This window comes from Podarcis raffonei, chromosome 2, assembly GCF_027172205.1.
Source record: "Podarcis raffonei isolate rPodRaf1 chromosome 2, rPodRaf1.pri, whole genome shotgun sequence".
Lineage (NCBI taxonomy): Eukaryota > Metazoa > Chordata > Lepidosauria > Squamata > Lacertidae > Podarcis > Podarcis raffonei.
Window position 1 is genome coordinate 67386862 of NC_070603.1, and position 144179 is coordinate 67531040.

The 144179-nt window shown below is 41.7% G+C and overlaps 1 long non-coding RNA gene across 1 annotated transcript; it reads left to right on the forward strand.

The window, feature by feature from the left end:
* The first annotated feature begins 35254 nt into the window (after positions 1-35254).
* LOC128408019 (uncharacterized) lies at positions 35255-107600 on the forward strand. The gene is made up of 3 exons (XR_008328954.1): positions 35255-35320; positions 39548-39755; positions 107476-107600. It is a non-coding gene; the product is annotated as an uncharacterized LOC128408019 (long non-coding RNA).
* Positions 107601-144179: the final 36579 nt, after the last annotated feature.

The following is a 144179-nucleotide window of genomic DNA, read 5'->3' on the forward strand; positions in this document are numbered from 1 at the left end:
CTGCTTAAAAACCTCCAATGAAGGAGAGTCCATTACCTCTCGTGGGAGTCTGTTCCACTGACAAACAGCTCTTACGGTCATAAAGTTTTTTCCTGATGTTTACTCAGAATCTCCTTTCTTGTAACTTGAAGCCATTGGTTTGAGTCCTACCCTCCAGAGCAGGAGAAAACAAGTTTCCTCCATCTTCCACATGACAGCATTTGATATATTTGAAGATGCTATCTTTTCTCCTCTCAGTATATTCTTTTCCAGGCTAAACATACCCAGCTCCTTCAAGCGCTCCTTGTAAGGCTTAGTTTCCAGACCCCTGATCTTCTTGGTTGTCCTTCTCTACACACGTTCCAGCTTGTCAATATTCTTCTTAAACTGTGGTGCCCAGAATTGGACACAGTAGTCCAGGTGTGGTCTGACCAAGGCAGAATAGAGTGGTACTATTATTTCACTTGATCTGGACCCTATACTTCTGCTGAGGCAGCCTAGAATAGCATTAGCTTTTTTTTTTGCTGCTGCATCACACTGTTGACTCGTGTCCATTAAGACACCTAGATCCTTTTCACATGTACTAGTAAACCAGGTGTTCCCCATCTTATATTTGTGCAGTGAGTTATTCCTGCCTAAGCACAGAACCTTACATTTGTCCCTATTAAAATTCAAGAATATAATGTACGTATACACAAGGTTCTTTCATAGTCAATATTCCTGTCAGCATTTCAACAGAGAATGGTTTCTCTGTTTTCAGTCAGGATGAATGCAGGTTCCCACCTAGCTCACAGTAGCTATCAGTTATCTCTACGGTTGCAGCCTTAGGTTTGCTCCTTCTGCAACTTTTAAAAAAGTATTTTGTAAAGACAAAATAAAGTTACCGATTGCTAGGTTTTTGACATACACTTGTTTGTATCTTTTCCCTGAATATATTTAGGATTTTAAGTGCATAACTGGTGGCTTAACTCATACTTACTCTGTTGTTTTTCTGTTCAAAATTTCTGCTTTTCTCCATAAGGGGAAAAGATTCTGGGTAGGGGGGCAGTCATTTGAAAGGAATAAACAGACCTTTCCTCTGCTATTTCTCTGCTTTAACTCATAGCTCATGTCTGCTGAGGGACACGGGTGGCGCTGTGGGTTAAACCACAGAGCCTAGGGCTTGCCGATCAGAAGGTCGGCGGTTCGAATCCCCGCGACGGGGTGAGCTCCCGTTGTTCGGTCCCAGCTCCTGCCAACCTAACAGTTCGAAAGCACGTCAAAGTGCAAGTAGATAAATAGGTACCACTCTGGTGGGAAGGTAAACGCCGTTTCCATGTGCTGCTCTGGTTCGCCAGAAGCGGCTTAGTCATGCTGGACACATGACCCGGAAGCTGTATGCCGGCTCCCTCGGCCAATAAAGCGAGATGAGCACCGCAACCCCAGAGTCAGCCACGACTGGACCTAATGGTCAGGGGTCCCCTTTACCCTTTACCATGTCTGCTGCTGCTGCTACTGTGAAGAGCCATAGCTCAGTGACAAAGCATCTGTTTTGCATGTGGAAGGTCTTTGGTTCAATCTCTGGCATCTTCAGGTCATGCTGTGAGATGCCCACCTGAAACTCTCAAGAGCCACTGTTGGTCCCTGCAGACAATATTGAGTTACATGAACTTATGGTCTGGCTCAATATAAGGCAGTTGCCTATATTCTTATATAGGCAGAGGGGTGTGTGTGTGTTGGGGAGGGAGATACAGATGACTGGGTGTCATGTCTACTTTAGGCTTTTGCGTACCAGTCACATCAGGTTTATGCTTCCGATTTGGTTGGTGCCAGTGCATTTTCATTTAGGCTTGATAATGAACGGAACAGTCAGGTGCAAGATTTTCGGTTTCAGTGCAGATGAATTGTTCACAACACATGCCGAGCAGCCAGAACGCCAGCAACTCTCAGTGACAGAATGCATTACTCACTGCTGCACAAGCTCTTGGAGGTTGCCACAGAAAGATGTTTGCAGTTACCTGAAAGTCATGTTATTAGAGTCTGCTGTTGCATTAACTCACTGATGTGCAATCAAGTCAGATACCAGCAGTGAGTGCCTATTAGGGCCAAACGGGATGTGAAGGCAGCAGTTCCCTGTGTTTAAAAAAGTGGAACTTCCCCAACCACATGTAAAAAAAAAAAGAAAGTCAAGGGTCTGGTTTTAAGAGCACAAAGGGCAAGGAATGCAGAATGCTTCACCCAGCCTCTCCTCAAGTGTTTTTCTTGTCACCCAGATGCCACACATGACCCCTGGCTGAAAGACAGGGATGTGAATGCTGCTGAGTTATGAGGCCCTCACCTGAATGAGCCCCTTTTGCCCTTTAATCAGTTTTAAGTAGATTTAAGCCCAAATGCGTTCATCTCAAATCTCTTATGAAGGGGGCTTCCAGGGATGTTTAATCTGCACCAGCACTGATTGGTTTCTAGGCTCGATTCTTTAAAGTCCTAAATGGTTTGACACCTGGGTTTCTCAACAACAGCCTTCTCCTGGATGTTCCTCCCCATGTGTGCTGCTCAACATTCGAGATCCTGCTCTGTGTCCCTGCACTATTGGAAATACAGCAGGTTTCTGCAAGGTGCAGGGCCTTTTCAGTTGTGGCAACTCTGTAGAATGCTGTCTCTTGGGAACCCCACCTGACTCCATTTTTAAGTGTTGTTCAATGCCTGGTCAAAGATAGGCTTTTCTGAGAGGTCTTTCAGGGTGTCTGACTACTTGTTGCTGCTGCTTCAACTAGTGCTGTATAAGGTTTGTACCTCATTTTGCTGTCTACTTGTTATTGCCACCTTCTTTTGCAAGTATTTTTAATTGCTATTTCATTGTTGGCTGCCTTAGTTTTTCATAAGAAATGAAAACAGAATGTCATTTTTAAAATGATAAAATAATTAACAAAATCACCTTTTTAATGTAAACATGTGGACATTAGCTTGACAATTTGTCAATGTCCACGTGTACGACATTTGGTCAGTCTCTGCCAGTATTATGGCATAGTTACATGGAGGCTCAGATGCTTCTGCATCAGAAGAGAAGGCCACTTGGGACAGCAAGACTGTGAATATTTTCCTGGACTACCTGAAAAGGCAGCCATGATGGAAACCCAGATCTTGACATTGCCACCATGCCAGTCGTAGAGGCATTGGGAGCAGTACCAACATCACCAAGGCTCATGAGCCCTGTGCCCTTAACCAAGAAAATTCCACTTCCATAGGGAGAGGACATGCTGGAATACTGTAGATGATTTTCATGCCTGAGAATGCTTCAGACCAGCACTGGAGCAGTGCTTCCTGCTATCTCCATTCTATCCAGCTCCCACAGGAGCTATCCAAGGTTCTGACCCTAGACTGATTCCATTATCTTCTCCATCACTATCTGCCAGCTAGTCCATAAAGTCCTGTAACCCATTCACTACTCAAACATCAGGTACTTCACAGTCTTCATTGTCCCCACCAGTAAACATTGGGTTTTGTCAGGGGCAACAAAATTAACACCTGAAGCAGTATTCATAAGAGTTTCACATCACAATCAGTGTTGCTATTTAGGAGATTGAAAAATACATGCTCTCCTATCATTGAGCTCCCCCATTATGTTTTACAGAAGAAGATTCCTTGTCATTTCAAAAGATTAATTATCAAATTTTGTTGCTACTTGGGCTAGTTGTGTGGTTCAAATAGGAAACTCCTGAATGGTGTAAAGACAGTTCTGTTCACTGTGAGCCAACCAAAAACTTTTATATTGAGGATATTAAAGGCAAAAGGAAAATGTGGGTTGTTGTGACCAGGAAATTAGGTGTGGCTGGAACAGTTCCATATGAACACCAGACATCACTGGTGGGCTACACTTTCTTAGTATGTTTTAAAAATAACCCAAGTGGACATAAACTTATTAAAATTGGTGCACATATCAGCATTACTGTTTTAATTAGAAAGAAGCAAACAGAAACAAGGAGCCATAAGTGATTCAAGGATGCCTGCTACTCTCTTGCTTTAATTATTTATTGGAGTCAATAAAATTAAATATTTTCATAGCAATCCTGAACAGGATCTGAAGTAATTACTCTGTCAAATTCATCAAAAATTCCCTCATCAAAATAAAAACCTTGATGTCACTGAATAATTTATAATACAAATACAGGGAAATTGTAAAGTATTATAAATAGAAATCTTCAGGGTAAGTGAACATGAATTAGTTAGGGGTTGTGTTTCTGAAAGAGGCTGTCATAAGCTGTATACATTTTTAATAAGTTGTTTTTTGAGGCCTATTCCACTCCCCCCCTCCCCACCAAACACTGTATACCAACAACTTAAGAAAAGAAATAATGGTGATTTAGGAGCACAGCTGTTTATGATACCAGATGAACTGAATGAAAATTGATGCTCAGAGATACAAGCAACACCTTGAATTAATGATATTTGCTACTGAATGAAAGCTTGTGGCTCAATACAAATCATTTACTGGCACAGCAAAATACATTCAATAACCTCCCATCTACTATGAATGAGTAATATGTCCCCACAGGTTGGTCTTCTACTGTGGAAGCACCATGAAAAGAAAAAGGCAGCAGTATTTATTGCCCAATATAAGGATAAAAATGCTATTGCAGTTCCAATGGGGTATGTGTGAGGTGCTTTGAGCCAAGCAGTCTGACAAGCAAGAGAAAAACAAAGTCAACCTCTGAAAGTAGTATATCCCTGTATAAGACAAACAGACCACCTTGGTAGAAGAGTTCTCCACTCTTGACAGGCAGCTTGGTTGTTGGACTGGATACTAAACCATGGGTTTCAGGCAACAAGAAAGTGAACAATTTCCACAAAGTGCAGCTGAGCTGTCATAGCTCACTGTAAATCATCAAGCACAACCACCACCTCACGTGGACTGCAAGAATAGCATTGTAAGCATGACCAGATTGATGGATCTCAGTAGATCTGCATTGCTTGCTGGCTTAACAGAATGGAAACAACGTACTTTTCCTCCAGTTTTAGGCCCGGGGGGACAAAAACAAAATCTGGATAGAGTTCCCCTCTTTTATAATTTGTACCATTTTTCTTAAAGGATCTTTCAAGTCGATGCTTTCTCCAGTCTTTTCTAGCATGTCTATTCTGATAGACATGTCAGTTTTGTTTACATCTGGAGGAGCCTGGGCAAAGGTTGATCTTTTAGGAACTGAAAGCTTGCACTTAAAAATAAAATAAAATCAGTATACATGTAACATATCAGTACAATGACTTTCAAGCTGCTAACAAGACATGATGGCTGCTATATACTGCCACCAGGATCAGAGGCAGAATGAATACTTCTGAATGCCAGTCGCTAGGGAACAGCAACACAAGAGGACTATTGCCCTCTCATGTCTTCCTTGGGGGCTTCCCATGTGCATCTGGTTGGCCTCTTCAGAAACAGGATGCTGCACTAGAAAAAGACCAGCCTTTGGTCTGATCCAGCAAGACTCTTCTTATGTTCTCATTTCAAAACAGTAGAATAAGATGTAGTGTTTGTTAATCTTAGTTTATGCCATCTCTATTACTAATATACTATGGCTGGAATCCTAGACACATTAAACTCAGTGGCACTTACTTCTGAGAAGACATATAGAGGATCGTACTGTTAAGGTTATTTTTGAGTCATGGGGACATGTCTCAGTTCCATTTACAGCAGTGTTATCCTTGTGATGTACCTAGCATGTAGACAAGTAAATAAGCCAGACATTCCCGCAAATACTTTCCGTGCTGCTGGAAGTGTTCTTGTTGAACCTAATCTCTTTAAAACAGATATTGAGTTGCATTACCCCTGTGTTTGTGCAGTAGTTTGGAGACAAGTGTATTATTAGCTCTGGCATTTTGCAAAAGCTGTAACGGAATATAATGTTCAAACTCAATTACAATAGAATACAGCCAAGCAATGTGTTCACCAATAAGGGCACATCAAAAACAGATCATGAGAGTCATATATTCCTGCAGCACAATCACATATCTCCGTGTAGATGCTCTCCAGATTTCAAAACACACACACATGTGAGACAGTGCAGTGCTGTGTATGTGGCAACTCATTATTTAAATGTACTGTTTGACAATGAAATTACTTACTTTGTGTATTAAAACATTGATATCCTTCCCTTTTAAGATGATACAGAAGGACTTATTACTCCATTGGTGGAACTGACCCAGAGTGTGAGCCAGGAGCTCCCCAGTTCACATATATACGGAATATACGGAAAATAACTCTGATCTTGTAAGGATTATACTGGGATAATGCAGGAAAAGTGCTTTTAACTCTGAAATGCTCCAAATGAATGCTAAGTATAAGTGGTTTTTCCCATACTACTACTGGGTTGTTTTTTTAACACAAAACCCACAAAGTTATAATATTTAATATGGTCTTTCTTTCTTTCATAATTTTAATATGTATTTCTTTCCATTAAGAGTACCATAGGTAGAATTACTGTGGCTGTTGTGACTTTTCAGTTCCTTTCAATTCCTTCTTTTCTGTCGGCTGAGTGCTTGACAACCTTCTTTTCCAACTCTCTCACTGGCATTCAATAGCAGATCACTCTTGGCCATCCTCTAGAGATACATCACTGGGACGTACAGATTTGGAATTCAATTCATATTTTGCTATTGATAACTCAACCCTTTTGATGATGGAGAGCTTCTCATTTACATCTTAAATGCTGATCGTCATCAATCTGGTGTGAAAATGTAACAAAGTCTATATGATATTTCCAGATTATTCTTGGGGCATTCATGATCCACTTGCTCGAAAGCATTTTTACTTTATCCCATTGATTTCCCCTCCCTTTGGGTTTGGAGTCTTTAAAGGTTTCCTCTTCTGTTGCTTGTGGTTTCATTGAAATGTGATTCTTATCATTTTGTCCCCTTCCATCTGTTTCATTTTCTACTTGACAAGGACCTCATAGATTTCTTTTGGAAGTCAGATGGGACAACAAAGAAAAAAAAGAAGAACCCCACCATTCTTTTTTAAAACTATGAATAGCCCCCTTCCCCCAACTTTTTTATTTTTTAAAATAAAGTTCTGGTTCATCTGCAGCTGAATTTATTGGAATGTGTGGCTCAAAAGTTCAGCAAGTGAGTGAAATTCTCAAAGATCAGAGGCCCTCTGCTGTTTCTACTGTCTCCCCTATTTCAATCCCACAATAGAGAGACATCTTTGGGAAGTATCAAGGTCAGCCATGGGTCTATTATTATATTGAATGGAAAGAAATTATTTTGTAGTTGTATCCAACTTCTCATCTTTATCCTGAGCCCAATGGTTTCTTTGTAGTCCCTGGAAGCCTAGGTGCCACCTCTGGCCCTTTGTAAATGTTGTGACTTGGTTATTTTAACATTTTCCTAACTTGTGTAAAAAGAAAAAAAAAACTGGTCAGGAAATTCACCCTAATTTTTAACTCTATTAATAATTTCCCCCCGATTTCCTGTCAAAGTTTAAGAGGGGAAATGTATTTCACTGAGACATTATATATATATAATTATTATTCTCATGTTAGAAGCGATAGGAGGACAGAGACAGGAAATAGAAGGCGAAAAGAAAAATACCTTTTCTTTTGGCTTGATTTGCTGCTCTGTGCATAATTATTGCACCAGGATACTGCCCTGGGCACCAGAGTAAATGCCATGCAAAGCACTCTTACTAGGAAGCAAATCACATCAAATTTAGTGGGTCTTAGAGCCCAGAGGACTTCATAGGAGACAGTCCTAATCCACCCTCAACCGTCTAACATTCAGCTTCGTTGGATATCCACTGGGAGAAAAACCCAGTTTCTCAATACCATGTATAATTTTATAAACTTCAATCATGTTACATCTTACTCGCCTTTTCTCTAAACTAAAAAGTCCCAAAGACTTGCTCCACCCCCTTCATCATTTTGGTTGCCTTTTTCTGAACTTTCCCCAACTCTATAATATCCTTTTTTGAGGTGAGGTGACCAGAATTGTACACAGTATTCCACATGTGTTTGCACCACAGATTTGTATAATGGGATTACGATATTGGCAATTTTATTTTCAATTCCTTTCCTAACGATTCCTAGTATGGAATTTGCCTTTTTCACAGCTGCTGCGCACTGGGTCGACATCTTCACTGAGCTATGCATTATAACCCCAAGGTCCTTTCCTGGTCTCTCACCACCAGTTCAGACAACGTGTGTATATATGTGAAATTAGAATTGCTTTGCAAAAAAAGATTATGTAAGTTGTGGGGAGGAGGCAAGGATACTAATTCAGATCCTCCCTGCCCTCAGAATGACAGATTTGGGGGCTTCCCACTGGCTGCTGCTATTGGGGAACACTTTCCAGCCTTCGCCCTCCAAATTTCCTCTTTATTTGGAAATGCCATGGATCGAACCTACAAAACATACACTCTACCACTGACTCATGGCCGCTCCCATGTAAAGTCAACTCAGATCTGACGTCTTCTAACTCCATAGTAAGGTTTTCCTAATATTCTCCACCCAAAATGTAGAGTAGATCTGTAACAGACGGCCAGAGGTTTGGAATAACAAGTGATTTTATGCATGCTTGGTTAACCTTTGGTTACATGGTGCAACAACTGAGGTTCCGATAAACAGGAGCCCCCAACAGTACTGTTTGCCACAATGCCGTCTCTCATTCCTGGTCCAAGGTATGCTTCCTCCTTTTGGGGTTGCCATCAGTGACAGTGTGATAGATTATTCCAGTCCTCTTCCGCACTCCATCATCATGCTTAAGAATCACTCTTGTAAGCCATCTTCCTCTCTAGTTAAAATAGCATCTGCTAACTAACACACTGGTCATTAATCAAGAGTAGCAATAGATTTCACCAAGATTACAGTTCTACATGCCGTTTTTAAAGGGCGCTGGTGCTGGGGAACCTTCGCCATTTTATTTGTACTCTAAGAGTGATGTTCTTTTATTATTACATTTCTTAAAAGGATTATATGGAACATCCATGGTGATACGATATAAAAACACTGCAGAGAAACACTTAAAGAGAACTGCTACTTTACTTTTTTCTGTTTTACAAGACGAAGAATCTATTCTCTGTCATCTTTCAATGGGTTTCTCTTGAACAATACGCCAAAATTAGCAATAAACACTAAGCTGTCATGGAATAGACACCATATTTTACACTGCCTATGGGGAATCGCTTTTAAAAGTCTATAACCTACTGTAGCCTTTTTATATGAGCGACTGAGTCATATAAAAATAAGAATTGATAAAAAAAGTAATAAGCCTGGATTCATATCATGAAATGAGTGAACACTAAATTAAAGGGTTGTATTAAAACCTTCTGTGATGCAGACAATTAAAAAGAGCAGGCTCAAGTGATTTGGATATCAGTTCCTTACATGAAACAAAGAGGACATCCCTGTGCTACTTTGTGACTGGACCTATCCTATCAGCTATTCTACTGACACCACTGTTTGCAACCTATGCCCCGCATAAAAGGAGATAGGTGTGCCCTCTTTGTGCCAGTGCTAGGATCTCGTCACATAATCTTTGCATCAGCTGCCATCAGTTTGGTCACATTCCTGCTGTGCCCCAACTCATTCTTGGTGCAAGGGTTTATGTTTTCCATGGGATCACAGGGGTCAACAGAGCAACCCTGAAACTCCATTACTAGTGCAATACTGAACCTTTGATGTTGAGCAGTTAATGACTTTGAGAGGCTTTTCAATGACCAGCTCTACTGCTCTTTCCCACCTGCTATGCTTAGGAGACAACTTTTGCTATAAGCAGGATAAGCAGATGCTTGTGCCATGACAGCTAAGATGCCCTTGTGGGCTGTGACTGCCTGAAAGCAAGGAGATGCTCCATAGGGGTATTTTAAAGCAACTTTAACACAGAAGTGACTATCTACAGGTTGCATCCCACAGCCATCAACACACCTGTATAATAAATGAATGACAGGATATTCCTTTCACCGAGTCAATATTATGTGCCATTAGCAAATCACTGTGGTGTGCTTTGCTGTTGAGCAATGAACTTTCCTCCTTCCTTATCAGTGGTTTATTAAGATTTTTTCATTACCGATAAATCACACCAGAAACGAAAATGATGAACTGTAACTAAAAGTAGAACAAAAACTAAACTTTCCTTTTTTAAAAGAAAACAACTGCAATGTACCTTTGGGTGGTACAAAGTTCTTGGGAAGGAAAGCGTCTTCTAATAATCAAATTATGTTCCCGCTGTTGCTGCAGTCTTGGGCTTCTGAATAATGGAAAACTCAATCTTTTGTTTCCAGTCAGATAAGTAAGGTGATAAGGAACAAGACAGGAAAAGATAAACAAAAGTGCAAAACGGGGCAGGCAGTGGAGTAAGTTGTTATATTTATTTATATAACAACTGTGGTGCTGTGGTCTAACCCACTGAGCCTCTTGGGCTTGCTGATCGGAAGGTCGGCGGTTCGAATCCCCATGACAGGGTGACCTCCCATTACTCTGTCTTAGCTTCTGTCAACCTAGGAGTTCAAAAGCATACCAGTACAAGTAGATAAATAGGTATCACTGTGACGGGAAGGTAAATGGCATTTCTGTGTGCTCTGGCTTCCATCACGGTGTTTCGTTGTGCCAGAAGATGTTTAGTTATGCCAGCCACATGACCCAGAAAGCTGTCTGGACAAACGCTGTCTCCCTCAGCCTGATGTGAGATGAGCGCTACACACCATAGTCACCTTTGACTGGACTTAACAATCCAGGGGTCCTTTACCTTTACTTTTTTACCTATGTTTATTTATATCCTACATATTCCCCAGAATCAAGAAGGCTTACAGATAAAATGGGAAAAAAACTATTGGCTTCATTATTATTTTTCTGCTGTTTGGATTCTTGTAATATTCTTGTTTGTTTCATTTGTATCATGCTCTGAAACTCTAATAAACATGGAAATAAAAAATGGTGATGGCTGCCAATCTGAATGGCTTTAAAAGAAGATTACAGTAATACCTCCACAAATGTCCACCTTGTCTAGCGTCCATTCCGGCGAACATCCATGGCAAACCCAGAAGTACCAGAACGGGTTACTTCCAGGTTTGCCGCTTGCACATGCGCAGAAGCGCTAAATTGCGCTTTACACATGTATAGAAGCACAAACCAGTCCGCATGCAGATGCAGTGCTTTGCCCTGTGTCCTTTTCAGCTAGTGGCCAGGGCTCTGGAACGGATCCCAGCTGCACAACGAGGTACGACTGTAGACAAATTCAGGGAGGACAAGGGTTACATTGGTCATGAACGCAATGCAATTTTCCCTAACCACAATGCTTCAGTAGCAATACTTTCCTGAATTTCATTTGTATTTTCATTTATATTTTGATACAGCTATCATTATTATTGCCATTCCTATACCACTTAATGTGTGAAATATTTCTAAGTGGTATACAATAATTTAAAACATTCAAATATTTAAAAAAAACAACACCCTGCAGATCTCTTGATACAAACCAGTTTTATGCATTTACTGAGTACATATTGTACTTCATATACTTTATTATGAAAGCATAAAGTGCTGCTTGACATTCCTTCTGAGTTTGCAGCCCTCTTTGTACGATGGAGAGGTGGGTATACACTACCCCTTCTGCCATGTACCACAAACGAAATGCTTCATGGAGAGGAAGTATGGTGATAAGTGTGATTTACACAAGCTTCTCATCTTCTTCTTTGGTTGAGGGGGAGGAATTCAGCCTCCATGCTTATGAAATCCCATGTGAAGTGCCTGCCTCTGATGCTTAGTGTGCATTGTTGAATGTATGGCTGTACACAAGTTAAGCAAAGAGGATCATCAGCTAGATAAGAGTTGTGTTGCCACATGGACATCATTCCAAGTCTGGTTCACAAAGTTCTCCGCTGAGTAATCGCTATATAAGGGCTGTTTGATTCTCAGATTTGCATGCTTCTAAGCAGAATGTCGTTTGTAACCTATGGCTTACAATACTTACATGCGTTCGTGTTTGTCCACCCACTTCTTGCACAAATACCGTATTTTTTGCTCTATAAGACTCACTTTTTCCCTCCTAAAAAGTAAGGGGAAATGTGTGTACGTCTTATGGAGCAAATGCAGGCTGCGTAGCTATCCCAGAAGCCAGAACAGCAAGAGGGACCACTGCTTTCACTGTGCAGCGATCCCTCTTGTTGTTCTGGCTTCTGAGATTCAGAATATTTTTTTTCTTGTTTTCCTCCTCCAAAAACTAGGTGCGTCTTATGGTCTAGTGAGTCTTATAGAACGAAAAATACGGCACATGTACTCATACACTACATTCATGATGATGTTCTACGCATAATGGCAATGGAGCTTCTGTGTGCAGTGGGAAGGACTGAGTGAACTGTTCCTCAAACTAGGAGTATTGTAAGGAATGCAAACGTCTTATTCTCTCACAGATTCCAAGAGTAACCTGTGATCTCAAATAGTATTGCAAGGTGAATTAAAGGTTTCTGGAAATGAATGTTTCCCTTCCTCACTGAAGAAATGCCTCTTCAGTATGGGAAAGTGAAGCTCAACCCTGCTGGAATCTATTTAGGTTTGGAAAAACCAAAGTGCACCAGCTGGAGGGCTTGAACCCACTCGCACAGCAACCTCTTATCATGCAAGCCTTTGTTTTCACTGCTTAGCCTTCTCGGGGGCTTGGGGTCAGTGGCGCAAGCAAGTTGTAAATGACACAACATACAAATCAGTTGAGCCTGACATTGTGCTGGGGCATTCATTACAAGCTGTAAAGGAACACAAGCAAGAGAGCTCTCAGTTCTCCGGCCCAATTTTCCATCACAATAACCCAATTAACTGGTGTGTGTTTGTTTTACAAAACTCTAAGCTACAATAAACCACGCAGATACACAGGCTGCAGAAAGCCTCGTAATTAGGACAAGGTGTACAAATTAAACCACTCTTTTAAAACTTCAAACCAGCTAACTTCTGACATACTGTACGGCTGGGGCTTCTGGGACCAAACCCAATTAACATCTTAGTATTTTATAAGCATCGTTTTAATTGCATTTGTATGCAATCTTCTCTCCAAATGCCTTTCAAGGTGCTAGCTCTTGTTCCAATTTTATTACTTCAGTGATTTAAATCCACTTTCTCTGCGCTTCCTGTTAATAATGACTGGTGCTCCTTCAAATGATAGGCCAACATAAACCACTCTCTCTAAAGAATTATACATGAAAACTATTACATTTAACTTTATTATTACCCTTAAAAAAAGAAATCTCTCCCCATCTCTGTTGGAACATAACACCTTGAAGCATTTTTTATCTAACTGTCAGATCTGAAAAGTGCCGCAAAGAAATGTTGTACTTTCATCACTTTGCTATGGTTCTTTTTTGTGGCCTACATATGGCACTTTCTGCCTTACGTATTGCTAGAGACAGACTTTTGCCCGTGAACGTTTAGTGACTAGTCTAGAATAATGGGGGTTTAAAAGGGTGTGTGTGATAGAACTATCCCAGAAGCTCTTTGCCCTTTTAGATGGACAATATAGGGATATACCCTTTCATTGGCAAGAATTCTATCTGAGATGAGTGTCTAGGGGAGGGCATTTCTTAGCATAGGTGGGATTCAGCTAACTAGTTCTGCTACAGAAACCTGCACAAGGATTGATGCTGGCACAGTGGGACTCCTTCTCCCTTCACCCCTAAAACTGGCTCTAGGGAGAAACCCAAGAAGTCCGCTCTCCTTTTCGGGTGGGCAGCGTTGTGGCCAGGCATCAAGGCCCCTGCAGTGATCTGGCGGGGGCAGAGATTGATGCTCCCCCTTGTTTCCATCTGGGCTGTGGTACTGGCACCAGGCGGTCCCCCACCCAGGGGTGGCCCCACTCTCCAATTGGCACTGGCTGCAGGAAGCTTAAACCACAGCGTGGCTGGGGAGAACTCCTCTTGCACCCTTTCGCCAGAGGGGAAGAGAGGGGAGGTTGTTCCCTCTGGCAAGCTGAAAAGCTTGCGCTGCTGGGCGGTTCCCATAGCGCTACACTGAATTCCTCCCTATATGTCGCAGTCCTCTTATTTAGCAGAAATAAGATGGAAAGAGGGTGGCACTGTGGGTTAAACCACAGAGCCTAGGACTTGCTGATCAGAAGGTCGGCGGTTCGAATCCCCGCCACGGGGTGAGCTCCCGTTGCTCGGTCCCTGCTCCTGCCAACCTAGCAGTTCGAAAGCACATCAAAGTGCAAGTAGATAAATAGGTTCTGCTCCGGCGGGAAGGTAAACGGCATTTCCGTGCACTGCTCTGGTTCACCAGAAGCGGCTTAGTCATCCTGGCCACATGACCTGGAAGCTGTACACCGGCTCCCTAGGCCAATACAGCGAGATGAGTGCCGCAACCCCAGAGTCGGCCACGACTGGACCTAATAGTCAGGGGTCCCTTTACCTTTACCTTAAGATGGAAAGATCTGGTTATTCCCTTGACTGTGCTAACTCCTGTAACCAGCAGAAAACCAAGTACCTGCTTGCTAAAACAGTTGGGGAATGCTGAAAAAGTAGTTTTCTTTGCTGTTGCAATGGCAATTTCAGCTTGCGGTAGTTTGTTATAAGGGCAATTAGATGTTTTCAACTGTATTATCTGCTGGTCTGTAACTATTTTCTCACTCATTGCACATAAGAGTCTGAGCACATTCACTGTTTGGTTTTATAAGGCTGTTATTTACTAGTTATTTTGGCCTGTGGTCTAGACTAGTGGGGTTTTAAAAGAAAATATATTCAGGAGATGCTTTCCACAAAGCTTGGGAATGTAAGAAGAGCCTGCTGGCTCAGGCCAATGGCCCATCTAGTCCAGCATCCTGTTCTCACAGTTGTTAGCTAGATACCTGTAAGAAGCCTGAAAGCAGGACCTACGACAGTGGAGGTAGAACATAGCCATCATGGCTTGTGGCCATTGATATCCTTATCATGAAAATGAAGCTTGCCTGCCCAGTGATGGATCTGGGTTTTGTGAGGCCTGTGGACAAGATGCCAACAGGGTGCCAGAGTGCTGCCACTTCCTCCCTTATTGGCTGTTTTAGTTGCCTGTTTGCTTGCCTGTTCCTCTGGGCCCAATCAGAAAGGAGAGCTGCAACTCTGAACTCTTGTTATTGGTCTTAACTTCAATGGGAGGTGGGTCTGCTGATCAGTTCAGAAATGTATTTTCCTCAAGGGAAAAACTGCTTATAAGATGCTGGTAATTCAAACCAAATGTTCACATCCACACATATTGATGTTTCTGTGTGCACAAAAGTAGGGATTCATATTTTAACAAGAACCAAACTAATTTACGCTTTTTGAACATACCAAAATGAAGCTAGTCTTCAGAATTCATACTTCTCTCAATTTTGCAGTGCAGTTCTCTAACAAGAATGATTACAACATTGCATAATCTAGGGGAAAGTGTGCACAAAAGGCACGTATTAATGGTATACAATTGTATTCTGGTAAGGGAAGCTGCTTTCAAACAGTGCATATTAGGCAAAATTGAAAACAAAATGTGGATACTGGAAATCTGTCCTAAAATGCTGAAAATTTTCATGATGATTTTTTAAAAAATAGACTGATGTAGAATGTGGCAAATTGAATTTAAAGTGGGGAAAATTAGAAAACGTAAGAAATTGATTTGCCCATCCCTATAGAGGCTGTGGAAGAACTTCTCTTTCCAGACTTCTCTTTCATTAATCTAAAAACACAAGACAGTGTTAGTTGGGAGCCCTTGGAAAAAGGCTGAATATCAGAAGAGAGAGAAGACAAACATCCTCAAAGTATTTACTGCTGCTGATACATCACCAGTCAGTCTGGGATTTCCATTTCTAAAAAACATATCACATAAATAATTTTTAAAGATTCTTTGTTTTGAAAATGTTTGGCAACCTCAAATGCAAAATTCCTCAAAAGCTTCTTGCTCTGTGTGAGCAAAAACATTTATTCTCAGATTCTTGTATAAATACAAGCCTTAATGAACATTAAGGGTTATTCTCTTATATATTGTGCCCTTGAAGAAAGAGGGCCTAATCCTGAAAGCTGAAACCAGAGAACTATTCTAGATTCAGGGTTGTTCCCAAGAGGTCCATCTGCTTGGCATAAGCAGTGGGAGACTTGGTGGGACTTTGCCCTTTGTCCTCCTCATCTGAACCTGACAGAACTGAAATCCAGTCTCATAGATTATGTCACATATCCGGAAAGCTTCTCCCCGCCCCAGTAATATTATTTCAATATTATTATTAGCAGTAGTTGCAACAGCCTACAGCCGCAGCTACATGTCTCTCCAATGGTTTGACTTCATCCCCAAAGGTACACTCCTCCATTGTCTCCCAAGGCAGACAGATGCCAAAAACAATACCCCTGGTTATCACTATAGCAAAAACGTGGGGTTTTGTGTCTCATTTGTTAAGTTTTTATTTTTAAAGTAAATTTGGTGGTTAATTAAAGAAAAACAAGTTCCATTAAGTTTTAGTTCCTTCAGTTTGTTTGCTAAATAATTTCCTTTATGGCTGAGTATTCAATCAATGTTCACTTAAATAAATTATCTGGGTTGGGTGCAAACCCTATTGACAAGTACTGTGAACACCTTTCAGGACAAAGGCCTTCCAAGGCACCTCACATGTGTTCCACATCAGCTAAAGACTCAAACATTTAAAACACATCACTGCATGTGGTGTATGTTGCAGATGCAGAGCATAGAATTTTCATACCTCTGGAACACCCCGAAACCAGGGAGAAGACTAGGGCAGGGATAGTGAATTTTCCTCCCATAGGTTCCTATGGGAGGAAAATTGCAACAGACGAACGAAAAGAACACCCCAAAATGATGCAGAACAAACAAAAGGAAATAACTCTAATGTCTGCCCTACCAGTGTAAGCCAAGATGGCTCTGCCTTTGGTGGTTCATCTGCCTTCTCCCTCTGGCCAAGTCGGATTGGCCTGCACATTGTTAATTAAATAAAAGCACTGGACAAATTCACAGTGGAGGAATAGATCTAGTAACCACCTCTGTGCTCAGAGGCAGAAGGCAGTGAATACCAGATTCACAGGGGAGGGCTGTTGCCTTCATGCCCCGCTTGTAAGCTTCTCAGAAGCAGCTGGCTGGCGGCTGTTGGGAACAGAATGCTAGACTACATGAACCTTAGATCTGAACCAGCAGGACTCCTCTTCTGTTCTTAAAAGGAAGTAGCTCGGGAATCTTTCTCATCCAATTAACAAAACCATGCATACAGAGTGCATGATGAGCCTTTCCCGCCAATGTGGTATTCATGCACTTTCATAAAGCGAAATGAAAAAGGAAGAAAGAGAGGCTATAGGAATACTTCTGCTAGTCCTGAGATGATAAAATGACGAACGTGTTTATGTTAGCCGTAACAGAAATGTTGGCAACCGGGCTCACAATATCCCCCCCCCCCCCGCCCCTGCCTCACAGAACGCAGCTTATGGGGAATGTATACTAATGTTACTCATTTAGGATTTCTGTTATCTGGATACAAATATTGGGTCTTAAAAATGCAAAAGGCTCCTCCTGGAATATTTTGAACCTTTCCTCTTGATTGAATGTCTTGTCAAACAAAAGTGGCAGCAGCTCTCTTGGAGCTGTCTGAAGCTATGCAGATATGATTTCTATCATTTCTTTATTATGTGTAGTCCATAATAAGCACGAGCGTGTATAAATCATCGGCAGCTGGCACTTCGGATGCAATGCTCAAAGGAGAGAGAGAGAGAGAGGAAGACATTTCTCTCTTCCAGTGTCTAGCAATTTCAGATATTATACAGCCCGTCTTCCAACGGCCTTGCAACGTTCTCTTCCATGCAAACCTTCCTTGGAAAGAATAAGGCTTTTATATCTGCCTTGCGTCAGAGTCACCGGTAAGATAAGAACTGCAAAGCCGCCACCTTGGTGAGTCGGTGAAGTTGCTTTCCAATGATTTCTGTGATGAATTTGTACAAAGGAAGCGGAGTTATATACCTGATACTCTCGTATAGGTATAAGTGTATTGAGACACACAATGTGTATACAGAAGCGTTTATCTATATAGCTGTTCTGTGCCTTGCACCTCTCCTATAATATGTTTGACACTTTCCAACACATACAGAGAAATCCTCTTCTAAGTCCAGATGGCGGTCATGATCCCAGGGCACACCCATAGTGTCTTCATGCATGACTTCAGACTTGGGGAAGGAAGCGTTGCAGTTTTCCGCCTTCGGTAGCAATTCCCAGTTCAGAGCAAGCTTGTGGACTAATATGGTTCACTACCACAGCCATCAACACCTGAAACCTGGCCTTCAAGGATCTGTATGTAGGGTCTACTCCTCATAGGTGATTCCAAATTTGGACATCTGATGAGTTGACTGAGATGACTGCAGTACATAGAATCTTATACACTTTGTATAGTCTTTGTACACTTAGGAGAGATTTTCCACTCATGCAAAATACAATGTATGATCGCTCATAGGATATGGGGAAATCTTCTGTGACTCAGTCCCTGCTCTCCCTAGTAATGCACAATATACCAATGAATAGTCAGCTGCAATAGTAACCTAGAGCATCACAAGATGTTCCACGCTGGATTTATTTCCTAGCACAGCAAAGCTTAGGATAATGTTGTAAGCAAGTGTTTTCAGTTTAACACCTCTCATTTATAGGGACTCCTTTGTTCTGTTTTCTCTTGTAGTTTGCAGTGTTGTTGCTGAGAAAATGATTGAGAAATCATTGATGACATGTTTTGTAAAAACACTTTAGGTGGGTGAGAATGTACACAAGCTTTCAACTTTCTCAGCCTTATCTTATATGTAAGGGTTCTACTACTCACCCAGGAATAATGTGATCTAAGGCAGGTCATTGTGCTTTTGCAGCGGCTGGGATGTGTGAGTTCGTTAGAGGAGCCAAATTCCTCTTTGCATGCCAGCTGCATGTAGAGAAAAAGTACCCTGACAGAGACCTTGGGGCCATTCCTTTAGCTCTGCTTCTAAGACGCCTGCTTCTCCTGCCAACACTCTTGCTGCCATCATATTGAGAATAATGTCTGTGGTGTGGAGCCTTCTCTCTCTGAGTAGAGCTTCCCGCAAGATTTAGAGAATTCAGGGAGGCAAGAGAAGCCTCCACACTTCAAGAAGGCTTCCTGATGCAGGCATTATTCTCAATACAACAATGGCAAGGGTGAGGAGAGAAGATTTAGCATGATTTTGGAGGGTGAAGCTAAATGTTCACTCAAGGGTCCATTTCAACATGCCTTCCTTGCATGTGTGAGTAATGTGTAGAGAGCTTAAAACCAAGAAGGAAATAAAGGAACTGAAGTGGCTTGCTCTGCCCACCTTTGCCTCTGGCCTCACCCACCACAGGCACGTGGCCCCTAGAAGACTGTCTATATGGGCTGAGAGGGTTTCCCCTCATAAGAATCCCTATTCTAGTGGAAACTGTTGATGGAATTTGTGTGAATTCTTTGCAGGTTGAATTTTGACCAACCACAACATGTGGCTATACATACATGCTTTTAATAGCACAAGAAGTTGCATTACTGGGATCAGGAAGGTGAAAACAGGTGTTTTTAAAGTATGATAAAGCTTTGATGGGTGATAATTAAAAAAAACCCACTTCTTAATTTCGATTCCTCTGTTGAAACATAGCAAACTACTTTGAAGGGTACTATTTTCTATTGCATGAGCAGATAACAAATATGACAAATGGTGACATTTTGAGTGATCTCATTTAGCAGACTCTGTTTCTTTGTTTCTAGCCACATTGAACAGGTTAAGGCACATATGTTGGCTCTGGGTTGATGATAATGGAAACCCGAGCTCTGTTAATTCCCAACTGATGTAAACCCACACAGTTCTCATTGAGAGGAACAAAGAGTCTTGTGGAATCTGAAAGTCTAACAAACTCTGCTATGACATGAACTTTGTAGAATGGAGTCCATTGGGGTCACAGCTAAAGGATTTGCTCTGAGTATTCACTCAATCCACTGTCTTTGCTGGTGTCATGCACTGGAATCAGGCACTAAACCTGGCTCAAGAATTTGAAGGAAAACATCTGGAAATGAAGTCCTTGGTGGGGTGCCCTCAGCACTGACCAATCCCCCTGCCCACCAACACTTGGGCTGCCTGGTAATGACATTGCTGCAGTCATTCACCTCCTCATGCTCCCTTGTCTGCTTACTTGCAAGTGGTGGTGTCAAGAGTGGGCCAAGAGTGGTGGTGTCTTGGTGGGGCAAGAGTTGAGCCACCATTTTACCTCTGAAGGTCCTATGATAGGTGTCATATTTTATCTCCAACAGCACAGGAAGTGTTAATTTGTTTATTAGTGTTGCTCCTTAGGTGAACCTGCACTAGAGATAGGGGAGAAACTTGATTCAGTCCACAGTTAAAGAGGAATTTATCCAATTTGCTTTTTCCAAAACAAGATGCAAACAAAAAGACAGCTATCCTTAACACTTATCTGAATTTTGCAATGCAGTTCCCCAGCCGAGTCGTCAGATTTTAAATAACAATCTGATGTGGAAATGTGGAGAACTGAATTTAAGAAATGAGAAACTGACAGAAACTGGAAATGACACTTTCCCATCACTAGCCTGTACTCAGTCACAAGTGCATGGGAGAAGGCAGCGCTGATGTGAGGGTCCATGTGAGGGTCCCAAGTGGTAGTGAGTGATGGTGGGAGAAGACTAGGTGCCAGTTCAGGTGAGCCCTTAAGACTCATGTGGGTCCTGGCAAACACCCAGTATGCTGGGTCTGTGAGGCACCTTGCGTTAGTATAGAAATAGTTAGAAATAGTTCCTTTTCAGCCCTGGCCCTGGTCTGATGGAATGCTCTGTCGCAAGAGACCAGGGCCCTGCGGGATTTGACATCTTTCTGCAGGGCCTGCAAGACGAAGCTGTTCCGCCAGGCCTTTGGTCTGGACCCAGTCTGACCCCCTTCTTGCTATGGGATCCTGTATGTAAGTGGCCTCCTTGGCTCTCTCTATCCGCTCCTATGGGACCAGCAAGTGGACAGGCCTTATGAACTTTTAATTCCTTACCCCTGCGGTCATGATTCGTGGGTTCCCACTTAATTTTATTTTGATTTTAAATGTGATTCAATTGTATTTTAAACTAATCGTTTGATTTTGTGTTTTTAATGTATTGTATATTTTTATTAGCTGCCCTGAGCCCAGTCTCAGCCGGGGAGGGTGGAGTGTAAACAAAAGTTATTTATTTATTTATTTATTTTATTATTATTATTATTAGTAGTAGTAGTAGTAGTAGTCAGAGGATCCTTTCTGATTCTGTTTCTAAAGGGAGGGAAAAGCAACTGAGCAAGAGAATAAAAGGGAAGTAAAACAGCCCAGCAGTATCAATTTTCTCCACCTATCTGCCTGTTCAAGGAAAAAATGTTGGTTCATGAGGGGAGGATGCATGAGCCGCAGCTGGTAACAAAGAGAGGGCTTCTTTGGCCATGAGTAGTTGCCAGAGCTGATAGCTGTTGCACGGCATGGAGGTTTTTGTATGTGTGGGGCCTTGTTTAGATGATTGTATGTGGGCCAGATCTCTGCACTGTGTCACAGCTGAAGAGAGAACAAAGGATGGACATTTTCTTTCTCAGCAGATGGCACACAATAGGGAAGAACACACCTGGTCTATGCAACACAGCCTAGCCATTCAACAGAGGGTCTTTAGAGACCCTGAAAGACTAATACAATGTTTAATGCATGGTCTTAAAGTCTTCGTTGTCATAGGTAGTTTCTCCCTGAGACTTCCTGACTGAGGCTTCCCGTTCCGCATAGTTGCCTTACAATAATTGGCACATTTTCTGCGTATCTCTTATGACTTGTTGTGTAATCTGGTGTTTAAAAGGGGTAATCCGACTACTATTTATTTACTCCCAGCTACATGATTTGTTTATACAAGGGAAGGGGAACCTTTCCAGACGTTGTTAAGACTATCCAAGACCATTGACCAATGCAGACTGGGGATGAAGGGAGTTGGAGTCCTACAACATTGGAGACCACAGATTCTCTATCCCTGGTTTATCCAATGGAGATTAATCTCTGTGTCAGGCAGCCTTAACAGGATGGGCATTTTCAACCTGCCAAAGTATGATACCACTATAGTTACACTGTCATGCTACTGGCATGATTATATCTATTCAACCAGGGTCTGAAAATATCTAATTCAAATGCATCAGATTAGCCTTAAACATTTAAGGCTTTCACTAGAGGAAATAGTGGGCTCCTTAAATTCAGTGGGACTGAAAAAACAACATTACAGGGTGCACGTGATTGCATTCAACTATGATCACTACTAAACCCTGTGAACATGGGTCTTTAGGAGCAGTGTGACTATTAAAGGAAACAGATATATTGTGGTACAGAGAATCAGGCAGCTTAGCTTGCAAATATATGTCTGCCTTAAGATTCTCTAATAATTAGATAGGAACTGCTGTAGGCTTTACAGTTTGAGATAGGGCAAGTCTGGTTTGCAAGACTTCCCAGGAGTAAAATCCATAAACAAAATGATTTTATTTAGAGAACTGTTTCATTAAATGCAACTATTAATTGCTGTGAAAATTGGGGAAGTGTGCAAATATTTATGACATGGCAAGCTGAAAATACAAATATGAGCAAGCAAGGATGTTCATGGCTCAATGCAGAAGCTCAGCAAGGCTGTACAGTAAGGCGTTTTAGACTTTGCACAGCTACAAGGATAATTCACGATGAATTATTGATCCAATGAATGTTGCCTTTTTTTTTGGTCCTGTAAGCAAATTGCCTGCAATAAGCATGTGAAATTTTCAAGTGAATTAATTATGGACTAGAACAAGTCTCTATTATGGACCTGATTGACCAGTGCCCATAAAACAGTGTTAAGCCCTTGTTTGAGTTTGTTTTGGAGTGAATATGACTGAGCTGATTCCAGTGTAATATGGATCAAGCCAGGTTAACACAATTCACCATCTTCGTATTCACTTTCTTGTCTTCTTTTCTTTTCAATATTTGCATCATCAAAGACAGGATGATATTTTGAGGGTAATTAGTGGAGAGAAATCAATCAATAGGCTAAGTGGCACAGATAAATTATTAGCTCATGGTGGGGAAATATCCTACATTGCAGCCCTCTGCATGATTATTCAGAGGTAAGTCCCTTTCATTTCAGTGAGGCTTTCTTGTAGGCAAGTGTATACCTGAGAGTAAGCCCCATTGAACATAGTGGGTATTACTTCTGAGTTAACGTACACGGTGTTGCACTGTAAATGTAATATTGAACTCCAGGCATGCATCGGCATGGCGCCATTGTTATAAGCAATCAATTCCTTTATACAAGTGGCAGCTCTGATTAAAAATCCACAGTTATAACCTGCAGTTAAGAAACAGATTAAACATATTGACAAATCAGTTTCAGCCGACTATTAAGTCATAAAAGAAATACCTTGACTGGAGTTGCAGGGCTAGCAATACCTCATTAGTTGAAGATGCTACTATAACTAGTTATACTGTGTGAATGTGACCTACTGTGTTTGTAGTCAAAGGAGGGAAAGCAGATTCACAGGATTTTTTATTTCTCCAGATTTTTATTTATTTATTTGCTGTTCTAATGTGGTCATATTACCCACAGTGGTTCACAACAATTAAAATATCACAATCCATTATAAAGCAATGGTAAAAACAGGACTGGCAGATTAAAAAGCCTGAAACATCAAGACAAAAGCTGGCCAGAAAACGAAAGTTTCCCTCTGCGAAGCCTCCGCAATTATTTGTGCAGTTTCTAAATCCAGAATGTAACCATTAGGAGATAAAGGGAGAACAAGATGCTCATGTATATTGTCCCATAAAAAGTCTGCTTTTCAGACTGTTCCTGGAAAACATTCTCAAATTCAGGGGCTTAATTTATAGTTGCCGACTGATCAAGCATTCCTGGCTTTTCTTGCTAGATGGCGCTGCTTTCTAACAAAAGTTAGTTTCGAGATTGCCTTGTGTGGTAAAAGCTCTGTACGCCAAGGCCACGGCCAAAGAAGAAAGAATTTAAGTTAGATCAGCTTAAATACTAACACTAAGTTATTGGGGTTGTTCTTATTTAGTTGAATTTCTGTCCTGCTCCTCAAGACTTGGGGTGAGTATCAAAATACTTAAAGCTGACCCTAATAACAGAGAGCGATCTCTACCAGAATTAAACATCTTGAAAGTGCCCCTGATCTCAGTTGGAGTGATTTATGCCCATCTCTCTCTCTCTACACACACACACAATTCTAACCAATGAGGTGTAAAAGTGGCCAGCTTGTTCTCGTAATAACCAATTATATTAAAATTATCCTCTGCTTGCTTAACCAGCTCTGTTGATGCCCAGCCCAAATATTCAAGTTCATTGTTTGGTGGACCTTTCATGGCAGGGAGTCCCTCAGTGATTGGGAACTGAATACACTTTGCTTTGAATGTTTGTATGTATGTTTTGTATGTTTCCTGGCTCTTGAATGGTATAGCCAGTGCTTTTCCTCCCCTAAAAAAATGTTTAGGGGTACTCTCATTTTCCTACTCATATTGAAATACTGCCCCTCAGTAAGGCCAGACGTAGATTCACAAATGCTTAGGGTATGTGTACCCCTGCTCCCCCCCAAAAAACACTAGATACAGTGGTACCTCGGGTTACATACGCTTCAGGTTACAGACTCCGGTAACCCAGAAATAGTGCTTCAGGTTAAGAACTTTGCTTCAGGATGAGAACAGAAATCGTGCCCCAGCAGCGCAGCAGCAGCAGGAGGCCCCATTAGCTAAAGTGGTGCTTCAGGTTAAGAACAGTTTCAGGTTAAGTACGGACCTCCGGAACAAATTAAGTACTTAACCCGAGGTACCACTGTATAGCCAAGAGTGCTCTCTTGTGTGTGTGTGTTTTATGCAGGGGCGGCACTAGAGAGGGGCAGCGGCAGCCCCACCTGACTCCCCCCACCTGGTTATTTTTCTTTCAGAACTCTTAACACGTGGGACACAACTCGACCACCTATAAATATATTCTGCCTCTTCTTTGCTCTCTTCTCCTCCCCCGATTCATTTCCCCCTTGTGCCACCATTGGTTTTATGGAAGCGATGGTTTCAGGTAGGGAGATGGATGCTGAGGTGAACTCTGGCGTGTCATAGAAACTAAGAGCACAAAAGACTTATGGCAAAAACCAAAACACAAAACACCCCGCTGCAAACTTGACAAAACTGAGATAGGAGAAATGTGGCCTTCCTTGTTCCTTCTCTTGCTGGAATTCTCACACATGTTGTGGAATAAAGCAATCAACTCTGTCTTCATGTTTATTGATTTCTGCAAGTTTCCCTGCGTGAAAATACTTCTTTGATGAATTGCAAAACTGGACAGGTTTCTTATGATACACACACACACACACACACACAGAGAGAGAGAGAGAGAGAGAGAGAGAGAGAGAGAGAGAAAGAGAGAGAGAGAGAGATAATAGTAATAGTAGTAAATGTTTGGATAACACTCTCAAGAGTTCAAAGCACTTAATATGCATTCACTGTTCAGCCAGATGCATGTTATCTGCTGGTTTTCATTCACACATATAAGCGTAAGCCAAGTCTGATTTCCTTTGTCATCTTACACTGACTTCTAAGCTCTTAGTTTTTGACATGTTTTGGGTTTCTTTACCAAACATCTACCAGGAGTGTCATAAGCAAAATAGCAGATGGCATGGTGGGGCCGCTTTGCTCACCTGACTTCCCTTCAGCTAAGTTGCTGCTCCGTACCAGGATGGGAGGGGCGAGGCAGCAGCAAGGTTGGCACAGTGCTATCGTGCTGGCAGGAGCACCGGATTGGCTTGCTGCCACCTTGCCCCTCCCTCTCTCCATCCTAGTATGCAGCTGAGACAGCTGGAGGAAGGTCAGGTGAGTGATGTAGCTCCACCATGCCACTCACTAATGCAAACGTATTACCCCTGACCCTCATCAATAGGTGGGCTGCTCTTGTTTTACTTGAACAGGATGTAAAGGGTTGTAGAATCCTAGAATTGCAGAGCTGGAAGGTACCCTGAGGGTCATCTAGTTCAACCCAATGGAATGCAGGAATCTCAACTAGATCATCCACGACAGATGGCCATCCAACCTCTGCTAAAAAACTTCCAAGGAAGGAGAGTCCACCACCTCTTGTGGGAGTCAGTTCCGCTGTCATACAGCTCTTCCTGTCAGCATGTTCTTCCTGATGTTATATATATATATATTCAATATCTTTTGTAAAAGGAAATCTATTCTGAATACCAAATGCCTCTTTGGTCAATGGGACAACTCTTTATTGTTTCGCAAGCCATTTGATCCTTGGGGATCCTTTTGCCTGCCTTTTAAGGTCTGCAAATGGGTCATGTGGCTCTGTTACCATTCTTCTAATCAAATGCGCTGCCTCCCAGATTTGTGAATCTCTGCATTTGATCTCCACAAGAAGTATAATGTTTGCATTGTTTTCATGTCATTGCAATTCCCCAGAACCAAACTTTTTTTTTTTAAGCCAGGCTTTGGGGTTGTGTGTGTTTCCCCTCACAGCTTTCCTTCCACCCCCCGATCGTGTGTTTATTTGTGTAGAATGTTTGCACAACCACTGCTGGGGGCTGCAAACCCATCTTCAAATGTTCATTGAAAGGATGAAAAATGTGCTTTCTTTCCGCTATCGGTAAACAAATGGAGGGTAATGCAAGGAAATGTTTTGACCCAGTGGTTATTTCCATGGAATAGATGGCATAGGCAGTTTCATGATAATAATCTCAGTTTGGAAACGTTGACTATTCAGTGGTTCTCAACCTTGGGTCTCCAGATGTTTTTGGCCTACAACTCCCATGATCCCTAGCTCACAGGACCAGTGGTCAGGGATGATGGGAGTTGTAGGCCAAAAACATCTGGGGACCCAAGGTTGAGAAAGGCTGACTGGTCAGTGGAAACATTCCCCTCTTCCAAAGTTATCACAGAGCAAGTTTAGCATCCTCCTGTTATATTAGTCAGCCACTAGTTCCTGAATCATCAGTGTCTGGTTTCTGGACTGATCGTATCCATGGCCCTTTCTAATAGGAAAGGAGAGATTAAGTAGAGGAGGGTAGTTCATTTGATTTGTAATCGGCCACCCTATCATGGTTTTGTTTCATCTCACTTTTTTTGGAGGGTGGGGGTTCAATGGAGAGGAAAGCAATTGCAAGGGAAAGGAGCAAGCAAGCTCAAGGGCTACACAGACAGCAGCAACCAAAAGTCTCTGTTTTCCTTTCTGTCTTTTCTTCTGTGACCAAGATGCCCGAGTGTTGCTAGTGTGCTGACTTCTTCCTTGAAAGGGCAGCAGGGGAGGAAAAAAGAGAAGAGATTAAGGTCATCAAGATAATACAAAGAATATTCAAACTGGAAGCAGAGTTTTGTGGGGGATATATAGAAGGTCTGTTTTTCCAATAGTATAAGTCATCAGGCTACAGGAGGATGTAATTTGCAGATTAGGGAAATGAACAAAGAGGATAAAATTAATTTTATAACAGGGAGGAAGAAAGTTCGTTTGAAGGGGACGAAGTAAAAAATGGATGGGAAAGCTCCCATAAAAGGGTTCTGGTTGATACAATCTGACGGCAGATTTAAAGTAAGCTGGAAATATCAGCAAATAAAAAGAAGTATTTTTCTCTCCCTCTTTATCCTTGTGGTATAAGCTGGTGCGTCTCCAAAGTTTGATAGTCCCGGCAGTCAGTTCCCAGAGTGTGGGTGGAGATGGTGCAGAGGAAGGGACAGGAATGTCAGGCGCTGGTGCAGGGCCAGTCCTTTCCTCTCTGCATAGAGGAGGCAGGCCTCACTCTATCAGTCTGTAAATCCGGCAAGGGAGAAAGAGCAACCCTTCTAAAAAGCCTCAAATCCTGTCTAAAGTACTCATTAAGCTCAGTTATTTTCTCCTACCTTTCTCTGGCTTCCAAAGTCAGGCACCCTGTGCCTGATAAACATCATTGCTCACGTTGTAAGATAACATATTTTATGTGATGCTGGAAGGACCCAGATGTGCTTCGGCTGCACACATACTGTGCGTTTAAAGTACATTTCCTCCCCACAAAAACCTGGAAACTGTAGTTTTAAAGGGTGCTGGGAATCGTAGCTCTGTGAGAGGGGGTATACTACAGTTCCCAGGATTCTTGAGGGGGAAGCCATGTGCTTTTAATGTATGGTATGTATGCAGCCTTTGAACGTCTTTTGACTTTTTCTGGAATCTGTTTGCATTGCCACTCTAACATAGTCACTCTTTGCATCGATCATGATGGTATAGTCAGGGTTCATGCCTTTTCCTAGTCATATTTTCTGTAAATAGAAATATCAGTCTTGTAGCCTTTTCTTGCAGGGCTGATGCTCTAATCCAGGGAGGATAACCTTTGACCCTCCAGATGTTGCTGAGTGGTATCTCCCATCTTCTCCAGCGGTTGGCCATGATGGCTGGAGCTGACAGGAGGCAGAGTCCGACTGCACTCTGGATGACTACAGACTCCTCACCCCTGTTGTTATTTTGTAGTGCAATATCTATGCATGTCTACTCAGAAGTAGACTTATCTGGGGTCTAGGCCCACGTAAGCGAGGATAAGATTGCAGCCTTCCTTGTCCCTTTCTTTACCTTTCCCAACTTTTTGATATTCTTTGTAAGGAGAACCAAGCAGAACAGATCAGGTTCTGAGAACTGACTTTCTGACTGTTTCCAAGATATAAGTTCCTGGCTGTTGCATGCAGAAGCAGCCCTTAGAGTATTTATACAATCAAACACCCCCACTAGTAACGGCTGCAAGGCTGGAATGTTTAAAATTTATACACTGCACACAGATGTTAGCATCCGTGGAAACTGGTATTACAACTCCTGCTTTGGAGCCTGGGGTACTAATAATCAAAATATGTCAAATCTTGTGGAAGTTGTTGGGAAAGGAACAAGTATTTATTAGAAAAGGAGAAAGAAAGGAGAAAGAAACCTATATGTTAGTCATTCAGGGGAGAACTACAAAAAAACAAAGGAAGTTGCTTGGCTGGTCAACTGTTCCGGGTGCACAGTAGCCAACATGGTGCCCTCTAGATGTTGTTGGATGACAACTCCCATCAGTACCAGCAACCATGGCCAAAGGCAAAAGAAGAGTCCTGCTGGATCACGCCAATGACTAGTCCAGCATCTCTTCTTACTGTGGCCAATCAGATGCCTTTTGGGAAGCCCACAAGTAGTACCTGAGCACAACTTCACCTTGCCCATCTGTGATCCCCAGCAACTGATGCTCAGAGGCGTTCTGTCTCTGAATGTGAAGGCAGAACGTAGCCCTCATGGCTAGTCACCATTGATAGCCTTATCCTCTGTTAACTTGTCAAAACTACTTTTGAAGCTATCTAACTTGGTGGTCGCCGCTACCTCTCGTGCGAGCAGGTTCCGTAGTTTAACTACACACAGAGTGAAGAATGTGCAAAAGGAACAATTGCATGCAATAACCAGAAACCTACACAATGACTAGGCTCTACCTCTGTAGCTGGAGGCAGCCATGCTTCTGAATATCAGTTGCTGGAAACCACTAGAGGGGAGAGTGCTCTTGTGCTCGAATCCCGTTTCCAGGGTTTCCATAGGTCCCCCACTGTGAGAAGAGGATGCTGGACTAGAAGGGTCATGGACCTGATACAAAAGGGCTCTTACGTTCTTATGGAACTGTTTTGTTCCATATAGGGTAAAAAGGTAAAGGGCCCCTGGACGGTTAAGTTCAGTCAAAGGTGATTATGGGGTTGTGGCGCTCATCTCGCTTCAGGCCGAGGGAGCCAGTGTTTGTCCACAGGCAGCTTTCCGGGTCATGTGGCCAGCATGACTAAACCACTTCTGGCACAAAGGAACACCATGACGGAAACCAGAGCACATGGAAACGCCTTTTACCTTCTCGCCGCAGCGGTACCTATTTATTTACTTGCACTGGCATGCTTTAGAATTGCTATGTTGGGCAGGAGCTGGGGCAGAGCAATGGGAGCTCACTCTGTCGCAGGGATTCGAACTGCCTTCTGACCGGCAAGCCCAGTTGTTACCTTTGTTCCATACAGCTGATGTACAAAAGAAAAATTCTTATTATATATTTTAAAGAAATCTAATCCTAATCTAATAAATCTCCTTTACATAAAGTGGAATAAATAGGATAGCTTAGATAGAGCAGAATATATAGAGTAACACTTCCATTCGGACAGTGTAAGTTAAAGGTTCACATACTCAGTACACCATGAGAAAAGTAACCTAATACAAGTCGTTACTTTACCTATTTTGGATCGCCATGCTGGCATTTCTTTTTCCAACATGTAAAAAATTACATTTTTTTATTGGAAAAAAAATGCCTTGCTCATGTTTGCTTGCACATTTATGCAGTAATGCCATGGAGCGGGTGTGCTTCATTTAAATAAATACTTTACCAAACCTCTATTTTTCCACTTTATTTAACATCAGTTCATGTTGCATTAAATTCTCCTGAACTGAACTGTAGCTTGTGTATTACCCTGCTGAAGATTTTTATGCAAAGGAGGGGATAACCCCATTTCCATGCTAAAGTTGCCTTAGCATCCCAGATGAATTGATCTCGCATACCAGTGTTATACACATGACAGAGCAGAGTCTGCAGGAGCTGAGTCAGTCTTGTTGTGTGCCTCCGGTCAATCTGTGCTTTCTTTAACAGGAATAACATTTGAAATCTTCAAAGATTGTAGAGATTCCACCACTGAGAGATTATCTTTGAAGATGTCAAACACTAGGGTAGACAGCCTAGTTTCTGAGACAACCATTGACTCTGCTTTCTCTTAGAGAAGAGGGGCCATGGATGCTGGTTTACTTTTGTATTGGATTTCAGTACAACTAATGTTCCCTCCATGCTCCTACCACAGGCTTGCCATTTTATCATGTGGCTGGCCTGGCCTGGCCTGGCAACAGTACCTGGTATGCTTAGGCAAATACCAGGTTGACAGGGGCTGACACTCCTTGCAGACATCCTTCCTTTTAAAACTGTTCTCTCTTTACCTAGAACAGTGTAATACAAATGGAAACAATTGCTGTAGCTTCCAACCATCCTCATTTTCCCAGAATGCCTCTTGGCCCTCCTTTGGTTTGCAGCATACCCAGCACACTAGTACAAAAGTTAGGAAGAAAGAAAGACAAGAAGACCCCAGGGTGGCACAGTGGCCACCTTGGACCTTGCCCTGGCCCTCCTCAACCCTGGCACCCCCTCTGTGCCTGCCACATAATATCTGGAGAATATAGACACTACAAAATGAGGGTTGGAGTAAGTACACTCACTAAATTTGGTAGATGCTTTGACACCAAACTCATCTGGTTTGAGGGTTTGCCTGTGAGTATTTGAGAACTGGACTTTGTGGGTCAGAGCTTACTTTTATAATGAGTCTCTATTGTATAAAGACTCAAGAGCACTTACATTTTGTGTGAAGTCCACTGTTCCCGGAGTCCACAGTTTGTGGGGTCACAGCAGCCATTTCAGCTTCAGCCCAACCATTCCTGCTTTCCATAAAGATTGGCTTGAAACGAGGCAGGTGTAACTGCTACTGTTCTTTCTCACTTTTGGAAGGAGAAGGGAGCTAGCAGCTCAGGCGGGTCTAATAACTGCCTGCCATGGTTTGGCAAATCCTGATCATGTGCTGTTTTGCGTCGATTACATTTGTCATGGTTCATCTCAGTTGTAACGCCTGTCGGTCAATTACACAAGTTTGGCTGGCTAAAAACCCACAAACTAAAGATGGGATAAACTTCATTTCATCCCAATCTGACAGAGTTCATGAAACTATCATTCTGGTACAGATCATTTGTAACCTGGGAATGCAACAAACATTTGTATAACATATATTTTTTTATAACTTCTTTTTATTCATTTTCTATAACCAAACAACAGCAAAGCAAGAAAAAGAAAAATAGCCAACACATACCAAAAAAAGAAAAAGAAAAGAAAAGAAAACAACCAAATCAAAACACCTAAACCAACCAAAAAACCAAACATTAATTAACAATAAATAACGTTTGACTTCCCTCCATCTCCGTTTTGGGTTATGTGAATATTAAATCCATTCTGCAGTTTTTCATTTTTTAGCGTAAACACATCGCAAGGGTTATATTAAACCTACTGTGATTTTTATATCTCTAGAATTTGTTTCCATATATGTTATGAATTTAGACCAATTGTCGATAAACCTTGAACCTTTTTGCTGTCTAATGCTCTGCGTCATTTTTGCCAGATCCATATACTCAAATAATTTAATTTGCCAATCTTTAACGGTCGGGGTATTTGGGGTTTTCCAATTTTGTGCTAACAGAATCCTGGCAGCTACAGTTGCATATTGAAACATTATATAATCTTCTTTCTTAATCTCCTCTCCGATCATTCCCAGAAGGAAGGCTTCGGGCTTTTTGACAAAGGTGTATTTAAGTATTTTCTTTAGTTCGTTGTAGATGGAATCCCAAAATTTTTTAACTTCTGCACATTTCCACCACATGTGGTAGAAGCTTCCCTCTTTAGATTTACACTTCCAACACCTTTTGTCGCCAGTCTTATACATTTTTTGCAATTTCACAGGGGTGATGTACCAACAATACATCATCTTTTCCATATTTTCTCTGAGGGCAGTACAGGCTGTAAATTTCATTCCTTTAGTCCACAACTTCGTCCATTTTTCAAAATCCAAATTATATCCAATGTCTATTGCCCATTTTACCATAACCTCCTTAACCTCTTCGTCCTTGGTGTCCCACTCTAATAGCTGATTATACATTTTAGATAGCAGTTTAGTTTTACTTTCTATTATCTCTACCTGGAACTTTGATTTTTTCTCATTCATTCCAATCTTTTTATCTTCCTTCCATAAGGCATTAATTTGATGATACTGCAGCCAACCTGTTAATTTGCTTTTTAACTCTTCATAAGATCTAATTTTCCATCCTCTTTCCGATCTTTCCAGGAGGTCTTCATAGGTCAATCTCTCACCTTCCAGGTTTGTTTTTTTGGTAGTTAATATGTCGATAGGGGATAGCCACCAGGGGGTATTTTTTTCCAGTAGTTTTTTATTCTTTTCCCACACTTCTAACAATGTTCCTCTGATAATGTGGTTTGAGAAGCCTTTATGCACCTTTTCCTTATTCTGCCAGAGATAAGCATGCCAACCAAATCTTAAATCGAAGCCTTCTAAATCTAGCAGATCTGTGTTTTTTAAAGTAACCCATTCTCTAAGCCAACAAAGGCACGAGGCTTCATAATACAGTCTCAGATTTGGGACCGAGAATCCTCCTCTGTCTTTTCTGTCCATTAGCAGTTTAAATCTAATTCTCAGTCTTTTACCTTGCCATATAAATTTAGAGAGAATTTTTTGCCAATTTTTAAATATTGCACTTCCTCTAATCACTGGGACATTTTGGAATAAAAATAGAAGTTTCGGTAATATACACATCTTGGTTGCAGCCATTCTGCCTGACCAGGAGAGTTTTATCCTATTCCAAGTATCTAGTTCCTTTTGGATTTCCTTCCAGGTGTTTGTATAGTTATCAGCCATTAAGTTTATATTTTTCATCGTTAGCCACACTCCTTGATATTTTATCTTTTTTGCTTCTTTGATTCCCGATTGGAGTTCTAGCTGCCTCCTTAGATCTTCTCCCATATTCTTAACCATCATTTTAGTTTTAGTTTTATTTAACTTGAAGCCCGCTACTTTCCCAAATTCCTCTAGAAGTGCCAGAACTTTGTCAGTACTCTGTATCGGGTCCTCAACTGATATTACCAGGTCATCCGTGTATGCTTTCAGTTTGAATTCTTTCACCCCAATTCTAATTCCTCGTATCTCAGATGTGTTCCTTATCTTATTTGCAATTACTTCCAACACCATTATGAAAAGAAGCGGTGACAAGGGGCAGCCTTGTCTCGTACCCTTTGAAATTTCAAATGTGTCAGATAAGTTGTTATTAATAATCAGTTTGGCTCTTTGATTTGAATAAATTGCTTTGATTCCCTCCATGAAAGCACCTTCTATCCCTGCTGTCTCCAAACACTTTAATAGGAATCGCCATGATACATTATCGAATGCTTTTTCTGCATCGATAAAAATCAATGCTGCAGGAATTTCGTTCTTCTTTTCCAAATATTCAATGATATTTATTATATGCCTAACATTGTCTTTTAATTGTCTATTAGGAAGGAAACCAGCTTGATCCGTATGTATTGCATTTTTAAGATAATTCTTAAGTCTGTTTGCCATTATCTCAGCGAATATTTTGTAATCGTTGTTAAGAAGTGATATCGGTCTGTAATTTTTTATGTTTAATTTGTCTGAGTCCGCTTTAGGTATCAGCGTTATGTGAGCGTCTTTCCAGGAGTTCGGTATCTCACCTCCTTGTAGAATATTATTCATTACCTCACATAACACCGGGGCTAAGTATTCTTCGAGGGCTTTATAGTATTTGGCCGATAATCCATCTGGACCTGGTGCTTTCCCCAGTTTTGTTCTCTTTATTGCTTCCTGAACTTCATCTACTGTTATGCACATTTGTATAACATAGATGCACGGGTTATCTATGGGTGTATGCGCCCTGTTATGTGTCTACTCAGTGGCAAATCTGGCTTTTCATTTGTTTTGATTTATACAGGAATTTGTATCTCACCTTTCTAGTGCCTGAGAGCAGTGCTTTTTTCTGGGGGTACCCAAGTGTACGCAGTACCAGCACATTTTTTCTAGAAGAAAAGCACTGGTTAGAAGTATGGCACTTTATGTAACAACTTCATGGTGACTGGCACATATTTTTTTCTAGAGGAAAAGCACTGCTTAGGAGTCACACAGGGTTGCTAACAACCACTACAAAATACAATACTTTCCAAAAATACCCTATATTAAGAACAGAAACTGGTGCAGCAGATTCAAGCAGGCACGGGACAAAACCAGTTCTCTGTTTGCTAAATCAGAAGCCCATCTAAACTTTCAGGACAGGTGTAATATGATGCATTTACTACAGTGGTACCTTGGGTTAAGTACTTAATTCATTCCAGAGGTCTGTTTCTAACCTGAAACTGTTCTTAACCTGAAGCACCACTTTAGCTTATGGGGCCTCCCACTGCCTCCGTGCCACCGGAGCATGATTTCTGTTCTCATCCTGAAGCAAAGTTCTTAACCCGAGGTACTATTTCTGGGTTAGCGGAGTCTGTAACCTGAAGCGTATTTAACCCGAGGTACCACTGTATTTACTATTGCATTTGGACCCAGCACAGTTTCAAGGTAGCGCCAGCGTACCTTGTATTGTGATAATCCCGTCAGATGGCTAATTATGGCATGTGTCATAGTGGATGGGCCTGACCTCATCAGGAATGGATGCAGTTGGCATACCAGCCTAAGCTGGACAAAAGCACTCCCAGCTGCAGCTGCCACCTGAGCATCCACAGTAGATTTCAGCACCAGGGACAAGAAAGGTACGCATACCCTGAATTCTAAATTTTATTGCATAATTGGTCTGAATAATAGAAATGCTTGTGCATAGCATATCAATAACAAGGGTTTATTTGAGGGAGGGAGGGAGGGAGGGAGGGAGGGAGGGAGGGAGGGAGAGAAAAGGGTTCTGAATACTTTGCTTTATTGAAAACTTCCACCAATGCTTCTGTTGCTTTAGTTAATCAAATTCTTCTATTGCTGCAGTGGGAGTTTAACGCATTCTTGTAACTTCCTGTCTTAGTCCCAAAGGTTTAAACATTATTTCATAATTAGCCTTTACAGTTATGCTATATGTTCAGAAAGGAGGGGAGAAAGGAGGAAAGTAGCTTCCCTTCTCCTCCTTTTTTCTTTTTACAGGTAGAATGATTGTTTCTATCTGGGGATTAAAAAAGAAAAAAGAAATGTATGCATGTATGTCAGAGAGAAAGAGCAAGAGTTGATCTGCTCTTTTTTTTTTAATAAAAAAGGTTCTTCTTCCGTTAACACAAGAAACACCAACTCGTGAGCATTGGTGGGATCCTATTTGGGCACATGCTAGGCTGAAGATAGAAAACGCCATATGAGACTAGCTGGGGGCAAGATGCTCCTGTTCATGGCTGGCTCATTCAAAGCATAACCCAGCCCTGAGGATCCTTCTACAGCAGCAGCAGCAGCAGCAGCAGCAGCAGCAGCAGCATAAGCATAGGGGGCAGGGTCAGAAAGAGTGACAGCAGGGCCCTCTTGGTGTCTGCAGGGCTGCGCTCACAGGGATGGAGAGGGGTGAGGTGACAACGAGGTCGGGGGAGTTCTGTATTGGTTTCCTATTAAGTGTTTGTGCAGAAAGTGAGTTGTGCAGCCACCTGGTGTGGTCAGACAAACTGCATCTCTCCCACTCTCACTCATTATATATATAATAGGGTACAGGCAACAACACATTGAGCATATCACCATTTTGTACAAATAGACTAATTGAAATTAACACTGCCAAATCTGTCATTGACAGGATAAAATCTGACAAAAATGTGCATTTTTCACTTTTTAAAAATTCAGGCTTTGTGTGCGTGTGTGTTTAAAGTTGTTTTGGTTTTAATGTATTTTTTAAAGCATTAAAAAAAAACCTTTCAAAAATTGGAGCAAAGTTAGACTGGGATAATTTTCCAGCAACGTTTTGAAAAGAAAATATAATTATAGAAGAATACAGGATTCCCTGTGTGTGAGCGTGTGTTTGTGTGTTACAGTTTCGGCAAATAGTAAAATTGTAGACTCACCTTACAATAGCCCTACTAGGAGCCCATTTCCCAAATGTTTTGCTTAGAAGGAAGTTATCTGCTTTGGCTCAGCCTATAGCCGAAGTCTTTGTAGGAACATTTTCTGAGGGGCAAGAAAGAACATGGGAATCAAATGGTTAATTTCTGCCTTCGGCACCAGGAAAAAAGAAAATACATGCAAGCAAGGAAAAATATTAGTCTATGTCTTTTGAAAGCCTCTGAAAAGATTTGTCTGAAGCGTGTATTTTAATGGGAGCCATACAGGTGTTTTCTGAGCTGTGGAGCGCCTGCGAGCAGGGCCTGGGGGCAAACCCAGGAATATGGTATAATGTAACAAGAAACCTTCCTCCACCACTCTGCATGCTTCAGTAGGAAAATGCAAATCAACTCATTTCCTCTTTTGAGGAGGACTTTAGATAAGGGGTCCTGGGGCAAAGTAACCCCTTGCGCATTCCTTCTTCCATCAGCCATTCTCCTGCTTTGCCTAGAATGTGCTGTGGGGGTAACAGCAGGCACTGAGATGAGGGAGCAGATGCATACTAATGAGATGAGCTGGGGGTATAAGAAAGAAGAGCTGTGTGTGTGTGTGTGTGTGTGTGTGTGCGCACGCCTATGTGTGTAAAAGGGGAGCTGCTCTTTTTTTTGCCAATTCTAAGCATGTTCAGAATCAGGTTGTCCAAAAGATTTGTTAGGAGCCAATTGTGCAATGCTCTCACTCACTGACAGTATCCCTGCATGCGCACATTGAATTAATCTCAAGTGAAAATCGCTGCAACCTGAAAATAAGTCATATCGCTCCCCTACCTCTGTGAAAAACGCAACAGACCCCTGTACTGCTAAAGAGGCATGCTTATCACTGAGTCAGTTTCTGCTTCCTGATTCATTCCACCCCCACCCCATTTTGTTGTTTTAGGTTAGAATACTGTGTTTTGTTTTTCCATTTGTCTGGAAAGGCAAAATACAGTGGTACCTCGGGTTACATATGCTTCAGGTTACAGACTTTGCTAACCCAGAAATAGTACCTCGGGTTAAGAACTTTGTTTCAGGATGAGAACAGAAATTGTGTTCCGGCGGCATGGCGGCAGCAGGATGCCCCATTAGCTAAAGTGGTGCTTCAGGTTAAGAACAGTTTCAGGTTAAGTACAGACCTCCGGAATGAATTAAGTACTTAACCCGAGGTACCACTGTACTCCCATATTCATGTTAAGCCTTTTAGTGACGGTTTAGTGACAATAATCAATGCTAGTCATCATTATTACTGTTTATTTCCCAGTTTTTCAGGGGACTTAGAAATGATTTTCATATGCCACAGATTTTTCATCCTCTTCACTTGTTTAAAAGGTGGTTCCCCCTATGCAACTACTAACTACTGCTTAGTGCAGAGATAACCAACATAGCACCCCCAGATGTCACTGGATTGCAATTTCCATCAGCTCCAGCCAGGATGGCCAATGGTCAGGGATGATGTGAGTTATTCTCCACACCATTTGGTGCACACAACATTGGCTACCCCTAACTTAGTACTATGCAGTTTAAGGTGAATACAGACATCATCATTAGGACTGTTGCTGACATATCCACCAAGCCCATTGGAAGGTAAGCTCAAATGAACAAAAAGAGAGGCAGAGAAATTATTGTTCATCATCATTGAAATATGTTGCTATAATTAAAGGTACAGTCAATGCTTTAAAGAGAATCAGGCATTTAACTAACACCACAATCATAGCATGGACCTACTCAGAAGTAAGTCCGACTGTGTTAAATGGGACTTATTCCCTAGCATGTATGTTTAGAATTGTAGGCTTAAAATCTCTAGGGCTCTGAGGCTGCAATCCTATACCCTCTTACTTGACATTAAATTCCATAAAACCCAAGGAGACTTACTTCTCAGTAGGCACAAAAAGGATTATACTGTGATTCTATTAAGGAATTATTAGCTGCTTAATCACCTGCCTTTAAATTGATTGATAAATTGACTGATTATGTTTACATATGCCCCAAACTTCAGTATAGGTACATTTTTTGACATACTGAAGGAAATCTAAGAGAAAATTCAATAAACACACACGACTTCTCAACATTAGGAGGAAATAACGGATTAATATGATGAAAGCTTGCAGCCCTAGTATTCACATACTATGGTTAAATTTCTATGGCCCTTCAATGCATTCCTGATGACTGTGGAATTTGTGTTTCGTATTAGACAGCCACTTTCAGGCCCCCCAAATGGTTATTCAAAAGCACAACTTACACCTCATAAGAAATGATACCCTGCTTATACCACTCTTGGACTACTGAAAGCTACTGAAATTGCCACACTGCTGGACAAATTCTCTGCCCTATGGTGACATAAAATTAAAGCACAGTCATGGCTTTTCCATGGGTGCTCACTGTACATGTCCAGATCATCATGATAATTCTGCGGAAGAGGCTAGAGACCACAGATGTGGTGCCTGCAAGGCCCAAACTGGGATCCCATCCCCAACCTGATTATTACCCAGCAGTGGTGGCTTAGCGAGGGTGCTTGACCTCCCCCTTTCATAGAATCATAGAGTTGGAAGGGACCCTGAGGATCATCTAGTCCAACCCCCTGCAATGCAGGAATATGCAGCTGTCCCATACGGGGATCGAACCTGCAACCTTGGTGTTATCAGCACCATACTCTAACCAATTGAGCTATCCAGGTGCTTTGTTTGACTGCTGCTCAGCAGACATGGACTTCATTGTGCAAACCCACACAGACAATGAGTAATAAAACAACTCAGTTGATCTGGATAACCAGAGGCAGGTATTTCAGCAGCTACTGAAGCCACTTCTGAAAAGGCATGAAAAATCCAGAGTCTCTATAGCCCCAGTGCACTGTTTTCAGTGTCTTTATTGCAGAGGTGGGGATGGGAATGTGCTGTTTTTGCCTACATGCCATATATTCCTTTGTTGCTGTCTTCTTCGTACCTTTACCAGTTGTGGCCAGTGTTGTCCAGCAGTCAAGCATCCCAGGAAGGCAGCAGAGCCCAAGATGAAGGCGCCAGATGAGAGTGGAAGGGAATGGTCCAGCAACAATAATTCTGCTTCCTCGGTGTTCTGTTCTCCTCTCGAAGTGACTGGTGCCGTTATGGAAATTGAAATCTCTAACCCTCAGACCAGAAACCTAACTTCACAGACTTACTTGGTATGTAAAAATATTCCATTTAAATCAGCAGTAAAGCTAACATGAAAGTGCCAATAAATAATATATGCAAAGAGTTTTTTTTATCAATATATAAAGAAAATGTGGAGTTGTGAAGCTGTTGAAAACAAGCATTAGGAGATGTAATGAAGCAGGAATTAGAACAGCACAGTTCCTCTGGCCATTATAAATGAGAACACCGGGTACCTTGAGAACAGGAAAACTGATGAGTACAGTCTGTTCAGGAGAGAAGGAGGGAAATTTCCCCCAGGAACACATTTCAAATTACTTATTTATGAACTGATGAACTGGGAGACCACCTATAGAGAGATAGGAGCAAGCAGTCTGCTGCAGACAGCTACAGAACTCCGAACTAATTGTGCTGCTGTTTTCTGTTATAACTCCTGCTATCCAGCTGGGCTTTGGAAGCAGGAAATTTAGGCACCAAGTCAAAGTCGCGCTTTCCCTCCTTCTCGCCGGCATAAATATATATATACATGGATATGTTAATCTGGCAGAACCGCTGGTCAAGGGCTTGGGAAAGCTGCTGCCTTTGTCTCACAAAGTGTAAGGGAGGGGCAGGGTATAGCGGTGGGCATGGAGGAAGAGGACTTTCAAAGGAGAGGCTCTGAAACGGCAATAAGTTCTCCTGGAAATGTGCAAGTGTGAAAGACGTCATGCAGCTTCTTGTAAACGTATACCACATACATGGGTGTAGACCAGCTTTCCCAAATGGGCATCCTCCACATGCTATTGGATTGCAGCTTCCATCATTCTGACCATTGGCCATGCTGCCTGGGGCTGATGGCAGCTGGTGTCCAAAATGCCTGGAAGGCTGGTGTAGACCATGTGACTAGCTTCTGATCCCTAGGGATGACAAGAGGAGTCCTGTATCTGAAACAAAATGCCGCTGAACACATTATGATGACGGAACCAGTTCTCTGTTTATTAACAATTATCTCTTCCCATTCATAAGCCTTTGTCTCCAACTCAGTATTTATGAGAGTGTCTGGATGTAATTGTTTTGTCACTGAAAGCTCACAGCAATATTTTCCCCGCTCTAATAATTGCACAATACTGTTGTCAGATAAGTCTTTGTAATCACTCTTTTACAGTTATGGAATTGGGGAGGGGAGTGTTGGTCATCCAATAGGTAAACTTGCATCAAACTGTTGATATTTGACCTCTGACATCCAGCGAATGAGACCAGGATTCAACCCACTGAGCCTTGTGCATGAGGGTGGGCTGATATACACAGGAAGTGTTGTATAGGGCTTTCCCATTGCTTTCAGTGGAGGATGGCATCTCTGCATTCGTCAGTCAGTAGAGCATGGTGGGTGGGGGGTTTGAAGCCCCACACTGGGAGAAAGATTCTTGCATTCCAGTTCTACAGTGCTATTATTCCACAGGGGCCAGGTTGCCCCCAAGATTGAGGGGGTCCAGGGTGCATCGTGTGTGTGTGTGTGTGTGTGTGTGTGTGTGTGAGAGAGAGAGAGAGAGAGAGAGAGAGAGAGAGATCATGGGCATTTTGCATGCTTGTGACATCACATGCAGAATGTGCGCAAAGTCATGCCCTCTGGAGGAGGCCAAGTGCTCTGGTGGAGCTGAGCGCTGAAGTTGCGATGCATGTTGCGTGTGATGTTGTGTGCGTGCAATACCCGACTGGCCCCCTCAGCATTGAGGGGGCTGGGACCCCTTGAAACAAATATCGAGTTGGCACCCATGCTCCAATATTAAAGTCAACAGGGAACTGAGTCAATGGAGCAGGAGTTCTTCATTTCCTTCAGTGTGGGCAGCTTGCTGGGATGGCTGTAAAGAATGGGAGATGCTTCTTGATCTAGCCCATCATGCTTGGAATGATGTGAAGGGGCTGCCACATCAAGGGCCTGGTCCAGAATGGGAACAATATATTACAATGCCTCAGCTCAACTGATGAGTCTGCCAAGGACTTCAAGAATCAAAACCCTCCTACAGAAAGTGAGAATGCTATATAAATATCAGGAACTTCTTCCATTGCCTAGTTAACAAAGCTATACTTTCTGTTGCACCTTAAGCCTCCACTTTCACTCCATCTGCAGCAACTGAACTTGGGGACTGTAGTTCAGAGACTAGACAATCAAGGTCTGGATTTGATATGACTCCCTATAGCCCTGACATGCGCCAGTCAGAAGAATTACATCAATATGTGCTTTCCTTTGGCTTCTCAATCACAAAGTAGTTAAATATGGAATCAGCTACAAGTGGAATCCAAAGGATAGTCAATGAACTATATATATTTTGTCTGATTATACAGTTGTACCTTGGAAGCCAAACACCTTGGATCCCGGACAAATCGGCTCCCGAATGATCAAACTGCAGAAGTGAGTGTTCCAGTTTTCGAACGATTTTTAGAAGCCAAACATCCAGCGCAGCTTCTGCAGCTTCCAGTTGGCTACAAGGATGCTTCAGCAGCCAATCCGAAGCCACGCTTTGGTTTTCGAACGGTTGCAGGAGTTGAACAGACTCCTGGAATGCTTTCTGTTCAAAAACCAAGGTACCACTGTATGTACCATACCCTGGGCTTGTATGATAAAGGGTTGGTTATGAATAAATTAGCTGAATGAGTCAATCATAGTCAAACATCTTTCATTACATTTCCTCTAGCTACATATAGGGAAGAGGTCACATTTTCTATAAAAGATGGAAGACCAGGAGCCTTGGGTGTCTTCTGCCTTTGTAAATTATGCTCACGCAGGACAATCATATTTGTATTGTGGTGGCCAATACAAATCATTTGTGGCTAACTTTGGAGAGCACAAACAACTTGGATGTTTCAGGCATCTGAATTGGGACACAAAAGAATCAACACCCATCTAAGAACACGTCCCTGCATTAGTTAGCAATTCAGAATGATTTCCAAAGGCAATCCGTAAGTCTCCAATGATATCTGTCTGACAACTACTTAATCTCACCGAGAACTGGTGTTAAACGACCTGTCATCAATACTGCTTCATAGTGCTATGTCTTGAAAGAAGGGGATGGGGGCTTCAATCATTTGGAATAAATTATAACTTTTTTAGAAGACTGTCTGCTGATAGCATTACTATACTGAACGGAAGATGACAGTTACCATGTAGACAGGGTGGCACAATGAAAACTGCCAGCTACTAGTAGATTCCATACCACTTTTGGGCTGCTGAGCTATCAAATTAATGTCAAAGTAATTGTCACTTGTGAATATAACTGCCAGCATAACCAAATTTGGATTTTTTAAATAAAAAAAATAAAAGGGGGAAAACACTGCAGTTGAGCAGGCTCACAAACTGTTCTGTTCATTTTTTAAAAGTTTCACTAAGTCCATTAAATACTCCTTTCTTTCAGAAAAATTGTTTTCTTTAAGTTTAAGCAGTGTAGAAAGTTTGAAGGCTTGGATTTAAAACCAATACCTTGTGTGTGTGCGTGCGCACGCACATGCCAATCATTTAATAATTACTAGTTTCCTTGTTACCCAGTTATTTATGTATCAAAACATTTACATCCTGACTTTCCATTGGAAAATAAATAAATCAGAATGCAGCCAGTGATCATTAAAATCCAGCACAAATATCAAAGCCAGAATGTAATCAGAACAAATTAAATCCACAACAATCTATCATAATGACACCAGCAAATGAATACACATTTACTCCAGAGCCATCATACAGTTAATGGAAGAACACCCTTTCAGCAAACCAGGGCATCCCATCTACAAGTTCAATGAATGTAGAAGGGAAGAAGTGGGATCTTAGCCACAAGTTATGCTTGTTCCATGTTGCTGCTGATCATACACCTTGTTGCCTTTGCATTTAGCAATAGTGTATAAGGGAACTATACTGTATACAGCCCATATCTCTCTGCTCCGAAGTAGTGATAACATCTCAAAATTTAGAGGAGTAATGATAATATTTCAAATTTAATGGACTCAGAGCATCATTAATATTATGAGTGAGCATATTTGGGCGAGTCTCTGTTTAATTCAGGTACAATCACATCATGTTTTAATGTCTCCCTGAAACTGATGAATGAGATTTGGAATTGGGTGTCATCAATATGCAGTGACAATCAACCATGTTTTTTCCTTTATATTCCCCCTAAGTAGTATTTCCTAGCTTATTGCCCTCCAGATGTTTTGGACTGCAATTCCCATCGGCCTCCGCCAGCATGGCCATTGAGCAGGATGGCCAAACTTCTGGGGAGTTGGGGAAGGCTGCCCTAAAGGACCAGATTCACAGACTGAGTGCTTATTGATCCAGCGTTGTAGCTAGAGGCTTAAATGGCATCATTGGCATGGAGTAACAGAGGTGGATTCAGGAGAGCGCAACCAGTTCAGTCGTACTGGGCGTGGAGCCTTGGGGCTGCAACTTTGACTTACTATGGAGTGTGAGAGCCACTGGATTTTGGCACTGCTTAGATTTGAGACCCCAAGATTCGCCACTGGGAGTACCGTTCACCAGCTGAGCTTGGTGTGCAAGCTATTGTTAGAGAAAGCTTGCCTATGGTTTTCCATACGTTTTCCATGTTCCTGCCCTAAATAATATTTGTCTAACCTGAATGACTTGACAAGTGGGTTAGGCAAATTAATTGAAGGTAAGGCTACCAATGGCTCCTAAGCCCAGGGCCAGCATCCTCCCATGGGGCAGCACTCCTATGGGTGCCCCACCCACCACTGCCAATGCTAGAGAAGTGAAGAGAAGTGGTGGTGCTGGCTTCTGATGAGAGCTCGGGGGGTGGGGTGGCACCTCAGGCACTGAAATGGACCACTCCTGACCAACCCTGATGGGTATTTCAACCTCCACAGTTGGAGGCAGTATGTTTCTGAATACCAGTTGATGGAAACAATGGGGGAAGGTGCTCTTGCACTCAGGTCAGGCTTGTGGGCTTCCCGTGGGCTTCTGTGATGGGCCACTGGCCTGATCCTGCAGGCTCTTCACCAGACATTAAAATGTCTGTAAAAATGTGTCATCAGCAAATTCTGTGATGTGTCCAGCTGAAATCAACAGAATTGTTGTGACTGACTTTGGTAGTTTATGAGAAAGCTTATGGATCCACAGTGAAGAACAGATGGATCCCAACAGGAAAATCAACACTGCTGTGTAATATATATGGACGACATGAGGAATGGATAAGCCAATGGGTCAGGCAATTAATTGACAGTGTGCTTGACGATACAATGGATGGGTGAGTGGATAGATCAATGGATGGATTAGTTGACCCCCCCATTTTTTCCTTTTTAAATTTCCCATGAAACCATGCCTACAATAGTCTCTTGGGAAAATGGCTATAGCAAGAATATAGTCAGTTTGTATCTGTGATTGAGAGACTGGAGTGTATCTCACTGAAGAATAAAATGTCTTCTGCTAATAACACTTGAAAAAATAAGGAGGAAAAGTTGCATAGAAAAAATGCAATTCGTAAAGTTAAATTGGCATTACATTTGAAGGATAATTTTTGTGCATAGAGGAAAATGCTGCTGCTGCTGCTGAGTCAAGGAGAGCATGGGATTCCTGAAAGGTCTCCTATGAGATAAGGCATTTGCTCATTTTGGCAAAGCAGGGCCTCAGTAGTTTTCCCCTCCGACTTTGTACATTGCAGGCATGAAGTGCTATGATGACTAGGCTCCCTAGGACTATTAAATGTGCACTCTTCTTTTAGTAGCATTTTTAATAGCTGTTAAGGAAGACTCCTGGGAATTTTTGGCAGGGGGAAAAATGCTTGGAAGCTTAATTTCTATATGAACGTACCCTGCAGGCCAACAATGCAAGATCTGAATGAGTTTCGTTCTCATGCATTGTAAATGGGATTACAATGAAAGCTAGAAGGGAGTTCGTTCATAGATAAAATTGCATATATTCTTGCAGTTCAGTGTGGATACAGTTGAGAGGCAATGTGGCTGTAGTGGTTAGAGCGGGAAAGATCTATGGCCAACTCTTCAGTCAACCACTAAGGTCACTGGCTGCTTTTGAGCAAGGATAACTAATTTGTCCAGAGGATAAAGAGTGGGGGGACCCATATACAGGCACACAGCTCTAAGCTCAGTGGTGGAAAAGCGCGTGTGTGATCAATGTGGACAATATTGATAAATGCAAAATACTTTGGCTTCAGAAGGACATGGAACAGTCCAGCCCACAGGCAGCTGACTTACTAGATTGGAGTAGTCTTGTGTTTGGTTGGCATAGTCTATATTATAGTGATGGTAATGGATTATTGCCATGCTTTTCCTGAAGCAATCACAAAACCCCCCAAACCAAACCCCTCACTAAAATTTATGTTTCTGGTATCAGAAATGTTCAGCCTTGAACCTCCAGACTGTCTATTGAAATGCACTATGGATATTATCAGTAATGTATCAAGCTGTCTTCATGCAGGATGGCAGAAATGTCTTCTGTACTTATTGCTATAAAGCATTTCCCCCAGTTTTTATTTATATGCACATTAGCAGAGTAGTCTTGGAACTGTAGCCAGCAATTGGAATTGGAAGAATATATATATATATACATATATTTCTCTAGCCAGTGGCTGGGGTGCTTGAAAGGAAGCAGTAGCTCTATTTAAACCATCAGCATCTGGATAAATTGGAAATAATTCTCTATTTAGAAAGCAAGATGTAAGCCACTTGGCAGTCTGGGTCCCAGCATAGCAGGGTTATGCTAAAGAGACTTTTAAAATTTCATTTTCTATGCCTATGGGACCAAAGACATAAAATTTAACTTTATACTTCTGCTATTAAACATAGTCCTAAGAGGGAGAAAGGCTCATTTTTAAACTTCCTCAAGCGCAATGTGGAACAAAAATTCACACACATGAATAGTAACCAATTCACAATAAAGTGCTTTGCACTGTGTGATGCCAACCACCACCTACTAATGATTAGTTGAAGCATCAACAACCGGCTCAGGCTACAATCCTGTACCCACATACTTATACCCACATAGCCCAAGTGAATGAAATGGGACTTACTTCTGAGTAGACATGTATACGATTGGTCAAGGCCAGGGGTCACCAATGTGAGGGGGCTCTTGTTGCTTTTAGACTACATTTCCCATCACCCCTGACCATTTATGATGGGTGGTGCTGGTGGGAACTGTAGTCTAACAACATGCAGAGGCGCCATATTGATTACCTGTGGTCTAGACTTGCTTTGGAGCAAAAGCCCCATCTTCAGCTGTGCCCATAACACCATGAGGATAATCTTCATTTTGTTTACTTTCTTATCTTAAAATAAATAGGAGGTGGCCGCTTGGTGTGTATTCTCCCTTGTAAAATTTTTCAAACACTGCAGCTTCATACCAGCTTTTCCGGTGCTATTTTGTGCCTCCAGTAGCCCCAACGCTGTCTAGAAGGATGCCTGTGGAGTTCTGAAGAGCTCTAGGGAGGGGAGTTGCTTGCTTTCAGCCAAATAACAGCAATGTAAGCTTTTTTTAAAAAAAATCAATGAAGTTTTAAAAACTTTAAATAAATAAATAAATCCCGTGCTGCTGTATGTTATCACAGGCCGGCTCCCTGTGCTTTTCAGTGCTCTCACATTTTTAGACAGCCTCACTTCTTGCAAAGCTGACGGATATAGGAAAACATAGAATTATAAGCAGAGAACAACTGGGAGACACAAAGCTTTGTGTGGGGCCCTGATAACTTAGGGTTTTTATTGCCATACCACTTTGACATGGGAGGGGAGAAAGACTTTGAATCACCTAATTTGCTTCATTATTTGGCCAACACAATAGCAGCTATGACCACCATTGACTGATAGTCTTATGCCGCATGAAATTTTCTAATCTCCTTTTAAATCCATCCAAGCAAGGGACTGTCACTATACCATGTGATAGCAAATTCCATTGCATTTCTTCAGATCTTCCATAACATTTAAAAAGATATGTTTGCTGAGTTTTCCTTTCCTCATTTTGCTGCTCTGAACTTGGTTCAAAACATTTGCCAGTTACTCCAGGCAGGATCTGTACCATACCACTAATTCAAATTATAATTTCTGTTCTTTTTCTTTTAGACAGGTGGTGGGCCACTGTGAGTAACAGGATGCCAGACTAGATAGGCCTTTAATAGAATGATGCAGCTGGGCTCCCCCTTTTACGTTCTTTGTATAGCTAAAACGATACAAGTATCACACCCTCCAACATTTCTCTGATGAAAATAAGGACGTCCTAAGGAAAAGTGGGACATTCTGGGATCGAATCAGAAACTGAGACAGCTTCTGACAATCGGGGACTGTCCCTGGAAAATAGGGACACTTGGAGGGTCTGCACCTATTAGCCATGTGCTTAGAGTAAATTGTAAGGGGAGCTAAAAACCACATGACATTATTAAAAGGGATATACGTCAAGACGCTCTTGGGTTCATAACTCTGCTTATTACCTTTTTGTAAAGCCAAACAATTAGATTGTCACCTTTCCTACCGTTCTCCTTTATCTTTTTTAACCTCTGAGAAGCTGAAATGTCAACACAGATGCTGAATTTACTCGCACCCTTCCTTGGGCAGGATATGAACCGCTGGCGCATTTGTCCTTCCATTTGCAAAGCAAAAGCCAAACAGAAAAGCGAGCTGGAATCCTGTCTGTTAAATTTGTTTAACCTGAAAGACAATCTGCAGCGCAGCCAGAAGGGAGAGAAGTCATTTCTGAGCAAACATGCAGCCTAGCCGATATGACCACAGGCTTTCCCCTCCAGTCCCCTCCCTCACCCCAAGGGGCGGAGGGGAAGAACGTTGAACAAATAACAACGATATGGTGTGCATTAGCATTCTTGCCTCGAAGAAAACTCCCCCAGCAGAGTCCCATGTGCCACTACGGCACTTTGAACATTCCCATTGCTCTTCTGCCTCAGACAAATTAAATCTGTTTTTATTCTTATATCCATATTTTACCATGCTGTTCAGCACTTTAAAATAAAATAAAATAAAATAAAATAAAATAAAATAAGATACTATCTGCAATGTCTTGCGGTTTTAGCAGGCAGTATACGTTGTGTCACAATATGTGACATTCCTGTGTGATGATTCTTCCTTCAATCAACTCAAGGCTTGCATTGCTGCAGAATGAGAAATCTGCTGCAAGTCCAGGGAAAACGGGTATGGCTGCATTATGGCCGTGCCTCCAAAAGCAACCCCATTCACACCACTGAAAAAGGGCTGTCCCTATGCACATGCTCATAACTTTGACATTTCCTGGCCAAAGGAACACAAAGGTCCTTTAGGGGTCTGACTGCCACCACTGACTTTTTCTAAATTCAGGCAGAGCCTGCCATTAGTGCAGAAAGGAAAACCCTGCACTCACTCCCTGATAATAGTGGCATGTGAGCAAAGGTGAAGACCATTGGTTACAAATTCATTCTTAAGAAGGTTGGACCAAACAGCAACTATTCCACTATAAATAGTATGTGTGGAAGCCTCCTTAGTTGAATACCAGTCATAGAAATGACATGTGACTAGCTGTTTCCAAAGGTCTGGGCAAACGGGTGTGTCTTCAGCTGTTGGAAAAGAACATAAGTGATGGAGCCAGATGCACTTCCCGGGCAGGGATCATTCCAGAGGTTTGGTGGCACCACAGAGAAGGCAGTACCTCATGCCCCTAGTGGCGCACCTCAGCTGGGATCAGACCCACCAAGAGCGCTCCATCCCTATGGTCTTCAGCACAGACAGGTTGATATAGGGAGAGATATTTATCAGTGATACTAAAAAGCGTGAGGTGAATTCCAGTATATAGTAAATCTAGATGTGCTTGAGATGGCTTTTTTCTCCTAGGATGTTGATCAAACAATTGGCACAATAGTGGGGATAGTTCTGATGCCCTTAGAAAAACAAAGGAAGTTACTATCACTTTAAGTACGTTTTAAAGCAATATTCTAATTAATAGAAAGCACACAGAGATGTTTTATGTTATGCAGAGATTAGTTCATCTCTCAGCATTTTGTGAGAAAATAGAAATATAAAAAAGCTTAGGGAGAATGCAAAATAGTTTTGTATATCTACTGTTCGGAATTCTTTTATACTACTGTATGGAAAATATAAGAACTGTATGTTATAGCCCAATACAGTGGTACCTCGGGATGCGAACAGGATCCATTCCGGAGCCCCGTTTGCATCCCAAATGGAACGCAAGACACGACGGCGCGTCTGAGCGTGTGTGTACCACGTTTTGCCACTTCCGCGCATGCGCGTGATGTCATTTTGAGCATCTGCGCATGTGCTCCGTTACTTCCAGGTTGCCACGGCGCGCAACTTGAACGCGCTCAACCTGAAGTGCATTCAACTTGAGGTATGACTGTGCCATTACTTTACACGTGAGTAAGATGTGACAAGGGCTTGTATCTTGACTGGATGGCTGAATTTGATTCAGTATCTAGGTACAGTTTACAAAAGGCAGAGATAACCCCTCCTGCAAAGGATCCATTGCAGCAAATGAAAACTTGCAGAATGCTGTGCCCTTTTTAGAGCTCTGAGATCCATTCCCTTTTAGATTCCTGCTTCAGTAAAAGTCAGAACAGAAAGCCGTTTTGGAAACTGGGTTGAAAAATACTGGAAAACTGATCGTAGTTTCAAACAACACCCAAAAGAAAGTGATAATTGCAGTTTTGACACATTATTGCAGCAAATTTGTATTAACTGAAACATGTAAATGAACACCAGATGCTTTAATATTGTAAACATTTTTGCTATAAAATTGCCTTCTTCTTGTATCCAGCTTCTTCAGAAGCACCTATAATTGTGAGGTGTTTGTTTGTTTTTTAAGTACTTTTTACTTGGAATAGGGAATGTGAAACATTATGAATTTTGTACCAGAGGGATTGGCTTTCTGTTTAAGGCAGCTGACTGATGATGAAGTTTGGGGAGAAAAGTAAACAAAGGTCCCAAACGAAAATTGTGCCGTGTTACAAACATTCAAGCGCAGTAGCCTAATGGACAATAAGTCTGTCAATGGCTACTAGCCATAATTGAGGCTGTGCTCTGCCTTTATGGACCAGGGAGGCAATGCTGCACTTCCATGGTTGGAGAACAGAATAACAGTTGGTGGAAACCATGAGAGAGAGGTATTCAGGTCCTGCTTGCAGTTTTCCCATAGGCACTTGGTTGGCCACTGTGAGAACAGAATGCAAGACTAGATGAGCCATTGGCCTGATTTAGCAGGTTCTTCTTTTGTTCTTCATTCAGGTTTGTGGTCAATCTGGGGAGTTGGTCAGGGTTTAGTGGCTAGGGTTGTGTTTTAGAAAGAGTAAGTCGGCAGAGGCTGACACTTCCAGCTGCATTCTTTGTGCATTAGAATGCATAGCTCACTTTGTACCCCGGCTCTCAAATCATCATTCGGATACAGGTTTTACTGCCTTAGGAAACTGATCATTGTTCTTTAGGAATGCTCTAGCATAAACTGTCACAGCAGTCTGTAGAAATGCTTGTCAGTCTCATAGCATTTCATTTTTTTGAAGCTGTCATTTCTGTCACAGGATCCTGTCATTTCAATGACATCTGTTTGCTCCTCGCTTAGGAAAGCAGAGAGAGGGCTACAAAGTTGCAGTTCGGGGAAGTATGGGGTCTTGATCTTTTAAAAGCATTTGACTAGCCATGCCTTTGCTTCAAAGGAAAGTCAGATCCAGTACACCCCACAAAAAAATACACTATGCTGCTATTGCTTTTAGCTGCTATTATTTTGGTGGTATGAGCTTTTAATTAAATAATCAAGAACATGGTCCTGCCCCAACAAAGGTAATTGCCAGATGTTTTGGTCTACAACTCCTGCCAGCCCCAATGAACATGGACAATGGTCAGAGATTATGGGAATTGTCACCCAAAATGTCTAAAGGGCACTACACTGGGAGAGGATGATCAAGTCCATGGATAGAGAAGCTTTGGCCTTCTAGATGGTGCTGGACTACAGCTCCCATCACCCCTTACCAATGACCATGCTGGCTAAGGCTCATGCAAGTTGGCGTCCAATAACATCTGGAGTGCCACAGGTTCTCCACCTGTGAGCTAAGTACTTTAGGGCCAAATGATTTCAAAGGACAAGTTAAGCATATATTTTCCCTCATTGCTGGATTTTTATTTATTTTATTTTATTTTGGAACTTGCTTAAAACATTTTTGCTTAGGCAAGTCTCTCCAGACATGTAGATGCTGTTTTGTTTTAATCGCTTTTTAGTTTACTTTTAAAAATGTTTTTAATCGCTTGTTTTTAAACATTTTTATTGATAATTTTAATGTTTCTTGTAAACTGCTTAGAGGTTTTGTTACAAACAAGCAGTATATGCATTCTGTTAAATAAATCAATAAATCAATAAATAAAATAAAATAGATAAAGAAAAATAAATAAAAGGAAAAGGAAGAAGACAGAAATGGGACACTATAAATTTTATTGATTTTTGCAACAATAATGCTTTATATCAAAATATCAAACCTGTTTTTACAAAAATATAATTAGAGGAAGTTGGGATCGATCATAGGAATGATAATATATGAAAAAATATTAAGGTAGATGTTAGATGCATAATGCACCATAAGATTTTAAAGTATATTATATATATCCAATGACCAAATAGCTATTATGCAACAGTAAAATTTATGTAAGTATATGCTCAACATGTCACACTGTGTTTTCTTGTTTTAGTAAGATCTATGTATTAATGTCGTTTTGGAAATAAGACATGAGTTCTGTTGAAAAGTAAGTAAATTAAAAGAAATGAAAAGTGCTTAACTTTGGCTGATTTGTGCCTCAGTTAATGTATAGACATGGAATGAGATTTCAATATTGGTGATGCTTTTAATAATAGAGAAGGACTGGATCAAAGATACTACCTCCCTGACCCTCACTACTTCCAACTTGTGATTGTGAAATCACTAGAAGCACTAGATTCTCTAGATATAAAGTCATATCATGTTTTCATGCAGGAGTCTCCAAACCTCACACTAAAATATAAGGGAAGGCTGTGCCCATGTTAAAAAGCTTTCCATTTTGTTCATTTGTGGATATAATCTCACAAGGACTTATTCCTACTGGGTCTGCAGTTCATTTTTAATAACTGGTAAGATGTTGCATTCATAATAAGATTTCGGCAACTTTATGGCCGCAACCTGTGCTTCTACAGGTTTGGGAGGAATGCTGCATAGAGCTCTACCCATACTTTTCTGCATGGGGGAATGATCTGCATAGACAATGGCCACCTCTGGTTCACAATTCTCATATAGCAGACTATGCACTGGTATTTTGAATTCTTTTGTCATTCTCCTGAGCCTCTTGGCAGCCTTTGGTACCATTGACCATGCTATCCTCTTGGACTAGCTGCCTTGGTTGACATTTAGAGTATTCTCTACATTACAGTGGTTCTAGTTCCTCCTATTCAGTTGTGTCCAGAAGGTGGCCCTTAAGGACTGCAGGTTGACACCTCAACTTATGGCCTATGTTGTCCCACTGGGTCCTTTATTGTCCCTGCTGTTATTGAATATCTACATTAAACCTCTGGGGCAGGTCATTTGGAGTTTTGTAATAAAGTGCCACCAGTAGGTTGATGATACTCGTCTCTATTGCTCCTTGCCATCTAATAGCAAGAAAGCGCATTGTTCATTACTTTTCTTTCTGGTTGCATGTAGTATATTCTTAACTAACATTTGGTATGTCTCCTATTTATCATTTGATTCTTTGGCTAAATTTAAGGGGAGCCAGGCATCTTTTTATTTTTTAGAAAAATCACTTAATTGAAATTCTGCTGTTCCCCTTTCTGGTTTTCAGTACTCCACTTCCCATAATGTTGCTTTGGGGTGTTTTTTTTTTACCTTTGAGAACTCTGTCTCAAGACATCTGCGTTAGACAGAAGACTGATAGGATAATGATGATAGCATGTTAATGCTATCTATGTAAATCACCTCCATCAATGGATACAAGATGCAGCTACATTACACCCCTTTTTTGACATACATTTTCATATTTTAAAGGGGAGAATATTGAACTATTATTAAGCTATTTTAGAAATACCTTTGCATTACCTGGCATGTTGCTATTGTGCATAAAGTCATATTAAATTTTGGGATGATGTACAACATAATTTTACTTTAAAGGGCGCTTTTAACTTCTAAGCATCTCTTTTGTAGCACTGGCTGAGCATTTTGTTTATGCTAACTGGAGATGTGAGTGGGCTGAGATTGTTGGGAGTAATTCATTACTGTCCTTCTATATATCTTGATGGAGGCAGATTTGAAAGTGCACCTTTTTATTTCAACTGAATGAGGTTGGATTGACTCACAAAAGCCATACCCTTAAATTCAACTGCATGCTCTAATGTCACTGAATGAAAAACAGCAACCATATATGAACCCCTTGGCTTCCGTGAAGATAGAAAAACTGACGGGGTCATTTACTTCTACAGCTTTGTAGCTTACTTTCTACCTCCCACTTCTCCTACATGACCCTCTTGTTACTTGAGACCTTATGATTAACCTGAAGTTGCTGTAACTTTAAACTTGCCTCCTAAGATTAGGCAATGTTTTTAGTCACTGCTGTGAACTGGGGGCAGTACAGGCACTATTCTGGTCAGCCCATGCAGAATATCTCAAGCTGAGAAAGGCTCCTTTAGGGCCTTGCTAGAGTGAGATGAGGAGGGAGGAGGCACAGAGGAAGGGAAGAAAGGTGGCACTGACAGCATATGAAGAGGGAGAGAGGCCACAGGAAGAGATGAAGAGCAGGAGTGAGATGGTTGTGGCAGTGACTCATGCAGCGCCCTCTCTTGTGCTTGCAATAATGATGCCTCAATAAGTAGCTCCTACCAGCAGTAGAGGCTTCTTGATAGGACGTTCTAATGTTCTGGGGCTCTCTTCCAAGAGAGATGTGAACAGCTTCCTCCCTACTTACTGGCTTTCCTGATATCGACGAAAGCTTTGCCTTTTTCAGAAATCCTTTGGAAATGGAGTCTGATAGTTATGGTCTGTGCTCTGCTTGGTTTGCTAGCCTTTTAGTACGGGTGCTGTTTTAGCAATCGTTTTATTGTTTTGTAAATGTTGTTCTTAAAATTGGAAATTTGCTAGTTTAAAAAAACAAAATAAAACAAATAGGCCCCGATACCAACAAGTTGTGCTCTGAAGAGACGACGCAGCTGGCCCCAAAGATAAAATGTTAAATGTCATGACTGACAACTTACTGTCCTTAAATGATGTGCAAATTCTGCTGCCTCACTTTGCCTATTGACAGGGGTAGTTGTGAGGTAAAATAAATAAATAAATCCTCCTGCAAACTTGTTTTACCCCACTATCCTCTTCACAATGAGGAATAACTGCCTGGCATTTGGTGAATTTGCCCTGAGAATGACATCAGAATGTAGGGAGGGACTGAGTAATAACACTTAACGACGGCAATGGAGGCAATTTAGCACTCTTGCCACTGTAGCCCGAGCCTTGCCATCGCCCTGCCATGCCCTGCCCTGTCCAGGCAAGCTGTAGTGATCCTGTGGCAGCTCTGTGATTTTGTCCCACCACACCAGCCACTATTGTTCTCAGCACTTCAGAAGGGAAATAGGGAAGATTAGCCACCACTGGTGCGTACTTCAAGAGCCTCCTGGATTCCTTGTGAATAGGGATGGAGCCTTTATTCTAAACAATCAGAACTGGGCTGCTGTCCAAGAGGCAAGTTTATTTATGTGGTTTGGATCTAGGGCAACTGTCAGGGGAACAGGGAAGGGGTGGCGGCGATGGACTTCCTTGCAAAGTTCTCCTGAGTGCTCAAGGATCCATTTCTGCTCAGTGTTCCTGGGGATAAGCCATGTCAACTGCTCTGCTTTTCCTTCTTTTAGTATGCTGCACCCATCTACCTTCATGTGAAAAATTCCCAGCTGACTGCTACTGAAGAGATAATGTGCAAAGAGGCAATTTCCATTATCCCATTTGTATAAGATTCTCATTTCTGTCATATTAGCTGGTTGGCACAATTTAATTTAGTTGCAGGTGGACACATGAACTTTTTGAATTAGGAGAATCGAAGGTGCCTGAATTTGTCACTGGTCACAGCAGTGCTTCCTCATGTACCATGGGTCAATGGGTGATGAATTGGGCTTTGGGAGGACCTAGACTTTTTTAAAGCAACCCAGTTTGTAGATCTCATCAGTTATCAGATTCTTAGGTTAGAAAGGATCAAAATGTGAGTCCCACTGAAAGTATAGTACTGGGCTCTTTAAAAACTTCTTGTTAATGGCAAAGGTTTAAACCTAATTTCCCTCCCCCTATAACAAATGGCAACCTAAATATGTCAGTGATGATTTAGTGTCCAGAGACTATGGAGCTGAAAATGTGGGTGAAGCTAATTAACCTAGCCCCCCCTCCCCACATATAAAATGCTGCCACCTTCTGAACATGCTGTGCTAGATTACAGCTCTGATACTGGTTTGGCATCCATTCTGTATGTCACATCCTAAATGGAAATGAATGGACTCAGTATAATATTTTAGCCAGCCCAATGCAGAATATGTAAATACCAGTCTCAGTAGATGGCATATCCATTTGGATGTGAAAATGGCACAAGTGTGGGGATACGACACTTGCATGTGTGTATTCCACTCAGTGCTGGTTCCTCTGGGAATCTGGCAGGCAGGGTAGACCCAGTTGGCTGCAGATTTCTTACCTTCCTAGTAACAATGATGACAAAGTAAGGATGCCACTGAGGCCAGAGGGGCGCTTCAATGGGAAAGAGGCTCATTTAATACACTTATATCCCAAGGCAACATAGATGGGGTTCTCCACTGTGGTACTGACTAGAGCTGGGCCTGCTTGGCTTTAACAAGGTGGCATCAGCAGACCATGCCCTGAGATGAGCCACTACCACTTACCGGTAAATGGCAATATGGGGAGTTCAGGGCAAGGTTGTCTGAATGTATACTGAAGGGTGCAATGTTTTCCTCTAGTCACCCATTGCCTAACTTTCTATCATAGAAGATTTTCACAGGGGACAAAAAGGTCACAAAATGTGCCCCCAGATCTGGTTTCATCTCCAAACCCAACTTCTAAGCTTTCACACTGAAGCCTAATTAATCATTGGCTGTAACAGGGAATTGATGAATTGCATTGTTGCTCTTTTACTAGTGTAAATCTTTGATTTAATGATTGTGGTCCTTTGATTTATTGTGCACTAGGTCCGTAATCAATATTTATGGCATGTGGATAATTTTATGGACTGCTTAGTATGTAATATCTTCTTACATATGTATTTATTTGCATATCTATAACTAGATAGATAGATGATAGATAGATAGATACCTATAAACAAATACTGTGTATTGTTTTATAATTCTATAACAGGGGATTGCCCACTTCTACGCACTGAGAGCTGCATTTCCCCCCTGAATTTTAGAACTATTCCTAGGTATTGTATTTCTGGAGAATCAAACACTGTCCATTATACTGATAAAATGAGAGAGCTTGATATTTTGTGCAACGACGCCTTCCTTTGCAAGACAAAGAAGAATCTGGTCCTCATCTTCAATCAAAGGACAAGGACCAAGTTTGCAAGAGATCAGCCCGATTCTTACTCTATGGTGTGTGTTTAAAACTCACATTCTCTTCTGGCATTGCCAACTGACCAGCCTCTTTTGCCTTTCCATGAACCATAGGATTGCATCCTAAATTATGAATGATATCAACATGTAATCAATATTATAAACCCTCATCTTTTTTTAAAATATTGTTATAAAAAGGAAAACATAAATGCAGTATTCTGAAACAAGCACACAGGAGTATATTGTGGAGCTACCATAGCTGAGGAAGCTGTAGGTTTGAAGCTGATAAAGGATAAAATGGGAAAAGATAAATAGTTCTTCAAACAGGATACTTAAGAAATTGATAACAAAACAAAAAAAAAAAACCCTGATCTATATGCTATAAGTGTCATATACATGAATTCTCACAAATAAACTTTTTTCATTAACTCTATAATAATAAAAAAAAATCCTATCACTTCAGTGAAAAGAAATTTTATGGCATCACCTTTGGATCACCTTGATATAGAGAAACAGAAACCAAGAAACAGAGATCAAAGACTTTGGGAGAATGTATCTCATAACATGTAAGGCATACATAGACCCAATAATGTATAATGTTAATTAAAAACAATTCTACAGAAATTTGGAGAAAGAGGCAAAATGCTACTACAAAACCTGCAAGAAGCAGGCAAGTATTAATATTAAGAATGATGATGATGATGATGATGATGATGAAAAAATGATCAGGATCTCTTGAAAAGTGACCTGGTCCAGACTGATGGCTCATAATGCCGTAAATATAAATGGTTTCTTTTCACAGCCATTAGAAGTAATATTATAAATGACTTGGAATTGGAAATCAATGATATGGAAGAAAAGGTTGGGAGAAGGACAGCTGAAAAAGATGTAAGTTGGAAAGCCCCTGGAAAGGATAAAATATAGTATAATTGGTGGAAACATTTTGAAAGTACACATAAAAATCTATTGGTATCATTCAATCACATTTCTTTATGACATGGCGTCACATACGTGCTCTATGTGCCCTGAGGTTATTTATAACTAGGGGCAGTGTAGAAATTTATTGAAAGAATAAATAAATATAAGTCTGGCAATCCATGTTGCCCTATCACCTGCTTACCAGTTATATACAACACCTCAAATTCAGTGATATAAGGACAATGGGTGGCATTCAACAAAGTTTTGCTCAAAGTAGACCAATTGCAATTAATGGTCTAAACTTAGTCATATTCATTAAGAAAGGAAGATCTGAAGGAGATAGAAGATGACACACATGTTCAAGCTGCAAAAAACAGGCATCACCATTCCATAATTACTTCGAACATCTGAACACCCAGTTCTCTAAGGAGTCAAGGCTGATCAAAATTTTACCTCTCTAAAGCTGCATGAGAAATGCCCTGTGTTAACTGAGGGGATGTGAATGTAAACCTCATCAGTGAAGTGGTTCTCTAGCTTTCCTGAAGCTACCTGAGAGATCTGTGTGCCCTGAAGGAAAGACGGGTGAGAAGTCCAGGTCAGCAGGGATCCTGCTGGAGTGGGCTGCCCTGTTTTGTCCAGTACATAATTCTTTTGCCAGACACAATGAGGTTGCAAAAATTTATTCACTGCTAATGGCATATGCAGAGCCAACTAAATGGTTCAGAAACATTCAATTCCTACAGAACTATAGTGTTGGTTATTCTTGAGACTAATGATTAGACCAAACATACATTTAGGTGCACAGAAAAACTTATGTAACAGACATTGTAATACTTCTCGCACATCAACAGGGAGCAAGGTGTGTGTCAGGAAATCATGAAAATGAAAAAACCCAGCCTTGGAAATATAGAATTTCTGGAAACTCAAGACACTTTATAACAGCTACCGGATTTGTTCATTGGTGATATCCTGAAGCAAAACTTAGAGAGTACATGTGCCATTGTAACTATGAACTACCAATGTACAAGGCAAAAGCCCTAGAGATGCCAGGAATTGAACCATGTACCTGCTGTCAGGAGCTCGTTCTACACTCGAGTAGGGCACTGGTAGAGACACATGCCTGACTGGCATGTTCTCTCCCTCCTGGTCGATCGGGAGCTTCAGAAGCTTTCTTCTGCCCGAACATCACAGCAACCAATGACAACAGACATCGGCACACTTAGGGATCCACAGAGTCTTTTCAGCTTGCGTGACAGACCTCAGCAACTCAGCATTTTGGCTAATCTACTTTATTTACATATAAACATACACGGAGCACTGCAACATGGCTCTCTCTCTCTCTCTAGCATCAGACAGCAAAGAGGAAAAAACAAAGGACAATAGTCCCACTTCACGGAACACAGTAACACAAACATCCTGTCTCTGTCACTTTCCACTCTGTGGAGTCAAAACATATACCATCATGTGATAGACAACAATCCCATGACTGCAATCATGGAGCAGGAATTCTAACACCTGCTGCATGCTGAGCTATGGCTGCTCCCCCCTAGAAACACCTTTTTGATGGGCAGGATATACCTTTCTAACCAGCCAAGCAGGGAATTACTAATGAGCAATTAACACATAGCATATTTCATATTTTAAATACCCCGTTTCTTTCTTAGCAGTCAGGAATCAGATAACCATGTAAAAAGGTTTCTGGTAGCAGATTCCTGATCCTGCCTCAGTAAACATCAGGAGTGCTAAGAAGAAATGGAAAGAGAGTTTCTAATATGAATTATGCTACTCTTATTATTTTTGGTACAGTCCAGAATCATGCCACCTACTGCCTTGTTCAGAAGAAAATGTGTAAATTTACTCGGAGAAAGCTGCCAATATGAGATGAATTGGAATAGGAATCTTCTGTTGGTGTGTATTGATGAAGCTCAAGGATTGGAGATTTTCTTGCATTCCTTTTACATTGTTCTTCAAAGCCTGTCAGTTCAATGTGAATCCGATCTCATGGATTATTACATAGGAGTCTGACTGTCTGCAGTCTTTTTGAATTAGAAACTAATTGTGGGATAAGAGCTATGTATAATTTAAAAGCTATGGATTTGTTGTCTTGCTTTCAAAAGGCTCCTTCTCCTGTCCCTATTGCCGACCATGACTTATAGTGCAGAAGGGCTGCGACAGGCAATTGTTCTAGGTTTCTGTACCAAGCTGGGCAAGAGAAAGAAGTAGAGCTTGTTTGCTGATGGCCACCACAATATTGCTTAGGCCAGGGATAGGCAGCGTGGTGACCCTCCTGATGGACTCCAACTCCCATCATCCCCAGACAGAGTGGCCAGGGGTCAGGTATGATGGGACTGGTAGCTCAACAACAGATAACCTTTCCTTTCACTGTGGAATGACAGAAATTTAAAAAGAAAGTTTTTGCCAGAATGTAAGTAGAGCAGTTTCTGGCTGAAAAGAACAAATCGTTTCAAGACCACGCGTGGCTAGGCAAGAGGAGAGCCATGGCTTCAAAACAGGTGTGCCACTGCTGGCAAGTGTTATTGATGGGACATTTCTTCAGAAATGCAAGGCAATTTTCACAAACCCCTTTCTCCTGCAGCCCTTACCCCTTTGCCTCCCAAGCTATTCCAGAGTGTTCCTCAACACTCTTGAACCAATTTCTGACGGTATATAGGGCTGCATACAGAAGGGAGAATCAGTAGATATTGCTTCCCTCCTTCCATTTACAAAAGCCCTTGGAACAAAGATATTTCTGTGCACAAAGGGAAACCACTGAACCCAACCTTTTGCATTTTCTGGCCAGTGTAGAATGTCTAAGACACTCAACAAAACCATATTTGTGCTGTTTCATTATTAAATGCATGGAATGTTCTCCTCAGAGAGGTGCATCTGGCACCAACCTTCTCATCATTTCAGCACCTGGTAAATAAGTTTTTATTTTCCTGGGCATTTGGGCAGCATCAGTAATATTATAGTTAAGTCTGTTTTTAGTATGTTTTTGTATGTATATATTTTATTATTGCACTTCTCCTTACTTGTAAATTGCTTCATGATCTGATAGTGGGATAGTGAAACGTAATAAGAAAGCTAAGGTGGTGCCACTTTGTTTCTGGGCACCAGAATGGAAGGGGCTCACATGAGTGTTTAAAGCCCTGAATGTCTGAAAGATCTGAAAGACCCCATTCCTTCCAACCTTATTGAGTGTTAAAATCTGCAGAGGGGGCTGTCTTGGTAGTTCAGAAGTACCCTCAGAAATACCATGAACGTTGGCTTAGAGGTTTTCTCTGGGGCAGTCCCTAAATTGTGAAACTCCTTCCCCACAGCAATGCATCTGGCATTTTCGTGGTATGGCTTTCGCCATATGCTAACGCTACAACTCTTACTCTGGCCTTTGCTGAAATCATACTGTTCTGTTCTATTTAGTTTTATCCGTTTTTATAATGGTCACGATTTTCATAACTATATGCTGTACTGTTGTAACCTGCTCTTGAACCTTATGATGAAAGGTGGGTACAATATCTCATAAATAAATAGAACAAAGCCTGTATGTAACTTGATTGAATCAAGGGACCAGCAAGGGCTATGACTAGGCAGCATTAGAAGAGCCTGTTGAATCAGGCCATTGGTCCATCTTGTCTACCATCTTGTTCTTACTTTGCCAACTAGATGCCCTTGGGAAGCCTGAAAGTAGGATATGAGTACAACAGCACTCTGCCCACCTGTGATTCCCAGCAACTGACTGTCAAGGCAGAACACCTGCTGCTGTCCATCTCTACTTTTTTGGATGGTCACGTGTCCTACTTTACAGTGGAAAGTCTTCTACAAGAAGGAGTCCTCTATTTGAAGGGCTGGCTGGTCCAGATCTGGTTTAAAGAACCACCAGAATGGACAGTAGGGGCCTTCAAAAGTTAGCATCTTCAACTGCAGATTTAAGTAAGCACAAAGGTCAACTTGTCAGTTTCCCCCACTATGATGAATGGTACTGTATTTCTATTCAAATTATTTTTTCAAATTTGCATCCATACAAATTTTACACTGGATCCATGCCCTCTTTTTGGGTGATGCATTTCTTTCTGCATAAGTGGCCACCCGACACACAGTTGTACTTCTATGAGCCCCCCTTGGGACCTGATTATATCCTAAGTGGGAAATTCAAAGCATGAGCTACCACAAGCTCTGCTTCTTTCAGTGCCTAAATTGACTCTTAATATGCTTTGCTCTGTAAAAACAGTGCATTATTCCATATTAGAATTGACCATGGGGCCCGATCCTCAGTTACTGAAAGCTGTCACAGTCCACCTATCTGTGATGGTGCAGCTCATAGAGGACTCTTCCTGGAAGGATAAATCAAATTAGCTTTAACTTCTCGTTTCCCCACCTCTTCTTTCAGTGAAATAATATTGACTCTCTATTGGAAGCAGACAGTGGGGCCTCCTCATTGTTAACATTTTCAGTTTCAGTTCACCCATTCCTACAAACTAACCAATTCCTGCTGTTCTGTATTATTTATTTTGTTGCACTGAATACCAAGAGTTATAGCCAACATTCTTCACATATTGATATACGTTACGAGAGTTGAGAGGGAAACCATTCATCTGCCTTGCCTCTCTCTAAGCCTGGATTTCCTTGATTGCAAAATGAGATAAAAACTCCTATCTTGCCTCTAAATACTCTGGGAAGGAATGCTCTCTCTCCCTTTCTCGTCGCTTCCTTCCCTAAAGCATGGAACACGCTTCGCTCTCCCCACCCCCAACTTCCTGTTGATGGGCTGGCAACATCCTCACTTGTTTTCTTGGCAGGCTGGAAGTATTACAGCTGAAGATCCAGGAACCTTTGAGGCCTCTTGGGGGATATCATTTCATCCCCTTTGCTTCTAGGTCAGGAAGGTAGAGACTGATCCATTGAGTTCATTCCCCTTGATGTGAGGATGTCCCCCCACTGATTAACAACACTGGGCCAAGCTTGGCGTGCACAATGGCTCCATCAGGAAACTCTGGCAAAGCATCTCATATTCTTTCATTTATATTTATGGGAATGGGAGAGAAAGAGGTGGATGTTATGCATTGTCCCCAAAAAAGAGGATAAGGAGGGGTGGGGTGGGTGGGGGAGGAATGCTTATTGCTGAGCCAGAAAGTCAATTTTGCATTGAACACAAAGCCTATCAGCCATTGTGGCTGACAGGACAGCTGCAAAAGCAATGGATACATAAAGTGAAATAAAGGAAAAGGAGTGAGAGAAGCTCTTGCTTCAAGAAAAACATAATAAATCCATGAGCTACATGTAGCCCTGGGCGTTTTATGACCAGGAGCAAGCATGAGGGAATGACTCGAACTTAACTAAAGCCGTTAATTACCTGGCTACGATCAAAAGCCTAAGTAAAGGGAGTATATTTATGATGCACCTTAGAGGAGACGCTTCAACTTTCTGCATTTTTTTTATTAATTGGTTTGATTAAATAGATTTAAAGAGCCTAGGCAGGGATTCCTAAATCATACCCCATATTGATCTAACGAAATACTCGATAAATTTTCTAATATGGTTCCTTTCCTTTCTGAGGTCTGGAGGGAAATGTTGCTCTTGGCAATAACTCAGCGCTGAGCCCTCTGTTGTGACATGTGGATAGCAGAGAGAATGCTGCGCAGGGTGGGTGGCGGGGAGAGCCTCTGCTGCGATTTGCAGGAGCACACAGCATGCTTAACACTTGTTTTCTATGCTCTGCCTCTTAACTGGGGCTAGGCAAAAGTCATAGAGGAGGGAGTAGCGGAAGCCTGGACAAATGGTCTAGTAGTGGCAAAGCCGGCCCTATTTTGAGGCAGAGTGAGGCTGTGTCCCCAGGTGGGAAATGCTGAAGGGCAGGGAATGGAGAGAGCTGTGCATGCAACAAGATGTGGCCTGTGCCCTCTAAGCTGGTTTGCTGCCCTCTGGTGTAGTGGAGGACACTGCCCCATTACCCATGCCAAAGTAAGATTCCATTGCCAGTCTGATCAGTTTGTGTGAAGTGGGGAAAGCAGTGAAATGTCTTTTCTTTCTAGCTCCACCTAGTTGTTAGATTATCAATCCAATCTTCTATCACATTTTTTTGTGACTTGCACATCTGAACTGACATGACTGTTTCATTGGAAGAGCTCATCCCAGTGTAGTCCTTGTGTATCATCATTCGTCATTATTTGGTAGGCAACAGACATGTCGAAATTTAATGCAGGAATTATCTATAGAAGATAAACAATATATTTATCAAAATGTACAAATCACCCAAGTTGGTTAATTTGATGTTATTTTCAAGTTGGTGCAAAACACACACAACTGTGGACATGGCCCACCGGCCAACACAGAAATTGAAGAGTTAAAAAAAGAAACCAGTCTAGCTGTGAATAAATTGCATGTGGCTCCAAATAGAACCTTGCTTCTGAACCAGATGAAGGAGGAAAAGATGAAAAGCATAGTTCAAAGTATCCTTCGAGCAGACTTCCTCCTTATTTCATCTCTCCCTATAGTGGTGTGAGATTGAATCAGCCACAACTTATGTGGGAAGTCTGTGGGATAGCTGTGCAATTCAAGGTAACTCTGGTGTTCCAGCCCTTGAGTCCTTGCCCTCTTATTGTGTTGAATAAAAGACAACTTCCTTTGTTAGCTAGCTGGTGTTGATGGTCAAAGAGTAATGCTCATTTTTGGGGTAGCAGTTTGAAGTTTACTATTTCCAAAGCTCAGAGACCACAAGGCATCACAACTTCTACTGTATTCCTCAAACATGCTCGTGTTTCTCCCCACAATGATCCCAGTGAACAGCCACAGCTGTTATGCATGGGATGGAGGTGCTCCACTGACCCAGAGCCCCACAAACCCACTCACTGAAGTAAAGCCCATTGAATTCAGTGGAGTTTACTCTCAAGTAAGCAAGATAAGGATTGCAGCCTAAGCACCCCACCTGGTAAATTTGCTTCCACTCAAGGGGCTGGCTGGCAAGAAGCCTGCAAATTTCTAACTTTGAAAAGGCACTTATTACTTTTTTATTTTTCTGATTTTGGGGGAAAGGAGGGAGGAATTCAATTCAGTCATGGGGGAGCAGGAGGAAGAGAGAAAGAAATTGATGCTGATCTGCAGCTGCCTGCTCTATACCTGGCTGGTTGACAGCCGTGGGCCTGCTCCCTAGCCACCTTGTCTAATGCCACATCTTGCCACACTACTGCAGTTATTTTGTAGGAGAATTCTCACTTGCACGCTCTCTGATCACTTTATCTTCATACCGTCTTACCATTGCTCCTACCACTCAGCTCCCATCTCTTATCTAAGATGGATACTCAAGGCCTTACAGATAACTGGAAACATATTTGTGGGGTGACTTTTGTGCCCCATCTTGGTCTATGCTCCCAGCGGATGTTGCTTTCACCAACCCCTAGGTACACCTCTGCTGGAACTTGCTTAGGAATCCTTGGAAAATAATCTCTATCCATCCATGCATCCAATTATCCATCCATTCCATGTGATTAATTAATTTGTCTGAAATAATAATAATAATAATAATAATAATAATAATAATAATAATAATAAAGATCCCAAGTAAAATGACATTTGTTTGGAAACTTTAAAAGCTACCTAGTTAAACTGCTGGGCAAGATAAAATAAAATAAAATAGCCTGATTCAACATAAGACAGAGCAGCATGCTCACATGAGCACATTCTTCTGTGGTGTAATGCAGTGTTGGAGAACACAACAATACTTTTGTTAATTTTACATCCTAGCCATTAGGTCCTAGACATTGCTGAAAAACAGGATAGGAAGTCACAGGAGTGACACATGAATCCCCCCCCCCCGTTGTGGGAAGTGAAATGCACAGGTCTTTTTGAGTTGCAAACCCTGAGGTCTAAAAGTCATCTGCAGCTAATAGATCTAAGATTCCCAAATCCCACGTTGCACATTAGAATGGAATGGGAAAAACATCAGAGTGTAAGAAGATGACTGCTGGATCAGGCCAAAGGTCCATCTAGCCCAACATCCTGTTCTCACAGTAGCCAACCAGATGTTTATGGGAAGCTCAAAAGCAGGACTTGAGTGCAATAGTACTCTCCCTACTTGTGATGACCAGCAACTAGTGTTTAGGGCTTGCTGCCTCTGATAGCGGAGGCAGAACATAGCCATCATGGTTAGTAGCCATTGATAGCCTTATTCTCCATGCATTTGCCCAATCCTCTTCTAAAGTTGGTAGAAAAGAAGAACCAGGATTTACCCATTATTTTCCTTTCATTATGGACAAACCAACAGTGTGATAAACGAAGCCTATTTAGCAAAGAGAAATTGTTCTTTGTCAAATAATCCCCCCCCCCAACAGAGAGCTGGATTAGAATTAATCAGTACAGTTTTTGACAGTCAAGTCTGTTTTTACTGCAAGATGCAGATTACATGGCAAGAACTCTGCTTATACACTTCAGCTAAATTATTCCTTATTTAGAGGAAAGTGAGAGCAAAGGATCTAATTGCCCTGCATTTTCATGTAAGTAGTGCAAGAAAATTATATATATATATTTCTTCTGTTAAGGCATAGGCCTGTGGAAGTGGCAAAGGAGGAAGTCTTGAAAATAATTTGTGACTAATGTGCAGCAACCTCAGAGCATATAACAACATCTGATAGCTTCTGAAGGCTATAACCACATCAAAGGGTACCTGGCAAAGAATGGATAAGTTGTCCCCTTCCTGTGCATTGGAGGAAATGTTATATCTGCACTGTTGGAGGTAAAATACTTCTGGGTAGCAGCTGATGGAATACAGAGGACGGGTGAGCACTACTGCACTCAGATCCTGCTTACGAACTTCTCATTGGCATCTGGTTGCCCTTGTGTGAAGAGGATGCTGTAGTAGATGGGCCACTGGCTTCACCCAGTAGGATCTTCTTTACTTAAATGGAAATGGCCAAGTGCCATGTGATCTACCCAAAGATGCAGCAATCTGGGAGTCCCGAGGAATTTCCATGATCAGCCTGTGAAAGAAGACTAGAACACCACTCGAATCATCTAGCGTCTGCGAGCTTGCCTTCCTGCTGTTCACTAATGAGAGAAGCAAAACAAATGGCACACTTTAGCCTTCATCTGAATCAAAGCTTTACTTCTAGAAAACAAACGGCCGATGGAAATTAAAGGAATTAGCTGGAGGATTGCATTTCTCATTAGTATAAGATATTTATTTTATTGGAGGTTTTTTTAAAAAAAATTAAAAGTTTTTTAAGGAAAATGCAGAGGGAAGCACAATTCTTCTAGTCACCACTTTTGTTTTCAGTGGGGCTGTATTTAAACAGTTCCGTCGACAAATGCAAGGGATGTGGGGACCGTTAGTGGGATCTGGTCTCCCCTTCTCCAGTTCCACTTGCTCATCATGCCAGATGACAGCATCATTTAAGATGAGCTGTGCTTGGGGCTGTGTATATTCACTGTCCCCAAACATCCAGACTGCGCAGCAGAGAGAGCCCCAGAACCTGCTCTTGGAATAAATCATGTAAATTGCAGCCATATTGACAAAATTAGAATAATTTATTCTTCCAAGACTCATGTTAGTCAGAAAAAATAGGAGTGGCAGAGTGCAAAGAGAGAGAAAGATGTTTGGGGTGATCTGCAGTAGGAGTGGTGAGTGGGAAGAGGGAAATGTCTGGACATTAGAATTCATCTGCTGATGGGTCATTGCTGTCATGAGTTTATAAACAGCTGGAATGAAACATCTCCATTGGCTGTCAATCTGTTTCAGTGCCCAGCGCTGGTGTGGCCTTCACCTTTAAAGCCTTGAATAGTTTGGGTCTTGTTGTTGCTGTATCAGCTCCCCATAGTTCTCCTATTGAAATTCTCTGGGTACTATCCTGAGGGAACAATATGCGGCTAAGAACTGGAAACCTAGTGAGAAGGAAAGTGGCACAGTTTATGCAGATTGAGAGGAAGGGATGAAAGAGGGATGTAGAAGAGGGAGTGGTGCCTCAGGAGAAGAAAGCCAGGCAAGGCAGTTTGGGTGCTGGGAGGCATTTAATAAGGAAATTTAAGTAATTTCAACCACAGATAGTATATTTTGGCCACTTCAAGTCACATTGATTGATCACACTATGATATCAACTGCCCAACAAAGCAGGGTTGTATTAGTGAAGAATGCTTCCTCTTGGATCTTTCTTGTGCTACTTTGGTCATATCACTGCCACCGACTTTTATTGAAACAACAGCGGGGCGGGAACTCATGTTTCCATAGTTTCCTCTTTCTCCTTGGATTTTCCATCGTAAGACACTTGTATCACAAGGTAAAATACAAACTGCTTCTCTTGAACAAAGTCAATGGAATTGTTTATACAGTACGTTCTACAGGAGTTTTAAGCTGTCGTGAATTTGTGTGTCCTTTATTCTACTCACAATGTCATGAGACCATCTCATTAGCATGAGGAGGTCATTCCAGGTCTCTAATACACTTCCAAGCATATCAAATCACTTCCATACAATTAAAGGCACAGTGGACAACTTTGCAATTAGTTATGCATGATATTTTTATATTATTTTGTGAGTGAAGTAAAAAAACCTCTCTAAAGTTGTTTCCATTGCTCAACTTACCTACCTGCCTGTCAACAACAAATTCACACAGAAAGAAAATTAAAGGCATTATTCCCTCTCCCGAAAACCAGCCTCTCCTTAACTTCATTTCTGAAAACTACACCCAAAACCACATCTCCAAATGTTTACTACCTAATATATTTTTGAATGTTTTAACTGATATAAGGCATTTGTAGAATAACATTAACATCTGGGCTAACCCTAACTCCCTTACCAAGTTTCGGCCTGATGTTAATTAAAACAGGCAAGTTATAAACCTCAGGAAATGGCAGCTGACCCTAACTATGAATGTAATGCTATAATAATATGCAGTAAAAATACAGCATCGTAGAACTGCTACCCAAACCACTCCAGGAACGATACTCTTTATTTCCAGAATAAATTCATTTTGCTCAAGGAAACTGGATTGTAACTCCATTCCCTCTTTACCACCTTCATGGCTACCTTGGTTTAGCTTTTCAATTCAGTAGGTGGCACTCTCTTCTATGTTGCTGTGAAAACAAATATCCATTTGCTACTTTAGAAGTCTTTTGTATTCCCTAGTCAATATCTTATGGAGAAAGCCTTAACAAAACTAAAGCTAATTCAGGTTCTGTTCACTAAAGTTTTCTTTCAACATCTGACCGTGGACAATTTGGGTTCTCATTTTGTAAAACCATACCAAGATGTTCTTTGAAAATTTTGAATTCATTTACTTTTATCAGCTTTGACTGATGTACCCAACCATGACTCTGTCTGGACAGAACGAGTCCTGCTACAGTTTTGTATTCTCTGATAAACTCCTGTTTGGATTACTGCAGTGTGTTATACATGGGACTACCTTTGAAAGCAGCCCAGAAACTGGGACTAGATTGATCCAGTAATATTACACCAATGCTTTATCATCTTCATTGTCTTCCAGTTCATGTCCTATCTCTATTCAAAGTGCTGGTCATAATCTTGAAAACCTTCCATGGATGGGACCAGGTTACCTGAAAGACTGTCTCCTCCCACATTAACCTCCCTGGATTATTTTCTCTGGCTCCAGGTCTGAAATAAGGAGGGACAGAGAAGGCCTACAGTAGCGGTATCTCTGCTGCGGAATGTTCTCCTTAGAGATACTTACCTGGTATCCCCATTGCAACAATTCTGGTGCCAGACTACCTTTCCTTTACTGCTCTTAAATTGTATGAGTCCGTGTGTTTAGATCTGTTATGCTGTTGTTATCATCTGCCACTGGTTTTATTCTACTGTCGGTTATGTTTTGTTTTAGATTTTATGTTCTATTTTTATACTTTATGATCTTAATTCTTAATTGCAAACTATCCAGAGGACTTTTCTTAGTGGACCATATTTAATATTGTAAATATCTCTCCCTCCCTCCCTCCCTCCCTCCCTCCCTCCCTCCCTCCCTCCCTCTCTCTCTCTCTCACACACACACACACATACACACAAACAAAATTCTCTAAGGCAAGTGGTTATTTGCGCACCTAGAACCTTAGAAGCAATATTCTTTTTGTGCCTGTGAAGGGACTGGAAAGAAAAATTCAGAATTATTCTATTCATGTGCAAGATAGTTATGTAGATAAGGACCCTCCATGGATATGATTTCAAATGACAGCATTTGCTATTTCAGTATTGTATTAATTGCACATGGTGTCCATTTATTCAAAACATTCCTCCAGTTTTAGTACAAGGAAAATAACCCCTTTCAACTGGATTGTCTCATGCAAGATTGGTGACTTCTCACAAAGCGCAAGGCGGGATGGCAGTGCTTTTTATACAGCTGCAACAATGTAGAAACAAATGAAGAACTACGTGCCTTTTCACATGCTGAGCTGTAATGTTGTTATCAGGAAAACAGGAAGTGCAGCAGGAAATACTTAATTAAAGTGTTATTCCCTTCTATAGGCATTTGATCTGCTAGATTGGGCTTTGGCAAGACAGTGGCTCTTTTTTCCAAATCAGGTCTTCTAGACTGTGTAGATCAGCAGTTATCAGAAAAAAGACCTACACATTTATCTTATGAGCAATTGGCTCTGAGTGCTGATTATATACAAGCATTACATGTAGAAGCATCCAAAGTAGCATAAAGACCATTCCCTTTGTTCACTCCACTGTGTGTTGTTTATGTTCTTGATGATGCAGAAAAGGAACATGCAAGCCAAAATGACAGGTTGAAAATGCCTGGAAAAAAATCAACTTATGAAATAATTGTTTTTAATAGCAAGGTGCCATGGGGAATTCATGTTTTCCTTGGAAGCAGGCCCTCTATCTAAAGAAGCTAGTATCGTGTAGTGGTTAGAGTCCTGCGGAGACCATGGTTGAAACTCCCATTCAGCCATGAAGTTCATTGGGTGGCCTTGGTCTAGTCTCAATTACTTACCCCAACCCAAGTGGAGATGGAGAGAACCATGTATATTACCTTGAGTTCCTTAGGGAAAAGTTGGGCTATACAGTGGTACTTTGAGTTACAAACGCCTTAGGTTACAAACGCTTCAGGTTACAAACTCTGCTAACCTGGAAGAGTTACCTCGAGCTGAGAACTTTGCCCCAGGATGAGAACGGAAATCGTGTGCCAGTGGCGCAGCGGCAACAAGAGGCCCCATTAGCGAAAGCACACCTCTGGTTAAGAACAGTTTCAGGTTAAGAACAGACCTCCAGAACGAATTAAGTTCATAACTAGAGGTACTACTATAAATGTAATAGGTAAGCTAGCAAGCTTTAAATAGACCTAAACAGTGCAATAGATATTGCTTTTCCTAGCAGTGGACATGCAGTGATGGTGAACTCTTCAACAGCTGAATTTCAGTTGGTCATGCCACTGTTAAAATGCACAAGAACCTCCATTGGGGAACACTAGATCAGTGGCCTGCTCCATTAGCTTCCTCTCTGGCCACCTGCAGCTCTCTGCATCCCCTCCCCCCCAGATCTGATCCACAGGGTTCCCCAACTCTCCAGAGCAGAGTGTGAGGCTATTCAGAGGGCTGCAGGGGTCAAGAGAAGAAGGTGAAATCCCAGTACATGAGTGGAAGTTTATTCACTTATGCATGGGCAGCGTATACAACCCTAAGTCAATAAAATTTTGCTGTATCTGATTATATATGGCTGAAGCCAAGGGCCAAAAATAGGAGCAGCAGCAGATAACCAAGTCATTACTGCCATTGGGACTATAAATTAGTGGCAGCAGAGAAAAAGTTGATGGGAGATTGTGGAACGTTTTATCACCCAACAAGACTTCTGAAGCAAATAGGTCAGCCTTAGGGAAATCTGAGGTGCTAATAGCAGACTCATGAGCATGTTCATCTCCAAAACCTGGAATTGAAATATTCTCTTCACTTTTATTTACTTGGTTGAGTCGGTGTGGTTAGATGAAGGATGCAGCAGCAGCAGCAGCAGCAACAATAGTCTTTCCAGCACTGCCCACTGGGATTTTTCCCTCTCACAATTTGTAGGTAGCTGAATATTAGGAAGTATGTTTCTCCCTTCTTAAAGATACTTAATGTAATCAACTGCAAGTAGAAAATCCTGTCAACAGGCACAGCACATTTCCTAAGCAAGGAGAGTGGCACAGCTGGTGGAACATTCAGAGAACCCTGGATAATATATTGCTAGGGAAATGTTGGGGTGATTTGAGCTAATTATGGTGACGATTATATAGTTATTTATACCCCGCCTTTCTTCCTGATGGGACTCAAGGCAACTTACAGATAAAAATAAGAACTGCTAAAAGCATAGGGGGAAACCAATAATTAAAAACAATTAAACATTCTTAGAATTTAAAATATCTGCTTGCCTATCTACCTACGATATATTAAAGCTATACAAATAATTACAGTGAAAACACCATGCCTGGGATAATTTTCCCTAAGGGGGAAGAGAGCTGCACAAGTCAAAAGTGTCACTGCTTATTGGGCAACTTTGCTCAGGATAGACATGGCGTTGTCCCATGTTAAAGCCGTGTGGGGGAGAGTCAGGCCCTGTTTGTCACCTGATGAGAGCCTCTCTTGCTGGGAAATGAGAGGTCACTACACATGCCTGGGCTGGCAGAATGATGTCTTGACCAGAGGTCTCAGGCCAGTGAAGAGCTTGGTCAAGGAGAGTCTAGCTCAAAATGAATTGACCACTAATGAATTGATATTGATGCAGATTCAGGATTCCACCCTCTCCCTGGCTGAAAAGCACAAGTTATGAAGGCATGCCATTGGAATATTCTCTATACAGGAGCTATCCCAGATGGATGTAAACCAAGCACTTGGGAAGAGGAATATTTGGCCCATTATAGATAGTAATATCCTGGAAGCATACCTAAAATGAATATTTCAGGCCTTTCTATATGACAAAAATAAGGAAAGAAAAAAGCATCTCTTAGTTGGTGGGCAGGGAAGCCATGGTCTCTTTATGCAAGGTCTGAAAATACAAAAACAATGCTAGAGAACTAAATTATTTGTAAATAAAATAAAATAAAATAAAATACTAAAATAAAAGTGAGATTGAGTAGATGCATTTTATGGTCTGTGAGAAGCTGATGCATCGGTGATATGCAATCACCAAAGGCAGGGTTATGATGGATGCCCCCACAGACCTTCCTTCTGTTTATGGCATGGGAAAGGTCAATTTTTGTCCTGTACAATGTGTCACTGCTAAAAATATGACTCCAATAATTTATGGCAAATTGCTCTGCTAATTTACCACAAACTATAAATAACACTGCTTGAAAACAGCACAATATGCTCCTGCAATAAACAAGGAAACTATTCGCTTGATTCAAACCATATTGATGATAACATGTTAATTGGCATGGCCTAGTCTTTGAATTGTGTATTCTCAGGAATGTGCTTTCCCACTTTCAGCCAGCATTCATGTGCCATTTTGGGTACAATTACCCAAATTACCTACTGGCAAAGTTACACTTCTTAGGTGATGAGAAAGCATTGACACAAGCTAGATCTGGGCCTTCAACTATGTCCATGCTGTGTAGGATGCCAATAGCATTCTGGAACCCTCAAACTTCCTTTTGAAGCAAGCTTCTATATCTTAATCCTGCAGGGGGGAAAGGACCTGAATACTTGACAACAAGGAATCCACAAAGTGAAAAAAGAAGTGAGCCAATTCATTATGACAATCAATATTTCAGATCTCATAGTTTCTAAATATATATTTTGATACACCAGCTAACAACAAGAACAACAGCAACCAAATTATCATTTATATGCTGCCTATTTAACTGGGTTGCCCTGACACTCTGGGTAGCTCCCAAGAGAATATTAAAAACACAATAGAACATTAAAAACTTCTCTATACAGGGCTGCCTTCAGATGTCTTCTAGGTCAGATAGTTGTTGATTTCCTTGACATCAGACAGGAGGGTGTTCCACAGGGCAGGTGTGACTACCGAGAAGGCCCTCTGCCTGGTTCCCTGTAACCTCACTTCTTGCAGTGAGGGAACCACCAAAAGACCCGTAGAGCTAGACCTCAGTGTCTGGGCTGAAAGATGGAGATGGAGATGCTCCTTCAGGTATAAAAAGAAGCAAGGCTTGATATGGGGCTTATATTGCCTAGGATAGTTATATGGAGACAACAAGAACCTCCACAAAAACAATTCAATAATTTTGCCACATAGAGATAATGTTATCAGGACTTTCTCAAACCATAGAAAACTTGCCTCACTTTCCAACATACTACAGTTTTGGGCGGATTCCAAATCAAGAACTGAAATGAGCTACTTTGGACAGATTTGGCACTTATTCAAGTCAAAACAGGATCTCTGCAAAATTCCCTAATCCAAAGTGGGCACCTTTGAAGTGATTTGGTGATTCAGATTTTTAAACAACAACTATGCAGATACCGTGTCTGCAAAAACTGAAACATTTCTCCCCTGGCTTGTCAAACAACAAAAATGCAAGGATGCAACAACAACAACAAAGATTATGCACATTCAAGTATTTCTGTCCACACAACCACCTCTGTCAAATCAGCTTTACACTCAGTTTCTCTGAACTCTGGTGCCAATTCAGCAGAACATGAGCTTGAAGCGGCCCACCTACATTCACCATAACTCCCACACCCAGTCTTCTAATATTTTCTTGGGGCACTTTCCACAATTTTCCGAATAAAACCACAGGGAGGGAAGAAATTCCCTTTAATACCCTCCCTATTTTAATGCAGCCTAGCACAAAAGCCCCCAGGCTCTATCTATTGGGGGGTGCACTACATTGTTTGCAAATTCCATTCAATTCTGCCAAACCTATAATCTTTTAGAATTTCCCTAAGGTAGTGAATGAGGGAGGAACAATTCCCCCCCCCCATTGGAATTTGGATTCATACCTAAACCAAATTACAAATGCTGTTCTCTGCAGCACCAAATCAGGATCCGATCTGAATCTTGTGGTCGGTGCACATTTCTTTACCTTAATGGTCCCTTAGGGATGGAAACACCGAGTATAAATATTTCAATAAAGAATAAACAAACTTTTCTGAAAGGTGCAGTTAAACCTTTTCTATTCCATCCTTTTTATAACTTCACCATGTCCTGTTCCCCTTGCCTTTCTGTGATCACCCTGTCCTGTGCAATATTTAGAAGAAGAAAAAACTGTATCTGGAACTAACTGTAAAGAAAATATGCAGTGTGTTCACCTTCCATAGCCTCTCAGCCTCCAAAGTTCATGTCCATTCTATGCAAAATTTATGGCAATGGCACATGAAAGCTACTTCCTTTCAGGGCATCTACCACCATCAACTCAGTAACTATCCCTTATGATAAGGTTCCGATCTCCGGTTGCTCTCCAATGACTGGATATTCCAGTGTGCTAGGAGCACCTACCTATGAGTGTTGAAAAATGTTGTGAGAGTGACCAAGCCTTTTTGTCAATGGCTTAAAGCTTAGATAAGCTCAGAGTGTTTAAATTGGCAATTCTAATAGCTACCCGAATCCAATTCAATTCACTGCGGCTTGACTTGTAAAGCAATTGGTGATACAGCGTTAATGCCAACTAATCTGATAAAAATTGACACAGTGACAGTGCTTGGCCGTTAGTACAGACAGCCCTTTATGTTATTGTAAATCCATTGCAGTTTTACAAGTTATCAGGGCGAGTTCATGAAAGGGCAGAAAATTTCCCCTCGCTACACAGCCAGATAAGGTGACTGAGCCTGCGAGGCAACCTGCAGTCTCCTGCCACGTTTCTGCCAAACAAGCCACTGAATTCAAGAGCATTAAAAGGCAAAATTCATCACAACTAATTTCTATTTGCCGTCTATTAGGCTACATTGTTTTGTCCTCAACGTCAGGTTAAATAATGAACCTCTTGGAATAGAGTAAATTAACCTCCACTTTATGTTCATGTCATTGTCAAATGGAAACATCACTTGTACAAATGAAAAAGATTCATTAGTAACACTAATGCATAAGCTGCACTCTAGTAAAAGATAAGAGCGATTGAGGTCCTGTCATAATGCAGTGTCGAACTGCCGGCTTGTTATTTATGACGCCTGCCATAATCTTTGGAGATTATTTTCAGCAATGGTAATTAGCACACAATGCATCAAGAACAATTATGGAACAATGTCTTTGCTTGACAGGTACGCCACACAGCTGCGGGCAGGCTGTGATCCATGAGAAATTCAATCAAATCTGCATGCTGCCAGGAGTTTATTAATATTTCTCCTTTCTGAAGCAGCTTGAAAGGCAGCTATGCTTGACCGGCCACCCAAAAATACTTAGCAATGTGACATGAGCATGTTCCTTGTTAACATGTACCTGTTAGCACCAAGACTTCCCAGGCACTTAGGCCAGATGAGAAAATGTCAGTTCATTTGCAGCTTGTAACATCAAAGGGGCAAGTCTGCTCATTTCTACATTTCCATTTTCTCTCTCTTATTCAGATAGTATGAATATCGTTAAATTAAAATGTCAGATCAAAATGCTGATCTGGCTTAAATCAATGACATCATCTCTGAAGGATGACCTGTGCTGCCCATGAGGGCATCTGCCTTATTGAATACCTGGCCTACCTATTAAATTAGGATAAGCAACATCCATTGAGTTCCATATGTCCTTAAGGCCAACTGACAGTAACTTCACGACACTATGCACCTTACTAAGCACTCTGAGGGCATAGAGGAAAGATTCTCAGCCTTACAGCTGTGGGACACTATTCCTGGGAGAATCATCAAAGCCCATGCATTGAGGGATCAACTCCTGTTATTTCTGCGCTGTGGGAACCACAGCATCCTGTTCCCCAGAGTGGCCAACAAGAACTTCCAAGAAGTCCAGAAGAAGGACATCAAGGCACTAGCTCTCTCCTATTCTGGCTGCCCAGCAGCTGCATGGTTTCTGTGTGTGATGTGAAATGAGTCTTGAAGTGAGCTTCATAGCAAGTTCAGTTCCAAGCAGTAAACTTCTTCCTCCAGAGATGGTTCTTCTCTCCCCTCTTCTAGTTGCCAACATTCTGTTACTTTGGAGGGACAAAGAAACATAACCCAGGAAGGGCCTATGCGGACAACAGCAGACTTGATTCTTTTTTTTTTTTTATTAAATATTTATTGGCATTTTCAAGAAACACACAACAGACACAAACAAGAAATAAACAAAACAAAAAAAAGAAACACAAAAATACATAATATTCAAAACTAAACAAAAAATAGAAAAAGCACATAAAGTTTCTGATACTTATTATTCTTAACCTTATTTCTCAGACCTCCTCACACCTCCCCTTCTTGTATTCCAATTTAAATTGTCAGTTCAGCAAGTCCTTAACTTATTTCTTTACCTTAACTTAAACATTTGTTCTAACATACTATTGTTTTACTTTACTTCTTTTTTCCATTTCCTCAATTTATTCTTAACAGCCCCATTTTCAACCAATTCAAAAAGAAAAAAACCAACTTTACCCTAATTAAAATCACACATCAATACTCACACCCCATTAATTATTCTTAAACCTTTTTCCTAAAGTCGACCAAAATTTCCCTTCCACGATTTACCCAATTTCCTTACCACTAACAAAATATAAAAAGCAAATTATCCTTATGTACCCTTTGGATTCCCAACCTCCACCCACCCTTTTCCCGGTTCCAGTCCCCAACCAATATCCATCAGTCTTTATGTTATTTATTTAGCCTGGAGATCTCACGTCCGAGGCCCTTATATCTCTCTCAGTTCCTTTCTGCCGGCCTCTTTGATAGTCCTTGATGTTAAGCCCCAAGTCTTGGAGGGGCTCCGGCCCAACAGAATCCATGTTGCTTCCAGCCAGTCCTCCATACTTAAAAGCAAAGCCTATGGGGTGCTCCAACTCTTGTTTCAAATTTCTTTCAGATCCAGATGTCCCCAAAGCTCCAGCTTTCACCTTCAACAAATTTGTAATCCTCAGGTCTTCAGATCTCCTCCAAAGGGGATCTCTCCATTTTCCAGACTCCCATTCAGACCAGGCTTTCCACATCCAATTTTTATTGTCCTTTTTTATCATCATGTCAGGCCTCATATTGTAACTCTCCTTTAACTCCTGCAAATCTCCTGCTCCTCCTTCATTTTCTTCAAAAACAACATATTGCTCCATCATATCTACACTTTCAGTTTCATTTATTTGTTCAGTTGAATAGGCTTCCTGTTTCAAGTCCTTATCAGGCTCAAAACTGTTGTTTACTGTCCAGTGTAGTAGTGATACCTTTGTAGACAAAGCATTGTATTCATCTTGCAAGTTTCCCAAGAGAACGAGTGCTCTGTCCAATTCTGCTTGGATTTTACATACTCCAGCCATTTTTGTGATGTAGTGTCCCTATTACCCCTCTAGGGGGATTTTAGTTCCTTAATGTTCCTTTCAGCTCAAAACCAAAAGTCCAGTTATTTTGTATCAGCCCTCCTTATTTTCAACAAGTTATACCAAGTAAACCAGCAAAAACAGCAGAAACAATGTTCTCTTTTTCCAGCTGACAACTAGCTGACTAACAGCTCACTTGACAGCTGTCAAAATCTTCAATGCAACAGGCTTTCTCATAGGACGTTCCCGGGTCTCGGGGGGGGGGGGTGAAATTTCAGCTCCCAAAATTCTTTTTATCCTCCAGTAAATCTTCTTATAGTGTCAAAACCGTGAAGTCAGGATCTTTCATTGAAAAACAAGAAACAGATTCTCTCGACCTTAGCTGCCCAGTCCTTTGCTTTAAATTGTTTACAAAGAGGGGGGGGGATGGACTTCCTTTTTAGCCCCTTCCCGCTCGTTCCAAATCCAAAATTAGAAATTTTTAAAGTTCCAATCTCCGTATTACTCACGGGTTTATGTTTTAGAGTCCAATCGGTCTTGGAAGAAGTTGGCGCTCTCTGTCAATGGCTTGCGGCTTCGCTCCGTAGGCGAGGGAGTACTCTCAGCACCACGCCTCACCCTGCCTCCGTTCCGAAGCCTTTAAAAAGGCTCCGCCGCGGATTGGGGGGGCGCAAATGGTGCCCGCCGAGTCTCTGTGTTCACAGGCATCCGCGCCTGTGATTTTAAGGGTCTCCGCTTCGCCGCAGCGGCCAGACCCAGACGCTACGGAGCCGATTCCCTCCGGAGCTCGGAGGGAATCCGCCATTAAACAATGGCACCAACCCGGAAGTCCAGCAGACTTGATTCTTCATGGCTGGACCTGAGAACAACTAGGCAGGTGCCTATAGGGTCTCTTGGCATGACTGAGGTTCCTTCATGCGATGGAAACTTCTTCCCCTCTTCTCATGCATGCCCTCCAATCTGTTATGGGGTTTCCCCTCCCTCCAACCTTTCAAAGCAGAGTTGGGGATGGCAGATTTGAAGGGCCACAGGTTTCACATCCCTGCAGTAGCAGGCAGGCCTCTGCAGAGCTTGTTTGAGGCCTGAGGGTGGGAGTGTTGACAGAATAAACTCAAACAAAAAAGCAGCTGGTCCCTGGCGGGACACCGCAGCCAGCCTAACCCTCCAAGACCTGGGGCAATGTGCCTGCCTGCCTCCTCCCCCTGCACGGACTTGGTAGCAGCTATGTCTTTGCATGAGTTTATGCACGGGCAATTTGTGTCTGTGTTCACAGAGTGAAGAAGTGCATTGTGTTCCCCAGAGATTCTTGCAGTATACAACCATCACTATCTCCATCATAATAGCATACATTTTAAGCATAGAAAGGCACAGCACCACTGATACAGTCATATTACATTACTAATCCTCATGGTGAAAACAGCAACTTCTCCAGTTGTACAATTCAGGAGGTTTGAAATTCCAAGCCATTATCATGACTAAAGCCTGGGCTGTGGGTTGAAGGAGTGAGTTTAGTTCAGGTTTTCAATCTTGTTTTTATTTACTTTTTTATATATAAAAAAGTCAATGTTAAGCAAATCATAGAAACTAAGCATAGTACATACTATGGACTCAGGATGGTTGGCACCAATTTGCATGTACATGTTCATAGATTTATATCATTGACATAACATTTACATGGATAAGCTGCATAACAGGCTATGAGGGTCATGTCACATTTCTTTTGTGATGTCACTTGATCCAGAAAAACTCTCTTTGGGATTTTTCAATTATCTGGAGAAATTGACGAATGGTGTGGGTGGGTGTGATATTAGAAATTCTGCAAAAATCCAGTGCAAATTCAAATTTCCAACCCTGCTCTTCAAAACCATAATATTAAGATTGGAAGCCATGGCATTTAAACATGAAATACATTAGAGGACTTCTGTGTGTATGCCTTCTGTTTTCTGAGCTTTTCAGCTGCTTTCCTGTTTTGTTTTCAAAGTTTTCTAGCCCAAGTCAGGAGACTATGGCTTCTCCATGTTAATGAACACTGCCACTCGATTGAGATGTCAGTAAGGGCCCTGCAAGGCACACAATAGTGACTGAGAGAATATATGCGGCCCAATGGACTGTGGTAATACGTTGCCTGCTCTTGTCATACAGCCTCGTTAAGATAGTTTGCCTGGAGCTCCAAGAAATGGGAGACAGAAATTTGCTGCACCGTCCTATGTGCAAGGTTAGCATGGTTTGAAGCCTGGAAAGTGGCTCTATCTGAGCAATCCGTTGGCACCCTCCTGCTTTTATCTTGCATTCGCTAGTGGTTTCACTAATGGTGCAGCGGGAGGTACATCACCTTCAGTTTTGCCACTGCACAAATTTAGACCAAAACACTGTGTATCTGAAGATAATTGTACTTAGGAGGCCCTGTTTCCAATATCTTTAACCTGATATTATTCCAACTTGTTTCTGGCGATTGTTCCTCTCCTCACACAGTTCTTCCAGTTGTGCTGTGGGAAGAGCAAAACAAACAAGGAAACAAATAAGTGTTGTCGATGAGAGTCATTTTGCATTTGCGTTCTTGATTTGCGTGCTTCATAGCGATGTATTCCTCTGGAAGACAGAGCTCGGGTGGACTTGTCTCTGTCTCCCTGCTGCTCTGTCCCAAATTCCCCTTTGCTAATTGTGAGGCTATTTCCCAGCTATTCTTTGGTGGCTCATATTCTCTCTGAATACCTCCAGGTATTTGACACTCAACAGACAGCTGATATCTTGGAATATTTGCAGTCTGCAGACACATTCAGTATGTGAATGTATTGTTTGCTGATTTGAAAAATGGTACACCATAGTGGTTTTCAGATTTTCTGCATTCAGGGAACATTTTCTAGAGCAGGGTGAAATGTCCTCTAGCTCACTCCACAAATTAGTTCAACTTGGGCATTTGAAAAGGCCAGTTATCCTCTTTCCACAAATCTCCATGCTTCTGTCCCTACTGCCATATGCTGCTCTTCCATCTTTCCCCCTTAAGAAGCAACTTACCTTAGGAGTGACTCCCAAGTGGTGGGAGGCAGGACAAAAAGTCAGGAGGCCAGGAGAACCTTGAATATAACCTCTATGGTGCCTAGCAGAGACATGTTCTGTAAGTCATTTCCCACCAGGTATTATGGACATTATCTTGGGAAAGAAAGAGGTGATAATGGGTGGTTGCATGCAGATGAATGGAAGAGGGAGACCTCACAGGGTCTTTCCTCAACTGTAAAGTTTACCCTATTTTCCACAGAGGATCATGGAGCACATAGCCAAACCCTATAATCCCTGGTAGTAGATAATGCCTGACAGGAACATCATTTGTAGCTGATAAATGGTCCTGCCAGGTCTTTCCTGGTCTACTTCTTGCCCACCACTTCCTGTTACCTCTTTTACAAAAGGTAAGCCTCTTTTGCTTCATAAAAATAGAGCACTGGCAGGGAAGTGGTGGAAGTTTGGTGTGAGCCCTATCTCAGTTTGGCTCCAGATCATAGTGGATTGGCCCCAACTTTAAATAAGAGCATCTGCTTTGCATGTAGAACATTCCTCCATAGCATGCAGATAGAGCAGGGTATATTGCAATGTTGTTTTTGTGAGCACAAGGATATAGTTCAAAAACCAAAAAGAAACTGCACCATACAAAGTAAGCATGGCATGGCACAGAGATGTTTCCAGGTCCACTAGCTCCACCTCATATGGAATGAGACTGGAACCCAGAAGCACACCTGCCCCAACTGGAGCCCAACTTGCTTGGATTTCTGCTCAGGTGAACTCTGATCCATTTCTCTTTGTAGAGACAAAATGGGACAAACCCATGTATGCCACCCTGTACTCCTTAGATGAAAAGGAACATGATAAATAACTTAACAATCCATTACGGCTGCAACCTATTTCATTCTGCTGTAGGTTCCTTTAATTAGTTAAGCTTCAGTTTTGCAGACAGTTTCATGAATCTGAATCTTGTTAATTGCAGTGTGCATTAAGTACTGGGCGGGGTGTAACTTTGTGCTGAATTGCAACCATGAATTCATCACAATGGAAACATAAAATAGAAAACAACCCTTAACACATTGCAAGTATGAGAAGACAGAACTCGTCCTGTCCACTAAAATATTGAGCCCGCTTTGACTTGGAACATGTTCTTTCTAATGTAGAGCCCATTCAGCTAAACCTTGACCAAAATCCATTTAATGCCTATTCAAGAAATCTGTTTTCCAGTTACAATTCAGGCCCCCATTGCTGATTTGAGGAACCAAACTAATTTCATGTGGTTCTCCCAACACCCCTCATGACATTTATGACATATTTTTCTGTTTAGAAGGAATGATCTTTTCCAGATGCCAGCTGATCTGAAACTACCTAATGAGATTTCCACAGATGTAGAGAGGTTTTTTAAAAAATGGTATTTTATATATTTTTTCCACAAAGGATGATGCTCTCCAACACAAATATTTCTGTTCCAAAAAACATTACAAATATACTTGGATGAGTGCTGAATTAATGAACACTTGTTCAATGAGAAAAAGAGAGAGGAGTGTTGTCAGTTCTTTTACTCTTTTTTGGTTTCATAATCTCAATGTGCAATTATACTTAGGCTAGAATACAGTCACTGAAGTCCATGGGACTTCTTTCCAAGCAAGCAAGCTTTAAATTTGGGCTGTTAGTATACTTAAACACTGTTAGAAAGGCAGTTTTAAGAGATAAAATGAACATTGTTCATTTTATTCCATATATATCTCTACAATTCCATAGTTCTCTGCCGAATAAGACTATGATTTTGAGCTGTGGATTTCAAAATAACTTGCACTAATTATTATCAACAATATAATGTAAATTGTGATTTCTTAGTGGAAACAGAAAAGTCACACCACATGTACCTAATATTTCTTTTCTTTCCCCTCTAAATGTGTGTATGTGTGTTTGTGTAGGGGAAGGAAATAAATATATTTGGGTGGTGTTTTTGTGTGTGTGTTATTTTGGGATTGCAATAAACATTATGAATTTTTAATATCCAGGTGAGTGATTGATTCTTAATCCCTATCCAATTCCTGCCTCCAGATATATCCATCACTGTCCTTACTGCTGGTCTACCTCAGTTTCCCAAAGATACAAACTCCCTCAGTTCAGGGCTCCAGCTCCTTTTCAGGGTGCAGAAATGTTGCATAAGCTAGCGATATCCTTCTGATTATGCAAAGTAGCACATTCAATCAAATGGACTCAAAACCATGAAAGCTTAGACCATATAGTCTGTGCTCAGATATAATGACAAACCATGCTTTAGCATGTCAAGAACAAGTCAAGGTGAGCCTCAGCCTCATGTACTTCCCTCTCCCCTCTCCTCTTCTGGCACAGCTATTGCAAGGAGGTCAGGAGCTTAGCTTCTATTATTGATTAGCCACAGTTGGAGCTACATAAAAACTCTAAACCAGGGCTATGAAACCTGTGGCCCTCCAGATGTTTCTAGACTACAACTGCAATCACCCTTGACCCTTGATCATGTTGACTAGGGCTGATGGGAGTAGGAATCTAACAACATCTAGAGGGCTACAGGTTCCCTACCCTAAGCAATGGCTATGGTTTGTTTCATAACCCATTGTTTGAAGTTGGCTTGCTTTAAACAAATCATGCTTAAGGTTTGTTGTATTTGGATGAAATGACACTGGGAAGTCAATCAAAAATGGAATCTGAAGCTTCTGAACTCCTCCCTTCAGCAGCACTGCAGGATGAGGGGGGAGCATGTAAATGCAAAGGGGGGCAGGCCTATTCCCATAATAGTAAACTATGGTTTACTGTGACATCCAAGAGAAAAGACAAACCTTTTTATCTGAAGCAAAATGACCCAGGCTAGTCCTCTGGAAGTTGTTCACATTAAGTGTGTGGAGCTCCCATATACAACCTGACAAGCGATTTTCTGTGCTTGATTAATTTTAATAGATGGGATGTTGCATAGACTCCAGTTAACCCTTTAAGCGTACCCTACGTCAGGCTTTACATAACTATTAAGTTCAAATATCTTTGATTTTCCTGTGCATTCATATTCTGTTCCTTAGTAAGTTGACCTCTTCCCACACCCAGTTACACTTGGGGGGGCGGGAATTGCAGTGGAGTCTGGAAATATTTAAACGATATCCTTCTCACTGTTGTCAGAGCAGAACACCCACAATTGAGCATGTGAGGCCAGGCCCGTTCCAGCTCTGAGATCAGCTTCACAGATGTCTGTCACCTGTTTCTAAGGAAATGTGCAAGTGTTTGGGAAAGTGCAGAGCCTCATTGTTGTTGTGGGAATCTGAAACCACTCTGAACTCTACCCTGACGTTGCTTGTCAAAAATATTTAAAAAGAAATAGCAACATTCTTTCGTCAGTCATTAGCCAGGACCTGCACTAAAGGCTCTGCCCTGTAAAATTCCAGAATGACTGGCAAGGATTTGAGTGGCAGGAGAGGCAGCTCAAATCCTAGAAGGCCTTTTCAAGGACCATGAGGATTTTGACAGCCAACCCTCTGCTTAGGATAACTGGTTTCCCCAAAGATACTTAACTTTGGGGATGGGAAGGTTATTTGTTTGCAGGGGTCATGACTTGAATACTGTAGTTCTCCATTTGTGAGTCAATTCAGCAGAATCGTTCAAGTTCGGCCTGACTTGCATATGATTTCCTTTTCCTCTAGTATACTTTCAATAACTGCTCTTTTGCTGTGTTGATAAAAGTGAGGTTTGTGTTATGTTTATATTTCACGATGCTCTTTAGAGGGTGGAAAGGTGCAGCAGAAATCCTAGCGCAAACATACAAATGACAAAGCTGTTCCTGTACCGGTTAAAGTGAGATGTACCACTTAAAGCTGTAGAGGGAGGGGGTATGTAGGGTGGGTGGTGCAAATTTGGATGCTTCCCCCACCAGGAAGGCTATTGGGACATATAAAAAAGTGTGTCAGGGAATGACCAAACGCTTCTTCCTGACATGCAAGTTTCTACACATTGGGAGTTTTAAATCAGGTGACCATTCACACATGCCTCATTCTGAGGTGTACAACCTAGGAAAAGCTTTCGCCAGATTACGACTCCATAAACTGATCCTTTCTGAAGTTCAGACTACAGGCATATGCTATGCTAAACATGTTGCGATGCTCGTGCAATGGGCCATGACATGATTTACTACCATGTACATAAATATTTTGGAAAAGAAAATATATCACAGAAAACTGAATCTTTGACCTGGTCCGGTTTTTATGGATGAGTGCCAGGATTGTGTCAGAAATCCATTACTGAGTCAGTCTGTAAGGATTTATCCTTCCAAATGTGGCACGCTTTCATTATGTTCACTGTTATTTCCCCCCACCATGCACACAGGGAACTGTGTTACTGCAAATAAAAAGGGTGGACTGTTTTTAATATTAATCATTTACACAGCACTTTTATGGCCAAATTCCAAACAGATTTATTCAGCAGTAAGTCTCACTCAGTTCCATGGGACTTCCTTTCTAGGAGGCATGCATATGAACCTAGGAAGCTGCCTTATATTGAGTCAGACCATTGGTCCACCCAGCTCAGTATTGTCTACGCTGATTGGCAGCAGCTCTCCAAGGTTTCACTCTTTACCAGCTCTACCTGGAGATGTCGTGGATTGAACCTGGGACATCTTGCATGCAAAGCAAATGCTCTGCCACTGATCTACTGACTGCCCTTTGGATCACAGCCTTAGGCAACCCTACACATATTTACCAAGAGGGAAGTCCTCACTGAGGGAAAGCTTCTTTCCCACGGTTCCCTTCCCCTGTGGCCAATCTGGCAGAGTAAAATGGCCACTTTGGGCAGCAGTTGCTAGGGTAGCATGGAATGGTGCTGAGGTGTTGGAGGGTAAATGTTGGGCTATGTACACAATATCTTCTTCTTCTTTGGCGATCACTCGTAGCCGAGTAAGATTGTCTTCCATAAACACAGTTTTAACAATGAGTCCTTAAGTGACTGTGGAGGCCAATTCTGGATCCACACGTCCTTCCACAGTGGGGCCATTGGTTTCCAGTCGGGAGTTGATCATGGTGTGGATTTGCCAAGCCTGCCTTTCTCTTAGCGTGTTTCTCCCTTGCGTCCTGAGTTCAAGTGTCTTCAAAGCCCATGACACCTTTGGTAAAGGCTGTTCTCCAACTGGAGCACTCGCAGGCCAGTGTTTCCCAGTTGTCAGTGTTTATACTACATTTTTTAAGATTTGCACAATATACATATAAAGCACATCCCAAGCACATTTCCCGCCTCAAAGAATTCTGGGCCTTGTAGTTTGTTAAGGGTTACTGGGAATTGCAACTCTGGGAGGGGTAAATAACAGTGCCTGGAATTCTTTGAGGGAAAGTGTCTTTAGTGTGTACATAGCCTATGTGTTCAACTAGGCCTGCCCTGTATTACCTAAACTGGCTGGCTGGTACACTGGGCAATGCTATCCCATTACCAGTGCCAAAGGAAGATTTAACTGCCAGTGGAGTTGGTTTCTAGCGGCAAGGAGTAGGGTGCTTCAGTCATGGAGCCAACGAGGCTCACATGTTTCCTCCTTCAGCAGTGTGATGGATAGAGAATAATCTGCTGGACCCTCAGGCAGGATGTTTCTTGGGCTCTCTGCTTGAAGGCATCTCCCCCCCCCCCCACACTTCATGGTTCTGGAAGATGATGGACATGTTAGCTGTGGTTGTGCAGAATTTCTGCCTTCTCCTGTGGCCCTTGCAGCTTCTTCTCCCGCTCCTTGTTCTTTATGTTGTAGAGTGGTGAAGTCACTGTGGAGAAGGCCAATCTCTATTGCACAGTGAGGCATCATGAGCAAGGGGCATCAGACAACGTAGGAGTAGGGGTTGGCAGAGGAGCAGAAGAAGCTGGTAGTCAGATATACCTACATTAGACTTCATGAAAATAAATAATGCTAGCTTCTCGCAGTCCATTACCCACATATATTTTTGGGCTTTAAAGGAACCTTCTGATGCAGAACCAGGAAAGGAGAAAACATGAGCAAGGAAGTTGGAAATCAGCCTCTCTGGCGCAAAGCCAGCTTCACAGCTCTGGTAAAGATGACTAAGATTCTACCATTGTGCTACAAGGGCAGCAAATTGGTGCTATGGGGAATTCTTTAATGCCCTGATTCCCCCTATAATGCTAGAATGTAGCATCGTTTTAGTATCATAAATTCTATTAAGCAAGACTCTTGCTTAAAGTTGTGGGGGATTAGAGGCCAACTGAAGGCATTTCTTCAAAAAGAAGTCGTGTGAAGCTGGATTGGAAGGAACTTGGCCTCAGCAACTAACCAACTTGTTTATTTCATGCAAAAGAATGGAGCAGAATGTTGATCTTGCTAGTGAGCTGTTGAACCAGTATAGCAAGGCTGCCCTGCACATTTTATACGTCACCAAGTCGAAAACAATTCTCCAGCCCTACACTGTGGTCTGCTAGGTTCTTGACAAACTTTTCTGAATCCCCAAGCAATCAACAAGCATAGCTTGTTATATTATTTCTCAAGTGGAATTCTGTAAGCGGCTGGTGAGCTCTGCTCAGCTTAGGAAGTAAGAGGTTAGGTGAAGGATTGTCAAGGTAGGAAGCAATAGATTTATTTAAGAGATGTACAGTATGTTGCAAGATCCAGGCCAGAGAGGTCTAGATAAACAAGGCTTTGCAGAATTCTGAAAGGGTGGAGGTATCCAATGTGCTGCCTTCCAGATGTTGTCCATCAGTGTGGCTAATGTAGAGGGATGATGGGAGTGGTAGTCCAGCAACATCTGGTGGATACCATGTCAGCTACCCCTGTTTTAAAATGCTTCCTTATATTCATGGATGTGTTACATTCATGCACGCATACATGTTCTCAGAACCTGGATTAAGAAGAAAAACTTTAGTCTCTTTTCGCCAAAATGGAAAGGAAACTGAAGGCAATAAATAAGGGAAATCGTTATGTACTAGTTTAAAGCGAGATTTTTTCCATTCAGCAATTTTCAGAAGCATCTGGAAAAAATCTTATTATGGATGAGGCATGCCATGATATCTACAACGAATATTTCTGCTGCACATATCCATCCACTCTCCATGCTCCGTCAAGTGCTACACACATTTAGATGCTTATAAAGCATCAAGTAAATATAAAAGTTCCCATGATTTATATAAAAACAAAAATGATAACATGCTTTAAGTGCTCACATTTCTTTTTGTTTATTCTTATTTTCTTGTGCATGTGAATATCTGTGGATTGTCTTTGCTTTGTTGCAGTCATCTCCTGAAAAAGCACTATGAGTTGAACTAAAAAAAAGAAGTCTATTTAGAAAATTTCGCAGTCATGGGATAGGAAGATAGTTTCCCTTACGGATCACTGATTGCTTAAAGAACAGGAAGTGCTATGTAGACATGCCTCCATCATGGGCTGAAACAGTTCCGGCTTCTCGGCCCCAATCCCTTGCCTACGAGGTCCTTAGTGGGCTTGCTGACTGGATAAACCTGGCACCATATGGACATCATGTCATTTATGTTCCTGGTACTACACTTAAATGAGAACGTTTTGTGCAAATCTTTTGTAGGCAGCTGTGACAGCCCTTTGGGACTAAAAAGTAGGGCAGGAGAACTCTACACAACAAAATAAATGTAGGAGTAAATGGAAATGGACAGTTCTTACAACGGAGCTTCCAGAAAAAGGCAACCAAAATGACCAAGGAATTGGAACACCAAAGTATTTGGAGCTTCTGCATTTAGGAACAAAAATAATGTCAGAAAGGATGTACATGGTAAAGGTTTATAAAATTATGCATATTGTGAAGAAAGCGGGCAGAACTAGTGTTGTTCATTTATTTGCAGATTTATAAATCACTTCACAGCTACCAAAGCAATGCACAAGAAGATAAAAATAAGATAAATCATGGATCAAAAACTAAAAGCTATAAAATCATTTCTACCATTGTAGAATTAATAGTCCAAAATATGACTTCGTGGAAAGCCTTCTTAAACAAAAGTGTCTTCAATAGTTACATATTCTTTCTCCCCACCCCAACACAACAGAATTCAAGGTCACCCAATGAAATTGACTGGCAGTAGATTCAAACACTCAAACTAAAGCACCTTATCAACATTGAGCTAATTTATGGTTTGTAGACCACTCCAGAGAATTCCTTTAGACATGATTGCTGGTTCCAGGTTCAGAAGTGTATACCTCTGAACGCCGCTTGCTGGGAAGTGGCAAGAGCAGTTGAAGGATATTGTCCTCCTGTCCTACTTGTGGGCTTACCAGCAGCATGAGATTGGCCACTGCAAGAAACTGGAGGCTGGACAGAACAGATCTTTGGCTTGATGCAGCAGACTAGCTTAACAACTCCTATCACAAGGATCACTTGGATAATTTATGTGAAGAGCCCTGGATTCTCTCAGAAAAAGAGGGAGACATTGGGTCTGGGGAACAGAAAGTTTCCTTGAGTTCCTAGGGAAGGCAAATAGGATTACACCCAATGTAGAAGTGGATGATGATGATGATGATGATGATGATGATTACAATATACAAAGCTGATCAAAGATGTCTTAGCATAAGCTTGTATAATCCAGTATGTTCATATCTGCTTTTGAGGTATTATCATATCCATTTATGAGCTGCTATGTTGTAGGGCTTTGTGTGTGTATTAAAAGGCAAAGTGTTTCTGAGAGGGAAGGTGGATTGCAAGGGATCTTGCTAATGAAAATCGATAGCATAAAAATCATAATCAGCAGGTGCAAATATTTATGCTGCTGAAATAATTAGGGGACTTGCCCAATCATCTCCATGTTGCTAAGCTCCTCCAAAACCACCTTGATTGATTTCTAGCGGCTGCCACCCTGGAGGCTTGTCTCTAGAAGCAGGTCATTTATAGTTATGATAATTCATTTTGGTCCTGTAGGTTTACAACTTAGCAGTATATCTTAGTGACTTCTTGGGAGGTATAAAGTTTATAATAGATCCATGTTTTGATTCTAGCCAAGATTCAAGAAGACCCCGAGTAATTGCAGGCTAGTCCGTTCCAAGGTCTTATACCACTCAGAAGATCCATGCTGTTCCCAGCATTAGTGTGGCACCTTTTAAATTGCTTGCTTTAGATAAAACTGGATGCTAAGTTTATGCTTCCCCCATCTTATCCCCTCCCACTTCCTACCTCCTTTGTGAATGCTGGAATTTGGTGGGTTATTGTAGACACCCCAAGCTATATCTCTCATGAGATTCACTGCTTGTGCTGTGTGCTCCAAGGTTGGGGCAAACAAGGAGTCAGGAGAGGACAGGTGGACTCCAAGGTTACTTGGAGACTGTATGCTAGTAGTTTAGAAAAGCCCAGAGTAAGAGCCTAAGATCTGTGGTTTTCTTATCAGGTATGGACATTGCTCAGAGGCAGAGTGTCTGCCTTTCGTGCATAAGGTCCCAGGTTCAATACCTGGAATGGAACACCTTCATTCAGTGCTGACAGCGAAATCTCAAGCCTGTTATCTCTGAGTCCCCTCCCCATGCACAGGGACATAACATGAAGCTTTGCCCCTCTCATAAGTCTCTTAGACCCACAGACATATTGAAGCAGACATTATATTTCCCACACTGTTGGAAAAATAGATCATTTGGTGTCTGGATGCCTATGCCTAAGGCATGGGGGAAAGGGGTTATAGAAGAGAAATGCAATAGCAGCACCTCTTTTAATCCCAAGGCTACAGCTCTTGTTCGACCTCCAAGGCTATATAACAACCCATTTATTGCTTTCATTTTGGGTTTAACGCAGGGGGAGGAAAAACAACGCTTACCTGGCAGTGCATGTACACAAAGTCCTCAGCCATTCTTGTGCCATGCTCCTTCTTTACAAAAAGCCCATCTAAATACCAGAGTCCTAGAATGAAGCGTAGCATGACATTCAGGAAGACACATGTTTTCCTTCTGCATGCCTTTTCCTTATACTCTGGGGGAAAGGAGGACCTTTTACTGTGGCCTCCATGCATCCCTCTTCTCTTCTACGTTCCCTTTGCTTTTCAGAAGCCAGAGCAGTGAATTTTCCATTCTCTGGAGGACCCACCAAACGGAACGGGACAGACAAAGGCAGCGTTGCTATTAATCTTAAACTTTTATCTCCTATTAGTGTGTCAATAAGCAAACCTTTTCTTCTGCCACCCTTTGATATACTGGACGTGTGTCAGAGGAAAAACACGGGCCATCCATATCTTATCTTATATTAAGGAGAGTCGTTGAGAAACATACCTTCATTACTGCGACAGTCATGTCAAAAAGAATCGACTTATTGTCAGCGCATCTAACCTAACAATGTTAATGGACCCTTCAGGCATCTCCTCCTCCTCATTTGTTTCTTACATGCCTATCAAAGAGACAATGCAAGGTAGTTACCAAGCTCTGGGGAGTGGTGTGTGTATGTGTTAAGAGAGTCCATGACAGCTCTTTGGGCTGCTCATAATGAAGTGAGATGAGTGTGTGGGAGGAGGGAAAGGAGAAGCATTTTGAGAGTACCAGAGACCCAGAATGGTACTTCAGCCATCTTGGCAGCTCTCTTTACTCCAAGGTTCTTATTGGTCCAAGTGTTTCATCTGGAGTGACATCACCATCCTTTCTTCTAATGTTCCATTGCATAGCTGTGAAGGTAAACCATTTTTACAAATGCTCAGTTATAGATATCTTAAGTTATAGATTCCTTAAGAATGGACGTAACTATGCAGTGGTTGCCTGAAAATGGTCTTCCCACCTTTCTCCAATACAGTGGTACCTCGGGTTACAGACGCTTCAGGTTACAGACTCTACTAACCAAGAAATAGTACCTTGGGTTAAGAACTTTGCTTCAGGATTACAACAGAAATCGTGTGGTGGCGGCATGGCAGCAGCGGGAGGCCCCATTAGCTAAAGTGGTACCTCAGGTTAAGAACAGTTTCAGGTTAAGAACAGACCTCCGGAATGAATTAAGTTCTTAACCCAAGGTACCACTGTATTCACAAGTCTGGCTTTCCTAACTCTTCAAGTACATAATTAGCTGCCCCTGCCACACAATACTCGTCCTCACACACATAGCTCTTCCTTTCACATCACAATGTTCCCTGTTATTTCCTTGCCAAAGTACACAAAATAATGTAACCCAGCCTCCAGTAGAAATAATTTGTAGAAATACCATAAGAAGAAAAACCAAAGGTACTGCTACCACTGCTGAATTGTCTGACACGCATGAAACTGTAAAGTTTCAAGCACTTGCTCAGTGGTTTGGTGATGGCAGCAATATAAGGCCTAGCTATATATTATGTGAGGATCTGTGATGTTATTGTAAATAATAATAATAATAATAATAATAATAATAATAATAATAATAATAATTTATTTATACCCTGCCCATCTGACTGGGTTTCCCCAGCCACTCTGGGCAGCTCCCAGCAGAATATTAAAAACACGATAAAACATCAAACATTAAAAAGTTCCCTAAACAGGGCTGCCTTCAGATGTCTTCTAAAAGTCAGATAGTTGTTTATTTCCTTGACATCTGATGGGAGGGCATTCCACAGGGCGGGTGTCACTACCAAGAAGGCCCTCTGCCTGGTTCCCCTGTAACCTCACTTCTCTCAGTGAGGGAACTGCCAGAAGGCCCTCGACGCTGGACCTCAGTGTGTGTAACATTTTTCTATCTCTGCTGCATTTCATTCTACTGCTTCCAGGGGGAGAGGGTAGCTGAATGCAATGACCTCACATTTTAGTAACTGTTACCTGGGAATCACACAAGGCAGATAAGGTTTAATGGCAGCTGTGCATTCTCCATGCATAACATCTAGCTATGCCTTAAAACTCTTTTCTGCCAGAGAAGGTGTCTTCTGGTTCCATTAGAGAGGTGTTCTTGACTACTCTTACACATTTTCAAATTCAGCTGCTCTAGCCATGCTGCATTAGTTTTTATGGAATGCACATTCTCATCCAGACTGGAATGTGATTCTGACACACATCTCAATGTGTAGGCAAATCAGTGTGGTGTAGACTGAGGGCTAAAAAATCTGTAGAGCAGTTTGTGCTTGCAGGAAGCACATGGGAATTTGGTGGGTGAGGTGGGGCTAGTGGCTCCTATTAGTATATAAGTAAGAAAACAATATGGAAGAGTTAAATGTAACAATCACATAAATATCAGAATAGCATAAATATTATCATTAACTTATTTTTTTTTACTCTTCACTGTAAGGAAAAAGATTTCATATAACAGTTTCTCTTCAAAATTTGTTTACTAAGTCACAGGGGGAAATCATCCATTCATTCTACCATCACCCCATTTTTCCTCCTGTGTATATGTTTTTATCAGCCATATCACAGCTCAAAAGAGAATCACATCATTGGCATCAACTTTATTTTTGTATTATCAAAACGATCATGAAAACATGAGGAGATAATTGAAGCCACATATATATGTGTCTGAGTGTAAGCCTTTGACAAACTTGTATGGCAGACTGAACAATGAATCCCAAGTTTGGTAAAAAATAGCCAAGGGCACAGCAAAGTTTGTCATCTTGCAAAAATTAGTGACAACCGAGCCCTATTGGATTACTTTCAAAAGTTGTCCAAAATCTTTTCCTCAGATTTCCTCACAATTGTATCCTGCCACAGGTTCTTTGCTTATCCACAACTTAACAGTCTCTAAGATGGTCATTTTCTATATCAGCCTGCCCCACCCTGGTACCTTCCAGATGTTTTAGACTACAGTTCCCAGTATTGGCTGCTGCTGATGGGACTTATAGTCCAAAATATCCAGAGGGCACAAGATTGGGGAATGATTAATTTATTAACACCTTTCTATGCAAGCCTATTAAGCCACATGACTGTTTATTATTTGGGAGTATTTTTAAAATAAAAAGTATTATTATCATAATCATCACATATACATTCTAGAAACAAAGATAACCCAAACCCATACTGAGGAAAAAGAACTTTCCCTGGAGACCCCTGAAAATACATTATGAAAACCTGTATTCCCGTACATACACCACTACTTAGAACAGTATACATCTGTAAAACACGTTCTTATCAAGTGATCCACAAGCTAGTATGAACCTTTCAAACTGGTCTTTGGTTTTCTGGAGTATTTGTGAGTGAAACAAAGCTCACCATCCTCCAGTAAAGTGTTGTTGTACTTTTGTTTATGCCCCATCTACTAACCCAAGTTCTCAACGTAGTTTACAATATATTTAAAACACAACAAAATAGACAATGATAGCTTCTCATGGAAATGACATTCAGACAAGCAGGTTCTTCAAGCCATTGGGTTCACTCAGATTTTCAAGCTACTGATTATGTTTAATGTAATTCTTTAATGTAGGCATGGGGAGCCTCAGGCCTGGGGGCTCTTATGATGTGTGAATTGAGGGTTATTTAATCACTTGTTGCTTTGAAATTCACATCCATCAGCATGGGCCTTTTCATTCCCTGATTTCTATTCAAATGCTTTTTAGAGAACAAATGCAATGAAGTCATAATAATAAAAATAATGCTATACATGTGCATGGCGGAGAAAGGGTATTCTGAATATGGATTTTGTGTCAAGGTATGAGAGAGAGAGAAGGAGAGATCACCTTAGTGACCCAGGTTTAACTATAAAGCATATTTTTCAAATGAGCAAACTTCTTAAATAACGTGGAAGGGGCCCTTTTCCCTCTTAATGTGCGGAAAATGATACAAGTTACTTTGCAAAGGAAAAAGTGTGCTAATGTGCCAACAGCAATTGAATTCCACTGGCCTTCTATTCATTAAACTTCCATTGCTCTGCACATAATTCATCTCAGCTCAGTTATGCTCCTCAAGGGTCTGCTACTAAAATAAAGAAGTAATCACTTCTATGTCGCCAAATAAGGTGCACTTGGCTCCAGACATCCACTTACAACTATTGACAAAGAAAAGCAGACACACGGTGCCAAAAAACAAATGAGGATTCTCTCCCCCACCATCCAAACTGGCTATTGGAAGGCAGATCCAAGGTGCTGCACTTCAAAGGTTCCATTTTCTTAAGTCTTTCATGCTTACAACTCACAGGAACCTTGGATATTTACTAAAATTCCCAGGGAGTGTTTTGCAAATTTAATAGGTTCTGACTGCTTAGGCTAAGTTGTGTGCTTGTAGTTCAGTGGAAGACCACATATAGTTTGCAAGAGAAATGTTCCAGGTAAGCCTGGGGAATACTCCTATCTGAAACCCATGAGAGCCATTGCCAAACAGTGTAGAGAATATTTTCCTAGATGGGCCAGTGGTTCGAATCACCATAAGGCTGTTTTCTTATGCCCTTAACATTGGAAAACATTAAGCAAGCATGGACTTAGCATAGCAAAATTTCATTTTCTTCCCTGTCATGTATATTGTCTTAAAGGTAAAGGTAAAGGGACTCCTGACCATTAGGTCCAGTTGTGGTCAACTCTGGGGTTGCGGCGCTCATCTCGCTTTATTGGCCGAGGGAGCCGGTGTACAGCTTCCGGGTCATGTGGCCAGCATGACTAAGCCGCTTCTGGCGAACCAGAGCAGCGCACGGAAATGCCGTTTACCTTCCCGCCAGAGCAGTACTTATTTATCTACTTGCACTTTGATGTGCTTTCGAACTGCTAGGTTGGCAGGAGCAGGGACTGAGCAATGGGAGCTCACCCCGTCGCGGGGATTCGAACCGCTGACCTTCTGATCGGCAAGTCCTAGGCTCTGTGGTTTAACCCACAGCGACACCCGCGTGCCATGTATATTGTCTTACTCAGCTCTAAATATGCAAAGGTGGAGGGGAAAGACAACACTTTCTTACCAAAAAGAAAAAGAGCAAGTGGTGTCATGATCATTTGAAATGATAGGTAAGAGGTGATATAGCATGGCATTCCATCTTCTTCTTACAGCAGGATTGAGCAGCTTCAGGCAGGGCCTCCATAAAGTCCCTCCCCCCTCCCCAGATCTTTCTAGACCACATCCACCATGCAGGCTACACTCTTTCCCCAGGCCACATCCCCCTCTAGCTCTGTTTTCGACCCTTCTTGAGCGTTTTGTCTGTCTGACATTAGTTCTTGAATCGTGACAAAACGCCTCGCTTGACAGGATGGAGAATAGAGAGGGGTTTGACTCCTGGCAAGTGGCCCTTAGGCTGAAAGGCAATGTGGCCGCCAGGCTGAAAAAAAATATTTAATAATAATAACAATAATAATAATAATACAGTCGTACCTTGGAAGTCAAACAGAACCTATTCTGGAAGTCCGTTTGACTTCCAAAATGTTTGAAAACCAAACTGTGCAGAAGCCCCGTCGGAAGCTGCAGAAGTCCCGTCAGACGTTCGACTTCCAAAAATAGTTCACAAACCAGAACACTCACTTTCGAGTTTGTGGCGTTCAGGAACCAAAATGCTCGAGAACTAAGCTGTTCAAAAACCAAGGTACGACTTCAATCAAAATTTAAAGATGCTCAGCACGAAAGCACCTGGTCCTATTTACCTGTGATTTGGCGGGATTTATCTGTTCTAGAGGGCTTATCACACATTGAAATTTCATTCACTTCTGCTAAAAAGAAAAGATTTTTGAGATTTGTTCTTAAAAATATAAAGCGGTATAGAAATGAAATGAATAATAAAAACAAAAGATGCTGTAGCCATTGTTTGATTTTCCAATAGGGAATGGGGGCCAGAAGGGGAGGAAGGGAGACAAAGATCATTCAGATCAAGTATCTGATAATGTTTTCTAAAGCACCAAATGGGGGTCTGAACCATATCTACTTACTACAGCTAAAGCTAAAATACACTTACCATTTTTATGTTTTTTAATTTCAAAATTTGATTTCCTGTTTTGTTAATTTCATCATAATGACTGTAAAACTCATGATATTATTTATGGGGTGTAGGATGTATTTTTAAATGGAATTTGAAAAATTTAGTGATTTTAATGGAACTGGAACCAGACCAATGGCATTAAAAAAGAATGACTCGCTTTGACCATATCTAGTTGACCACTGTGGGAAACAGGATGCTGAAACAGATAGCTTTGGGGGCTAATTCAGCAGGGCTTTTTTTATGTTCTTATGACCCAGAGGATCATGAGTACAGGGAGGTTCACACAGAGCTCCTGTATTTGCAGAGTTCCCTTTTAATTTCCATGGAGAATTTGCTTGTATAGAGGAGTGTGCATGTAGTTCAGCTTTCTCTGCTGAAATAGGATGCAGAGTTTTGTGCACATATTGGAACTTCCACATCTGTGACACGATTCTTGTTCAGACTGACAGTCACTTAGAAGCTCCATGACAATATCTGCATCTTAGGCAAGCCTATAATTTTATCTGTTGGTTTACTTGAAACTAAGTTTTGTTGAACTCCATGGGGCTTAATCCCAAAGAAGCAGGGATAGAATTACAACCCCAATGTGAATTCGACAAAGGGGCTGAGTTCTTCTCTAAACTCCAAACATGAGAATGTTTGCATTGGGAAGTTCAGGGTCAACCTTTAAAATTTCAACTTCACAAAGAACCAAACAAATAGAACTTTCAGTTCATTTCCCTTCAGTCCTGGTCTAGAGAAGATATGTCAGAGGAGAACCACCTTTGCAATAATATTTCCAAGACCGTTAATGGTAGCATATAACTGATATCTACCACCATTAATGGATACATTTTTTAAATGCCCCATTCATATAGAGCGGCTCAATGAAAATATTATTCCATTAATGGTTTGCAACTGCAGTAGAGCTCCAGTGGCAGAAAATTGCTCACCAGGGATATGAAATTGCGCAGACAAGCCCACATGAAAAATGCAAGCTTACTCATTAAAATTGCTGTTATTTTAATATGTGCTCGCTGCTGTCACTCAGGTATTGGCATCCCACCTCAGCCCCCCATGCCAAACCTGCAAGGGAGGCCATGCACTTTTCTTGCAGCTGAAGCTTTGGGGCTCAAGAGAATTTCTGAAGGTAGATTTATTGGAAGAGATCAGGTTACAGAATACTTCACTTTAGGCTTCCCCTTGAAATTAATGATGCTATTAGGGATACTGAGGCTCCTTAGAGCTGTCATTTTAAATTATGACCATTCTTGCTTTGACACAACACCACAAGAGCCTTTCTCTTTAAGAAGCAGTGGTATGGGAGAAAGGTGTCTGATTCAAAACCCGAGAACAGTGTTCAAAAGGGCAGATATTTTCTTTTCCAAAAGATTAGACTTGACTGGAGTTAATAGCAACATATGTGTTTCTGTCCTCAGAGAATTCTGCCACTTTCTGAATCTAGTTGTGTAAGACAACAGGAAGAGGATATCAAAACACCCACAGAGTGACTAGGAATAATGGTTAATTATAGTGTCATAGAGTGAGATACCTGCTTTAAAGGAGTGTGTTAACCAATCTTTTCGCCAATGGGAAACAGGACTGAACAGTAAGACCCTGTGGGCAACATCCTCCTTTCCTCTTCCTGCCAAAATGAGGGAAGCCGTTTCCATGGAAAGCAAAACAAGACGTGGAAAATAACAGGTATACACACAGAGGTTCTTGAAAGGAATGTTCATCCACAGCGATTCAGAAAACCTTTGAAATCGCTGGTTTCTGGCAGGCCCCAACTTGTACTGTACTTATGTGGACTACTCAAAGGACAGGCAGACATGACACTGATGGTAGTGCTAGCTAGTAGACAAATGGTTTGTTTTTGTTTCAGGGCCTGCATATGTCCCTAATATGGTTGCCCAATCATCCTCACAACGCTCCTGTGAGGTAGGTTAGGTTGCGAGACAGTGACTGGCCCACAGTGAGCTTTGTGGCTGAGTAGGAGCACCCTGATCTTCTTGGACCAAGTCCAAAACTCTAACATCTCTACATCTCACCAGCTTAATCGTAAAGGCCAAACTACATGTTATGACAGATATGCGGTGGTGGTTGGAGAATGACATCTCCCTGTTCTCCTTGATATCTCCCCTTTCTCCTTGAAACATTTAATTCTATTTTTCCAAGGCATAATGTTGTTTCTTCCCCACCCACTCTCTCTGTGACACCGGCTGTCACTGGTGGGTGGGGAAGCAATGTTGTGTCTTCAGACATGGAAACTATTGTGGCAAGTAAGAAAAAAAGTGCAAAGAGGCACAAGACGATATCACATCATGGGTAGCTGAAATAAATTACATGTTGGAGGAGAAAAGGGAAAATGCAAAGAATACTTGACATAACAATGTCATATCAAACTGAGAGATAAAAGGTTTTCCCCTGTGTTTTGTTGTTTGGTCTGCCCTGGGCTCCACCCTTTCTGAATTCTAGCCTAGCTCTGAGAACTTAGTTTTTAGCTTCAGTTCATTTGCATCTCTTCCCACTATGCATGACCACCACAGTTTCAATCATTCCAACCTTCCCTGCTCCACGGCAGGTGGGAATCAGCAGCTTTTGACTCTTATAGAGACAGTCACTGGGCAGATCAGCCATTTTATTGCCAGACAGAAGTAAGAAAACACAGAGGCAGGGGGAAGAAGATAGCCCACATAACCTCTACCTACTGGTTGCTGTACCCACCCAGATGCAGGGTAGTTGCTTGCTTGGTTGTCTCTGGCTTCCACAACTCCTCCTTATAAGCCATTGGAAGGAGTCTGAAAGCTTGCAGCATCTCGCCAGCCCCATCTGCCGCCCATCTGAGCTGATTGCTGGCTATGCTATTGTAGAGTAAGGAGTTGGTCTTGTGGCTCCTTCCTCCCATTTCCCACAATGAACTAACCAATGAATTAAGAAAAGGAAGCTGTGGGAAATTCAGATGAGAAGAAGTCCACCTATATATTATGGTGAGAAGGGAAAAGCTCAATGGGTGTCTATGATAGCATGTTGTTTGCCTTTTAAACTTTGATGCAAGCTTCCATTTTACATGCCTAAGAAAAATAATTTGTCTGAAACCCAGCAAAATGGTTAATTTCTTTTAAAATATTCTGAGGGCCAACACCCATATCTTCAGAATTGTTCTTGTGTGTGTGTGTGTGTGTGTGTGTGTGTGTGTGTGCGCACACACACACACACGGTGAATCCTTTAAAAGAGGCCCCATAGATACAGAGTATGGATGTTCCATTGGGCCTCTTTTAAAGGACTCACCCTGTATATAACATGCAGTGTAATCACTACATACCGTATTTACTCAAATCTAATGCACCATCGAATCTAATGCACACCCTAATTTTCACGATGTAATTTGGTAAAAAAAAAGGTGTGCATTACATTAGAGTAAATATATAACCTATATATTATATGCCACAAATGCAGATAAACATTTAAAGATAAATGTCCATGAATAGTTGTATGATCTTTATTGTCTTCTGGTTGCAGGAATAAGTTTTTTTTTAAAAAAGCAATTAATCACTTGAAATCATCTCCAACATATTATTATTATTAGCATTACTACTACTACTACCCCCACGATGGGGTGAGCTCCCGTTGTTCGGTCCCTGTTCCTGCCAACCTAGCAGTTCGAAAGCACGTCAAAGTGCAATAGATAAATAGGTACCGCTCCGGCGGGAAGGTAAACGGCGTTTCCGTGCGCTGCTCTGGTTCACCAGAAGCGGCTTAGTCATGCTGGCCACATGACCTGGAAGCTATACACCGGCTCCCTTGGCCATTAAGCGAGATGAGCACCGCAACCCCAGAGTCGTCCGCGACTGGACCTAATGGTCAGGGGTCCCTTTACCCTTTACTTTTACTACTACTACTACTACTACTACTGATTCTGCTGCTGCTGCTGCTTTATTTGGTTATATCACACCTTTTTCATTGATAGTAACTCAAAAACTCTTTCTGAAATAAGAGAAGCAGGTCTTCATAGTGAAAACTGATTAGTTTCTTGCTGTCTTTCTCCCCCTCTTTCAGGATATCCATTTCACAAAAATAACTATTAAAAGAGAAAAGGAAAAAAGTAAGCAAATGGTAGAAAACCTCTTCTTAGTGTTCCCAGTTGTGACCTACAAAAGTCCCATCTCTAATCTCTTGCAGGAGAAACTCATAGCTTTTTGTGATGTTTAGGGATTTACAGAGTTGGAGGCAGTGAAAGCATTTATTGCTCTAATGGCAGTACAAAAATTGTCTGTACTTTGAGAAGTTGTATGGCAAAATTGCTCCAAACAACTAATGCCCTGTCCCTCTGCACAATGAGCAATTAAAATGAAGTAAGCTGTAAAACTTGGGCAATGCATTTTAAAATAACTGTTTCATTTCCAAAATTGTTAAACTAACACGTATGAAATATATATTCGGTTGTATCCAGCAGCATCACTCAGCTGATGGTAAGGCTTTTGTTGGCAGAATGGGGAGGAAAGCAAGTTTTGGCAATTTACCCTCCCCTCAGCACCCTCATGCCCCTAAATCTGCTCTTTTGGGGCATCCTCTTTTTGGGAATTGTCCAAATTTAGAGAGGTGCAAAAGGAAGGGGAAATTGATGAAAATTGCTTCTCTCCCTAGTCTGCCAATGGAACCCTTACTACGTGCTGAGCAACACTGGTGGACGTTCAACCCTTTTCTCCTTCAACAGTTGCTTTAATAAACAGCCAGGAGCCAAGTCTCATTACAACTAAGGATTAGGGATGGGAAAATCATTTTCCATTTACGTACATCATGTTCTCATGTTTTCAGTCTAAAGTTCTGTCCTCCACATTTCCACATCAGTTTGAAAAGTCCTCGTGAAAATACACCTGCATTTTAGTACATTTAGCACTAATATACACAGGATGGTATGCAGTTTTCCCTAAGATGCACATTTTTGCAAAGCAATTTCTCCTAATAGAATTTATTTTTTTGTTACATAGGTGCCACGAACACCTGGATTTTTATGCACACTTTCCCCCAGTTACATGTATTTCTGTACACATTACTTGGCTGAAGAACTGCACTCACATTCCTTGAAGTGTGAATTTCAAAGTATGGAGGTGCTCCATCTCTCAAAATGGCTCAAACTAGGTACAGTGGTACCTCAGGTTAAGTACTTAATTCGTTCTGGAGGTCCGTACTTAACCTGAAACTGTTCTTAACCTGAAGCACCACTTTAGCTAATGGGGCCTCCTGCTGCTGCTGCGCCACTGGAGTACGATTTCTGTTCTCATCCTGAAGCAAAGTGCTTAAACTGAAGCACTATTTCTGGATTAGCAGAGTCTGTAACCTGAAGCGTATGTAACCTGAAGCGTGTGTAACCCGAGGTACCACTGTAGATTCATCTTTAAATGTGGACTGAATCAGATTTCTCCCTCATTCCTACTGAGGATACAATCCACAAAAGCCCTCTTGGAGGTTTTTTTAAGACCTCTTTTTGGATATTCTGTTAGGTGGAATAACCTAAAATCCAGCATGTAAAATGTGGTAAATTTCCCCTTTCAAGAGGGATGGAGCCACCATTTACCTGCTAGTCCTCAATGGAAAGCAGAAGATCCATTTATCTTGATGATCCCTTACCTTTTTTTTTATTCCACAGGCTGTATGCGCTATGGGGCAGCACTGTGTGTGGCCCAAGGGCTTTATACTGCCCACAACTGAGGTGCAGTAAATTGGCCCATTTCGTAGAACAGAGTTAACATTCTGTAGCTTTTTTCAGCATGTGTGCATGTTACATATAACACTTTAAACATAACAGGATCTTGGCAATAAAAGGGAGCTTCCTTAATGGTTTTTATGATGAGTATACATCATCTGTTCAAGCTTAAGAAAGCAGGTGCAAGATGGCATTTCTAATTCTGTTAAGTAACAAAATCAATGCTTCATGGGCTCTGTTGGTGCCTATGGCTGCAATCCTACACCCACTTATCTAGGAGTAAGCTCCACTGCACTCAGTGGGACTTATTTCTAAGTAGACACATATAGGATTGCACTGTCCATTACTAGGTGTGTTTTTTGTTTTTTTTTAAAGAGACAGACTATGTAGAGTCTTTAGCTATATGAATAATTGAGGCCTCTTTTGAAATACAGCTTGCTTAATAAGGTTTTGTTTTATTTATTTTATTTTTATTTTCTGAAATCACAGTGCTATTTCCACCCCATCACTTAAAACACATACCATTATTTGCTGCTTTCTCTTGGTCAAGGGCTGAGTCTGTAGCTCTGGAAAGTTCCCAAACATATTAAGCTTCTTTATTGAAAGCAAATGGAGAAAGTGGGGGGGGGGGGGGAGAGAGAAGGAGGGAGCATCTCTTGCTGAGCAGAAGCTGCATAATTGGATTAAAATCTCTCTGTGTGTACAGTATGGGGATCTGAGGACCCCTGCTGCCCTTTTGATTCCTATGGAGATGGCAGGCAGAATGCAAGAGCATCGCTGATGGAAACGGTAGCCAGAGGTATGCAGCACAATGTGATTTGCCATCCAAAGCCTGAGGATTTACCCAGTCGCGGCTTCCCCGGAGGAATAGCAAGCGCCTTTCAGCAGCTGTGGAAGGGTGACCAGCAGTGCTCATTAGAAGCTGGTCTCTTCTGGTACTGAATGCAAATTAAGGAGCCATGTTTGTGGTTCATTAGCAGTCAAGTGGTTTGTCCAAAATGCATCTTGTAGTTTTAGGGGTGTGGGGAAGAGAAGATCCACGGCCTAAGATTCCTTATGCATTTCAAATCACTTGCCCCAGCTAGCCTTTGATCTCCCTGTAATTTAAAATAAATGTGGGCTTCAAGTCCCTTTAAAGTTGTCAATCTTTTTCTGTGTGAAGGATTTGTGACAAGCCAAAATGTTTGTGTTTGTGTTTGTTTTAATTTAAATTGCCCAAAAGCTAGAAATGAAACAAATGTGTGAGTCATCTAACTTGCAAAAATTAAGACATATACAATACAATACAATACAATACAATACAATACAATACAATACAATATATAAAAAATTATATATATTCAACAATAAACTTGAACTATCATTATTTATCTTTATAGCTGCAAACTGTTCACCAATAAGACTTTAAGGTTTAGGGCCCCCCCTTAAAGGTCCAGAAGAAATTTAACGGGGTTTCATATGACCTTTTAAGTTCATAGAAATCTAGGGCAAAGTTTGCTCAGGATAGACAAGGGACTGATTAATGAGTTAATCAGGATCTTTTGGATAGCAGAGCAACTCCCATCAGCCCCCGTTAGACTGTGGTGCAACTCTATAATTTCCTCTATAATTTAGATAAGGCAACCAGAACTGTCTACAGTGTTCCAAATATGGCCACATCATAGTCTTGTATAATGGCATTATGATATCAGGAGTTTTGTTTCCAATTCCTTTCCTAACGATTCCTAGCATGGAATTTGCTCTTTCCACTGCTGTTGCACACTAGTTTGACATCTTCATCAAGCTGTTCACTACGAACCCAGGATGCCACTCCTGGTCAGTCATTGCCAGTTCATTACCCATGGGCATATATGTGAAATTATTATTCTTTTTTGCCACAACATGCATCACTACATTGGCCATTTTACTACCCATTCACTCAATTTGGAAAGGTTCTTTAGGATCTCTTTTTATTTTAATGACCCTAAAGAATTTACTATCATCAGCCACCTAACTACTAACTCTAGATAATTTATCAATAAGTTAAAAAGCACAGGTCCCAAGACCAATCCTTGGCAAACTCGACTTTCTGCTTCTCTCCATTCAAGGGACTGTCCATTTATCCCTACTCTTTGCTTCCTGTTACTTAACCAGTTTCTGATCCACAAGAGGACCTCTAAACTTACCTCTTTGGCGAGATACTTTGTTGAAACTTTTTCAAAATTCAAGTGCAGAATGTCACCCAGATCACCTCTATCTATATGCTTTCTAACACTCTCAAATAGCTCTAATAGTTTTATGGGAAAGGATGTGCCCTTGCAGAAGCCATGTTGGTTTTGCTTCAGCAATGCTTTTTCTTTATGGTTGGCTATTTTATCTTTAACAATACTTCCCACCAGTTTTCTAGGGGCAGGCATTGAACTAACCAGTCCGTAATTTCCAGGATCCCACTCCCAGATCCTGGGGGTGGGGAGGGAAGTGCCATGCTTTCTTAGAAGAACAGCAATTGCACATCTGAGTTCTTTGACCTGGAGATTTGTCAATTTTTATTTTGTCTATTGGGCATAGTACTTCAGGAGCAACCCCACAGAATTCAAGACTTCAAAATTCAGGTGAGAATTTCAGAAACTGGGCACAATCCACCAAGTGCTGCCACCGAAGCATTATTTAAATGGCCTGATGTTACACAGAAACATTGCATTGGCGGATTTGGCCAACTTGCTTCAAATTGTAGTGATAGAAAACAGGCTGTGGTGGGTCCTAGTGGAAGGTACTGAATAGAAACAAGCTGTCAGAGGGATGGTTGGCTACTTGCACAGGATGCTTTTATTTTAATATGAATTAAGCATCTGGAGTCAAGCCAGAAGCAGACTGTGTCACCTTTTTGACACTGCAAGCCACTTGTGAATGGCTTTGTGTCATTGTTGCTGTTTCTCAGCTTCCCTGTTTCTCCCCCCACCCCAATCACGACACACACACACACACACACACACACACACACACACGTTCCTTGGTAATATATACTGTATGTGCTAAATAGGATTAGCACTTCCATAGTCTGTGCAGGCTTCTTCTCTCCCCTCCCCCTCACGCCCGCCAGCACACACTTCACCTGTCTCCCATCCTCAAGCCCCAGCTCCTTCAGTGGCCTGACACAAGCCTTATGTAGAGTTTAGCTTTCTCACTGTAGGGCAGCTGGTAATGGGAGCCTGGCTGAAAAGAAGCCTTTCAGGCTCATTGCTTTGGAAGAATAGACGGGTGTCTGCTCTGCAGCTTTCCTTTTTTGATAGGAAGGGATAATCCCTTCCATAAGTCAGGGTTGTGTCAAAGCTGCAGAGAGAAAGAGAGATCAGGGGGCTCTCCCAGGATACAGAAATAGACCAGCCTTCCAGCCTAGGACAATCTGGGTTTTTGACAGCTATACCACTTTGGGGTTGGCATTTATTACTACCCAACTAATTTTAATTCTTCCGATTGAGGCTTGTTTCCCCACTCTCCCTTCCCCCAAGGCACACTAAAAATATCTTCTTGAAAAGTGTTTCTAGTTAGAAAAGAAAAGGAAAATGAAATTTTGAATCCTAATCTATCTTTTTGGACAGAGTCGGCCTCCTATATGTCTTATTTGTTCTCAGAACTTCCGGAGGAGCAATCGATTCTCGTTTGGTTTTATTACTTATTTATAGCAAAATGTTGAAGCTCTTACTAGCTAATTTAAGAATCTCCACCCCCCCCCAAATGAAATAGCCCTATGAAAGTCATCCTGTGAGAGATAGAAAACAAAGATAAAGACTTTGGTAGTTGCTGGTTAGGTAGATAAATAGCCTTGTGATGTATGGCGTGTGGTATTTTCATTCAATGCATGGGATGGTGGGTTTGACCATTTAAAACAGTGTTCAAAGGGTTTCATTCTCCCACTGCTTGCTACCCATCTCCATTCTCCAAGAGCAAGAAAACTGAAACAATTCAGCAGGGGCAAAAGTAGGTTGATAGTGGAGACAGCTCTCTTGGTATGGGAAAATGCCTCTGGATGTTTCCTCCTGCCTTCAACTGCTTATAAACTGAAGATACTTCAGAGAATTGATGACACCTGTGTCTTTCTCCACCATGTTCTGCCACTGAGATGGGTCTCAGATTGCCTTATGCAAGTAAGGCTTTTGTAACTTTAGCAAAGCCTGGCTTGTTAGTTTCCTACCACTGATGGACAATTAACAAAACTGCATGCAAGAAAGGGCAACATACATAAGTGTGCTGTGGATTTCTTGTTTCATGTGCTGTTAATTTTATCCTGTTAAATTTTTAGTAGCTCCTGGGTTACCTATTTAATACCGACTCTCATAAACCTAATAGGCTATTGCCTTCCACATAAAATGGTTAATGCTGAAATGCATTAATGAGTATAAATAAATCCCAGGTCTTCCTCCATATATTGCTCTTGGAGCATTGTGTCAGCAAGAGTTTGGTTTGGAACTCTTGAGTAGCTGGTAGTGCATGTCAGGCTTGTAGCATAAAGGACTTTGTCAGGGCTGTCAGTCTAAGACGGGCTCAAGCTTTAAAGTTAGAAATGTTGAGCAGTGGCCTTTGTCATTTCAGGAGTCCCTGCATCCATCCCTGCTGAGGATGGCTCCCTGCTAAGCTACACTGGAGACTGAATTAACCATTTACATACTGGAAGTCACTTCTTCAGAAGCTGAATGAAACTGATATAATGAATGAAACTTGTATTCTGGAAATCCATCTCCTGCCTGTCCCCTGTATGGTTTGTGTGCCTTCAAGAAGCGTTTAACAGGTAGAGCTTACAGACCTTTCCTTAGCATGGGGAAGACATTACCTGGTCAATTTGTGATGTGTTTGCTGACTGAAATAAGAGTTTGGGAACTAAAGACTAGGGCTTGGGACTTAGAAGAATAGGCTTGGTGGAAGTCCATTGTCTTAAGGTTCCAGTCTTATGCATACATAGTAAGAAAGTCCCACTGAAAGCAGTGAGACTTGATTGCCAGTAAACACACAGAGAGTCAGGCTACTATGTTATATTCAAGCCAAATTACCTTCTGTTAAAAATAAAAACCAACATTACAATGGACAGGGCTTTCGCTATTAATTATTAGAATCTTAACATATACAAACATATTTTTCAGCAGCTATTTCATTTATGTATGCAACTGGGGTGTATGAAAGAAACTTCTCTCAAATGCAGAAGTAGGGCACCAAGATGGGGTCAATTCAAACATGTATCTTTTTTTTTTTAATATAATTTTTTTATTAAAATTTTTTTTTTATAACAACAGAAACATAACAATACAATACAATAAACACAACAAACAAACAAACGAAAACAGAAACAAGTACAATTTCAGATCTTATTTTCTTATACCTTACTTCTCCGACTTCCTCATGCCTCCCTTTTCTGTATTCCAATTTCTAATCATTTATTCAGCAAATCTTCCCTTATTTTAATTTTAGTTTGATCTTCCTTATTCTCCTTATCTTATCCATTACTAATAGTAACCATTTATTTTCTAGTCCAACATCATTTTAACTTTCATTAATTTTGTAATATTTCTTTAAATAGTCCTTAAATTTTTTCCATTCTTCTTCCGCTGCTTCTCCTCCCTGGTTTCGGATTCTGCTCGTCATTTCTGCCAGGCCCATGTAGTCAATCACCTTCATCTGCCATTCTTCCAGAGTGGGTAGATCTTGTGTCTTCCAGTACTTCGCAATGAGTATTCTTGCTGCTGTTGTAGCGTACATAAAGAAAATTATATCCGTCTTTAACACCCCTTGGCCGACAATGCCCAAGAGAAAGGCCTCTGGTTTCTTAGGGAAGGTATATTTAAATACCTTTTTCAGTTCATTATAAATCATTTCCCAGAATGCCTTAATCTTCGGGCACGTCCACCAGAGGTGAAAGAATGTACCTTCCTTTTCCTTACATTTCCAACATTTATTATCAGGCAAATGGTAAATCTTTGCAAGCTTGACTGGGGTTATGTACCACCTATAGATCATCTTCATAATATTTTCTCTTAAGGCATTACATGCCGTAAATTTCATCCCGGTGGTCCACAACTTCTCCCAGTCAGCAAACATAATGTTATGACCAATGTCCTGAGCCCATTTAATCATACTTGATTTAACCGTTTCCTCCTGTGTATTCCATTTCAGCAGCAAATTATACATTTTTGATAAATTTCTAGTGCTGGATTCTAACAGTTCAGTCTCCAATTTTGATTTTTCCACCTGGAAGCCAGTTTTACTGTCCATTTTAAACACTTCATTTATTTGATGATAGTGCAGCCAATCTCTCACTTTCCCTTTTAATTTCTCAAAACTCTGCAGTCTCAGTCTGTCCCCTTCCTTTTCCAGAATTTCCCAATATCTTGGCCATTTAGACTCCATATTTAGCTTTTTAACTGCCTTAGCTTCCATTGGCGACAACCACCTTGGGGTTTTGTTTTCCAACAGATCTTTATATCTAGTCCAGACATTTAGTAGTGCTTTTCTGACAATATGGTTTTTAAAACCTTTGTGTGCTTTAACCTTGTCATACCACAAATATGCATGCCACCCAAAGATATTATTAAAACCTTCTAAATCCAGGATATCTGTATTTTCAAGAAGTAGCCAATCTCTTAGCCAGCAGAAAGCTGCCGCTTCATAATAAAGTTTAAAGTCTGGCAGGGCAAATCCCCCCCTTTCCTTTGCATCCGTTAGTATCTTAAATTTTATTCTGGGCTTCTTGCCCTGCCAGACAAATTTAGATATATCTCTTTGCCACTTCTTGAAACAATCCGTCTTATCCATTATTTGCAATGCTTGGAACAGAAACAACATTCTTGGCAATACATTCATTTTTATAACCGCAATTCGACCTAACAAGGAAAGCTTCAAATTTGACCCAATCTCCAAATCTTTTTTCACTTCTATCCAAGTTTTTTCATAATTATCTTTAAATAAATTCACATTCTTAGCTGTCATATTTATCCCCAAATATTTCACTTTTTTAACCACAGTCAACCCTGTCACATTCTGAAACCTTTCTTTTTCAAACAGTGTTAGATTTTTCTCCAATACCTTAGTCTTTAACTTATTCAATTTAAATCCTGCCACTTGACCAAACTCTTGAATTATTTCCAAAACTCTTTTCGTGCTAGCTTCTGGCTCTTGTAATGTAAGTACCGGGTCATCTGCAAATGCTCTCAATTTATATTGTTTAGCTCCGACCTGAACCCCTTTTACCAACTGGTCCTTCCTAATCATATTAAGCAAAACCTCCAGGACCGATATAAAAAGTAGTGGGGAGATAGGGCACCCCTGACGTGTCCCTTTTTCAATCTTGAACTCTTCTGTAACCACATTATTTACAATTAATTTTGCTTTCTGTTCAGAGTATATTGCACCTATACCATTTTCAAACCCTTGACCTACCCCCATCCCCCGGAGGTTCTTCAGCATAAAACTCCAAGATATATTGTCAAAGGCTTTCTCGGCATCCACAAATATCAAAACTGCCTTAGTGTTTATATTCACTTCCAACTTTTCCAAAATGTCAATTATATTCCTTACGTTGTCCGACAAGTGCCTTTTCGGGAGAAAGCCCGCTTGGTCCCCATGAATCTCCTCCATCAAAACTCTTTTCAGTCTCTTTGCTAAAATATCAGCAAAGATTTTATAATCCACATTTAGTAGCGAGATGGGTCGGTAGTTCTTAAGTTGGGTCTTTTCAGTCTCTGTCTTTGGTATAAGTGTAATGTAGGCCTCCCTCCACGTATCTGGTGCCCTTCTCCCCTCCATAATTTCATTACAGACTTCCTTCAGGGGTTGTAATAACCCTTCCTTCAAAACTTTGTAGTATTTGGAAGTCAGTCCGTCCGGTCCGGGAGATTTGCCCAGCGTCATACTTTGGATGGCACCTTCTATTTCTTGTGCTGATATTTCCTGATTCAAAATTGTCTTACTTTCCTGAGAAATCTTTTTCAGCCCATTTTTCTCGAGGAATTGTTCTATATCCATTTCTTTCTGCGGCCCTTGTGTATACAGTTGTCTAAAGTAGCTCTGAAAACAGTTCCTGATCTCCGCTGGGTTAAATATATTCTTTCCATCCACTTCTAAATTTGTTACCGTGTTGAGTTTTTGTCTCTTCTTTATTTGCCAAGCCAATAGCTTGCCACATTTATCTGCGGATTCAAAAGTCTTTTGTCTCATTTGTTTAATTTTCCATTCTATTTCTTGATTCATCAATTCCATAAACTGTGTTTGATATAGTTTAATTTCTCTTAAAATCTCTTGCGATTTTGGTTTCGATCTTAGTTTCCTTTCCCCTTCTTTTATCTTTTCCAAAATTTTCTCTTTCCTCTCATTTTGACTTCTTTTCTTTAGTGTATTTTGTTGTATCAAAAATCCTCTCATCACGGCTTTACTTGCGTCCCATATTATTCTTTTTTCTACTTTAGTCCTCAAGTTGATTTCAAAATAGTCTTTCAAAGTTTTTTGGGCCCTCTTGCAGATCTCCTCATCTCCAAATAAGGTGTCATTCATTCTCCATCTGAAGGAGCCAGTTGTTGTTTGCTTCATCACCATCTTTACTGTGTTATGGTCGGAGAAGGTTTTTGGGCAGATTTCCACTTTCTTTATATTCGATGCCATTCCGCTAGTCACCCAAATTTGGTGAATCAATTCAAACATGTATCGTTCAGAAACCCTATACATGAAACAGGACAGTAGATGTCTGTGTTGCCCCTTTTCTGACTTTTGCATTGTAGTTTATTAAATTTATATTACGTGCTTTCTTTCAAAAGGAATCATACTTTTCTATCAAGCAGAAAAATGATTATAGAAGTCTGGGACATTGCACATATGCAATATAAAAGCTCATGCTTTTGGAGGCATATATGTTTTTTGCTGTTCCATCACATAACCAGTCTTTATAGGTAGCAGGTGTGTAATCTGACCCATACTCATTTGCCCAAGCCCCTGACTAAGCTTGGTTATCAGTCCAGATCCTAATCCAATATGTACTCCATATTTGATCACAGTGTCTGCATTGTTAATAATCTGTTAAACTCTGCTTTCACAGGAAACAAAATAAATAACATCACATGAGGTTATAGATCACAAGGCGGTTAAGATTTTTCCATTAAACCTTGGGAATGCAAGGGTATTAATTCTTCACTTAAATCTAAGCATCTATAATTTGTTTAGAATACTGTATTATTTGATAGGTCTCGTTTTATTTGCAGACAAATGGGGAAGGACAATCATCATTACTTGGTCATATATTTTAAAGACCCTTCTGGTCATTATGCTTTGGTCAAGTTAGTCTACTCCTAAGTGATCTATGGAAAATGAATAGTGATGCCTGCTTCCTTCAAAAAAAAAACACCAACATCTCTGAGTTATTATTCTAGAACTATATGAAATTCATATGTATCCAATATTTAATCTGCCAGTTTCTCAAAAACTAATTGGTATGTAGGAGCATAATGCAAACCAGCCAACATTCTGTTTTGTACTTGGAAATATGGAATAAGCAAGGCCTATGTTTGAGAAAGGGTGGGAGTGGGAAAATCTTGGATCCTCTCAGCCAAGGGGGTTGGCATGCCAAGATGATCACTGTCAGCAATGCTCCTGGAAGATTTCTTGCCCCATTGTTGTGGGATGTGATTAAATTACACCATTTTCATTTTTTCCATCCCTCACTCTCACCACTTAAAATGGTTTGTCCCATGCAATCAAGCGTGATCTTCAAGTTTCAGTTTGACTTTTTTAAAAAACAAAAACTCTTAAATCAATAAAAGTATTTTGTGGGATAGGGATAAAGGGAAGAAATTAAATGGGGATCTATAGTAATTCACTTAAATTTTTCTGTAGAATCCAGCAGGGTTTTACTGCAAATAGGCCACAATGAAATTCATACCATATCTCTGAATTGGGTGCACCCCCCCCCCCATTTTCTTCTCTTTATGTATATGTGGAAAGTACCATGATGTTAGCTCCATCTGTCCATAGATGAGCTTGGAAGGCTGCATCGAAAAAGTGCTGTAGAGAAACAGGGTGAATGGGAGGGCAAGGCCATCTCTGCTCTCTGCAAAACACTACAAGAAAACCAAATAAAACTGACCACAGAGTTTGTACTTTCAGCTGAAAATGGGTCGGGATAAGATCCAGTGGGACCTTGGCTAGCACAGCTTCACCCTGCCTCAAAGCACTCTGTTTTGGTACCAGCTACTACCAGACAAGATGACTGCTGGTGCTAGCTTCCCAGCTCCTCAGGCAGAGGTTGTGCCTCCATCACAGAGAACCATGGAGAGGGACCCACGGTTCGTCCTAACACACATACACCTCCAGCCATCAACTTTGAGGTGGGGTTTGGATTACTTCCAGAGTTGCACTCCTTATTTAGACTTTTAAAAATTCAAAACATAAATTAATTCCTGCTATTGCTTCCACTAACATGACTTTGACAAAAGTGTGGGAGGCAGTGGAAGACATGAGTGCCTTGCGTGCTCTGGTCCATGGGATCATGAAGAGTCGGACACAACTAAACGACTAAACAACAACAAATTGCTTCCACGTTGTTGCCTTCCTCTAGTGTTACACCAGTCCAGTTTTTCTTGGTTTTTTATTCCACCCTTCTATCACAAAGCTCAGGGCAGGTAGGTTAGCATCATAGCTGTCAACTTTTCCCTTTTCTTGCAAGGAATCCTATTCGGAATAAGGGAATTTCCTTTTAAAAAAGGGAAACCTTGACAGCTATGGTTAGCATACCTTCCAGCATTTCCCTGATGAAAATAGGGACATCTTAGTCCATATCAACAACAATACTTTTATCATTTATACCCACCCTGGTAGCTCTGCTCTGCTCTGCTCTCTGCTAAACCTAAGCTTACAAGACAGCGATGGGAAGGATTTTTCTTTATTTCAACTAATGGCTGGGTGGCCAAGCACACTGTGCAGTAAAGAGCCAGCAGAGCAAGACCAGTTCACATTAAAAATGAACAGTCAAAATACAGTAGCATAATAATGATTCCTAAAAAAAAGTATATCCCTACAAAATAAAATTAAACAATTAACCGTTCAACCAGCATGCTAATTCAACTAGTAGGCATAAAGCCAACCATAAAGTCAAGTAAAAAATATCCAGTAACTTTACATCCAAAAGTAGCCTCAGAGTTGGCATTAGTACCTAGCAACACCCACTACCCTCCAGTCTTTTATGTCTCAACCCCAAAACCTTCATGAGTTCTTCTGGAACCAACTTTATTATGAATGTTATTGAAGTTGGAGGAGGATGGGGAAAGGCAGTTGGGAACAGCCATCCCCTGATGCTAAATGCATGACTGGCAGGAGTGCGGCCATATTGTGTATAGGTGTGGAGATAGCACCAGCCCACACGGACCCATAGCATGCTTTTAATTACTGTATTTTTCCATGTATAACACTCCCCCATGTATAAGACGCCCCCTATTTTGGGGGACTCTAGATTAAGAAAATGGGGGAAGATTGCCCAGAGTTGTTGAGCTTTTTATGGGGAGGGGGGATTGCCACAAATCACTCACGTGCCAATTTTTAACATAATTTTTAAATAAAAAAACCTCATTTTATACCTGGAAAAGTATGGTAATCAGTTGCAGTGCAATTTTATAAAATTAAAACATCAGCACCAATAGCACCATTTAATAAAAACCACCAGTAGATTTTTTTAAAAACAGAGCAATTCGCAATATTTTAATGTGTAAGAGAGTTAGTCTGAGTGCTGCCTGCCTTGTGAGTGGCACTTCACTGCCCCCCCCCCTCTCTCACACACACATTGTTGGGGTAATTTTTTTAACTCTTTAATAATAATAAAGAATTTATTTCTTTTGGGTTTATTTCTTTTGTTGTGGCCATTTCCCCCCTCATGATCTGGAAGTTTTATTTTAATTTGAATAAAAGGCATGTGATAATTTCATGTCAAGGGCCTGCATTTTCCTGTGCTTGCAATCAATATTCCAATCTAGAAACGTTTGTTTTAAAGCGAAACTGTCGGTTTCTTCTGCTTGCGCATGAAAAATTGTCACCGGCGGAGTGGCTGCCTGCTTAGAAGCGGTGAGCTTGAGGTAATTAGCTTGCAGAGTGCAGCTAGTGATCCACTGCAGGCAGCTGGTCCATGGGACTGAATGTCAGACCCTGTTTATCATCTACACTGCTAGGCCCAATTTGGCACCAGTGGTGGCGGCTACTCAGGGGAAAAGACTAGGCCTGAGCCAGCATGGATGATTAATTATCTTTCACATAAGCAGTGGCCCTCTGAGGTCAGAAATGAGGCCTCGGGGCAGTGAATATATGTAGTTTCCTTTATTGTGCCTGAGTTTTGTGGTTGCTTAAAGGAAATCAGTATTATTAGTCTCCTGCAGTTTGGCTAACCCTTGTGCTTAAGAAAAGACTAGAAAAATTGAATTTTATTGGGGGGGAAATTCGGGGACAATGTGTTTGTATGTGTCAAATGTAAAATCAACATATCCATATCCGGCTAGCTAGCTACTGAGAGAAGTTTAGAATTTGAAGGCCATTTTCAGCTGACTAGACCTAAGTTCAAAAAGCACTATTATGTGCTTGCAACAGTTCCCTCTTCTCCTGCCCTGCTTTGACACATACGTATCCTTCTCTCAAGCACTGCCGAGTACTCCATTACAAGTGGCTTTATAGATTCAGAGGACCACTATAATCCTCTTCAAAACGTGGCGCATGTGGAGGGAAGGGAAAGTACCAGGAAGCGCTCCGATTCGGGGAAACTGCCATTAATTCTAGGTCTCATCTCCATCCTGGAAACTTAATGCCCTCAATGTCAGGCTTCTTGACAGAGGATAGATGAGGCTGCACTTTTGCCTTCTGAAAATGCAGTACTTTCATACCCTCGTTGTGACCCTACACAACGTTCAGCCTATCTAGGCTTAGCTGCATGTGGATATGCATGCACGAGCAGGTGCTGCAAAAGCAGCTGTTGGGAGCTTCCATTGAACACATGGAGAGAAAGGCCAGTGTGCGATCTCACCCTTCTCTATCCCCACATTGATTCCCAGTTACATCATGTGAATAGAACTTCCGGTTTATAACCAATGCAACACTAAGTAAGCATCCTATCAGTGCAAGGATTCCCTCTTGTGCAACAGGTCTCCGCCCCACCTCTCCCCTCATGCACACTCCACACCCAGTGGCATAGCAAGGTCAGGTGGTGCCCGTTACGGAAAATTTCTTGCCACCCCCCCCCATTGAAATTTGGTTTGACTTTATTTCAAAAAAAATTGCTCAGCCAGAGAAGCCTGTGCGCGCCAAAGCCACAGGGTCTCTCACACACATACAGTGCCGCACAACATTTTGTCACCTCTCCCTCAGAAGTGACACCTGGGGTGGACCGCACCCACCACACCCACCTTGCTCCGCCTCTGTCCGCACCCTCTCCAGATCTGCCTAGAACTGGTATGGCTCCCCTTTATCACATACACAGCCCAACAAGACAATGACAATAATCCACCAACAGCATACAAATCAATATGGCTAACCTGATCCAAAACACCCACCCACCCCACTCACACACGAAAACAAAGATCACCACAGCCAATCACAAACAAACAATCACACCCTAGGCCAACCCCAAACTCTCTCACCACCAAAGGAACACAAGTGAACAACACAAACAACGCTGACACCAAACTCTACATACACTAAGCATAATAGAAACACCACCACCTGACCCCACCCCCATCCATCTTCCCTCCCTCCACCCCCTTTCTTTTCCCTTTTTTTTTTCTTCTCCCCCTAATGCCTCAACAAATGAAACGGATTTGTAAAAATGTTACATGGGGGAAAAAAATACGAGGCATTACACTTCTGTAAAACAAGAAAATCCTAAATAAAATATTTTTTTAAAAAAAGAACTGGGTGTCGAATCTTTGCCATACCTTTGCTTTCGCCAGCAAGTTCACTGGCCCTGAGCTTTTCAGGCTGGGAATGTGTATGCAGCTGCCTACTAGATAGATGGACCATGGATTAATTTATTTACAATCTTACACTACTTTCCAATATGAAAGTATATCAGGGGATTTCAAAAAATTGGGAAGTTTCACTTTTTGTCCTGGATGCCTTTGGTCTCTTTAAACCCAGGGTTGGGAACCTGTGTCCCTCGCCCCATGCCCCCTGCTGCTGCTGGACTCCAGCTCCTATCAGCCCCAGCCAGCATGGCCAATGATCAGGGATGATCTGGGAGTTGTAGTCCAGCACCATGCTAGAGGGACATAGGTTAGTTGCAATTGCTCATCAGTTGTAGTCACTAATGCATTTCAGGCATAAGCCCTGGCTCTGAAAACCAGTCCTGAAGCTCGGCTTCTAAAGTGCTGGGTGCACTTTAGAAAGCAACTTTGCAGTACTTCAGAATGATCCTTTATTTCCTAGCAAATGGTCCCTTACGTACTACTACAACAACAGTTTTCATTGATTTCAGCAGGGCTAATGTCAGCCAATTGCCTGATGAGGTGCTAGTTTCCACCCGAAGTTTACTTCTCTCCCTCTCTTTTCTTTTCCCCCCAAAAAAGTCTTGTTTTTCTGTCATTCTGTATCAAAGCAAGAAAATACTCGGTGCAAAGACAAACAAAGGAGCCACTCCATGAATAGGGCACGTGCATCTGAAAGGAAATGCAGGACTGCTGGTGTGGCTTTACAGAATCATTTCCACTCAATAATAGTAAAAGAGAGAGAGAACCTTTCACAGGAAGATCTGTGACCTTGGCTCTCCAGAACTGGTTAACCTGTTGTGTATATTTCACAGATGAATTCTGCCCCACGATTTCTACTTTGCTCTACCCTGTGACAGAGAGACACGCGCAGCATCTGCTGTTCATATTCCTTCCCAGGCTCCAAAAGCCAATCTCGTGGTGCCAAGGGAAGCAGTAAAGAAGAAAAGAAAAGAAATTATGCAAAAGAGCTGAGAACAGATTTACTTTCCCAGCTGCTCTTCTCCCACCCTAATCAAGGGCCTGCCTGAGAAAAGCCTGTCTAGATTCCATTTTTGTCTATTGGATATTTTCTGAGCATAGCCCACCGATCTTTGGAATTTTCCACATTTGGGAAGCCTGCAGCAGCTCATAATGAATCGCTCTTTAAGAGTCAATCTCTAAATCATCTCAGAGGCAGTTCTAGGACTCACCACTTGCTCCCCTGTTCTCCCTGTGTCCTGGGCTGATGTAGTTTGCGATCAGCAAGAGAGAAGCTGAGCTGCACTGCTTCTCGACATAAAGGAGGCTGGCTGGTGATGTTAACAGCAACATATTTTCCTTGACTCCCTTTAAAATTAATATATTCTTTTCTCTCTTTTTTTGTCTCCATAACAGCATGAGTTTAGAACTATTTCGTCTTGTCATTGGGGAATACCCATCAGGTGTGAGTGATCGTGGAATTTTGTTGGGGGAGATTTGTACAGGCTGCAATATTGAAAGCATTTACTCACGATTAATTCACCGGATTACTTGAGAATAAGGGGGCAGCCAGAGCAACATTCATGTGTTGCATTTAAGTAAACAAAACTATTTTTTTTTTATAAAAAAAAGTTTGCATGCCAGCCTCCAGCCATAATTCCAGGGTGGTTCTCACATTCCCTTGACATACCTCCAGAATAGAGAACAAACCACATCAGCTCTGGAGCTGTCTTAGCTTATTATTCTCCCATTGGAATAAATGAGCAGGAAGCTATTCTTTTAAATAATAATAAAGAGGGCCCCATAAAATAGGAGAAAAAATGGGAAAAACCACGAGTTCCTCCTTCCACCCTGCCAGCATGAGCATGATAGGGTATAGGAAAAGGATGTTCACCCACTGCTGGTTCTTCCATGCTTTTTGTTGATCTGTAATTATCTAAAACCTTGTGAGACAAAAAGAGATGTGCAGTAAAGAGATCATGGGATATGTGTCATGGTAGCAAGTTGTGCAGAAAATGGTCCACATGTACACTATAGCCATAGGCTGGCACAAAGTAAGGCATTTTTGCCCATTGAAATCAATGATTACTGGTATAATGAATTGAAAAAATTATTTAAAATAAGAATAAGCAAAGTAAAGTAAAATAAAATAAAATAAAATAAGCAAAGAAGAAAGAAGGAGACACTCTAAGCAGAACATGAAGAGAGAACTGTTTTCTACTAAGCTCATTCACAGGGCCGCCTTAAGCATATGCAGTGCCGGGGTGGAAAGATCCACCTGCCGCCCCTAGGTTGGCCAGAGTTGTTGACCTTTTTTAGGGGGGGACCCCAAAGTTTTGGCTTTTTTAAAGGAAATAGTTGTTTACCTTTAGAACAGTTGTGGGACACAGGGACACAGTTTGGCTGCACCGGTGTGTTTGCACTGTGCCAACCTTACTCAACCCTGCCAGCACCAGCAATGTCAGTAGTGGGAGGTCATGTAAGTGCCAGGACCTTACCCTGCCAACAGAGCTAGCTGCAACCCAACATGGAAACCCTATGCATAATCCTACTAAATCTAGTTGGTTTAATAGCAGTATTAGGCTAGCAAGATCTTGTGAGATCTTCCTGAAATCTCACAAGATCTCATGAGCTCTGTAAGATCTTGCAAGAGCTCAGTGAGATCTCACAAGATCTCACCAGAATCTGATATTGTTGCTGCCAGGCACCGCTGCACAATCCAGGTAAGGGAGGCTTGGGCGGTGGTGAAATTCTCAGCATGTTGTACGCTGAAAGAAAATTATATGAAAATGATGTACCGGTGGTATTTGACTCCTAGTAAGCTTGCAAAAATGTATAAGACAAGTGCAAATATTTGCTGGAAATGTAAGCAAAAGGAAGGCACCTTCTATCATATGGGGTGGACCTGTAAGGTTCTAAAAGCATTCTGTGAAATGATGTACTGTACTTCTCACTCCATAAGACACACTTTTTTCCTCCTAAAAAGTAAGGGGAAATGTCTTATGGAGCGAATGTATGGTCCCTGGAGCCTAATTGTCCAGGGGCAAAAAGCAAATTGTGCTCTTTTTTTTTTAGAAAGAGGGAAGGGGGTGTTGAAACAAAGCCACTGATCAGCTGATCAGCAAGTGATCGGGAGGGGACATAAGGGACTCTAGCGATAAAGGAGGCTGCCTGGGAGGGGGGAGGTAAAGACAGTGAACTTGCAAGGAGAGGAGACAGGAAGATTAAAGCAATGAGGAGAGAAATTAGAAGAAAAGGAGGAGCAAAAAACTGCTCCAGCTAAGGAAAAGACACTAAGGCAAACAAGAGGGAAGGGGGTGTTGAAACAAAGCAGCTGAGCAGCTGTTTGGCAAGGGATCAGGAGGGAAATAAGGGACTCCAGAGATAAAGGAGGCTGCCTGGGAGGGGGGAGGTAAAAGCACATGGATCCTCAGGATTTTTGCATTGGGTTACCCCAAATTCACCATCAGATCACATAGCATGTCCATGGCTGCAGCCTGCACCAAAAAAATCACACATCCACTGTTTCGTGGGACCGCAATGGTGCAAAAACATGGTCACAAAGCATGGACCCACATGGACTCTGAGGACCCACATGGATTCTCAGGATTTTTGCATTGGGGTACCCCAAACTCACCATGAAATCACATATCATGTCTGTGGCCACAGCATGAACCACAAAAATCATATATCCACTGTTTCAGTCAGAATATTTTTTTTCTTGTTTTCCTCCTCTAAAAACTAGGTGTGTCTTATGGAGTGAAAAATACTGTAATTTCTGTATTAGACTGTGGCTGTGTGTGCACCATGCATTCAAAGGACATACAACCCAGGAACTGTAGTTTATCTGTCACAAAGCTACAATCTCCAGCACCCTTAACAAACTACAGTTTCCAAGTTTCTTTGGGGGGGGGGATGTGTTTTAAATGCACTTTAAAAATGTATGGTGTATATGTAGCCTGTGTCATAAGTGTTATAATTGCCAAACAAATATCCCCATTTCAGTTCCTATTTTGTGGTTTAACTCTTGAAGCCAGAGGAACACAAGAAGCTGCCTTATACCAGGCTAGACTGTTTGTACCAAGGGGATCTACTCTGACTGGCGATGGCTTCCCAGGGCCTAAGGCAGAGACCAGTCACATCAGCAGCTACACTAGGGTCCTTCTGTGTGCAAGGGGATGGAACCTGGCTCTTCCCTTGTGCTGGGCTGCAATTTTGTGAAATGATGTGGCCTTATTTTTAACCAATTCCATTTGCATGCATTTGATAAAACATCAGGAATGCTGAATGGACACTTGAAAGAGTAAATAAAGTAATTCTTTTATTTTGTTTATTAAATTATCATGCAGCCCATGATATAAAGTTATTTGGGTGGCTTACAATAAAAAAACTAAGAAAACAATTTGAAAAAATAAAGACACAAAAACATAAAATCCAGAGCCACATAAATGCAACTGAAACACAGCTGGGCGCGCGCACACACACACACACACACACACCAAAGTTAAAACTCAGATTTTAGTGACATGTTAGTTTTTTTACAAGCTGATGCTTCAGTCAGACTACTTCTGCCAGTAGAGATCAGCTCTAGCAATACTTGTGCTATTATTTATCCATGTTCCATTAGCATGTATGGAAGGCAAGAGAGGCTCAGTGTCATTTTGAATTGGTCATCTCAGATTTTAGAAAAGTGGGATATGCTGGCATACTCAGGAGTGGAAAGTGTCAGGAGCAGTGAGTGGTATGGGAATTCGACAGGAACCAGTTTGTTTTGTGAGTTCAATGTGCACATTCTGAGCTGGTTTTAAATTGTAGCTTTCCAGTCAATCTTTAAAAAACAATAGGGCACAATAAAATGAAATTTTCTTGTGGTCTGTGCAGTTTTTATTCTATTTTTAATTAGTGGAATCTTTTCAGTCATTGCTACCCAGTTAATCTTAAAGCTAGAATATGCATATCATTCTCTTTAGCAACAAAAGGAAATGGGAAAAGTTAAAGGTTAAAGTTCCCAGCACAATATTTCATAGAGTTATTTATTGAAGTCTGAGTCCTTGAAGAAGTGGATGCAATTATTGTGCCTACCTGATTTTGCTGTTTTCAGTCAGTAGCATTGGTTCTATTTCCAAATGGTTGGGCAGTCTTCCCCAACCTGGTGCCCTCCAGAAGTTTTGAACTAGAACTCCCATCAGCCCCAGCCAGCGAAAGCAGTGGCCAGGAATGTTGGGAGTTGTGGTCCAAAACATGTGAAGGACATCAGTTTTGGGAAGTTTGTACTAGGGCAGTAGCACTCTGTGTCCCCATGCTCTGCCCAACATTTTTTTAATGACAACATCTGTAGTCATGTCATTCCATGGGAGGGAATCATTTTGCACAGCTTGTCTCTACAACATGTGGGGGTTCTGTGCTGCACCTGTAACAATACTGTCACAATTTTCTAGCAAACCAGAACTTCCAAAATAATTAATGGCGTCTGAAAGGAGAAATTTCTTTCTTTCTGGATTTCCCATTTTCCACAGAAATCAAAAATGAGCAATGAGCAACAAACCCTGGCAGTGGCAGCTGTGTGTCAATTAATCTGGCAAACTAGTTTGCATACTATTGTCATAGTTAATGTAGTTTAGATTGAAGAACGTCTGCTGGTTAAAGGACACACATACATACACATAATGAAATTACGGAAACTATTCCCTAGAGAAGCATTATTTCATGGAGAGAAGCCTTTAGCTTTATTGTGATGTCACCTTTAGTCACATCACTGCAGTGCTGAGTCAGTGCTTTAGCGAAGTCATCATTTTTCAATTGGTGGTGGTCATGTGTCCCACCTGTTCAGCAGCTAGTATGAGCATTATAGTAAGGGCAGTTTGTATCTGGTATAGGGAACATACCCCAAGTGACTAACTGTGGGTTTTGACCCCATGCCAGGGTCCTATCCAAGTCCATTAGAACTGTCTTCGAACATCTGAAGGGTTGTCATATGAAAGATGGAGCTTCCATGTGAATATGTTTTCTGCTTCTCCAGAGATTAGGACCCAAAACATTGAATTCAAATTGCAGGAATGGAAATTGAACATTAGGAAGAACATGCTGATGGTAAAAACTGTTCAACAGTAGAATGGACTGTCTCAGAAGATGGTGGACTCCCTTTCAATGGAGGTTTTTAAGCAGAGGTTGGATGGCCATCTGTTAGAGATTGCAGGGGGTTGGGCAGGATGAGTCTTGAGGTCCTTTCCACTCTATCTATTGGGGTCCTTTCCCTGGAGCGCCAGGGTGGTGTAGTGGTTAAGGGTGGACTCGTAATGTGGTGAACTGGGTTCGCGTCTCCGCTCCTCCACATGCAGCTGCTGGGTGACCTTGGGCTAGTCACACTTCTCTGAAGTCTCTCAGCCCCACTCACCCCACAGAGCGTTTGTTGGGGAGGAAGGGAAAGGAGAATGTTAGCTGCTTTGAGACTCCTTCGGGTAGGGATAAAGCGGGATATCAAATCCAAACTACTCCTCCTCCTCCTATGATTCTATGAAAAACCACCACAGCATTTTGCTGATAGAGCATAACAATCTGAAGCTGTCCGTAAATGTCCTTCCATTTGACTGAATGCCACCCAGGACACATGCTGATAGCAGAGGAGTCTGCTTCATTGTGTACATTTTTTATTAAGCTAACAGCTGATGAATTTTAGCAGACAGTGTTTAGGGAAAGCTGCAATTACAGCTGCGATGCTGACACAAAGTTCACCTACTTTTGAAAACAAGCTTGGAAGGGTTTGGAAGCTAATGAGCTGCAGCTCAAGGGGTGAACTTCCCTTCCCTTCTTTAGGTGGATTTCATCTGAGAGCATCTCATGGCCTTCTGCTTTTCCTCTTTGCTCTCCAATGACTCACCGTGTTGACATTTGCCTTCACCTCTCCAGGACTCATTCCTATTAGCTCCAGTTGGAAAGCTGTCAACAGTTTCCATCTGTTTTCTCAACATTAAAAGTACAGATTTCTCCTTCCCCTCCCCTTCAAACAAATTTTTCCCTTGGAACAAATGATTATAGATGAGAAAAACTTTCATTCCATTCAATGTAAATCTGCACATTTATGCTATACATGCACTATGGGGAATGTAAGGCAAGGAAAGACAATGCTTTGCAGCACTTTGCCTCCATTATCCTCACAACAATCCCTTTCAGAAATGTCACTATACATATTCCTATTTTGGGGGTGGTAAGAAAAAAAACTGAGATTGACTTTCCTAAGGCTATACACTGAGAGAGATATGGCAATTTTGCTTCAAAGATATCACTTTACTGTAGGAAAATTGCATGTACACCACCATAACATGTGATAAACACATGCCTATCTTTTCCACTGTGTGTAAATACTATGAAGTAAATGCATTGCACTTCAATGAATGCAGGCTGTGGACGCGCTATTTTTCTTCACCAGAGCATTCTCTTTGTAGGGCAGTCACTGTGTGTTAAGTGGTCTCCCATTCCTTGGTTAAACTGGTTTATAAAACCCATGTCATGTTTCTCAGCTCTGGCTCGAACCCTCCCTCAGTTCACTGGGATCACACTGGTTCTCAGAAAGTACTTGCTTGCAGTTTTATTTTATGTCTTTGAAATCATGTATCCTAGGAAAAGTATGGCTCTGTCATCTTGGCGCTGTGCTACTAAGTTATTTTTGAATCATACTCTCCTTAGCAGATTTGCGCATACACACACACACACACACACACACACACACACACACACCACCAGTGCAAGAATTGACAGAAAGCAAGCAAGGGCAGAACACAATTGTGTTTTGTCCTAGTTCACATATCTTGATAACAGCTTGCTTGCTTGTTAGTTAGGATCTCCTTCCCTCAACCTCTGTCAAAATGATGGAAGGTGACAAGGATAGATATTTTTTTAACAAAAGTCCATTTTGATTTTCAGGTGCCAAGCTGAACCTACTGCTCAGTCAGTGACTACTACTACTACTGTATTTTGACCTTCAGATTGAGTGGATTTGATAGGAGCATTACAGAGAGGAGCATAAATATAGAACATTCATGATGTCATGTCATTTTAAAGAGTTGCTCATCTGACCCTAAATTCCACCCGCTGTGCTGCTTTAGTTTGAGATCAGACAGTAAAATCCAATGATTTCTCTTTCATCTTCCAACCCCTCCTAAACACGAAAAGACATTTGAAAACAGACTCATCAAAAAACCAAAACCAATGCTCTCGCACATGTTCCCAGTTTGAAATGTGCCATGTGTGGAAAACTCCGTAATGAGCAGATAAAATTTGTTTGTGTATGACTTGTATGTGTCATAAATCTGATGAAAGCCTGTCAGAACAAACTCTGTCTTACCGAAGATATAGACATGACCCACTGGACAAGATTTCTGTTCTGCTTGTGAGATACTGGCTCTTCCGATTTGTTCACAGATATGCAGGAAAGTTTGCTCCGAATCCACTCCCCCTCCATTTCTGACCTCTTAAACATAGGGACTCATTTGTACTGATTTGTAACTGCTGGCACCAATATGCGACACCTTGAGTGGGTGTGTGAATGGTGGAGATGACAGTCGTGTAAGCAATGAACATCCACACTGTATTTAGGGTGAAGCAGATATTGGTAACAATCACCAGGATCATATATAATGCAGTAAAGCTGTCTACCTGAAATACAAACAAAAGCCCTTTCCTGAGGCACTGTAGGATAATCACTCACAGTGACAGCATCCTCAGCCAAACATCATCCGGACTTCATCCGGAATACATGGGGCTTTGCTTGTCTTCATTTGCATCTCAGGATGTGTGTCACTTTTTCCCTTTATCCTAAAACTTTGTATGGAATGTGTAGCATCCTCATTGTCGTCGGATAATTTTGAAATTACACAGAGCAAGCAAACCTCAGAGCATGTTGCTTTGAGGTTTGACTGACGGCATCTTTCCAGCCCAATAGCTTCTCACCATGTATTTGACAGAAAGGGGAACTTAAGCTTTTGCTGGAGAGAGCTGGGAAGCATTGCAGGGCAAGTTACATCTTCATCATCTTCACTCCAACTAAGAGAGCGTTTGAGCGCTGAGGACTGGCAGGAGTGGATGTAAAACTGGCCACTGATAAGCAAAAGAGACACATCACCATACTGGGGGGAACCCCCAAGTCTGCAAAAGGTGTTTTTTATTTGTTTATTTGTGTGTGTTTTTTAAGATCCTAAAGGCTGGTGGGGAACCTCAGGCTCAGAGGCAAAATGCAGGGAGCCCTCAAGACTCAGGTCATTGCTTCTCAGTCATACTTCCTATCTCCAGGTCTTCCCTCTCAGCCCTGCTTTGTATCATCATCATCAACAACAACTTCATGAATTTATTTACACCCTGCCTTTTTTCCTGATGGGACTCAACGTGGCTTACAGATAAAAACAAGAATTGCTAAAAACATAGGGGAAAAAATAATTAAAAACAATAAAACACGGATAGAATGATATACGTATATAAAATATGTTTAAAAGATACAAATAATTACCATGAAAAAACAGCATGGCACTAGTGGTTTCATTAAAAGCAGCCAGTTCCCCAAAGCTTGTTGGGACAAGAAGGTTTTCACCTGCTGGCAGAAGGAAAACCAGGAGGGAGCCAGTCTTTCTTCTCCAGGGAGGGAGTTCTAGAGTCTGGGTGTAGCCACCAAGAAGGCCCTCTCCTTCTTCCTCCCCCAAAAGGGCCTCCCCCAAAGAGCTCAGAACTTCATACAAGTGGGTAGGAGGGAATATGATCTTGGGCCTAAGCTGTGTAGGGCTTTATATTACCTTCCTTGAGAATTTTCTGCCTGGCTCAAATAATTTGTCCTTGAACTTGATGATACCTCTTGCTCATCTGGATGAAGGCTGGAGAAGAATGTGATTCATACTCCAATTTTTGCAATGCAGTTCTCCAGCCAAGTAATATGGGCAAAACTTTGTACAATAGGATACATTTGCATTAAAATGTTGCTTGTCATGAGAACATTTGAGAACTTTTTAAAAATGACAAACATATGTGAAAATGTGGAGAACTGAACTTAAGATGAGGAAACAGAGAGAAGCCATAATTCACAGAATTATCCATCCCTAGTTCAAAACGAGCATCTTAAAAAGTAGAGACATCACCTTGCCAACAAAGGTCTGTATAGTAAAAGCTATGGTTTTCCCAGTAGTGATGTATGGAAGTGAGAGCTGGGCCATAAAGAAGGCTGATCGCCGAAGAATTGATGCTTTTGAATTGTGGTACTGGAGGAGACTCTTGAGAGTCCCATGGACTGCAAGAAGATCAAACCTCTCCATTTTGAAGGAAATCAGCCCTGAGCGCTCACTGGAAGGACAGATCCTGAAGCTGAGGCTCCAATACCTTGGCCACCTCATGAGAAGAGAAGACTCCCTGGAAAAGACCCTGATGTTGGGAAAGATGGCGGGCACAAGGAGAAGGGGACGACAAAGGACGAGATGGTTGGATAGTGTTTTCGAAGCTACCAGCATGAGTTTGACCAAACTGCGGGAGGCAGTGGAAGACAGAAATGCCTGGCGTGCTCTGGTCCATGGGGTCACGAAGAGTTGGACACAACTAAACAACTAAACAACAACAACAGTTCAAAACAATACATTTGTACTTTGCCTCCTAGATGTAACCATTCCCAAGGGACGATAATGGCTTCTGCATATCAGGGGAAACAGCCTAGGTAAATGTGTGTGTGTTTGTGTGTGTAGGTTGGTAGGTTGATAGAGAAATAGAAGGAGAGGTCAGATTAGGGAGACATTGCAGCAAGAGAGCAGAGTTCTGGTGCAAAACTTTGGTCTGATGGGTGGCTGAGCCTGACAGGAAGCAAGCGGCAGACCTAGGACCTAATAATGGGAGGACACAAACACAGCCTAATTCCATTTTGTCTCTTCCAGGATCCTTGAAGAAAGTCGGTGTCCCTAAAAGGACCTTTGGATGAGGGTATTGGAGCTGAAAGCATTTTCTCCGCTTAAAACTTACCTCTCAGATGACTTTTTGATCCGTAAAAGGGAGAGCAGACCTCCTTCTCAGAAGATTTAAAGTTCCTGGCATGTGGACGTTGGGGTTGTGGGGTGAGTGCCAACCTCAGTTACTGCCTCAGCTGTCTGGTGTCAGCAGGGGGGGACTTAGAGTATCATACGGTTTAGGGATTATAACCCCAGTCCCAAAGCTACGTTATCCATTTTGAGTATATGTACAGAGAGGTACAAAGACTTGAGCTCCATTTGTGACTTGCATTTTTACTCAAAGTCTCAAACAATGTTCTCCCTGCCAAGTGCCTTCAGTGTTGGAACACTAGAGAGGTGTTCTAAAGTTGTGAGGTGCTGCAATTCCTGTGGAAGACTTAAGGGGTTTATGATGATTTTTTGAGAAACTAAATTGATTGTGTTCTCGTTAATATTTTTTCACCCCACCCAAATTGATTCCAACAGCAGGAGCGTTTGCCTTGAAAAGATTTTCCCAAGGTCACTCAGTGAGTTCATCTGTCTTGCAGCAGCTGAATCCCAAGGGAACTTTGTTCAAGTCTTCCTCAGCAACCACGTTTCCCCCCTCATAAACTTCTCTTTTCATCATGAAGTGTGTGGGTGGGGATGGGGGCAGGGGGGAATCACAAGGAAATGGAATACAATTTGGTTTGGAATATACCACAAAAATGTCCACCCCCTTAATTCTCAGTCCAGCCCATTCTTCCCTCTGCATTCCTGAAGGAATAGATTATATGTGTAGTTGAGAGCTGTTTTATTTGGGATGGGGTGGCTGAAATCAGAATCATAGGGTTGGACGAGATTATTTGTAGAATGAAGGAAAGGATCCTAAAATATAAGGTTCTACACTTAGGTAGGAAGAACCAGCTGCACAAATATAAGATGGAGGACACCTGGATTACTTGTAGTACACATGAAAGGGATCTAGGGGTCTTAGTAGTCCAGAAGCTTAACATTTCGACAGTGTGATGCAGCAGCAAAAATAAAAAAAAGGCTAAATGCTATTCTAGACTGCATGAACAAAAGTATAGTGTCCTGATCAAGGGAAGTCATAGCCCCCCTCTATTCTGCTTTGATCAGACAACACCTGGAGTATTGTGGACAATTCTGGGCACCACAATTTAAGAAGGATATTGACAAACTGGAAGGTGTGCTGAGGAGGATGACCAAGATGATCAGGGGTGTGAAAATGTTTGGGGGAATTGGGCATGTTTAGCCTGGATAAGAAGAGACTTGAGAGAAGATAGCTGTATTCAAATATCTAAAGGGCTGTGGAGCAAGTTTGTTTTCTCCTGCTCCAGAGGCTGGGACCCAAACCAATGGATTCAAGTTACAAGAAAGGAGACTCTGACTAAACATCACGAAGAACTGTTCAACATTGGAACAGACTCCCATGAGAGGTTGTGGACTCTCCTTCCTTGGTGATTTTTAAGCAGAGGTTGGATGACCATCTGTCATGTATGAACTAGTTGAGATTCCTGCATTGTAGGGGGTTGGACTTGATGACCCTCTGGGTTCCTTCCAACTCTACAATTCTGTGATTCTATTAACTTGGGACTTTTTGCATGCAAAGCAAAAACTCTACTACTATGGTCCTTCCACCATTATTGCAAATCTGTGTTGTTTTATGTTGAAGAGCTTCCATTTCCACCCCACTGACTACAATAGGGCTTCTTCTGAGTAAATGCAGAGGGGATTGTGCTGCAATCCTATGCACACTCAACTTTCATCTAAATTCCTTTGAACTCAAGGAAACTTACTTCCAAGTAGACATCTCTAGGACTGCACTGCACAGGACTTATTTGAAGTAAACGTATTCTGGAGCAATGTGTGTGCATCACTAATTTCACTTGTAAACTGAAGGACATGAATATGTGTTACAATGGCTAGTTTTTTTGATTCACTAATTGGCAGCTGCTCCTTCTCAAAGTCAGCAGAACAACATGTTTGCCATATACACGCGATTTTTTTAAGCTCTCACATCTTTTGATCAAAAACCTGGCTAGCAGAAAGTCCTTTTGTATTAGCTCCCTATAATTATGATCACATCCTTTATTCAGCAGAAAGGCTGGGATGCCCTTTCATGCTTATACAAATACTGCCTTCTGGGATTCATTTAAAGTCTCCCGATGCGCTACTGGTCACCTGTCAGTTATGCACCTGAAGGGTGTGGGAGGCTATGGAGCCATGTCAGCTGAAAAGGAGCCTGACTTCAAGCATTTAAAATGAATATTGACAAAAGGGGCAAGAATATCAAAAGGTAGGAAATTGCTGACTAAGGCCAACCTTAGTGACTATGATACGAAATGGCATCATTAAGGGAAAGAGAGCACAGGGGGAGGGGGGGAGGTTGCAGTTATGCAACCTTCTCTTAACAGCTAGCCAGAGAGATCAGGTGAAAAGAGAACCCTAAATCTGGAACATGATTACTAAATCCACATATTTTGAAACCAGGGTAAAATTCCCCAATGGGAGTACTTTTGTGATATGAAAAGGGGGATTCAATCGGATGATGTCTTTTTGTGCTCTCATTAAAAGGGAATTAGACCCTTCCTTGTGCAGAAATAAACACCCCAGAAGATGACAAGGCTGCCACAACTCTCCTGTGCAGAAAGAAAAGCCTTGATAAGTTCGTAAAATAATACATGGTGTGGAGAAAGTGGACAGATGGAAGCAGAACCCAGGACCATCAAGCACAGCTGAAGGTTGGAAGATTCAGTGCAAACAAAAGAAAGTACTTCTTCACACAGTGCATAGTTCTTCACCCAGCAGAACTGTGGGATTTGCTCTCACAAGAGGCAGCAAGGGCCACCTCTCCTTATATGAACTGACCCAGACCCTGTGATCAACATCTGAGGCCCTTCTTCGTGTGTCTGCTCATTTGGGCTTCCCATAGACCAGGACTACTTGTGGGCTTCCCATAGACCAGGGATGTCCAACTTTCAGGAGACTGCAATCTACTCCCACTATAAAAACACTGGCAGCAGTGATCCAACCTCTGGATTGACCAAAATTGTTGAGCTTTTTTTGGGAGGTCAGACCCAAATGCAGGACTTTGGTCTGACCAGAGTGACTCTTCTTATGTTCTTATGATACATTCCCCGCCCCCAATCCAACTCACTGCCTGAAGAGGACTGAGTGTAGGCTTGGTCTTCCTAGCATTCCTGAGTTGCTAAGAAAAAAATCACGGGATCAGCAGAACATTTGGCCTATGTGCTTTGGATTTAACATGTAGGGCATGTTAAGTCATGTTCTGTCACTACATAGATGTGCAGTGATGGTAGACTTGAGTCATGTGCACCAGGTAGGCAGAAGAGGCAGGCCCATGCTTGCTGTCTTCTAAGCTTTGAGCTGGATCAGGGGAGAGCTACTATTTGATCCAGCAAAAGCTTAATCTTAATCAGACATATTTTCCAAAGAAGATCTGCAGCTCAACTAGGAGAGCTGGGTGGAAAGCTACATCTGCCCAAGCCACCCTCCCCAGCACAATGAAATGGGTTGGATATCTCTGTCCCTGGGAAAGGGATGGATGGGTTGTTCATACACCACTTGCCCATGTCCTTCTCCATTAGCCATTGCCACAATGGACACATGCATCCAACCATTGGTCCACATAGGCACTCTGCCTTTCCCTTTGGGGCATGGCGCACCATCACCCAACCTTCTCTCTGAGGAAGGGAAAAGGAACAATTTTCTCTAATGCCACCTGAGACCAAAAAAAGTGTTTACCTACCAGCAAGGTGGAAACTGTATGAACTTACTTTGGGAGAAAAATCCATAGCACTGATGCTGCTTCCGAATCTGCTAATCCAGCCGCCAACCCCCATGACTCTGGAGCAGAGCCTCCACAGAAGATCTTAACTGGTACTGGGGACGTGCCTACACAGGAGGAGACATTCCCTGTGATAATCAGTACCTGAGCTAAATAGGGATTGAAAGGTGAGAACTGGTACTTGGATATTGAGCCTAGAAATGAACAGGATATTAGGTGATGTATCAGAGTATTGGTTACACAGGTGGACCACTGTAGTCTGCACTAACTAAATTTCTATCTTCAGAGGCAGCCCCACATAGAGCACATTACAATGGTCAAATCTGGAAGTCATCAAAGCGTGAATGGCAACAGCCATTCATTAGAAAGGCACCTAATGAACTAAGCTCTGTTGCCGCACAAGCTCATAACATAATAAATATGTTAATCTCTTAAAATGCCACAGAGGCTGTTGTTATTGATGCTAGTTAAGGAAAGTGTATGTATGTACAGAAGTGGCTCCTTAGGAAGAAAAGTGAAACAACTCAGCACTTTGCAATGAGAATTTCCTACATTCATGTGGCACATCTCTCTCATAGAGGAATGCAGGTAACCTGCAGGACTTTTCAGTGTCTATATTCCACGAAAAAGGGTTTTGGCACCAAAATCAGAGCTATTTTTATAGCATCCCTTCAAAGATTTTAAAACAAAGCTATTTCTTGGTTCTCATGTTGATTCTAGGAACACTGCTTTAGAATTTTGCCCCTAACGTGGGCAGCCGGATATTCCAGAATCCCAGGGAATCAATGACGGGGAGTGATTTTGATCTCCATCTCATATAGCAGAACTGAATGAGCTCTCAATGTGATAAGGAGCTACCCTCCTATTTAAGCTTGTTGGTCCCTCAAACATCTTGTGATGTGAGTGCCCTGCTACCCCACTTCTGGGCAAAAATATTAGAAGATTTCTAGTGCTCTCCTTAAACTCATCCATTGCTTACCTTGCTTTTCCCATTCCTTGTCTCTCTCTGAAATGATACTTTGTCTTCCCATCATTCTTTCTCTTAATCTGGTATTTCTGCCCATATAGAATCATGCAAGTGTAGAGTTGGAAGGGATCCCAGGGGTCATTTAGTACAACCCCCTGTGATGCAGGAATCTCAACTAAAGCATCTATGAAAGAAGGCCACCCAACCTTTACTTAAAAACCTCTAAGAAAGGAGACTCCCAACCTCCAGACATGCAGTCTTTAAATTTAGATTATTAGCTCCTTGGGTCAGGAACTTATATTCAGCTTATGTTATCCTGGAAAGCATTATGAACACTGATGCTTCTATATAAATCATAGGATCATAGAGGTGGGGTGGTTCCCATAGGTAGGCCTTCTAAACCACCTGCTTGTTCAGCGCAGGAAATCTAGAGCTGGAGCATCCCCAAGAGATGGCTGTCTCATCTCTAACTGAGGACCTCCAGCATCTTCAATTATCAGACACACTGTTTGCAAGACACACTTCAGGTATGTGTAGAATTCTCAATATACTCATGTTTGACCTGGTGAGTTCTGACATTGTGGTTGCATTAGTTGGAGGCAGAAATTGTATCAGCAGCTCCATGATCCACACATAAGAACAGGAAAGTATACTTCTCCGCCTTTCCATCTCCTCTAGGACGAACCTTTAAAAAGATTTTATGGGCTGTTGCAAAATTCACAGCATTGGCAAACTAAATTATTACAAGGCAGATGCACTGCGTTTCCCCCACCCCTTTTTAAGCAAAAGTACATTGCAACTAGTAGATACCCCTTAGTTCCCTGAAGCATTTCCTTCCCAAAGGCCGTATAGTGTTTATTTTGATAGAATGCCATGCCAGTTTCAGAAAACCTTCTTTCTTATTTTTAATGCAGTAGGTTTCTTCTGCATATGCTCCTAAGTGAATGTGCGGGTTGTTTCTGGCATGCTTTAAACCTTCATGCATTTTTTATGATTTACAAGGCAGGGAAAAAAATTCCTCTCATTTGCTTTCCCCTCTCCCTTTAAAAGAAGAAAACAAAATAAATTAAATGACTTAATACACATCAAGTGGAATTGTTGGATTGTGGTGACGGTTTTATAATTCCAGGTTGGAGAGTTTCGCCCCCACCCCCACCCCACCCCGTTTAATTATGCACAATAACCCTTGCGGTCTATAATATAATAACCAAAAGCAGGCACCAATTTTGGCATGAGCTGGCTGGTTATTATAAGGGGAGCCAGGATTGTACTTTATGTTTGAAATGAAATATTTGCAACTGATGTGAATATATATATATATATATATATATATATATATATATATATATATTCTTTGTTAAGATCACACAGAAGGCTTCCTTTGAGAAATAATGAACTTTATGTTAACTTTTTTTTTAGAAAAATTGTAGGGCCATCGACTTTGCTAATATTGAAATGACAAAGCATAAAGTATAATGGTCAGAAACTGGCCACATTTTCTCTTGCGTAGCGATGACATTCAGTACTGCATTCTACTGTTCACTTGTTACCACATCTAGCACTGCAGCTGGTAAAAGAAGAACATGCTCTTATTTATTTCTGTGAGCAGACAGGAGATGTTGCTTGTTCATAGTCCCATAATAGCCACAGTAATAATTTGATCAGTCTGTTGCTGTTATACTGACCTGGAGTCCTCCATACTGTTTTACTTGTTCAAGGGTAAAAGTGATTACTTGATGAAAGGTTGTTTGTCATGCATATTGACTTATTACTTAGATAATGATATCCCTTAGATGTCAGACTTTGGATCAGCTGCTGTTATTGTCTTGATGTTAGAATGACAAGAGGAGGTCATGTTGTCTGCAGTCCCCATCACTTGGAATAATGCCCACTGTGAAAAACAATGGGGAACTTTCCAGCATCAAATTTATCTTAAAGGCCCAGAGGTCACAATTCTGGAATAATCATGCAGTTATGAACAATCTGACGGGTTTCCTTTCTTATAGAACTATGTCTGTATTTAAGATAAGCCACAGGATAAATACTGGCAAATTGAAAAATGGGATGTCGATACCCAGTGCAAATTTGGATTATGTTCCAAATCATGCTGAAATGTTTCATTTCTTATTATTTACACTAGTTATATCCAGTATGTCCAACATAACATAAATAATCTCCGATAATCTAACAAGGTAATAAACAAAGTACATCAAAAAGTAAAAACTAATAAAATAAAGCTTACCAAGAAAAAAGCATAGCAACTAATGCAACAAACAACAATAGCAATAGCCCATTTGTTTAGACAGTAAGATCAAAAACATTTCTAAGTTTAAGAACATTAGTAATAGCAGTTTTTTTTAAAGCCTGGAGAAACAGATCCCGTTTTTGCTTGGTGCCAGGCAGGTCTCCCTGGGGAAGGCATTCTAAAGTCAAGGAGCCAGAACTGAAAAGTTGGTTTCTCCATTTGACACCAGCCACACTTTAGATTTCAGGAAACCCAGACAAAGATCTCCATACCATTCATCTTAATGGATAGGCAGATTGATGCTGGAGAAGAGTGCCCAACAGATATCAGACTAGTGATATCATAGCAGCAGAGAGGGAGGCAATGTGTGGCACCATGGGGGCAAGCAGCCCTGGGGAAAGGCCCTGGTTGCCATCAGGTGGGGGCCCATTAGTGGCCCCATGCTGAGGGCCCAGTGAAGGCAGTGCTGGCCTCCACCTGACTTAGCTGGGAAAGACAGAAAGACCTGGGAGTCATCATCAGCATACATGGTACCTCAGGTTAAGTACTTAATTCGTTCCGGAGGTCCGTACTTAACCTGAAGCTGTTCTTAACCTGAAGCACCACTTTAGCTAATGGGGCCTCCTGCTCCTGCTGTGCTGCCGGAGCACGATTTCTGTTCTCATCCTGAAGCAAAGTTCTTAACCTGAAGCACTATTTCTGGGTTAGCGGAGTCTGTAACCTGATTTGTATGTAACCTGAAGCGTATGTAACCCGAGGTACCACTGTACTGAAATGTCAGCATTTTTATTGGCATGAACATATTGAATATTTTAAAGGATGAAGTAGAGGATGCTTCTTGTAGCTGGTTTAGCATAGTGATGTAAGAATGTGATCAGAGAGCTTGGAGCTTTTGGACCAGCCTTACGTAGAGTGTAATCCAGTCTTGAGGTCAACCCAGTGGCGAAGCTACCTGCTCCGGCACCGGGAGTGGCGTACATCTGGGGGCGTGTCTGGTGCTTGTCTCAGGGGGGTGTTGCTGTTAGGATATTTCCGTTCCACCTTAAAAGGGAGCAGGATGTTTGTATAACAGCCTGCGTAAGTTCCTGTCTCACAGGATGTTTATGTTGTAAGTTCGTTTCGTTTTTGCCTGTCTTGCCTGAGCAGTCGGAGGAGACGGTCATGATTTCTTTGTTCTGACCAATGCCTAATAAACTGTAAATATGCATGTTCTGCTCTCTGCTTGTGCAACTTCCTGCTGTGTGAATTCTGCTGATATAGTGTGCACTAAGCCTGAGGCTTAGTGTCGCTGAATTGCTGATATTGCCTGACTACGGGAGGTCGATGGATCGTCCGGCACCGAGCTTGGGGGCCAAGATGGACTTTATCTCCCTGGCAGTATCCCAACAACGGGTTTCGGGCCCAGATTCACGGCACTTGCAGAAGAGTAAGACAGCGGCAGACTGCTGAAAGGTATGTTGGAAAAGCGAAAGCAGAGGCTTTTCTGTTTGCCGCGGAAGGCGTCTTTGATGTCCGGCACAACTAATTGGCCTGGGAGCCGAACCAAAGGCTAAAGGCACGTCTGATGGCCAGGAGCAGGGGGGCAAGTTGCAAAAGCCCTCGCCAGTGGAAAACACGGCTATGTTTGCTGGCACAGCTTCACCAAAGGCTAAAGGCAAGCTGCAAAAGCCCACGCTGGTGGAAAACAAGGTTTTGTTTGCCAGCAAATCTGCTTCGAAGGGAAAGGCCAGGTAAATTGTTGACTCTGCGGCCACGCGCCATCTCACCAAAGACCGCCATCTGTTCATCTCCTTCACACCTCAAGATGGAGAGGTCCAGCTGGCTGATGGAAGGACTTTGCAAGCTACAGGAGTTGGGACTGTGAAACTTGAAAGTCTGCATACTACGATTAGTAATGTTCTTTTTGTTCCAGGAGCTGTGGACAATTTGATAAGTGTACCACAGCTGACTGGGCGTGGTTTTGAGGTATCCTTCAAGAAGACTATCTGTGTCATCAGAAAAGGCAAAGAGGACATGTGGCATGCAAAGTTGATGGATGGTTTGTTCTGTCTAACTTATGATGACAATGGTGTTGCTATGTCTAATGCTGATACTTGTTGTGTTGCACAAACTAACAAGGTTCTTCATGCAGGTTGCATTCATGATGCACATCGCAGGTTTTGTCACCTCTCTTGGCAAGCGCTAGCCAAGATGCCTGAGTTGGTTGAAGGTTTGGACATCAAACCTTGTAAGTTTCACATGAAATGTGTATCTTGTGCAGAGAACAAGGTGAAGGTTGCTCCAAAAGGCAAGGAGTCTAGCAGGCAGGCTTCCAAACCCTACCAGCTAGTTCACGCAGACCTGGTAGGTCCTCTAGCGCCCTCTTTGGGAAGAGCAAGGTACTTCATGGTTCTAATTGATTCTTTTTCCAGGTACATTCATGTGTTTATGCTCGAGCAGAAATCGCAAGCATTTCCTAAGTTCAAGGCATTCTGTGCTTGGTTGGAGAATGCTCACGGTAAACGTATTGGTTGTCTGTTTACTGATCGAGGCGGGGAATTCACTTCTCAGCAGTTTGAAGCTTTCCTGACTGAGAAGGGAATCCAGCATGATTTGTCAACGCCTAGATCGCCATGGATGAATGGGCTTGCGGAGAGAGCAAATCAAACGTTGCTGCAAGGGATAAAAACCTTGTTGCATGATGCCAACCTCCCTGAGAAGTTTTGGGGGGAGGCTCTCTCGAATTTTGTTTACAGTTTTAATCGCAGACTGTCATCACCTATTGGTTGCACTCCCTATGAGAAGATGTTTGGTAAGAAACCTAACACCAAGCACTTGAGAATCTTTGGTTCTGACATGTGGGTACACACCCCACAAAGCAACAAGCTTGGGAAGCGTGGGGCACATGGTTTGTTCATGGGGTACGAAAAAGGTGCATACAGGGTATGGATGACTAACTCTAAATCCATAAAGTTCACAAGGAGTGTTGAGTACAATCCTAAGTGGGGGGAAAATGTGGGAATTTTCCAGAGTTACCCAGAGGAGGATGAAGGTGATGTGAAGAAAGCAGATCATGCTGAGAAAGCTGAGGAAACTGAGGATGAGGATGATGATGATGATGATCAGAGTTCGGATTCCAGTTCAGTGGGCGGCGCTGCTGCTGCTGTCAGTGACAGTGATGACACAGCAGACTACAAGAGCGCAAAGGCCTCAGTCAGACCATCTGATGAGTCTGACAATGAACTGGAAGAACCACTGTTCACCATTGGTCACTTTTCTCCTAAGAAAGAGGAGATGAGTCCAGAAGACTTGCGTCTAGTTCGCAGGTCTGAAAGGGCGACCAAAGGCAAACCTCCAAAGAGATTTGCTGATGAGTTTGCTAAGATGGCAACTGCTGTTCTTAGTAGCTCAGAGAAGGTGTGGGAACCTTCTAGCTTCAAAGAGGTCCAGGAGTTAACCTCTAAAGATGCTGAGCCTTGGCTTAATGCCATGAAGGCTGAAGTTGATTCCTTGAACAGGAACCAAACTTGGGAACTGGTACCGGTAGTCCCAGGAATGAGACTGGTTGGCAGCAAATGGGTCTTCAAGGCCAAGACAGACCAGAATGGCAAGGTTGTCAGACACAAAGCCAGATTGGTTGCCAGAGGTTTTTCACAGGTACCAGGGCAGGATTACCACGAGACCTACTCACCCACGGTCAAATATGAGAGCATTCGGCTGATGCTCAAGATCGCTGCGGAGGAGAAAATGCATGTTTCCCATCATGACATTAATACAGCTTTTTTGTACGGGATTCTGGGGGAGGAGCTGTACATGCTTCCACCTGACGGGATGCAGATACAGAAGGGAATGGTCTGTAAACTGCGGAAATCCTTGTATGGTCTCAAGCAGAGTGCCAGGTGTTGGAACACAAAACTCACTGAAACGTTGCTTTCTCTAGGTTTTCACCAGGGCAAAGCTGATCCATGTGTGTTTGTCAAGGAGGAGGGGCAAAACAAACTGTATTGTTTATGTTTTGTTGATGATCTTCTGATGTTTTGGAAGAATCAGGGTTTCTACCAAAGCACCCTAGCTCAGCTGAAGGAGCACTTTGACATGAAGGATCTTGGTGAGGTATCCAACTATCTTTCTCTGCAGGTGGAGAGAGACCAAGCAGGTAATTTTCTGGTACACCAAACACAGAAAATTGCTGATGTATTAACCAGGTTGAATTTGGTTGATGCAAACCCAGCAGACACACCGATGGTGACAGGTTACCAGGTAGACAGTACTGCTGAAGCGTTTTCTGACACAACGCTGTACAGATGCATTCTAGGCAAGTTGAATTTCATTGCTAGATGTTCAAGACCTGACATTGCTGTAAGCACTAACCTGCTTAGCAGACATGCTAACAATCCTACTGTTCAGGATTGGAAAGCTCTGAAGCGCATAGCCCGGTATTTGAAAGGGACTATGCACTACAGGCTGAGGTTCACCAGTCAGAAGACTGGAGGTCTTGAAATCTTTGCAGATGCAAGTTTTGGAAGTGACACCACGGATGGTACAAGCACTTCTGGAGTGTGCTACATGTACAACCACTGCCTGTTTGACTGGTTGTGCAAAAAGCAGACAACAGTTAGCCTAAGTTCCTGTGAAGCAGAACTCAATGCTCTGTCATTTTCACTCATGGATTGTGAATGGTTGATGCAACTGTTTAAGGACATTGGGGTTTCTGTGAAATGTCCTATACAAGTGTATCAAGACAATAGATCTTGTTTGGCTTTGCTGAACTCGGAGAGTTGCAAGCAAAGGACCAAGTACTTGCAGATTAAACTACATCGTGCAAGAGAGTGTATTCAGAAAGGACTCATTCAGGTGTCCTACATGCCAGGAAATGAAATTCCTGCTGATCTGTTGTCTAAGGTTGTTAACAGAGAACAACTGAAGGTTTACGCACAAAGGTTGCAATTGGGTTGAACCACAGGTACTACAGGTTACACGGAAAGGGGGAGGATGTTAGGATATTTCCGTTCCACCTTAAAAGGGAGCAGGATGTTTGTATAACAGCCTGCGTAAGTTCCTGTCTCACAGGATGTTTATGTTGTAAGTTCGTTTCGTTTTTGCCTGTCTTGCCTGAGCAGTCGGAGGAGACGGTCATGATTTCTTTGTTCTGACCAATGCCTAATAAACTGTAAATATGCATGTTCTGCTCTCTGCTTGTGCAACTTCCTGCTGTGTGAATTCTGCTGATATAGTGTGCACTAAGCCTGAGGCTTAGTGTCGCTGAATTGCTGATATTGCCTGACTACGGGAGGTCGATGGATCGTCCGGCACCGAGCTTGGGGGCCAAGATGGACTTTATCTCCCTGGCAGTATCCCAACAGTTGCGCGCATTGAGAGGGTGTGTGGCAAGTGGTGCACGTCTCAGGGCGTGCACGGAGAGTGGTGAGTGTCCTGGGGGCGGGGGCAATTGTGACGTCACCCCCCCAGATGGCACCCGGGGCAGACCGCCCCCTGCCCCCACCTTCATCCACCCGTGGGTCAAACGCTGCATGGAATACAATGGCCAAGTGATCATGATCCAGATACGGCTGTAGATGAACCTGGTGACTTGGGCCTCCAATGACAAAGGTGAATCCAGGAGCACCCTGGATTAAAGGAGCAAGTTACATACCTGCTCCTTTAAAGGGAGGGCCACTCTGTCCAGAATAGGCAGCTGGTCTATCTTCCAGACAGGCCAGTAAAAATATACCCAAAATTCTCATTTTGCCCCACACATACATTTTAGCAAATCAAAAGCATCCATTTCAGCTTTAAAACCTGTAAAGACTGTAAAGACCAAGAACAGCAACGAGGGAGATTTAAGCCAAATTAGCCTATTACTGCTTGTGATTTGGAACTCTTGGTCTTGATTCAGTGTTACATTCACCCATCTGCTGGTGGCTTTTGTCTGTTATCTCTTGCCTCTGATTACCCAGGATTTGCTTTATTTGTCTACTTTCGAATATATATTTGGTCATCCTACTTCTGAGCTACTTCAAACAGAACTAGATTGTCTTATGTAGATATGATCTTATAAGATATGGAGTAGGATTTCTCTCAACAAACAATTGACTTAACAAAGAGCAAGCCTCAGAAAAGCACCTAGTTTCTTAATTTCCATTTTGATTCTAAGGTCACAGGTGACAGTGGTCTTTTATTCTCTCCCCCCTGCCGCTTATGCATCCATAATGGGTCAACATACGTTTATTAGCTGTAGACATTAAGTAGGTCTAATTCTTCTTCATAGTTTTAAACATTGTTATTTATGAAGCAATAAATAAGTTTTAATACTGAGATTCAGTTTCTTCACTGGGCATCAGAATATCTGCTGTACATTATGAAAAATAATATCCAGAAACAATTCATGCCAGAAAAAAATATTCAATAAAAAGTAATAAGAGTTGCTTTTTGGAAAAAATAAAATAAACTTATTATGGTGGATCTATTTCTTTTTGTTTCAATCTGGTGTCCAGGAAAATATGTTGGATACAATTGGAAAATTAATGTTAGGTTTTTTTTTAAAGAACAATTCTTAAACTTGCCAAAAAAAGAGAGAAGTCAATCCTATTCAGAAAATGCCCCATTATTCCCAGATAAATGAGTCTATGATTCCTCCTCCGAAGTTTTGAGAGGGTGGGGTAAGGATTAAGCATGTGTTCAAAGAGACACGCAGAAAGTTTCCTCGGAAGCGACTTACAAGGGTGGATGAGAATAGAATAGAATAGAATATCATTTATTACGGCCATAGGCCCATACAGGTAAAAACAACACATAAATAACAGTTTGTGCCGTAAGGAGGAAAAAATGACCGCTAAAACACCACTATAACAATAAAATACTATAAAATGGAAAGGCATGCTACGCCTTAATTAGCTTGTAGAGCTCCTTGGCGTCGCTTTTGGGAAAGGACAGCAACTAGGAACCTAGCCACCTTCAGGGTTGTGTGGGTATCCTTGTCCTGCAAGATTTGGGCAAGGTGGAATTTTGGTGGGGTACCCTCTAGTTTCTGTATGATTGATCCCAACAAATTTGCCCGTGGCACATTAAACAAGGGGCAAGTGAACATAATGTGCTGGAGCGACTCCGGTGTCACCTTATCACATTCACACACGGCGGGGGCTTGGCCCTTTGAGAACCTATGTCTCAGGACATTAGAGGGGAAAACGTTAAACCTCGCTTTGGTGAAGGCCAGTCTATGGGCAACAGTCGAAAGGGAGGAGAGGTATGATGGAACGCAGTAAGTTAAAGTGATACCAATGTTCTGGGGCGAACAAACACCTCCCCCCAGCATATAATTTCGCTGTAAATCGATGTCATCCAGTCTTTGGCGGATCAGTCTCTGAGCAGTGATTTGGTCTAGTTTTAGGGAATCTGAGGGAGAGATTCCATAACTCAGGAGTTTGGCATGAATTCTACTAGTCCAAAGGCTAGAGAATTCATCTCGCCATAAGCATTGGGCAAGGTAATGGTTTGGTAATCTATGCCACAATGATAACCAGAAATTGAAGACTTGCTTCCACAGGCAAGTTTCTAAGGATGCGACCTTCAATTCTAGTCGCATGGCTGCGTTGCTTACGCACAGGGGGAGCATTAGGAGCCGACGTAGGAATTGGCTTTGCAGAGTCTCAAGGGGAGCGAGATCTGTCATCACGGCCCAGAGCGGGGCAGCATAAGCAAGCACGGCAACCACTTTTGCCTTGAACACCTTTAGGGCCGAGGGAACATGCAAAGCTCCGTCCGAAAAGAAGAATCGGAGGAGCGCATATGACAAGGTTTTGGCCTTATTAAGTAGGTGTTGAATGTGAGCTTTCCACCCCAAATTGTATTGGAAAATAACACCTAGGTATTGAAATTTTAGGACTTGCTCTATTTTTGCCCCACCAAGCTTCCATTTGTATAATCTCCGGCTTCTGGAGAAGATCAGGATCTTGGACTTGGCATGGTTGATGGTTAATTGATTGAGTTGACAATACGTGGCAAAGATCTTCAGAGCTCTGTTTAGTCCAACACAAGGGTGGATGTATTGTTCAGAAGATCAAGGGTTTATTGAATGACATACAACCTTTTTAAAAAGAATATTTGTAATTTTTATTAGAATTTTATTTACAACATAACATAAACCCTCACCCCCCAATACACAATCCACCCTCATTAAACGTGAACATAACATACAATGAGCATAACATACAACAATACAAACAACGAAATAAAAGACTTCCTTTATCCTGTATCTGGCCTCCTTATATACTTCTTATAAACTGTTTCCTTTATGAATAATTATTAAGATTTTTCTAATTATAACTTAAATATCCACCAAGTCTCCCGCAGACATTAATCGAAACAAGTCCAGGTATGTATTTTAGGGCACTGAAGTATTGAGGGAAAACCTAATCAAGATGTTTTATAGATGGTACTTAACACCCACCAAAATAGCTAAAATGTATAAGACAAAAACAAATCTGTGCTGGAGGTGTGGTAAAACAGAGGGGACACTTATACGTGTTTGGTGGACCTGTGAAAAAAATCAAAAGCTTCTGGAACACAGTATATGACGAGCTTAAAAAAAGTTTAAGTATAACTTTATGAAAAATACAGAAGCTTTTCTACTAGGGATAATGGACACAGGTATAGCAAGAGAAGATCAGAAAATATTCCTCTATGCCACAGGAGCGGCAAGGATCCTAAATGCTAAAAACTGGAAAAAAGAAACTGTGCCAACAAAAAAGGAATGGCAAGACAAACTGTTAAAGAGTATATTGAACTGGCTAGATTAACAGAGGCAATTAGAGATCACACTAGAGAAGAGATTCAAAAAGCATGGGGAAAGTGAAGAGAATACTTCACAAGATATACAACCTTTTTGAACAATAGCAAACTGGTATACAGTATGAAGGGAGAGGACTAATGCCTACTGTCTCCACCCTGACCTCCTTGTGTTACGAAAGGGAGTTGTGTTGGCCCATAAGAAAAAAAATCCAAATCCCGTATTAGGCCAACCCAAATATCACAGAATAGTTCACAAGCTTTGAGTTCTCCATAACTCTTCCATCAGGCTAAAGGAAAACAAAGCAAAACAAAGAGTTGGGGAGAAGCCAGCTGTAGTGGTGTTGCTCCAAAACATGTGCTCCAGGTTGTCAGAAGTTTTCTTGCCCTGCGAAAGAGGCTTTCTGTCCTAGAATTTCTTTATAATTCTGTTGAGTGTAGTAGGATCAAGTTCACCCTTTCGGTTGTGAAGCTGTATTGCGGCAGTTATTTGCTGGGAGGGGAGGGGACGTTCGGTCACTTTTATTTATTTATTTATTTATTTTAAACAGTTTGCTCCACGTGGTTCTTTGTGTCTTTTTATCAAAAATTAAAACAAACTGTCAGGGAACTG